At 43.8% G+C, this 144,179-nt stretch overlaps 1 protein-coding gene across 3 annotated transcripts; it reads right to left on the bottom strand.

Annotated features, from left to right (window-relative positions):
• Window positions 1-31,041: 31,041 nt before the first annotated feature.
• IKZF2 (IKAROS family zinc finger 2) lies at window positions 31,042-142,406 on the bottom strand. 3 transcript variants are annotated; one of them, XM_054278258.1, is made up of 9 exons: window positions 142,220-142,406; window positions 140,789-140,824; window positions 139,445-139,493; window positions 138,564-138,668; window positions 80,917-81,183; window positions 71,015-71,182; window positions 48,172-48,309; window positions 40,471-40,614; window positions 31,042-35,545 (listed from the first exon to the last, which is right to left on the bottom strand). In XM_054278258.1, exons 3-9 carry the CDS (start codon window positions 139,476-139,478, stop codon window positions 34,821-34,823), a joined length of 1,581 nt encoding a protein of 526 aa, XP_054134233.1. In that variant the 5' UTR covers window positions 139,479-139,493; window positions 140,789-140,824; window positions 142,220-142,406; the 3' UTR covers window positions 31,042-34,820. The 3 variants fall into 3 exon arrangements, with proteins under 3 accessions (XP_054134233.1, XP_054134232.1, XP_054134234.1); XM_054278257.1 differs by lacking the exon at window positions 140,789-140,824; XM_054278259.1 differs by lacking the exons at window positions 71,015-71,182; window positions 140,789-140,824.
• Between the last annotated feature and the right edge of the window lie 1,773 nt (window positions 142,407-144,179).

The following is a 144,179-nucleotide window of genomic DNA, read 5'->3' as shown; positions in this document are numbered from 1 at the left end:
GTGCCTTCTGGAGAACTGCTGGAAGGGCCTCAGTAGCCCATTTTCACTACTGACAGGTGAGAGATTTGGGTGGTTTGATTCATTATCCATTATCCTTTTTTGATCACCTGCCTGGAGCCCTTTCATGTGGCACTCACTGACAGAGGTCTCACCAGGCAACTGGGAACAAGCCCTGCTCAGAAGCACAAGATGACAACCCAGTTTTGCTGCTCCCATGGTGACACTCCAGATAACCCACTTTGTAACTTCTCAAGATGCTCCTGTGTCGCTGCCACCAAAAAGCCACACTTGGAGCCTTCACAAGACAGGGAAAGAATGGATTCACGATGAGAAAACCAGTACAAGCAGCAACAAGTGACTGGGCACACGCTCAGCTGTTAGCAGCTCTGCTGATGCCACTGGAAATGACTGTGGGATTTTTTAAGGACACATCAAATTGATTTGGATCTGTTAAAACCCAACGCCTTGATCTCCATCTGTGTTTTGAGTGTCCCTGCTGGAGGAGCAGAGGGAAGGAGGCAGGCGAGCGGAGAACAGGATTTTCCTTGCCTCATCCCCACCGAGTGTATTTGTTTAAACAAGATGGGTGGAACCAAAGCCATGCATGGCTGAAACTGAAAGGAGGCAGTCTCTGTGCCTGAACACTTCACACCAGCACATTCATTTGCTCAAGTGTGTTTCCCTGCACTGCAAAAGCCACTGGAGTCCTCATGGCTCACCGAGGGCAGCACCTTCTTCCCTCCAAAAATTTTTCCTTACCACCCAGGCTTCTGAATTTCAGTGGGTTTACCTTCCTCACAGCACCTTTACAAACTGGTGGGATGGGATGGGAATCTGTGCCAGCACTCTCAGGTAACAACCCAGCCCCATTTCCCAGCCCTCCCTTAACACTCTCCCCACAAAGAGGACAAACAGGTCTGTAGCTCATCCCCTGTTCTATCATAGCTCATCCATTACTCCACCACTTTCACAAATTCCACCTAATAGGTGGGTTGGGTGGGTAGAACCCTTCACACATTATTAGTGTGCTTATTTTCAGCAGTAAAGTAATTCTGCAGGAATTCAGCCACGTGCAAAATGTCCTTTCCATTCCTTTGCTCTCTGTGAGCAGATCTCTGCACCACATCAGGCACCTGCTTCACCCTCCCTGCACTGAGGGCTGGAAAACCCACTCAACATCCCCTGCGAAGAGCAGCTCAGATGGTGTTTACAATAAGAGGAGATCTGCCCAGTGCTGCTGGATTTGGTTAGACAGGAGTTAATCAGGACTTTTGAGGTCAATGAGCCAAGCTGAGCCCACAGGTAACCAAACCAAGGCAGACACAGCTTTACTTAGACTGGAGAAACTCCCCTGGAATAGTTTGCTAGTAAATGGGTGAGACATGGCCATCAGGAGTCTGACAGCATTGCTCCAGCACAACTCAGAAATACTCCAGCACTTGCATAGGCTTCCACTGCACATCTTACCCCAGCCCTGAGCCCTGCTCCCAGCACCACGCAGAGTTTTACAGGGATCTGTGACAAGACACCAAAAAAACCAGGACTGGTGCGGATGGAGAGTTTGGAAACATGTCCTCTGTGAGTAAACACTCTTTTCCTTAAAACAAAACCAACAGCAAAACAACAATAAAACAATTTATTCACACTCTTGGGAAAATGCTAATTAAAGTTTACTTTAAAATACTAGCAGACACGAGTGTGGGCTGTAACAGGAACATACTGTGAAGTGACAGGTCTGCAATAATCCCATCCCTCAGCCAAGTCTAATTCATTCCCATCACACGAAGGTCCGAAATCCAGGGAGGCTCTTGGAGCCCAAGCATGTGCACTTGTGGGAGGTGCAAGAAGTGTCTCTGCAGTGAGAACAGGTGTGAGAGCAGGGGTTCATGCAGGGGGGTGCCAGGAGCCCAGCTCTGCAGCAAGCACGAGGAAAGCTCTCCCTGCTCTGCCACGGCAGCTTTGCAGAGCTTCCCTCACATTCCTTCCAAGCTTGGCTTTGCTCTGGAGCAGCCTGGCCATGGAGAACTGGGAAGAGCCATGGGAAAGGCTTTGCAGAGCTTCCCTCACATTCCTTCCAAGCTTGGCTTTGCTCTGGAGCAGCCTGGTCATGGAGAACTGGGAAGAGCCATGGGAAAGGCTTTGCAGAGACTCCCTCATGCTCCTTCCAAGCTTGGCTTTGGTCTGGAGCAGCCTGGCCATGGAGAACTGGGAAGAGCCATGGGAAAGGCTTTGCAGAGACTCCCTCATGCTCCTTCCAAGCTTGGCTTTGGTACGGAGCAGCCTGGCCATGGAGAACTGGGAAGAGCCATGGGAAAGGCTAAACATGGTTTGGTGCTGGAGGATGAGGTGCCATGACTGCTTTGCCTCTGAGCAGATGGGCACAGAATGGAATAATTCTTTGCCTCTAAGAGCTAACAAACCCCTTGTTCCTCAGGGAGTCCAACACTGCCTTGAAACTCATGACCCAGGCAAAAAAGGTTACTTGTCTCCTGCTTTAACAAGGTTTTCACTTGTGCAAAGTGACACTGCAGCCACCTGAACAAACCCAAGCTTTCCAAATGGGAGCAGAAATCCTCTATGCCCCATAAATTATCTGCAGCCAGGTGTTAGGTGAAACACCAGGCACCGGCAGAGCAGGAAAAAACCCTGTGAGGGCAACACTGAAATGAAAATTAGCGTGTTCTAGTGATGTCCACCTCCCTTGTTGCTGGCCCATGGCATTTGTGCCCAGACAGGCAAAGGCTGTTGAGGAAAAAGCTGATAGACATAATTTCCATGGCTCCACACAATGTGCTTCCCTGTTACTTTAAACTCCTATAATGCATTCTAGTTTGAGCAAGGGAAGCTACAGAATAGGATGCTTACGATTTTTTGCTTTTATGAGACTTTTTCCTAATTCACACAGGTCTACTGCTAAAGGACTCAGCATTGCCTTCATTTCAAGGTCCTTCAATAAAAGGTCAAGAACACTGCAGCACACACAGGTCACTGTCCGTTGAGCAGAAGGGTGGCAAAAACACATTTGCCAACTACAGGAATGGCTCAGGGATCACATCATGAGTGCAGAACTACCCTAACCCTGCCTGTACTCACTGGGGATGGCAATGAGGAGAGGCAGGGTGGGTGTGGCAGGAAATCATTCCCACCATCTCCTGCAGCCAGAATTATTTATCCCATTTCACTGGGATCCCACCTGCACTCACCGCAGCACTTTTCTCCTCCTGGAAATTTTTCTCTCACTTTAATTAGATGGGACCAATAAACCATAAGTCAAATGGGTGATTTCACTTTTAATTACATTTTCCAAAAGGTTATAAATAGTTCCATTAAAGCACACACCAACTACCAGGTGCTTGCCTGTCAAGCCTGGTGCCCCCTCTCCTCTTGCAGGTCATCCTGCTTGGTGTCACACCAGATTTGGGAGCCCAGGTTGCTCCTTCTGCCCACCTGATCCTGTCAGGATCTGACTCACAGCCCTGTGTGGCACTCTGCATTTCAGATGTGGTGGCTGCTCCTGCTTCAACTCACTGACCATTTTACTGGGCACCAAAAGGAAAATGGCAAACATCCCCCTGAGTTATCATAGGATTGAAGTGGAAATGCTGAGTGTCTCAAGTGCTTGGGAGAATTGTACCATCTATCCAGGCTTGGGACTGGTGACAGCACCAGAGTGCTGACTGCCTGTCATCCTCTCCACCACTGCACATAATCACAACTGTGGATGGTGTTTTAGGGAAACTATCACCATAGACACCGAGGGGAGATCTCAGCTCACCCCTCCTTCCTCATGCAGCACAAAGGCTTTGACTTCCCTGCATGTAGAGGTCCCACTTCACCCTCCTGCTCCATCTATCTGTGCTCTGAACACAGCAGTGACAGATCTGTGCTCTGTGGTTTAGCACAGAACTGGGGGGAGCTTGCTGGGCCCCCAGGAACCCTCTCACCTGTCCTGAACAGTGTCACCTGGAACTGAACCCCCTCAGCTGGCACTGAGCTCCTGTGCCTGCCACACAGGAGTGCTCTGAGATAATTCCCTGATAAAGTTTCCTGCCTGTGAAATCCCTGAGAGATGAATCTCCTCTGTTCCCTGAGAGATGAATAAATCTAAACCCTAAAAACTGAACCCAACAGATGGGAAGCAATATAATGAAGGAGGATTATTTCCCACAGAACCTCCAACTTCCTCCTTGGCCCTCAGAAGAGTTGAAAAACAAGGTCAGTGTAAATACTTCTGCATCCCAAAGCTGTTTAATAAAAACATCCCCAAGTTTACCAGAATGCTGCTTAGCTGTGACATCTTCCTAATTGGAGAGCAGGAACTTCAAGGTAGCTAGTTCACCCTGATCAGAGTTTCTGGCCAGAAATCTGGGCCAGATCCACTGTTGCATTTGCTGGAATTTGACTATTTCCATATTAAGGGTCTCCTCTTAGTGCTGAAGCGTTGCATTTGAAAATAAGCAAACATCAAGTGTGAACTGCAAGCCCTGGGGATTCTCCTTAGAAGAGTGGTTAGATAGCAAAGAAACACTCCAGCACAAACCTTGTGGCCATTGGGTGACATGGGCTGCCAGCACCAAAAGCCAAAGGAGCCTGATCCATCAGTGACACTCAGGGATGAGCAGTGTGACCACTCAGCTCAGGGCACAACCAGACCTGGCCTGGCTGCACTGATCTTGCACAGAAGAAGCAGCATTTGCACCATGATCCCTGAGCTATGTGAGCCAGACTGGAAAAGCTTGAGAAGAACCCAGTCTTCAAGTTTAACAAGCAGATGCAGTGTCTAGAAGCTGAAGAAGAATGTCTGCATCCTTTAAGCAGAGAGTGGAGAGACAGCTGCCATCAGCATCCATGGATGCTTCCCACTAAAATACCTTTAAATAGCAGCTTCTGTTCAGTATCCCACAGAAGACAACAGAGCTAAAATATCTTAATAGAAGGGGATTTTGTTTTGGTCCAAACATCTTAATTTCAGATTTAGCAAGTGGCAAGCTGTGTGTCAGATACCACCCAGACAAAACCTGTCTTAATTTAGAGTTGATACAACATTTCCAACCTCAGGAAAAACAAAATCTCCTCACTTACTGCCAATCTGCATCTTCAAGACCAATGGCCAGCACCTGAAAAGCTCCAGGTTTGAATTGGGATTAATCCACCAGAGGAGAGGAGGGAAGGAAAAAAAAATAGAAAAAGAGACCTATGTCCCAAATTTGAGACCCCTTGGAAAGGTGTGGAGGAAGAAAAAGCAAGAGGCTGCAAAGTGCCAGCCCCCACATGCCTAGTGCAGGGCAGGTGAGTGCAGCACAAGGATTTTTCAGAGGAAACGAGCTGGGGACTGATGGAGGGGAAAAGAATCCCCATCTCCCTGCCGTTTACACATTCTACAGGTGCTATAAAGTGACAGAAAGTGCTGGCCAAGGCAGGATAGTCTGGAAAGGGATTCATCCCCAAACTCACACATCCTGTCCCCCTCCCTCCTTGCCCTGAGACAGAGCTGTCAGCAGCTGGTGAGCAAACACCCTGCTCTCCTTAACAACAAAACCCAGCCACCCTCACACTCTGCACTGCCTTGAAAAATCCCCTCCAAAGCTGACACAAACCCTCACAGAGCAGCAAATGAGCTGGAGCCTGCTGGAGCTGGGCAGCAGCACCCTGAGGCTCCCGCCTCACACCCAGCTGGGGCTTCTCTCCCAGCTCCCTCTTCCCCTCCAGCACATCCCTGGGTATGTGGTCCTAAGCATGGACTCTTCTTTCTGCCCTCCTGCAACTTTTAATCCTTCCCCCCTCTGCAGCTTTTGGTGTATCCAAGCTGTTTATGGCTACTCATAACTATCTATAGTCTATGATTAAATAGCTTATGACTCTAAGGACAGGTAGTGCACACACCTTCAGGCACTTCTAGCAATGAGGGGACAGGATTTATTTCAAGGCAAGGCAATCTCCAGTTTCCTTGAGCAATGTTATTGCATTCCAGTGTGGAATTTTTGAGTCTTAGTGAAGAAACACATGGAGAAATGCCTTTGGGTAAAAAAGTAATGAGTTACACACCTGCATGGATTTCTGAAAGACAGACATCACCACTCCAGGCTTTTAAAGGCTGTGGTATCCAGTTCAAGAGCAGATTCCTCAGGTAAGGGAAAAAGCCCTCATCTTCTCCTTCAAAATCATGGACTGCTGGTTCAGAGTTTCAATATAAGCCTTCAGATAAAGGTGATGTCCTGGAAATTCAAAGGACAGAGCAAAAGCTGCAGCTGACAAAGTACATGAACTGAACTCATGCAAACTGTGGCATTTTTACCTGCAAAGAATGATCTGTACCCTCCTTTAAATTTCATACCCATTAGTTACATGTAGTACTAGCCTCAAACATACAACATTGCTCAAAATCCAATTATTTTACATATTAGAAGGTTGCACCTTTGCGTGCAACCCAAATTATGCATGAAAACTCATAGCAAAACTAATTTCTTAGCAGGTTCAAACAGCATGATGGGGAAAAACAGGCAAAAAAATTGACATTTTGTTTAATCTGTGGGTAAATATTCTTAGCCTGCTTTTAACCATTTGCTTCCAAGTTTTGTAAAAGGACTAGGAAAGTGCTCAAATGCCTGAAGTTTGTATTTTTTCCAGTGAGAAGGTCATATTTTTTAATCTTTTTTTATATATCACCTTAACTATTTGGTCATCTAAACAGGTACTTGTCCTTTCCCTCTGCCAGAAGAAGAGGACAAGATCTGTAAAGCTGAAGCTGAAGCAGCACGTGAGCATGTGGAACAAAACTCTACTACTGCACAGCCCACACATCATCCCCCTCAGAAACATTGCAAAAATATTCCTTTCCAGTGCCACAAAACCTCCAAAACTCGGGTTCTGGCCTTATTTTGGACCAAAATCCTGTAGTCTAATGTTGCACATTTTCTAGCTTGATTTTCTAGCTAATTTCCCCAGCTCAGGCATTTCCTTGCTGAGGTTTGATGAAAGCTTACCTGGCCTCCCACTGTCCTTTTCATGGAGAAGGGAAGAAAAGGATTGCTCTGCTAATTCCAGTTGCCACAGTCAGGAGCAGGAGACAATATTTCTTCAGAAGTTCACTTCCAATGGCAAACCTTTTTCTTTAATATTTTCTCTGAATATTGCTGCTGGCATTCTGTGAAACCTGGAGGTCCAGCCCACTGTCTGTGCTCAGCACCCAGCATTCCCTCTTGGAGAAGCACAAGAAGGCAGAGGAGAGGGCTCTGCAGATCGTATCCTACAAAGGAAGCACAGTTAAATGCTGATGGGAACAAAAGCTGCTCTCAGAAGGACGTTCTGCCCTCAGTTCCATCAGAAAGGACTGAGCAAGCAGGGTTTGACAGAGCAAGAGGAAAATCAGGATCATCTAAGTCAGACAGAAGTGTTGGCAGCTATTTTCTTCCTACTTTTGATGGCTCTCAGCTATTGTCATACCTGGAACCAAGTCAAAAGCACGCTTATCCTGCTGTGCAAAGCTGTTTCTCTCAGCCTCTATAATAAATCAGGGGCATTAGCAAACTTCTTGGGCAGGTTGCAAAAAAGCACCATCCCATATTTAAAATGCACCAACTTCCAGCTGAGGTCAGTCATGTTTCCTTTTAATTTTGATTGCTTAATTGTAAGGCAGCTGAGCTCTCCCCTCTTCCAAGACTGCTCATGCCAAGCAGTGAATTCCCTGCTCTCCTCCTGGCCTCAGCAGGATGGAGGAAGCTCCCTGAGCAGCAGGCCCTCAATGGCTCTGGAATGTCACCTGAGCATCTGCTGCACAGGGATCTGGTCAAAGATGACTTTGTGAGACCAACTGGTCTCACCTGAGGTTCTCTCTGCACAGCAGAGACTTCACAGCAATGCCACAATGCTCCTCACCTTAACATCACAGGGAAATTTAAACAGGAGCAGTGTCTAAAAGAGGCTGCAAATTTTCCTCTCTCTTGACAATGTATCCATGAAGTGCTGGGCTTCCTTTTTATAGATATTTGAAACAATATTTCAAATCCATTTTCAGCCAAAACAGTTTACACATGCCTATATCTCCCTACCAGTCATGCACTCTGGAGGTAAAATAGCTCATCAGGTCTTCCAGTCAAGTTTAGAAAGTTTGAGCAAACCCTTTGAGGGAAGTAGGAGAGTTCTGCATAATTTGAAAAAAGCCAGAGAAACAAAAAAAAAAAGTTTGTGAATTTTGAATTTTGTAAATTCTGCAATTGAGGAAAATCTGGTGATTTAACACCAGCTATGAAAAGTCAGGACAATGTTGAGCAATTCTGAAAAATGGTGAGGGATAAGCCTTGGAGTGCAGGAGGGTGGTGAACACTTCGCCTTGGGATGGGGGCAACCATCCTTTGCTATTGCTCAGACCTGGGTAATTTAACTGAGTAGAGAAATCTACTGCTCAAAATAAAATTAGACAAAATGGCTGAGGAGAGTCTTGACCTTTCCATGTCCGTTTTTCTGTGAAATTTGTGAACTTTATTGGAGGCCACTTCCTGCATTCACAGAACGCTTCTTTTCTTCATTAATACCCCAATAAGTCTGCAGAACCATGTGAGAGCCAGAGCTGCTAAAGACCTGCTTTTAACCATTTCCTTTCAGATAAATGTCACCATCAGCTCAAAGGCAGTTATCAGAAATCAGCCGAAATCTTCTGCCATCTCCTCAAGGGCTTTTCCCCCCCATGAGGAGCAGCACCATGAACAGTCACGTAACCAACTGCTGACAGGAGGAGATGAGGTCTTTGAATAGATTGGCTGTGTCATTCCAAGTCCTAGCTCCATAGCACTAACTTTAATTGCCAGATAATTTCCACCTGCTCCTCTAAAATTTTGTATGAATATACAGGAGATTTCCACTATGAAGTAGCTTTCGACACCATATGGGAGACTAAGTTATTCCCATTTCAAAGATGAGTTTGTGAGACCAAGAAAAACAGCTTGTTGACACTTGAAAATTGACTAGAGGAACTTTTCTGGATGCTCTTAAGCTAGAATAAGAAAATGTATTAAGTCAAGTTAAAATAAATCAGCTTCTATTCCAGAATGAGTGCTATTATATTTTATTCAGTGCATCAGTTTTTATGGTTCTGTTTTATATCTGTGAAAGTCCAAAGGCTCTCAAAGCTCACTTTAAGTGACTTTACTAGGTCAGGCTCTGGAAAAGAGGCTAAAAGGCTGCAGCCTTGGGACTTACTGGAGCTCCCAAAAGGCTGATCCCCATAGCAGAAACCTGTGGGGTGGATGGAGTATTCCCTGGGCTGTGAACAGGTAGGAAGAGCTGCACATCTCAAGACAAGATAATTTTAAGCACTACACTTGAGGGGCAGTGGCCCCAGCTCAACAAAAGGACCAGGAAACCATCACTGAATGATGAGGATGGAGGTGTCTTATTTTACCTCCTCATAAGTCTGCATTCACTCCTCAGTGCAGCACTTTGATCTTTCAAATCAAGAACTTGATTACTGAAGAATTTCTGCTTTGAAAAAGAAAAAAAAAAAGGAGAAGGAGAAAGTAAAACTAACAGCTCTCATTCAGTATCTCATTGGATAAGGTATTTTTACCCAACATGGGACCTAATTTCAGCCTCTTTCTAAAGATGAAGTGAACCTTTTCTGCAGAGTGACATTGTCACTTGAGACTCTCTCATCCAGGAGAAAAGGCTACTTTTCCTGTGGAGCCACCATCCCTCAGTGAGACTCTAACATGGAACACGAGCACTCATCATCCAGACAAACAAGGGCAATGTTTGCAGAAGGCTGAGAAGCCCAAAGTTGTCAGGAAAAAATGAGTGAAACTGTGGTGGCCAAATCCCTTGGACACTCTTCTCAGAGGAGCACCTTATGGATGCCAGAATGGAAACACCCTATAGATGCCAGGATGGAAACACCCTATGGATGCCATAGATCCAGCCTATGAACACTCTGCATTTTAACCACCTGTTTAACTAAAAGCCTTGAGGAGACTCCTCTTCAGACCTCATTTGTGTGTGTCCATCCAGCAGAGTCTGTGTTGATGAACTCTAGATCTTCTTCTCTCTACAAAGGAAAAGTGGGATGGATTTTATCCCAAGAGACTTAAAGCCAGGTGCTCCACAAGCAGCAGAATCCCCAGTCATATCACCAAGACCTATTACCTCTTCTTTAACTGGCTTTTATTTTTACCAGCCTGACATTTACCCAGGCATGGTTTTCTGCACATACCTGGACCAAAGCTTGGCCTCTTCAGCACAGCCATGGCAGCTTCCCTGCCACATCCACGTTCCTCTGTCCCCAGCCCAAACTGCAGCCCCCAAAACCTCAATGAAGACCCCCCCTTGGCTCTTCTCCTCCCAAGGGATCCTGGAGGAAAGCTCTCCCTTGGTCCCAAGTGATGCACAGCCCTCTCTCCACTAAGACACTGCACTGCCATGCCTTGTCCAGGCCCTTCTGCAGTCATGTCCCCCTTCCCATCCTTGGCAAGTCTCAAGCCATGGCAGGGAGCACCACGCTGTATTTTACCTTCCAAGTTACCTTCAGGTCCCAGCCTTGGCCATTCACACCCTCCATCACTCCTGCCACAAGAGAGACTTTGAATCTTGCTGAGCCCAAACAGGACAATGCTAACAAAATGCCAACATTAGAAATGAGTGACTCTGTTTGGAGCCCAGCTCCTTCCTTGATAAGCACCTAAAATATTATCTCCTTGCAAGGCCAGTGCTGTGTTTCCCCCACCCAGCACAGCTGACAAGGTGAGTTCATAGCTGTCAGAGCTGGGATCCAGTGCCTTGGACAAGGCACATCCCCTGGGCATTGTCCCTGCAGATGCTTGCCATCAGATAGGGGCCATCTCAACACACACCTCAACCTCACAGGTACCATTTTTGGGGGGGAAACTGATTCTGGGCACCTAACTCTTGTTTATTCCCAAGAATCAAAGTTAAGCAGTGCTTCTCATCTTTCTCCCTAACTGAGCTTTTTCTCTAAGTGCAAAAGAACTGGGGGAAGCCCGTATTTCTCCTTGGGCTGTGTCAGATTTTTAGCCATCTCTCCTGGGCCAGGAAAACCCAGGACAGCATCTCCCTGCTTGAAAACCTGGCCAGGAAAGCCCAGGAGAGAGAAGTGAGCTATCAGCATTGTCTCTGGGCATTGTCTCTGCAGACACCTCTGCAGCCATCCTCATCCTTACCATCAGATAGGGGCCAATTCAACACACACCTCAATCACACAGGTATCATTTTTGGGGAGGGAAACTGATTCTGGGCACCTAAATCTTGTTTATCCCCAAGAATCAAACTTAAGCAGTGCTTCTCATCTTTCTCCCTAACTGAGCTTTTTCTCTAAGTGCAAAAGGGCTGGGGAAACCCATATTGTTCCTTGAGCTGTGTCAGATTTTTAGCCAGGAAAATTTTTAGCCAGGAAAGCCCAGGACAGCATCTCCCTGCTCAAAAACCTGGGCCAGGAAAGCCCAGGAGAGAGAGCAGAGCTATCAGCACCCTGATCTCCCTCTGAGCTGTCAGTCTGGTGGTGTTTTCTCCCCATTTAGCACTACAGCACTGCTGACATATTTCACATGACACACTCTGCAGATAGATGCCTCAGTTTCCCATTTGCTGTCACACACAGATAATCCCCTGAGTGAAAAAAAAAAAAAAATAACAGAGGTTAGGGCAGAAATGAGCCAGCAAAACCTGAAGAAAACAGAGCAGGGGATGCCTGGGGGGAGCAGCCAACAGCAGAGGGGATCTCAGAGAAACAGAGGAAACACGGGAGGAGTGGGACTGCTGGGATGGCTCCATCCCTGTCCCTTGGACAGCACTCAGCCCAGTGACCCTTTGGAGGTTTTCCAGCAGGGAGATGCTGTCCTAGAGCCTGGAGCAAAGCTCCCACGGGCAGGAGGAGCAGCAGCGGTGCCGCAGGTTCAGCGCCGGCCGCGCTTGCCAAAGCCGGCTGGGGAAGCTCGCAGAGAGCGCCCCGCACTTTGCCTGGCTCCAGGCAGTGCTATTAGTCTGGCTGCTAATGAGCATTAACCACCGGCACACAAACAAACACGCCAGGCGTTCCCATACAGCCGCCAGTCTGATGGAGCAATCGACGCGAGCTTGAGCTGCTCCTTACATAAGGATGGATGCGCTCTGGGAGGGGACCGGGTGCTGCTGCCGCCGCAAGAAATTCCGTCAGAAATTACACAGAAATTTTCTGTGCTTCTGCTGCTCAGAAAAAAGAGTAAAATTTTAGTGTTCCTCAATTAGGCCAATCGTGAGAAGCTTCTGCTTGAAACAGAGGCAGGCTCTTGACCAAAAAGCATCCCTTGTTAGAAAGGAGTCAGGAGGTAAAAGGAAGCTCTTTTCTTTTTGAATGATTACTTATTTTCTCTTACTTTGTTTTCTCCAAGACTAAATCCCAGGGATCTTCAAATCAGCTGCATGAGGGGCAGAACAGCATCAGCTGAGGGGTTCCCATAGTACAGCCAGCAAAGGATCATTTCTTTGCTACTTTCACACAAAGCAAGGCAGTTGCTGTCCTAGCGTGCTTGCAGGAGTGTTGGAACATTATCTGGAGGCCTGAAACTGGAACATCTCATGGGTTGGAATTATGTTTTGCCTTTTCATATCAGCACAGCAAAGCAGAGAGGTAGCTAGAAAATATTGCACTGGCAGTTTTGTTGCCCTTTTTGCTTCACAGGGATCTCAAAAGACAGGGAAAACACCAGGTAGCAAGAAAAAAGGAGAAATAAAGCCATGGAAGGAACCAAATCAACAGGCACTGATTAGGCTTTTGTTTGGATTTTTTTTCCTTTTGGGGTGAATGGGAAAAAAAGAAACTTGATAAGTCAACATTTTTTAAAAGTCCAGCCTTTTAAAAACGCTGCACATTTCTGTATCTGCAGAACGCAGCACCAGTTCAAGCCAACCACAAACTAGTCTGATACAATCTGCAAAATTATTTTTCTACTTCTCTTGATGAGTGCTGACTAATTAGCATGACAGCAGCTGAAAATACGGGTTTGTGTTATCCCAGCCCTTCACAAGGCCCGGGGCCAGGTGGGTGAGCCACCCTCCTGCCCTGCAGCAGTGACCTTTGCTGGGGCGGGATGGGGACACACAAAGCAGGGGACCAGGGGTTCTTCAGGGTGCTGGGGAGATGAACAACACTCTGCCAGGATTTACTGTCTCCACAGGGTGAGATGGGGCTCACCTGCCTTGCACACTAATATGTGAATATGATCTGTGTGAAGATTTGAATAAATCTTACCCTGATTTAAGCTACTTTTTTACCATTAAACTTGTCCCTTTGTGGTGTTCTCAGACTGCTTGGTCTCCCACAGCCCATTTCAGGTCCGTCCTTCTGTACTTCTTAGTGCAGCCAGATAAAACTTGTGTGGGGAGTGAAGGTGGTGGAGTAATTTTTTTTCACCTTTTAATTTTGGGTCAATCAAGTTATAGAATGACTTTAGTCAAGTCAAAAACTCCCCTGAGCCAGCGTGGGCTCCTGGCTGCATCACTGTGCATGTAGCAGCACTTCCCAGCCGCAGTGGCTGACGCGATGCCTGTCCTCTCTGGGCTCAGAGCAGGTTTTTCCCCTGGCTCCTCGCTCCCTCGGTGACTGTCATGACGCATTCCCATGCCGTCACCTCTCCTCAGCCCTTCCCCGGTGTGACTGCACGCCTGGCTGAGTTAGCAAACCCCACCCAATCTGCCCGAGCGCTCCCAGCTGTTAATCACCCACGGCTCTTCGCAGAGCTTTGGGAAATCGGATGGCTTTACTCATCTCCTCATCTCTCTTTATTTGTCTTCGTGTGCCTACACTAGAGAGAAAACCAAGAAACGCTGATGTCCCCTCTGATGCTCAGCAGTGCTGCAAGACCCCAGCAGCCATCCCAGCACCTGCAAGCACTGGGAAAACCATTCCTGCTCCTGCCCCTCAGTGTCCACATCTAATGACTCACTGTGGGGCAGAGCCGTGCCCAGGGCCAGTCTGGGGCGGGGTATCCCCAGGGATGCTCTCACTCTTGTCCTCTGGGACATCCAGATTCCACAGGATAGTCGGCAGCTGAGGCACAGGGGAATGTGTGGAGCATCTGGCACCCTCCTCCTCCTCACCGGCTTTATCTGTGGGTGAAGGCAGAGGGCAATGATTAATTGACACAAAAACCAAGCCTTCGTGGTGGAGGCACACAGCAGATTATTCTGAGTGACAGGAACAATAATTTACTTCTTTATATTTGAGGAAATTTAACCAACTTTGGCTCATCCCTTGGTGCATCTCACTTGCTCAAGCTTTACAGAAGCTTTAAAATGGCAACAGAAACTTCAAAACCTTTACAGTTTTTTTTTTTTTTTTAATAGGGGTCTTTTTTGTAGTCCTACTTGTCACTAGCAATGGGGAACCTGCTTGGTGTCAAAATGGGACAGTGAGACCCATGCCAGGTCTCAGGACCATAATACAGAGACAATGACCCTGCACATGTGCCACCATCTCCTTCCAGCTCAGACCTGAGAGGCAGAGGAGATGAGGGTGCTTTACTGGAATGGGACAACTTCAGCCCCAGATGCCTTTCTAGAATTATTAAAACAAAGCTTCCCATTCGCTTGACGAAATAAACAAAAATGTATTGTTATTTCTAGGGTTGAATCAAATTCCAGGATATTTCAGCCAAAGCCCTGAGCACACCACCTGATGGGGAGGAGGAGCAAGAGGAGGGCCACGTCCTGTAACAGGAATCATCACACATGCTCCACTTCCTCTGCTCTTCTCTGCCCACCAGATCTTTATCACAAGAGATCGCTCGTGTTGTGCTGTTTCCTCTTCTTGTTACGATCTCCTGCACAACAGGGACTTCTCAGAATTTTAATGCTTAATAATGTATTTGACCTTTTCAATACTCCAGCTTTTGGTTGGTTTTCATGTTAACTTCATGTTTTTTGGGTGGCACACATCACATATTGGGTAGAAAAATGCACCAACATCAATTCATGTTAGAAAACAGCTTAAAAGCCAGATTACATACTCTGCAATTAGGTTTCAAAGAATTCAGGAGTCATTACAATTTGGGTAACGATACTGCCTTTTTCAAAACAGAAGTAGTGCCAAATATGACAGAGATGACTAAGTTCTGAAAAAAACCCCAAGTCATACTTCTTATTTATTGGTAAAATTCACAAAATTCAATAAAACAGTATTATTTGGTGTTGCTGGAGACCGAGTTCTCTCTGCTAGTGCTGCAGAAGTTCAGGGCAAAATAGCAGCAAAACTAATGTTAGCATGTGCTGGGATTCAACCACCACCACTTCTCAAATCAGCCTTTTTGACATTTCCCAAAAAATCAGCACTAACAGTTTCTTTGCTTTTATATCTCTGCTGCCTGTTTTCATTCTGTGATATAATACCCTGTAGTGGTCCAGGATAATCTGAATTTATCTGACAGCAGTATTTCATGCACTGGTATATCAAAATGCTTTCTGAGAACCCTCTGAAAACAGATGTTAAACTGGAAGAAAACAAGATACATTTCTTGATGCCATTTGTATTGATTCATACCGATTCAGGTGCTCGTTTGGGAGCAAAGTGAATCAATTTTATTTGGAATCCTGCAGCTTTTTATATGATCTCATTCCACCTGTGAGGGATTCTTTGGCTTCCCTTCCTTCTCTTGTCCAGAGAGATTCAGCATTGAGTCTCTCCTTTCAAGGAGGATGGCAGAGACCAGCTGTCAATTACCTGATCACTCACCACATCACCAAGCTGCCACCTGAAGAGCCCCTCCTGCACCACACTTTGTGTTCTCTGGGCACCTCGTGACTCTTGTGCTCTTCTGCAACTCCTCTGCAGGCAGAAGGCCTCCTGTGAACTGAGGAAGGTGCTCTGGTACAAAGGGATTTGGCTTGGGGTCAAACATCAACCAAGCCCAGCAAAGCTCTGGGCTCCAAAGGGTACCTGAGATGAAGCACACAAGGCAGTAGGAATCCTTCTGTAGACTTTCCTGCTGTGTTTTCTCAAAATGTGCACCAAAAATCACAATTTTAGCACATCCCACTTTTCCAGACCATCTACATATGCATACATTTAAAAATAGGTGTGTATATACATTACATTAGGAAACAAAAGAGCAAGGAGAGCTGTGAAAGAGAAATGTCCCTGTTCCACCACATCCTGAAAGGAAGGGATTGAAATTCCTTGGACAGGTCCAGAGGATGAGGTGGGTGCCTTTATCTTGTCATCACTGGCTCACAGCTAAAAGGGCCAATTCTCCCCCCACAATGTTTCCTCTGGGGTGACAAAAATCTGTTTCAAAATGTTCCCAGCTGTGGTTTGAGGCTTCCTTGCTGGGGGCTGGCACATGAGGTGGCTCCTCAGAGCCCAGAGGCCGGCCAAGACACGGGGGAACTCTGCCCTGATCTTATCCACCCTGCTCCACATGGACATCCTGTTTCCCAACAGGAGCTTTGCACCAGAAAAAACGTGTTTGCAACTCTGGGGGTGCTCACACACCAGCATGGGCTGCTCAGGGAGGTGGCAGTGACTCCATGTTTGGAGGCATTCAAAACCCCTGGGCAACCTGCCCTGGGTGGCTCTGCTTGAGGATGGAGTTGTCCCAGGTGATCTTTTGAGGTTCTGCCAACCTCAAGCATTCTGTGACTCAGGAAACTCCTGCCTGACTCAGAGCACAGCTGTAAAAAAGAGGGAGAGTGGCTTTTTACACAGGCAGATAGTGGTAGGACAAGGGGGAATGTTTCAAACTGAAAGAGGAGAGATTTAGATTAGATGGTAGAAAGGAATTCTTTACTCAGGGCGTGAGGCCCTGGCACAGGGTGCCCAGAGAAGCTCTGGCTGCCCATCCCTGGAAGTGTCCAGTGCCAGGTTGGACAGGGCTTGGAGCAGCCTGGTGTGGTGGAAGATGTCCCTGCCCATGGTGGAGGGTGGAACTGGATGGGTTTTAAGGTCCCTTCCAACCCAAACCATGCCATGATTCTCTGATTCCACCAGAAGTGACTCAGGCAATGGCACTGAGAAGATGGCTACCCTTGAATATAACCACGATTATTGCCAATTTCCCCCAGTCATCCACCAAGAGCTGGGAGTGCAGTATTCCACACAAACTTGGAAAGGAAGATCTCACTCCTTTCATCTCTCTGTTCCCTTGTATAGAAAAACTGCACTGTGCTATTTGGAGAAGAAGTGTCCTGACCAAAAACTTCATTATTCATACTGTTCAAATTAAATATTGCATATGGGACAAATTAATTCTACTGGTTCACAGTGCAGTTGTCAGCCTTTGTTTGTCCCTCCCTCCATTCTCCCCAAATGAAGCATCAGGTGGTGCCTTGCAAGTAGAAGAATATGGGTATCATCTGGGTGGGGTAAGTGATTAACAATGAATTAATTTGAAAGTGACAGGGAACAGTGAGAACATGGGAGATGACAAGCAAGAGATCTGTGACACATGGCTGCAACGCAATATGCCAGCACAGTGAAAATATAGCTCCACGCTGGCCAAGCATGGCAGGCTTCACTCTTCCTCCCCACCTGTGAATGGAGGCATGGAAAAAACTCAAAAACCAGAGGTGAGCTGGTGAAACTGTCCTTGGGAAACAGCAGGTGTGACAGTGACATCTCACACAGTGGCAGGAATGAAGGCAAAGGCAGGAGCAGGAGAGGCTGTGTGCCTTGTGAAGACTTCTATTAATTTATTTGTTTGCTGCTCTTGCCATTTCCCTGTAGCAGAAGCCAGTGACAACTCTTGGATGTGGGAAGGGGATCACATCCCTTTCTTGCTCTTCAGAACTGAAATGATAAAGCCAAGCAAGAGTTTGGCCACCTGTACTTTGGCAGGGCTCAGTCTCTCTAAGGCACTCACCAGTGCCCTAAACTGGTGTGGGGAGGAGAGGGAAAGCCCTTTATGTCAGCCCCACTTCCTGATCATGTTTGCAACTGCAGTGTCCATGGTGCCCTCTCCAGAACTCCATCCTGGAAGGTCCACATTTAGCAATCTTCCTCACAACAGCCAGAATTTTTATCCTTCCATGTTTCACCAGACCATCCAGTGGCAACAAATGAACAGGACTGTTCACACCATTGTGTTGTTCACACCAATGGACTTCTTTGCACACAGATTCAGGGAGAAGAGCATTTTCTGAGCAGTCTCTGCCACACTGTAAAGAATGGAGGCAGTAAGAAAAAATAATATTCAAACAGGAAACTAGACTAAATTCTGTTTAACTACACACATGCTGGTTCTCCAAGAAACTATCTGAATGAACATCAGTCAGTTCCAGCTGATAAAAACATTTTGATAGATAATCATTCACTAGGAAATGGCTTAAAAGTATCAGCTTAATTCCAAATAAATTAACAAATGAGCTTGCCTTGGCTGTACCTGCTGCTGAAATTGGAATGTAAGAGGCAACACATTCACTGCTTTGACTGCCTATATTCAGTCCCTATCTAATTTTTGAAGTTCAAGAGGCAAGCATTAGCTTATTGCTATGCTTGCAAAAATATTGATTTTGTAGAAATTATTTCGGATATGGAAAAGAGATAACACAGTCTTGGTTTGTTTCTTAAACAGGCAAAGAAAAACAAGGTGACAAGTGTCAAATGATGTCATTAAAATTCTTTTTTTTGTCAGGAGATTCTGAAAAATGCTTAAGACCCAATAACTTATGTGAACCAAAGCTACCTGAAACACATTCTTAAAGGTCTGCCCATAGATAATTTATCAGCTGATTAAGAATAGAGATTTCTCTCCTAATTACATGAGCATGGAACACTTGCGGAGTTTTCGCGTTAGAAGAAAGTGAATATTATTCATTAATCAAGCCTCCCTGCCCCCAGCCCAGCTCTGCTGAAAGCAGAAAGCTAAATGGGTCAGGAGAGGGGTTATGGGTGATGCTGCAAGACCAGAGATAAGGCATCAGGCAGTTGGAGGGGAAAGCATTTTATCTAGAAGAACAGGCTTGACTTTCGTTCCATTGAGATAAGCACTAGAGCTTCTCGATGTGGGGAAATAGCCCAAAATAGCTGTTGTGGAATACTCCTGCCCAAATACCTCCCAACACACATAGGGCAGTGCCTGCACTGAACCCTCTGCTCAGGGATAAGCCAAGTGGTGCAAAGGCTCTGGGAATGATGAATTAGAGGGTACCCTGTCAGGGCAGCGGTGTGAGAATGACTGCTGTGAAAATCCCCATTTTTGGTTCATCCCATCATTATTTTGCCCTAAAAAGAATCTCCAGGTTAGGAGATCGTGTGTGCAAGCTTAGCAGTGGCATGGGGCAAATGACTAAAGGTAAAATTACATCAGAGGTCATCTGTGGTTTATTCAGCCTTGCCTAGGCATGCACAGATCAGCCTGAAATAACAGCAAAGGCTTCTCTATTGACAGCCTGGGTCTCAAAGAAGTCTTGGCAAGGCAGTAATTTATGCAATGAAATGAAGTGTGTGAGCAGCCTTACAGCCATCTCAATTTGGCAGAACAGGTGAGCCAGAGATCACTAAAATATCAGCAATTTCACATGAGGCTGAACCAACTGGCTAGGGATGTTATCTTCAAAACCTCCTCTTCCTTAAGAGCTCAGGGTTTCTGCCATAACTGGGTCTGTATCAAACACAAAAGTCCTTTACATGTCCTCCTACATAAAATTGTCTCCTAAGAGCAGCTCAAGTGTCTCGTACAGGGTGCATCACACCAGCTTCAGCTTAGAGATTTCCTTTCCAGCAGATATGACCAGGGTAAAACTGGTACCTGTTTGACACTGTTACTGTTTTTCACCTCTCTTTTGCTTTTGGAGAAAACAAAAAATCAGTGCTCACATTTTAAAAAGATCAAAGCCCATTGAGTTTCACCTAGGACCTATGACTAGGACATCATCCAGCTGCAGTGTTTTGAGCAATGCAGATCTGGTTTAGACCCAGATAATTTAATATCTTATCAAAAGATCTAACAAAAAACCCCAGAGAAACAGAGCCGGTAACGTTCACAGAGGAGGCAGAGCTGATAAAGATCAGGATGTCAGTCATCCAAAGCCATCCGGATCTGCTGGGCAGCTGGACTCATTTGGCAGCACGTGTTTGAGCACATCCCAGCCTCACATCCAGCGCCCCAGGCCCAGTGATGCTGCTTATGGGCTGGGGGCTGTGTCCTGAGAGCAGGGATGGAGCCAAGGCTCAGAGCTCAGCTACTCAGAGCACATCTCAGCTCACTGCTCCACAAATCCCGGTGAGCTGCTCTGGGCACACAAGGAGATCCATCTCTGTGTACAGCCACATGGAACTACGCAGGGAATAGTCTCAAGGAGCAGCCAAATGCCAGAGGGACAGTTACTGGGACACTGTCTCCAAATCTCATAACCAGGCTTGGACAAATAAAAGAAAGGAGCATTACAGAAAGGTCTTTGGACTTCTAAAATGAAAAGAAGTTTGGGGTTTTTTTTACAATTAGATGCTAAATACATTAATGTGAGCCAGGATTATTTTTGCTCAGTGCTAGAACACCACCAAGCTCAGAAGGGCTTCTAGAAACAAACATCATGCAAATAATCAGCATTAACCTGCCTTGACTTAAACCTTACTGTGTTCTAATGTCTAGTGACAACTTCTGTTTTCCTACTGGAAGAAATGGGGAGGAAAGCTGAAGGCAAATAAAGAGAACACTTGACCAAAGAAATAAATTTTTGAAAAGAACTCCCAAGAAAAAGCACTTTAAATGCCTCCTGATGGCCACACAGCAGCAGCATAGCACTCGGTATGTGCTGCAGACATCCCAACCGTGCACTCGCTGCTTGGGAAATGCAACCTGTGCCCAAACAATGCACACTTCTGCCACTTCAGGGAAAGGAGAAGCCTTTCATGCTGCAAGGACATGGGTTGTTCTCAGGTCAGCCTTCAAAAGATCTTTTTGACAGAGAACAATATGCAGAGGTATCCAAGGACAATTGTATTCCAGGCTTTTCATTGTACACTAGCCAGATTGGCCATCAGCTTTGAGTGTGCAGCATGTGACATCTAAACTTCAGTTTTCACAGACACCATCAACTCTTGCTAGTCAGCCTCAGGCACAAGGATGCTACAGGCCTAAAGCTAGCCATAAAAATATAAATAATAATAAAAAAATCAGCAGTGATTTTACTCCTAAGTTCCAGATTTACCCCAAAATGAGACAGACTGAACTGACAGCTAGAAGCCAAGTTGCACTAACACAGGCAGAAGCTGTGACAATGGTTTTGGCCATAACAGCTGTTACCAGGGCAGGTACTCAGGAGGGGCTGGGCACAGAGGAGGCACAGCCAGAGGAGCTCACACAGCAGCCCTGGGGGCTGAGAGCAGCACTGGTGATGCCTTGTGAAAGCTGACCTAGAACAGAGACCAGACAGAGTTAAAGTATAAAGCAGGGATTTATTAAAAGGCCTCAATGGATCCACCTTGGGCAGCACAAGAGCCCAGCCAGGGCTATACCCAAGATGAACCAAAATGGTCACAAACTGGAAGACCGGTCAAAGGGTCTCTCACTTTTGTAAGTTTTAGTCCATTTGTGTGTTGGAGTTAATTGTCTAATTATAGCTTTAGGTTATGAAGTCCCATTCTTCTTGTTTTTCTCTCTTCAATTCATATTGTTTATGCTCTTGGGCCTGAGATTTGGATTGGTTGTCCTTGGTTCCTGGCTAGAGAAGGAATTGTTTTGTCTCCCTGCTCTGTGAAGTGAGGTCACCATCCCCTCACATGAAGCTCAGAGTTACACACTGAAGCAGCACAGAATCTGAAAAATATAAAAGCTAAAACCTGAGGTGTCACTGGCATCTCTCAGAGACACGGGGCAGAACAGCTCAGCCCCCACCAGGCAGCTCAGGCCACTCAGATCTGCAGCAGCAGAGTGTCGGGTCCATGGGTGAGGTACCCCTGGTGCCTGACCCAGCAGCTCCTCCTTCCCAAGGCAGGAGCAGCTGGAAAGGCTTTGGAGAGCTGGAGCATCTGAGGCTGCCAAAAGGCGCTCACAGCTTGTGGGAAAATACAGCTGTGTTCCAGGCACGGCCTGTGTGGAGCTGGGAACAGCTTGGCATCTTCCCTCCACTCCAAAAGCAGAGCTGCCTGTGGTAGCTCAGCCCTGCTCCTCCACCACCCTGAGCTGTGCTCAGACACAAACCCTTAACTTGTATTTCTTTAAAGTCAGTTATCAAGAGGCAGCCAGTGGCAGGTTATCATGGGAGATGGGTTTGAAAGGCAAGGCTGGTCAGATTTTGCAACTAACTGATAAAAACAAATCGACCGCAGAAATAAATTCCTCAACTCATTTCAAAGAAGGGGGGGGGGGAAAAAAGGCTTCAAGGAAGATCTCTTTTTTTCCCCATCTTGCAGATTTCTGGGAGTGCTTTGAATTATTTTAGCAAGGAATAAAATGTCCCTGCTCCTGATAGATTGCAGTGTTCTCTGCTCAGAAGACAAATCAATATTACAGATCACAAATAAAATAGTCAGAAGGATTGAAAACAGGATTTACAACTGAATAGCTACCACACCTACATGAAAATAATAATTTACATTCCTCACCACACCCTATCAACTACACGCAGGCAGCCTGAAACAGGAAAAGTAACAAAAATAATGGGAAAGAGCAGCAAAGAGTGTCTTGACATTATTTGAACTGATATGAAAACAGGAGTTGAGGGCAGGGAAGTATTTCCTCTTGAAACCAAAAAAAAAAAAAAAAAAAAGCACAGAAACCTTCTGAGGGTTTAGAGTTTCAGGCTTTCTTATTGAGGGAAAAAATCCCCAAATCCCCCAAATCTATGAAAAGCATACACTTTCCATAGAGAATGGGTTCATTGAAAAGCAATTTTCTGTTAAAAATCAGTTCTGACAGGGTAGTTTCATCCAGGCTTGGATGTTGGATACCACAGGAGCATTTGCCAGGGATAAAAATAGGCATTTAGCTCTGAAGGGCTGGGCTGCCAGCCTTTAAAGATGACTCCTTGCCTAGGGAAGAGGTTCCTCTGTCTCAGGGATGGCCAGTGACAGATCAGAAGGGATAGAGGTTCACGATTTGTGTGGGAGTCTTGAATAATCTGTTCCTATTTTAATGTGAACATGGGTGGTAACATGGAATTACAGCGTGTGGAGGCGGGCTGGTGTGCGCGGATTAATGAAAAATAATGAGATAATATTGAGCACTTCTGTAGTCTCATTACAAGGGCTCAGTTTCTCCACTGACAGAAATCCCTGGAAAATACCATACTCTGGGAATCCAGTCCTAATCTTTGTACCAGGAATTAACAGGAAACACAAAGGCTATTTCACAAGTATATTCCTTTGAAAAGAGCTTTCGTTCTTAGGCTAAAATTTTAGGCGACTCTGCATTTACACAGTAATCCTTTCAACTCATATTTCATTGAATCCAGAAGTCATTGTGGCTCCTGAGGTACTCTGCTGTGAAAAAAACCCAAAACAAACATTTATAATTGCATGCTGGAAGTTATGACAATGTTTATATGATGCACCAAGAAGAGACAAAAATAAGCACTGAAGGGCACAAGGGTAAAGCTGGGTTTATTGAGGAATAACTACATTAGGATCGACTAAAAAGAAAGAAAAAAACAACCCAAGCATGTTCAAACTGCAATCCAAGCAAAATTTATTTTTAGTCCCTCGATTATTGCGAGTTTCATAATGGGATTTTGAGGCCCTGCCATTGTGTCCCATTAACAAGGGCCCTGTTATATATTCCACAGTGTCATGGTGGGAAACTCTTCATGGCAGGGCTGGGATTTGACATTTGAGCAGAGAGATGGAGGAAAACCTGCTTTGATTCACCACCTTTTAAAAACAAACTCACCCTCAGAAGAAACTTCAGTAAGTTCTTGAAAGTATGGCATAAAAATAGAAATATTAGTGCTATAGAAGCCAAAGCCAAAAACCAAGGCTCAACTTTACTTAAGTGGGAAAATGATATTGGTTTTGGTAAAGCTGGAGGAGGCCAGTGGCAGAATGCAGGGCTGGACTGGCAGATCAGAAATACAGAAAACAGAAAAAGCTTACCTGGCTACAAGACTGATCCAGTTATCAATGTGAGGGCTGATGCTGCAGTTCAAAGAGCACTGCAGCTGCATCATTTGATGCTGCAACAAAGAAAATAATTCCGTAGTTTTTGAACCTCTGGCCTCCCACAGACCAAAGGGAACTGGGTGATGGCAGCATTGCCGACACTGATCACTGGAGTAGTTTTTAAGCATCTGTTGCTTTAAAGAAGTAAAGGCTGTCTTTGATGCAGTAAGAGTTTCCCAGCAAAAGCCATGCAGAGGAGGGATCAGACATGATTCCCTGCTGCCTAGATAAGAGTTTAACTGGTGCCATCAGCCTGCCCTTTGCTTGCAGCTGCTGACAGGGTGACCTAAAGGGAAAGGCAATGGCACCCCATGGTGTGACTGCTGCCCAGAGACAGGCACACCACCACGCTGGCCCTGAATCAAGGCCAGGAGGTTTCTAAGAGCCTCTTCCTTAATAATGTGAGGCCACACACAGTCTCACCCCTGACAATGACTCAGCAGTCCTAAGGATTAGAAAGTCATTTAATTTCTGCCTATGAGCTCTCCCCTGATCATCTCAGACCCTTAGCTGAAGTCAATGAAAAGAGCATCAATATCTCAAGTTTTGGGACAGGACCCTGGGTCCATCAAGGCAGTCATTTCTGTCCTACAATGTCCTACAAAAAATGGGATTTCTGCTCCATGCGCTAAAGATTCAGACTGCCCCATCAGCTGAATTCTGAGGTTTTTTTGAAGCAAAATCAGTAATCCAGCAATCCCGTGTAACAGGAATCAGGAAATTCTGCTCACTGAACAGAAGCATTCCTTGGAGACAACATACATCAAACATGACTTAAAGGAAGATTAACTTTTATTCAGGTAATATCTTAAGGAATTTCCATTCTCATGTGAATGATGAGCACTTTTATTATGGGGAGAGGCTGGTTAATCTTTAACCAAGAATTTACAAGAGATTTGTAAAACAAACAACAAACAATTTATGAAGCTCCATGAGATCTTCCTTTTAGTCGGAAGAGTTTGTACTGTGAATGCTACCACATCGATAGCTGGGTTAGGAAAGGAAGGAAGGACAGGTAGGGCAATGAGAAATGCCCAAAAAATCCCTACATCACCTCTGCAAGGGATGAGGAAACTCAGCCAAAAACCCATGCTGAGGGAAGGGCTCAAAGCAAATGTGTGTGCAGTCCAAGTGTTTCCAGAAAAACCTAAGGGCACTAATACATTTCAAAAACACGACAGAGCCATTGGCAGGCGGCTGATGCCACCATTTGACACAGCAGGACCCTCGTGGACACTTCTCTCAGGGATGCTGAAGCTGATGGAAGGCATTCTTTTAGCTCCAATGAATATTAAAAGCAGATCTGTGCCCAACTCCCCCCTCTCAGAAGCAATGCTCAGAGCCCCAACCCATAACACAGTCTCTCTAGCCAATGAACAGGATTTGTGAGCAGGTAGAAATGCAATTCCTGCCAAACCACCACGTGTGCTTCCTGCTGCAAGAAAGAAACATGCATGCATACACCAAGGTGTCCAGAAAGCTTGAATGGAAAACCCTTTCATGTCAGAAGTTTATTTTTATTGGTAAAATATTAAATAATATACAGAATTAAAAACTGCACTTACACTTCTGAGAAGAAATAATTCTTGGACAAATTATATGCTTGTTCCTGAGATTCCCTACATTTATTCCAGTAGCTGTGCACTCAAGACAGTACAAACCTTTATAATATAATCCTTTTCACAAAGTATTACAAAGTTTCTGCAGCTTCTTTTATTTATACACGCACACACACACGGACTCCCACTCTCACATGGCTGTACAACACTCACACAGGTACAGAGCACACACATACAGATGTGCAACCATATGTATGCATGTATGCTAAGAAGAAAATAAAAATAACAAGTCCCATAGTTCAGTCTATAGCGGCAAAACTCTTTTAGCAGGGGGATACAGGTTTACATTAGGGTTGCTCACATGCACCACTGTCAAAGGGATTGTTTCTGAACTCCTTTTATAAGAGCACCTTCCAATGAACACATAAAATGGGACAACTCCCAGCATCTTCACTGGCTTTTGGAGTAAACTCTGATGTATTTTAAATTTTTTTTTTTTTATTTGAAAGATTCCTCAATTTGAGCTCAGCAGATCTATCACAGAACTAAAAATTCTTACACCTGGGGGAAAAAAAGGGGTCATTTCCCGGATTAGCCGCCCGGCTGTGGTGAGGAAAAGAGCAGCTCGGGAGATGCCGGGGGAGATGCCGGGAGGGATGCTGTGACAAGCGGCCGCATCCTTAGCCCCGAGCTCCTCTCCCCGGCCGTGCCCGGGTCCCGCTCTCAGCACAGCCCCGAGAGCAGCAGGAGCCGAGATTCCCACAATTTGGCTCAAGGAGTGAGACCAGAGGGGACCAAACCTTGTTCTTCTTCAGCTCGGACACCAGGGGCTGGGCAACGAGTTTGGCAATCAATCAGAAGGGGATACATACAGTCTCCTTGCCTTTGTTATGATTAAAAAGAAATCTCTTAAATACAAATTTAAAAGACAAAAGTGGCTACTGTGCATGCGCAGTAACTGCCTTTCCAAGAAGTCTCCATGGGATTTTATTCCTTTTTTTTTTTATTACGTACCTAAATACATATTTACACAACAGCGGCTTCAGTCTACTGGGGGGTGGGAGGGAAGGCATTAAAAATACACTATATAAATACGTATGATATGTAAAACAAGTCCCATCTAAACTTATATAAGACAAGGACAACTCTAAAGAAGCTTTTCTGGTCTCTCAGGTAGATAAAAGACACGAGTCCTGTAATTCTTACGCAGGCAAATCTCTTCCCTAGAGTAAAGGGCAGTTTTGCCCTAGCTAAGAGATTAGACCTAATCCAAAATCCACCCTCAAAGTCAACAGGAGTCTCCACTGAGTGGGTTTTGGATCAGACCAAAAGATCTTTTTATTTTTTTTGTCATTTTTAATAAACATCACTATTAAGTGCTTTTCTTAAAAAAGCTGCAATTAGAAAAGAAGGAGGAAGAGTCAAGAACAGGTATGTCCTTAATTCTGGATGTGGATGTGTTGCAATGCCAACAACAAGCAGGAGGTAAATTATGGGCTTTAGCCTTAATTTACAGTTTCTCATCTTTTGTCAGTCGCAATCAGTTTACTTGAACCATATGTTTAAATGCATTTAGGGCAGAGCATCTTGTTTCACTGATTTGTGTGGACTGAGGAAGGAACACAGAAACCACTGTACATTAATAAGATGTCAGGGTAAGTATTGCACTTGAACAGAAAAATAACCCAAATGTTGGCGATTTTTGTCTTTAGAATTAATACAAGCAAATCATCCATGTCTGCAATGATCATGTTTAGAAAGCAGGATCCAAGAATGAAGCATAAGAAGCAAATTTGGGGTTGGTAACCCCCACCCTGGAATATAACAGTAGTAAAACTTTTTTTAAAGCATTTTCTTCCAACAGGAAAAAAAAAATTATATGACTTTTTTTTTTTAACTTTACAATTTTAAATCTTTCTAAACATTTGCATTAAAAGTTTCCAGTTTCTCATAAAAAGATATATATTTTAGGAAAAAAAAACCAAAACAAAACAGAAAATAAAACCAACTAAAAAGGAAGGCAAATATACAGTATTATAATTACATCACTGTAGAGTCATCTCAAAGGTACCCTAGATCTTTAAAGTGTTACAAAGAGTACGTACCTTATTCTTTTTTCTCAAATCGACTTTTTTTTCTTTTTTTCTGTTTTTAATAAAAAACTACACTTGAGTACAAAAATATGTAAACAGACTGTACAGCCAATGAACAAAAAAAACCCAAAAACCACCCCCCCCAAACCCCTAGACAGCCCAAAGCTACAGGAGATAAGAGCAGGCCCAGACTTAAAGCTCCAAGAAGGAAAAGGGGGGAAAGAGAAAAGCACAGAAAGCCAGAGGAGACTGCTACATGGTGAGGAAGTGAACGTGTTCAAGCTCTGAGGACACTTGACAATTTGTCAAATAATTGATCACAGTTTCAGAATCTGAATGACTACAAAAACAACCAACAAAAAGTCCTTCCCTTGTTACAGTGTGTTCGGGAACCAACATCCATTTCCAGTAAGCAAAGTCAAATCCCAGTAAGTGCATAGTAGGGACTCAGTGACCTCCACCCCTGCAAGAAGCTTTTCTCACTCGATGTCACTTGAGGTAAAACTAAATGGCCCAATTTACTGCAAACTGGCCCTGTTGTGCCTGTAAGGAGAGGAGGGATGGGAGGCTCCCATCCTTTATCCAGCCTGGTGACGCACACAGAGGTGAGGGTACCCAGGTACCACCAAGGGCCAGGGATTAAGGCTGCTACAAGGAATAAGGGAATGCCTCCAGCACCACCACCCAGCCTGCCCAGAGCTGCTGTGCTGCACCCTGATCCCACAGATTATGGGATCAGGATAAACACAGCCAGCTGCAGAGCTCCTGTGATGTCCACATCCAGCCAAAGGGATGGCACGAGGCTGATGGTGCTCAAATGTTTTCCTGGGCTGCAGTGCAGTTGCCTAAACCAGCACCTGCTATGGAAAGGAAGTGCTGGCCTCAGCTTTGGGCCAGGCTGCTCCCTTTCCCCCAACAGGAGAAACCAGCCCCTCTCAAGACATGATCTGATTAACTTCATTGTCATTCACTCTGTTGAAATACTTCACCTAGTACTGCTAGTCAAAACATCACAGGTTTTTTGTGGGTTTTTTTTGCCAACAGCAAAAAAATATTAGTTTTATTACAACTATGCAGGTTTCTGTTGAAATGGTCGTATCTGTCCACTGATTAATTAGGCCCAAAGCTGAAAAGGAGAAGTTTATACAGAAGGAGATAGCATGGGAAGTTATCTTCAAAGACGAGGACCCAAGTGTGCACACTGATAACCACCTTTCCAAAGGCTGGAAGTGAACAGGAACCAGGAATCTGCACGATAACTGGGAAGGTAGGTGAATTAAACAGAGCCTGGTTTTACTGTTTCCTTGGCCTGTTAATCATGCAGCATGGCAAAGCCTGAGCCCAGCCCTCCTCCTGACTGTCCTCTGCACATTTCAGAGCTGGGTAGGAGAAGGACACAAGGAGGTCAAATTAGAAACCAAATTGGAAAGCAGTGATGTTGTCCTTTGCTTAATATCTCAGAACACACCAATGGCATAAAAGGGAATCTATTCACTAGGAAGCAAACTCTAGCTCTAACTGCTCCCCCCAGCACCCCTCTTTGGGAGAGCATTGCCAAGGGGGTGGCTCTGGGCTGCTGCTGGGCTCAGGCTCTGCCCAAAGCCTGCTGGCCCAGCCACCTTGCCCACCGTGGCCCTCCTGGCACACTCAGCTCTGCAGGGGGAACAAGGGCACCTGAAAGCAGGTCACCAACCCCTGGGAAAGTCCCAGAACCAGCACTGTGCTCCTCACAGCAGTGATCCAGCTTGTGAAGCCCCTGAATGCCTCCTGCTGATGAGCTTCTCTGGTCTCTGTACCAATTCCTGCGCTGGCAGCAGCCTGACAGGCAACTTGCAAACCACTTCCAAAGGACTCACCACATTTGTTTCTCCAGGCTGAAGCAAGCCTTAAAGCCTGCTCCCAGACCTAAGTGGGAACTGTAAAGCAGAGCAAAGTCCACTAAAGGGTGCTTTACTTAAAGAGGGAGGAAACAGGAGAAGCTTCCCTGGCTCTCTGTAGGGCACAGTGCAGCTGGGGGCTCCCACAGCAAGCCCTGGCATTGTGCTGGGAATGCTGTGCTCCCTGGGACCAGCTGCAGACCAGCTCTGGCTGGATATCTGGAATGTGCTTTGCTGGGGTCATTTTCAGCCCTTCCCACTCCTAAAAGCTGTCTGAGTGCAGGAAATCTCACAGCAAAGTACTGACCAGGGTCCTCTCTCTGGGCCAAACTGCCAAGGAGGGTGCAGAGCAGGAGGAGGGATGTTTCCTTTGGGTTGGTTTTTGTTGTGCATTCTGAAAGGGTCTGGTGGGATATCAGGAACGACATCAGGATCTCCCAAAATGCATTTGGAAAAGGCACATATACAATAAAGCATACCTCTAACTACACAATACCATATATATATATATATATATATAAATGTACTTTCTCAAGCTCTCCAGCTGCCCCACACCACAGGCCATCCACTTTTGTTTTTAAATGCTATTACGCCAAGCTAAGATGTGAATTACTAGCAGAAAAGCCAATTTCATCACCCTTTTCCTAAAATCCCACACTGACTTTAGGTGACCCTGGCAGCCTCCCTCATGACATTAAAAAGCACAGCAAGAGTTAAGGAAAGGAATTTATCCAGTGAAGGAACTGCATTACTGTAGCTCCTGCCCTTGGCTGAAATAAGCACCTTTGCTGCAGTAATCTCCAAAGTTTCTCTCTGGAGGAAGGAGTGTCTGTTGTCTGGTTTCTTTCAAACCAGAACAAGCTAGCCCAGGGCCTGGACAACAGTCATAATGCCCCATGAAAGCCCAGTTTTGAAGGGTTGGGTTTCATTACTGACCTCCTGCCCAACAGCACAAATTTAGGGAAGCCCTTGTAAACAGAAAGAAATTTGCAAACTCTGACAATTGAGAATTTCTTCACCTTGCAGTAAACATACTTTAGGTCCTCGTGGCTACTTTGTGAGCTGGGTACTAACATTGTAGGAACCAGTACCACTAAAAACTAGGCCCATTAACCCGTTTTAAATCTTTCTCTCTGCTACAGACCACTACAGGTTAATGTCTAGACACCTTTCACATCACATCATAGATGAAAGCACTTTTTAAGGAGAATAAAATTATTTTAATCCCCTAAGTTACTGAGTAAAGAGCAGGCTTTACTGAAAAATGCAATATATTTTGATGTGCACTCCTAACTGATTACAAAGAGAGGTGGCTGTAAAATTAATCAGTCATAACTGCAGATATATAGATAATGCCCTTTGCTCCAAGGATATGGATCACACCAAAAGCAGAATAAGCAGCCACATTCTCTTTAAATTAATAGGCTTGTAATCCTCTAAACTGAGTCAGAGTGTTGCCATTTTTAATGTAAAAGAAGCAAAAGGGTTTACTGGCAAAGAATTGCCCAGATTTTTTTTTTCTTTCTTTTTTTTAAATGAAAATGGGGAATGCTCACAGGAAGCCAACTCTAAATTTGCAGATGTATGTTTCTAACCGGAAACCCAATTCCAAGAATTTCAAAAGAGTTCAATAAAAATCAGCCAGATTTGATTTCCAGCACCAAATACTCAGAACAAACGAATTTAGAGGCCAGGGATTAGCTACTGAAATTCCTAGTACACTATGAATGACTAATGAACTTGATGAAACTCAAGAACTTTTCTTAGAAATCCAATTCTTGCAGAGAGCAAGCAAGAAAAAAACACCCAAAGAAATCTCTGCTGCCCCATTTTGCTCACTTTTGTGAAGGAACAAACTGCATTACATAAAGCCCTCTAATAATAATTTTCAGTAGGAATTGAATTCTAAAGTACATGTTAATTCAAAATTTTTTTCAAAATTTGAACTGGAATTTAATCTTTCTTCTTTTCCTGACTCTAGGATAAAAGTCTCCTGTGAATGTTTAGAAAAGGACATTGATAAGAAAAAATCAATGTGACCCCTTAAGTTTCTTCCTCTCCAAAAAATGTGGTTTCACTAAGATAATTCCCCAGTACTTCTCCAGTTCCCTGTGCCTGTGACATCAGGACATACAGACCTCACCTGCTACTAATAGATGAAGATGGACTTAACTGAAGCCAGGTCCAAAATCAGTGGGTCTCCCCATGTGATCCTTTAAACTCCCACAGAATACACCTTACTGGAGGTAGCAGTGAGTCATCAGTGACCCCAAGTGCAGATGAACTGCAGATGTAATTGCAGCCAACTGATCTGTGCATACACAAGAGATTCTCTACCTTTCCCGTATTCTGGTGCTTTCCCCAACAAAGGCAGAAATTTTAAACACTTTTTCCCTAGTGCTAGCTATTCCAAGAAACCACAGCCCAATGTTCTTTTGCTGACCACAGAGGGGAGAACGGAGTGTTTTCCCCAGAGGCTGAAAGGATTTGCCGGCAACCTCTCTCTCTAGCTTGGCCATGTGTTTTTCTGGAGGCCCAGGAAAGCCCAGCAAGCCTCAGGCCCAAGAACCTTTTAGTTTCCACCTTGTTCTTAAATGACCTCTCCTGCCTCAGCAAATCACCCCCACTTTTTTGTTTTCTGAATTTCCAGGCACATCCTGACACGAAGCACGGCCGGCTGCCTCCTAAGCCCACCTCCCTCACTACAGAGGATCAGCCACACAGAATCCAAGTGATGCCCTCCAGCATCTCCCTGCTTTTCTCCTGCACAAACAAAATTTGGCTGCACCAGGCACAAGACAATGAGAATGGTCCAGAGGATGGCACTGGTTCATTTTCCCCATTTTCCTCCACATTAGGGTGAAGAAAGAAGGAAGGGGAGGAACCCAACGACATTAAGAACAATGTTGGGAATAGATCTTTAAATCTGTCTCTCCAAAGCCTGCATATTCCCAGCCTTGATAGGTCTCACATTACACAAGATGACATTTCTCTCCATATTGTATTATAATTAATAGGCTACTGCAAGACTTTACCAGCTCCTACTTAATAGCATTGCAGTGCTGGGAAGCAGTCATCAGGTAATCTGGCCATGATCTACTGTATTCTTTCTAAACACAGGTTCTAGCTGCCAAGAATGTCACCATAAAAAGATTTCAATCAATACCTTTCAGCTCCTACTTTCAAATGCTCCAGGTCTAGGAAGAGAAGGAGAAAAAAAACCCAGTACCCTCAAAACGAACAGCAAACTGGCATATGCATCAAGTGCACAGATTGGAGGGAGCAGATGGGAATTCATTATGGCCTGATCTTGCTCTCTCTTTTATACTTTAGTAACTTTATCCTTTGGAAAAGGTCTCCCCAGGCGCATGGGGACCGTGTGTGCGGAGGGGGTTAAACCCATCCAGATCTTTCCATTCTCAAGCTGTGCTCTTGTTGCCAAACAACAACATTTCAACTGTGATTGGTACAAACAGTTGGGTTTCAATGGCAATCTGTCCTGTAGGTTTAAGCCCAGTTTTTACTGATGCAACTTGCTGGGTGCTTGCTGCCTTTGTTATTTACTGAGAGAGAAAGAAAGGAAACAAAACAGATCAGTGGACTTGTTTTCTTGTCCACTCTGTGTGTCAAGGACTCTCTCTGGAGTGTGCTTCTCCATTTGCTTTCCCTACAGGGAAATTATTAAATTAGGAACAAAGAAGAAATCTTTAAGCCCAAATCAATACCCAGCACCTACATCTCCACTTATCCCTTTCTGAAGAAGCAGGGAAGATCATATGTGACCTGTTGGTTTGCTGGCCTTCCGTGCTCTCCAGGAGTCAAGGCTATCCAGCAAAACCTGCTAATACTTTCACCCCTAAATTCAGCAGAATTGATGATGTACAAACAAAAGGAAGTCAGTGGTTCAGCATATTAGGAAGTAAGAAGTCAACAAGAGAAAAAACAGTCAAGGTTGGGATCCTGATGTAGCTGAAATAGTTGGGGCAGTTCCATTAAATTCAATGGAGCCAAGAGGATTAATGCTGGCCAAGGATCTGGCTCCTAACGCTTTCCCAGCTGCAAGTCTCAGTTTAGGCTGTTGCCAAGAGGTTAACACTGTGATAGTAGAATGAGAAAGTATTTACATAATTATGTATCTATATATACCTATATTTAAAGAACACTTTGCTACTAGCACTTTTGTCATTTTTAAATCCATAATTTTAACCCAAAAGTATTTCTGAAGAGCAGCAGAACCTCTTGAGTAAACTACAGGCTCTCACCCACTCCTAGGACACTTACTGTCCTAGAAGCAAGTTTAAATGTTATTTCTAAATGTTCTTTCTTAAAATTTAGGGTGCAACTAAAGAAATAAGGCTCCCAAGGGTCTCTAAGAAGCCAGTGAGACAACACATAGGCATGGAGTAACAGAATATCAACAATTCTAAAAAAAGGTGCTTCATAAGTTAAGGAAAAATAAAAATACAAAGCCTCAAACTTACCACAGAAGGCCCTCAGACTTATGAAACTAAACTGCTATAATGTGGTACAGTGTTAAGACATACATTTCTTTTTCTTTTTTTTTTTTTTTTTAATTTATTTACATTCTAGAGGGGCAATACACACTGAACCCAGGAAAACAGCTCACCCTTGAAAATAATTTTGAGAGGAATATTGACTTTGATTCATGCTCCTAACTCCCTACCAGTTTTGCTTTAAAAATAATTGTTCATTCTGCAAAACAAAGTTCCCCCCCTTTCCTCCAGCCACCGAAAGCTCACACCGAATCTTCACATTAGAAAAAGGCTCTCCTCTGAAATGTTTCTATCTATTCCTCTGAAATTCCAAATGAGTGGCATCTTGTTGGGACTTGAAAGCACCTGGCATGGTTGAGTGACATCCCAAGAGAGGACATTGTGTACAACTGACTGAGACGGACACAGACTGCCTTCCAATTCCCACAGCAAGCAAGGCGGGTCACTCCCCAAGAACTGATTGCCACAACAAACCCCTCTTTTTATCCATTCCCTTCCTTCTCTCCATTCTTAAGCTGGGCAGAGCAAATGAGGTTGGGTCCACAAAAAATAAGGTTAATAATAATAATTAAACAACGGCAACAACGACAACAGCAACAACAACAAAATAGGCATCTCAATGTCTGAGGAAAAGTGGGATTGTAAGTGCAGTATTTCTTCATGTGCAGTTCTTCTACTTCATAGGAGTCCCCTTTGGATGAGAAGGCCTAGCGGAATGTGTGCTCCCCCCGGACTATATGCGACGAGAACTCATAGCGGTCCTGGCTCCGGTAGCCACAGATGTTGCACTCCAGCGGGTCCCGGTAGCCGTGGCAGCCCATGTGGATGGTGTACATGACATGGTCCAGGAAGAGGACGCGACAGTGCTCGCACTTGAAAGCCCTAATCTGCTCCCCTTCTCCGTTGATCACCTTGTACATATCCTTTAAAGAGCCCTTAGAAGCTTTTGTGACATCCAAAGGCTTGGCCTCCTCCTTCACGTAAGCCGGGTTTGGCTTGATCTTGGGGGTTAAGGCAGCGTTTCCTGGGTAGGACTGGCGGTCGTCGTGGCTGCTGTCTGAGTCAGTGGAATCCAGGCAGCTATTGCTGGGGGAGCCCTCTCTATCCTGGATTCGACTCTTTGGTCTGATGAGGGAGATGGGGCCATCCATGTTGTTCTCGTGGCTGTCAGCTGTTTCCCTGCTGATGGGCCTCTCTATCCTGCTGGGATGATAGACCTGAGCGTAAGCTGAGCTGATGACCGGGGCCACCTCTGCGATTGTGCTCGGTGTGTGCTGCATCAGGGGGTGAAGTGCCTCAGCTCCAAGGTAGGTGATTGCATTGGTGATGGCTTGGTCCATCATGTGAGACTGCATCAGCTCAGCCTCCTTGTCATAGCTTAGGTTCATATCAAAGGGGATATCTGGATAGCCAAATCTCATGAACTTTTCACCTAAGAGATAAAAGCAAATCCATGAGCAAAATCAACACAATCACGGCAATGTTTCACTGCAAAAGAGACAGAAACCTCCTGACTTGGGGTGAAATTACTCCAGAATCTGAAGTCAACCTCCTTCAATTTATTACTGACCTCCTATCAAGTTTCTGTCCTGAGATGGATAAACAGTAACCTCACTAAGAGCTTTCTTCTTTTCTTTTTTAAATTTATTCCAGGTGAAACATGTGGCTGCAGCAACTTCCAGAGAAATTCCAAATCTTCAACTAAGCCTGACTGTGCCCTCACTTCAAGTTAGGAAATACATCTGGGTTGAAATATTGAGGCCACTGAAGTTCTATTCCAGAGTATACCATTAGTTCTGGTTACCAGAGTATACCACTGAAGTTCTGAGAGAGTATGACATTAGACATGCTGTCACCAAAATTCAAGGGACCATTTCACACGTGGCCCACAATCTGATGTGCCTCACACCTATCTAACAACAGGGCTGAACAGTGAGAAAGCCAAACAACAGGTACAGGGGTCTTGTTATGGTGGCACCTTTAGAGCCGCAAGATGTAAATCCTTTAACCAGCAGAAAAAAACCCCAAACATTAAATGAGAGCATGTGACCAAGAATGAAGCCATTTACAGGAACAGTGGAGGCTCATCTTTGCAGTTTCCTTCCTCCAAAAAAAAAAAAAAAGATTCTATCCCTTTTAGACTGAGAAAAAAAGGACACACACACTGCTCCATTCCCAGTGTCTAATTAGGTAAGAAAACAAATAGAGAAACCAGGTGTATAGCTTTGTTTCACTAGGTAAAAGACAAAAGCACTTTTCACTGACACAGGATAAATTTATACCTAATGATGCTGAAGCTGGCTGGTTCATCCCTGTGAATCCTCACTCACATCCTTGTAAGCTTTTAACATCAATGGCATGACAGATGTGCAAAACCAGAATCACATGCTGGTGCATTATGGCAGTCACAGGGCACCATGTTACACATCACAGCTCTCCTTGGAGGTGAACAGACTGACCACTGCTTCCACCAGGGCTCAGCTCAGCAGCACTGCTTTTCCAGTGATGGCTTTGGAGAGTCAAAGCTCATGGAATAACTTCTTTTTAAAAAGGAAAGGCTATGTGTACGTGATACAAGATGCACATGCTCCTCTGTGTTCACACATGCAATTAGCTGGCTGTTGACAGCTAACTTTTAAAGCTGATTTTATGAAGTCTGATAAATAATTTTGGTTGGTTTTCATTGTCTTTGTTACTTTACTTCCTTGGTACATAAAAACAGACTTTTTTCCCAGTAGCGTAAGTTAATATATTCAAGAAGTCACTACTTACAAGTGGTTTGGCTACTCAAGAATTAAATTACTCAAGAAGCTTCTTCTATCACCTTTTGCCAAAATTGCTTGGAACACAGTGTGTATAAACCACTATAAGAAACAGAACTGTAATCCCAAATCTCTTCCAAATTGCATTAGTACATTTCAACACAGCTATCACTCAGCATTTTATTTTTGACTATAATAATTCATTCCACTTACAGTGACTTATTCTAAAGTGATGCACAGAGAAGAACCATGATGTCCTTAGAGATGATGATGCATCACTTCTGCTGGGGAACTTAGCCTTGATTATCAAGGTAATTAAATGTAAGTCTGAAGTGAAGCACATGAATATTCCTGCTCTGTTCAGCAAAACTGCTCACATGGCTGGACACCATACCACACTTGTGTATCTATGATGTGTACTCAGTGATGGTCCTGGTGATCTGACATGACTTGTGGATGATTCTTGCTATCAAACATCCTCCTTTCAGTGTTTTGCTGTGGTCTGGCAACATGTGATGCCTGTGCTGCCACAGACAGGATGGACAGCTCTGCAACTGGACACTCTGTCTGGTGCCCACTGGTGCCTGTCACCTGCTCTGGCCTCCTGTGTCATTCTTGTGTTTGGATAAAGAAGTAGATCTGGTGAGGATCTGATCCAGCTCCCAAACACACTGTCAGTCCTTTGTAGGCTTTACAGATGAAGAAATGTTACCCATCCTTTATGGGCTACTTGCATAAATGATGCAAACCTTATTTTGATTCCTTTCATCATCCATGTTTAGTTACTCCAGCACAGACAGCAAAGAAAGCTGTAAATTGCCAGTGACCTGAATTATTTATTCCTTTAATTATGAACCAGTTCCAAAGATGCCAGAGTCTGAGAAATGGAGTGTGACATAAAAAAGCAAAATAAATGATAACATGGGAAGGAGAAGGCATAAAACGCAGAGCTCAGAAGTAACCAATAAATGGTCCAATAGACCAGTACAACGTGGTTTCCAAATTAAATTCCTCTTTTGCCAATTCTGTACTTTAAATCAGCCCAATCATTCTGAATTTTCATTTAAACTATGCTCAAACTCTATTTATCCTTGCCCTACATTAGTGAAGCAGAAGAAAAAACTTTCTCCCCTCTGGCCATATGACATTCAAATAAACCCCCAAACAGGTATTTGAAGCTAGATCAAAGCACACAGGCACAGCTGTCCTGTGATACCTGGAGTTCATCTCATCAAGTATCTCAAGCAGCTGCAGTGCTGGACACTTGGGAGAAAGCTACAAGAAACCTTGGAGGAGGCTGTTCCAGCATTTCCCCCTGGGGAAGTTTCTCCCTGACCCCCATTAACCAGAAGCTGAGTGTAATTTGGCAGCCGGCTGATCTTCATCTGTTCTGAGACGCCCGTGTATTTTTAATTCTTACTCTAACAAGCATGGTCTTATCCTAAGCCACATAAATGTCTCCTTTTGCATCCTGCCAGTTCTTAACCTCGGTGACATTCTGAGAGGAAGCTCCAAATTCCAACTGAAAATACATGAATCTGCTTCACATGATCAGCCTGAAGACGGCAGCTTTTAATTTAACCGGTGTCTGCCTCTCCCTCATTGAGCAAGAAGCAAAATGAAGTACTCACACTCCTGCACATCACAAATTTTCCTTCCTCTGGAGTGTGCCTCCACTATTTCAGCTGGTTTGGTATGACTAGTACCTCAAGAGCAGATATATAACCAAGTCTCTCATGCAGAAATGAATTCATTCTATTTGCTGTACTCTGCTTCCTTTCCTCCTGAAAATTCAGCCATAGGAGAGACTGTGGTCCATAACCACAGTCCCTTGGAGATTGCTGATCAGAAAGAGCAGTAAAGCACTGATAGATGTAGCATGCAAAGATTTTAGCTTATGCCTACATGACCTTCTCATAAACACCATTAAGTTGTTTTGGACAGGTGCCATGCTTGCAGTATGCACAGGAAAATTTCCTGCAAGCAAGAGAACCATTACACATTCTTCCTGACAGAGCTGAACAATATTTAATTGGGGAGAAAAGGGGAAGAAAAGTGAGGTCATGGTGGAGGGGAAGAAAAATAAAAAGAAAGGCAGCCAAGTGAAGACTGCTGTTATTTAATCTAAACACTGTGATGCCACTAAAGATCAGAAAAATAAGATATGGTAAAAATGAAAGGGGGTACTTTTTATCCTACATATGGCTAGTGATATGTTACTAGATATTAGATAAAAAAAGGATTTATCTAACAACAAAGTATATAACCTGCTGAAAAGAATAATAATGTGGTATAGCATCTCTCAGGCAGAGATTTCCAATCAGTAAATTTACCTCTGAACACAAGAACAACATATGGTCAATGGTGCACGAGTGGACAAGTAAAATCACCTTTCTGGTCTAAACATATAACAACATAGGAAATACTGATGTCTCCCAGTGTTCCCCATGTGGGATGGATCATTGCTGGCCTAACCTGGGCTCAGCACTGATATTGGGAATGGTCAGCTGACTGAGAGCAGCCAGGTCAGTGTGTCAGTCCCTGCAGGTGAGCTGCTGCACACTGCTGGCCCCCTGCTATTCCAAACCATGCAGCTTACTTACAGCCACCTTCAGGGGTGATTTAACTAATCCATCTGAATCTCCATTTAGCTGAGGGGCAACAATTTTTCTAAATGGCTGTGCTAATTACTTACAGTCCTGTGATGCTCTCTGTAAGTGTCCTCAGAGTAGGCAGAATGAGAGACCCTGAAGTTGTGTGTGACTGCCCTTCAGGGAGTGAGTGTGGAAAACTCCTGTTACGTGACTGCAGAGTCTGACACTTACCCCAAACAAATCTCTGTTCCAGCTTCTCTCCTAAGAAGTTTTGCATTGCTTCAGTAGCAGTAAAAAGAAGCTTTAAGTTACAGCTAAAACCAAGTAAAATTCTCCATACTGTCACCTGTTACAAGCTGAGTAATTTTAATATGTCAAGACGCAAAGCAAAATATAAATTCTTGACCTAGGATTCTAAATCTGGTAACCAAAAGCCACCCAATGGTGTTTCTTATTCATGCATTAATAAGTTTATTGTGTGCAGAGTGCTGCACTCAGAGCAAGAACTTCTTCCAACACAAGGGATGTGATTTACTTCCTCATTCCAGTATTATCAGACCAAGTGTCAGGAATTTAATACAAATTAGAAGTCTTGAGATACTTGTTGTTTGTTTTTTTAACACATATGGAGACAGATAATTATATGACAGTCTTAGCTTGTTTTTGTTTTTCTGGAGCAAGGAGAAGGAAGATGACAAGGGCTAAATCTCAAAAGGGCTAGAGAGAAGTTTAAAAAAAAACAACAAACAAAACAGTGTGAAGTAGAAAGCTCAAGGTTTTCTCAGGCATTCTCATGATAGTGGACTTTGATTTTGAATTCTCTGGACTGGTAAAATGAATTCAATAATTATCATGATTTCTGCTGTGATTTAACCACCTCCATTGCTGTATCAGAACCAAATTGTGAGTGCTACTTTCCCCCTTGTTCTTCTGGCTATTACAAATAGCACATAACCCATAGCCATGCACTAAAAAGAATAAAAGGCTCATTTCCAGCTTACCCACAAACTTCTGTGGGGTGGAGCTTTTACGCTTTCCCATGTTGCTTGACAGCTTCTCTATAACAGCAGGTCTCTCAAAAGGCACCACAGAAATATTGTTGTCCATCACAGGCTCTTGTTCCTTACAATCTTCCAGAGCAGGTACTACAAAAAAACAAAAAAAAATTGGTATCAGACAGGTCTGGTCTACACTTCACAGAACACAAATAATTTGAGCCCTGCTGATTGTGCAACAAGTGCAGCACAACATAAAGCAAGGTGTGAGAATATTTTGGGCATCAAGACAGCAGTCATCTGTAAGCAGAGCCACATTCACAAAACATCTCTCCTTGGGAACGTTTTATTTAGCAGAAATCCAAATTTAAGCATTTATAAAAGCACTTGTTTTGTTCTGGACACTCATTATCACCAGTGAGGAGAGGACACTTTTGAAAACTCACTCTGTAAGTGACATTTTGTGTTACTCTCTCTTCAATATGTTCACCTGTCAACAATGTAAATCTTTAGTTATCATCCTTTGTGTATTCCCTGCACACATACAGCATAATTACTCTCAGTGTTATCTTTTTGCACTAATCTCAATGATTAAAAATCACACACGGCATTGATGAGCCCTGTTTGCTGGGCCTGGCTGTGTGTTCCCTAAGACAAAGGGTTCTCAAATGAAGGATCAGTTTGCTAATGCATATTTCCTCTCTTCAGACTGCAATGAGACTGTAAAATCAACACACACTGTACTGGAATTGCAAGATTAACATCACATGGAAATTCCCTTCAGAATCAGACACAAAAACTACACATTTTTTGATTAATATTTTATCCCCTCAAGCACAGATCTAACTGTCTGCAAACAGAGGTTTTCTGCATCTCACTTCACATCATCAGGGAGCAGGGATCAGCAGGGAGCATTCCTGTGCTAACTACATCAGGGGGAATGCTCATACACTGTATTTGAGAGAAACCAAAAAAATCAACAACTTCTGTCTTTATTCATTTCATTCCTGACATTTGCCAGTTTAGGGAATAAGGTGCTAAAGGAAAAATGTAGGAATTGCACAGGCTTCTAACCAGAGGAGTGAGCTACTTGCACAGGGGTTTATGCCTTTTGCTGATACAGCCATTCTTAAGTACCTACAAAGTACTTTAGTTTTGTTGAGCATCCTCTTCTAATCATCCCCTTCTAATCAGTGGTGGCAGACTGTGGATCAGGCCTGGAGAGTCCCAGTCATTTGCAATATCTATCAAGTGTGTAGCTCTGCTCTGCTGTTATGAGTTTAACAGCAGGCCTTATTATCCTGCATTCATCCTCAGAAGGTAACAAGAAAAACCTGAGAGGGATCAGCCACTAGGACACATGCTGATGGGACAGGTGGGGTATAAAGAATGGATGGCAGAAATGGATAGCAGAAAACCAGAAACTGGGGTGATGTGGCACAGAGTTCCTACAGTATGTAAACTGAGAGGAACCCACTGCATTTTCTGCCTTAGCTCAGGCTCCCAGCAAGGTGCTGGGTATTGCAGAGGTGGCAGAGAAGGCCTGGCACCCTCCTGTTCTGCCAGCCCTCCTCCTGTCTCTCACCATGGCAGCCTTTTGTGTCACAGACACCTTCTCCCAGACAGTGCCATAAATGAACACCACCAGCCCACTTTCCTCCCGTGGGAACTGCACTACCTTCAGGATCCTGGCATGGAATAATCACCCCCCTGTTCCTAAACACAGCTGTTTGCTAGCACATAATACACCAAAAATGGGTGATAAAAGCCTTGTCTCTGCCTTCTTTCTAGTAAGGAAGAGCAAATACCAGGCAATTACAAAACAGAGTATCTGCTCAGGTGAACTTCTCAATTCAGACATCCATAATAAGAAAACATGGCAATTTATTCATTTGATTCCATTTGTGCCTCTGCTGCTATGGAAAGCTGAGCACTTTGAGGCTTAGAATCTACCATATGCTGTAAAATGATTTACTCTGCTGCTTTTTTATTTGTACAGGATGCTCCCCCTGAGAAACACAATGGTTTCTCATTTACAAGGCAGTCCTGCTGGCATCACTGAAAGGGAGGGAAAAAAAGCATAAATATGAAATGAATCTAATGTTGCAACAAAATGGGATGCAGTGTTCAAGTGACCTAATTAATGCCCAGTGCAGACTGGGAGGCCTGGAATACTTTAATAGCCAAGGGTAAAGTTTTAAGGTTAATTAAATACCCTGCTTGGTCAGGAGCTATGTGCACTACTCAAGTATTTACCAAGGAGATTTGGGCAGAAAGAAAAGATGATGTCTGCTGATTTTCACTGGGAACTGGCTTCTGACTGTCCTTTTTGGCTTCCCCAGGCCCAGGGGATGCAAGCACACAGGGTGTGAATCCTGGGATGTGACAATCAAGGGCCATGTCCACCCTGGTGCCACTTCAAGGATTTCCAGCCCTTGGTGCACAGGACACACAAGGCTGGTGGTGTGGTACTAGGAAGGTGCTCAATCCCACCTAGGAACACCTCTGCAAAGCATCCTGAACCAGTTCAAAGCTCCTGATTATTTTAAAAGCCATCTGAATAAGCCCCAAATGTAGTGACATTTGTATGGTCTTATAACAATTAAGTAATAATTAAATAATTCTGCTGCTGGGCATATGTGTGTAAAATTTCCTACACATAATTTGAAACCTTTCTTCCATGAAAAATGAATAGTGCTAAAAAAGACATCTGCTCTTCTCTAAGTCAGGCAAAAATCCGGCTTGGACTCATTTTAAAACTAAAATCATCAACAATAAAAGCATTTTGTTTTCCATCTTTCATGCTGAAGGTACTTTTTCCCATGTCAGAACCCAAGTCTATAATCCAGGGCACTTCTCTTTTGCAAAAGAATCACTGAATCACACTAATATTTGTGTTATGATGGAAATAAGTTACCAGAGTGTGTTTTGTTCTGCAGATTTCCTGGGAGAAGGGAAGGAAGGAAATAATCTAGTTTCTGAAACCATTTAAACAGCAGGCAAAACTGGACCAAACAGATGAGATACCACATTTCAGAAACACTAAAAGTTAAATATCACATTAACAATTCTAGATATATTAATTTTCATTTCAATTTAAAAAACACACAAATAAAGGACACATAGCCCAGCCTGCATTTTTTTTTTTAAGGAAAAACAAAATAAGAAAGAGAGAAACCAAACTGATCACACACAACCACCAGCTCTCAACAATCAGCTGCTCTGTAGTAGAAGCTCGTGTACACATTTACTCAGCAGTAAGTGCAATTCCTTTTTTGTTGTAGTACATCCTACTTCATTACCTTGAACAGCTGACAAGATATAACTAGCTCAGATACAGCAACTCATTTTATGCTGAGCATTTACAGTCTCAGCTCAGGAAGACTTTTTTATTCTAAAAATCCAACTTCCAGCCCAGGAAAAGCCCACGCTTGAGTGTGTTTCTGTTCAGGGATGTTCTTCATCAGCTATCAGGGTGTGCTGCTGGACTGCCCATGGAAGGGTTCACTGCCTCTGACACTGTCAATACTCAATTGTAATTAATAAAAGTATTGTTTCTGAGCTAAACTCTGAATTCATAAACTTGGATAGTCTTCAGAACAGTCTTTCTTTTCCTGAAGACATTGTTGTTTCAATCATAGTGAATATCTTTAATTTTTAACTTCTTAATTTTTAAGAAACTACATGAACTATTAAAATAGTTTATACTGTACCAGTGAGGAAAGAATAGGGGAAAAAAAAAGAGAGGCAAAAAAAATTACCCAGCGTGTGTTTTGCTGATAAATATTTTGTGTGCAGACACCAGACACTGGGCTAAGTCTCAGCTGGTATAAATTAGTATTACTCCATCAACCTCAATTTCCTTTCTGAGGCTCACAATATTGCTATTTAAAAGAAGTGTGTGTGTGCAGAGAAATGACAGGAAATATTCCCATGGACCCTGGTGGGAAGTGTCCTGTGGGACCAGCATTTTAACGATGTTTTAAGCAACTATGTAAGAGGGAAAGACACAAGGCCATTGTGTGTTTTATGTGGAGCTGGCCTTTGAGCCTCACAGCCTAGGGCTAGGCTGCTTTCTCCTTCTCCTGAAAAGAGTACCCTTCTCCATTCCTGGAAGAATTTCTCTGGACTTTTGGCTTTGTGGCAGTGGAGAAGATACAGCTGGGTGCAAACCTTAGCTAGCCTTCAACATTTCTCCCTGTTCTTTCCTGCAAAGGGCACGTTCTTGGCATGCAGGGACTGTCCCTTTTGTCACCCCCACCACACTGAAGACTGATTTCTCCTTCCAAAGACAGCAGTGCTTAGCTGAAAAATTTCAACAACAAAATCATGCGATCTCTCTTGCAGCATCTGTCCTGCTGAGCAGGGAACAGGAACACAAGGAGGGGCAGCTCGACAGGCAACTGGCATCCTGCAAGAGGATGGAGCAAGACCCACAGATTTGTATATTCTTACCCAGCCCCCAAAACCAGCCCTCCTTCCCCCTCTCTTGTTCCCCCTTGTGGCTTCAGTCAGGTGATCTAGCCATCTGCAAGACAGAGATAATTGAAAGCACCAAAGTAGATGTCTGTAGCACGCCTGTAAACTGATGGGCTTGAGCACAGTGCTTGAAAAAAATCCAAACCCTCTAGGGGCTGCTTCCAGCTTTCTGGAACAATTAGTCTCTGCAGAAATAATTTGGATCAATGCTTAGTGTTGGCCAATGCTGGTATTGTTAAATCAGGAGGAGCAGGATGCTGGTAGGGATCAGAAAATCCCCACATCTCCCTGTTCTGTGTGCAGTGGTAAAGTTGAGAGCAGGAGTCACACCAAAACACACTCCAATGCTTCAAAATGCCCAGCAAAAACAAAACACCAAGTATTTGGAAACAGAGTTAGGAAAGCTCACCCCAGTGGGATGCAAAATAAAATTCTCCAAAATATACTCTTAGTGATCCCTCAGGAATATCATTTCCGTGTGTGACATGGGAGACAAGGAAATGAATACAGATTTTTCGGGGTTAGTATAAGGCCTAACATGAAGCTGAGTAACCATTTTTATTCTCTTCCCTGGTGTCTTTGCAGTCCCAGGAAAAAGGATTTGCTGCAGACCTCTACAGGCTGGTGCTCATGACCCTCATGCTGAGCTCACTGTGTGAGTGGTGCTGGGATTTCTGACTGGTCCCAGCTGAATCTGGAGCTCCCTGTCACTGTCTATCCTTGCTGTGCCCTCTCTAAACAACTGAAATGAAGACACTGGATCAAACATCCCCTTAAACATTCACCAGGGGAGACACAGACATATTTGCCCAGAGGAGAAAGAGGCACTGGTTGAATTCAAAGTGCTGCTTTAAGCTAATTTTGTTGAGAAAAGTGAAGAGGTTGTGTGAACACTTCTATTTTGAGCCCAAGCAAAGTCAGTCAAGCTGTAAATAAAAGAACTGTCCACATGGGATTTGCACTGGTTTAACTTCAGGTGGTAGAAAAATCAATGCAAGGTCAATCACTGCAGCTTCTCTGGGCAGACAAGGTTAAGGACTTACCCTTCTTGTCATGGTGTTAGACAGCTTAGAAAAAAGCTTTAGATTTCCTCAGAAATTTTAATTAATTTAATTTATTATTTTAATAAATAACTAATGAAACTAATGAAACCAGACATTGAGCAGCAATTGGGAAGCTCCTCCACAACAGGATCTCAAACATCCTGGCTGTCAGAGCTGTGGGCAGGCTCCTGTAATTCCCTAAGGAAAGGCTGGCTGAAGGCATCTCTCTCTGGTTAACAGGCACAAGGAGTGGGTATTTTTTTGGGAATCAATTCAGTGCTTCAACTCCTACCTAACTGACCAAGCTCACAACAGGTACCTCCAGAGCAAAGCCCTGAAATCTGCCTTTTCACTGACTTTTACCAAAAAAAAGCCACCTCAGGCACATAATCACTCGTGTCAATATCTTTAAAACATCCATGACATTTTAAATGTTGACTTTAGTCTCCAGGGTGTCTAGAAAGACAGCAATTACTTAATAGAGCTGTATGAATATTTTGGCAACATGTACTAAAACTGTCTAATGTGCCTTTATAGGCTTAAATTGGTCATGGGAAAGTACTATTTAAAAATTTTTGGAGATTTCTGTCACCAAAATACAGCCTATAGTAGCAATGCTGAATAGATTTTATTTCAGCTTGCATTTTCAGGGTTTTAAAAATTATTCAAAAGAAATTATTTCCAGATTAAGCCAAATGTCTCCACTCAGTCATGATAAGCAAAATGGAAAAAAATGAAGAAATTGAAGTATTCTTTTGCCTTTTAATTATGCATAAACTTTTTTTTTTTGTTTTGTAGGTATAAGGCAATTTTTAATCAAAATGGAAAACGTTTTTATATTTTCTGAATACTAAAAGATTTTTAAGTCTTCAAGTATCAAATATCTAAAGACAACTTTCAAAAGTTAAAAGGAGTTCAGGTTTAGAAGAGTTTGTGAGACACTAATTTTGAATAAAATTATAACTGTTTTTGGACAGCTACCATTTAGCATTTAGTGCTACAGATAAGCCTTCAACTCTGCAGTCTGAGACATTATGCCCATTATCCATACTAATAGCTCCAGAAATTTCTGAAAACAAATTCACAGAGTTTGACATTTCTTGCTTTCAACAATCTTTTTGGCAATCTTCAGTCCTTATGTATATTAACACATGCAGTGTTAGTTAACATATTAATACCAGCAAATGTAAATGCATACAAACATTTTTTTTTTTTTGTTACAATTACTTTTAACAACACTATTGAATTCCATTCTGCTCTAGAGATTTTTACATCCATCCCTCCCTTTTTTGGAGGCATAAGACAGCATTATAGAGGGTAAAAATAATGACTTCTGAATAACTCTGCCATCCTTATCTTTTCTAATTATCACTCACTATCAGAAAGGAAGGAGGAGAGAATCACACATTTTATACATGGCTGCCACTCCCAGCATTAGAAGGACATGGAGCTGTTGGAGCAAGTCCAGAGGAAGCCTTGGAAATGCTCCAAGGGCTGGAGCTCCTCTGCTGTGGAGCCAGGCTGGGAGACCTGGAGAAGGCTCCAGGGACACCTCAGAGCCCTTCCAGTGCCTAAAGGGGCTCCAGGAGAGCTGGAGAGGGACCTGGGACAAGGGATGGAGGGACAGGACACAGGGAATGGCTTCCCACTGCCAGAGGACAGGGATAGATGGGACATTGTGAGGACACTACCTCCCCTACGAGGGTGGTGAGGCCCTGGCACAGGGTGCCCAGAGAAGCTGTGGCTGCCCCTGCGTCCCTGGAAGTGTCCAAGGCCAGGCTGGATGGGGCTTGCAGCAACTTGGTGTATTGTAAGGTGTCCCTGTTCATGGCAGGGGGTTGGAACTAGAAGGTCTTTAAGAAGCCTTCCAACCCAAACCACTCTATGATTCTATGACACGACTTTTTGGGTAATTTTGAACAGGTGACTTGGCTTTATTTTCGTGTCTGCATATGTGCACATACTAAAAAGTGAAACACTGACTTAAACAAAATAAGCACAAATAGGGCTGTTTAAATGGACAGAGTGATGATTTCAGCCCATCTTTTTTTTCTCCCCCTGCCTCTCTGAGTGCCAGCAATGTCTGAGATGGAAGCGATGGAAAGGAAGGAAGAAGAAGAGATGGAAAGAAAGCCGCACGAGCCGCTCCGCGTCCGAGGGAGCTCTGGAGGCGGTTTGCACCCACCATGGTGACTCATGACCTGCCCAGCAGCCTCCAGACTGACATTCTGCAGGTAGTTGTGGCAGCGTTCCTTGTGCTCCTCCAGAGAACTGCGCTGCTTGTAGCTCCGGCCGCAGTAGTTGCACTTGTGAGGCTTCCCCACTGCGGAAAGAATGAGAGCACGGGGTCAGATCCATCACCAGAGCTCACGCCTCCGCCACAAACAGCTCTTGTGATGGAAACACACCTGAGAAAGGTTGCTCGTGCCCCAGGTCTCCCAGGCCCGTGTTCCCACCGCACACGCCTCCTCCCACCCGCCAGGTGCTTTGCCCCATCCGTTTTTCACACTGACGCTGTAGCAGCAGAAGGAAAAGGAGGCGGCCTCGGTGGCAAAGCAAATAAACAGATGCTGAGAGGGGGGAAAATACCAAGCAGCTGAATCACACCCCAGCACCAAGTCTCGTGGGAAAGAAACTTCTGAGGCCTTTGGCCCTTGGCACAGCTGCTGTCACAAAACTGAGCTGCCCCAGTGGCCTAATTCTTCTCCCAACTGTGGGGAAACCTATTACGTGGCTCAGAGTTCTTTCATTGAGAACACTTTGCCAAAATTACTCAGGGAGGGTTGGAAAATAAATCAAAAGTAACTTTGGTAACCGCACTGCTACGTGCCAGAACTGAACAACCACCAGTAATTCAGAGACCAGATAATATAAAATATATATATAGCATAAATATATACACATAAAAATACAAAAAGCCATGTACAATGAAAATCAAGCCAGATGAATGCAAGACGTAGCTCAAGTTTTTAATCTTTTTCATTTTGCTCAGCAGCATTAAGCACAAACGGCAAATGCTTCTTAATACACGCAAAACCTGGCACCAAATTCTCATAAATTATATCCATTTCATAGTATGTCATTAAGAAACCACAAGAATGGCCTAGCCCAAGGCCAGAAAGCTAGCCAGAAGGTATTTTGCCAAGTGGTGCTAATAAAGGCTTTTAATATAATTTAAACTTGTAGAACATGAACATTTATCCTCTAATAACTAAAGAGCTATTAAGTCAGTGCTGCAAGTCTAGTAAAACACCATTGGCTGCAAACTTCAGAGCTGGCTAAGGGAAAGGGAAGGTCAAACTTCTTCCAGAGTTTTGAAAATCTTAGGTAAGAATTTTAGTTTCTGGCCAAAGGAATTGAGAACATCCTCTGTTGGGTAATCTACATGTTTCTATTGGGTTTGTCCCAATATTGAAAGCTTTTCAGAGTAATTTACTTAATGAAATCTGAGCTGTACTAATTGCAGCCAAACTGCATCGTCACCACTGGGATAGGGGAATGCAGCAAAGCCTATGGGGGGACAGGCACAGCCAAGAATGAGCTGGGCAGAGGGCTCAAACATGAAAAAAGGAATTTGATGAAAAGAACATGCTTGCAGAAAGGTTCAGGTTTTCCCAAAAAGTTTGCATGCACATTTTAGTGGCACAATCAAGGGAAAAAACCCCCGCTTTTAATAAGTATCCAGACTGTGGATTTCTTTGTTTTGAGACAAGGCTTATCCTCAAGAAAGTGTGTCTTAGACCAAAGAGTTGTTGTGGCCCTCATTTTAGCTTGCTCACTTGCTTACACTGTTGCCATAACTGATGCTGGTAATGGAATTCTCAGTGGAGGCCCAGCATGAGACTCATTATCATTCCCAGAATAATTGCCCTTGATGTGAACGATGTGGATCGAGCCCCAGCTCTTAAACATAAACCAACCAGTTCATTCTGGAGGCACCTTTAGGAAAACACACCAGAGGTTCCCCAGGATGGAGAGGCTTCTATAATCACCATTACAATGCTTCATTGTGCATCTAGATGGCATCAATGTCTGTCAGTCTGACACCTTCATTAGAAGCCTATGTGGTGTCTAATAAAAAAATCCAGTGCAATGGAAGGAATTATGTTAACTGAGCTGAAGCAGGGCTGAATTAGCCCACCCAGTTTGGCTACATTAAGCTATCAAGCAACTTAGATAAACTGTAAGGCACAAGGAAAAGGGGTGATTGCTTGCAGCTATTTTAGGCAGCTACTATTAATTACATTATTATCATTTAACACAGAGAGAAATATTCTGCTACAAGCTCATATTATAAAAAATTAATAATTAACAGTCAAAAAAGAGCGTTTATTAGACCTCTTCAAATGGTTGCTCCCTGCATTGCAACCATTCCAGTAACTATTCACATATAACATGGCAGAGCTTTTCCAATGATACCTCAGATGGTCAGCTACCTAAATTCCATCAAATTTGAAGGTTAATAGAGAGGATAAAAGTTAATGATAAAGACATGATTTCTACAGGCAATATGGGATTTGAGGAACATAATTCCTCAAGGAAAGGAAAAGGGCCTGTACACACTTTCTCTTCTCTGGGGAAAAGATAAGAGAATAAACAACATGTGGCAAATGTTGGCCGTGTTGCTTAACACACAGCTGCAAAGAATGAAGTTTGTGAGCATCAGTTGAGTAGTATCAAGCACAACTCCCTTGGGTTCATTTTCCAACTCTGTCCCTCCTGGCTCTAGAGCTGCAATCACATCCTAGCCCCAGAGGTGTAAAGTATTACACTATAATGGCACAGAGATTTACACTATAAAATTACACAGAGTGACTGGGACTTGTGTTGAAGAGCAAATGATCAGGTCAGACCACAATGGAATCAGTTCTGATAGCAGGAGTTTGTGTCACCAGCAATTCTCACAGCCCGTTTGCTAAGAGGTTCAGTGAGCTCAGGCAGCAATTACAGTCAACATTTTAGAAATTGTATCATTGTGACAAATGTCAAGCCACTGAAAGAGCTGCAAATATCCCCTTGTATTCTCAAAGAAGTTAATGACAAAAAAAAAAAAATAAAAATGGAAGTGAATCTTGCCAGTGGGTGTACATTTCTATGTATTTCATATTACCTGATAGAAAGCTGCAAAAGCCTTTTAGAGAATTCAATTTCAGTGATAATCTCAACAGCATACTTTGTTCCACATAACAACCTAACATGAAACCACATGACTGATGAAAAATATTTCAGCCTTTGTCAAATACTTGAGTGTAGGTAAACAGCAATATTCAAAATTTGCCCCCAAAACATGTAGCTCAGACTGCTGGGCATAAGCAGTGTCTGACTAAAGGGCATTGAGGGGAAGGAGTCCAACAGCACTATATCTATCAAATCCCTCTCAAAACCCCAAAAAACTCCTGTCAAATCTAAAGAGAGTTTCTGCCACAGAGCAGAATGGCTCTTTCTGCCTCAGAGCCATTTGCACTGTGAAACCACTCCAGGTTTGCTTGATTTGAAGCTGCCTTCTCCAAGATCCACACGTACACGGACACCACGTTCAGCATCACACACAACCATCTCTTGCCAAGCAAAGTCAGGCTGGAAATGCCTGGTTTGGGGTAATTATTCTGTTATCAGCTTTTCAGGATCAACAATCAGATAAAAAATCACCGTCACTTACTCTCACAAAAATGACACAGTCAATGCAAGCAAGCCCAAAAAACTTGAGAAATCTTTGATCTGTTGTTGAACTGGGGAAGACCAGAGTGCTGGGCAAAACCCAGCGGCCACACCTATGAAACAGCCAACTTGAAGAACATAAAAAACCCACTTTATATTTCTTACTGAAATGTCAGAATTTCCACACATTTAAGCTTAGATTTGGACAGATGACAACATGGCACAGAAAACCCACAGTGGAATCTCAGCCTCAAATGGAAAATATTATGACAGTCACAGTGAAAAAAGACATTTAAATTTGAAGTACAAATTTTGCCCTGGAAACAGGTGAACCACTCATCGAAATTCACAGCAAAATGGATTTTGCTTGTGAAATTAAAATGCTCATGTGGAGGGAGGAAGGGAAAGAGGAGGAGGACATAAAAGCAAGGTGTTTCTGAGTTAGGAATACTTTGAGTCCTGTGGGTGAACTTTGATAGCTGGGAAGTCTGCGTGCAGCGACAACGAGATGGTGTAACTCTAAGGTCAATATTCAAGACAGAAAGCAGACTTGGGCCTAAGGAAACTTCTTTACAGTCATAAAAAAGGTCAGTGAAAGAGAAAGAGCCCTCAAGGCATTCACAGAGCATTTTGCTCTCAAAAGAGATGGGAGTGAATAGCAGAATATAAAGTAAGTCAAAGGGAAACAATAAGGCATCCCAGGTACCACCTTGCCATAAGCACATAAAGCAAGGAAGGCTTATGGAATGGGTTCAGAGCTGCAGTGCACTTTGGTGAGCTAAAATCCTGCCTCCCTTAAGAGCCCTGACACTACAGTGCCTGTTTTGGGCAGCACATTGTGCTGTGCAGCAAAGCAGAGCAGAATTGCTCCCTGTCCATTGCTCATGTCCCTGGCCACAGCTCGAGCACTCCCAAGTCCTGCTCAGGCAGGGCTGGGCATGGCTGCCTGTGTGACGTGGGCTGGCCCAGTCCAAGGAGCACAGCTCGCCCCAGATTTCCAGTACTTTTGCTCTGTTGCCTGTGGAAGTGAAGCCGGCCAGGATTTTTGCACTGCATGGCCATCTAACACAGCGACTTTTGGCTCAGACCAAGAGACTCCCTGACAGCAGGGCACTCAGTGGGACTTATTTCTGTAAAGTCTGAACTCCTGCTCAGCCCCCAGCACCCAGAGCAGGAGCAAACATCAGTATTCTCCAACTGAAGCTTTCTGGAGCAGTGTTAAAGTCAGAATGTTCTTTTGAGCTGATACTGCACAGAATCACAGCCTGAGCTAGGTTGGAAAAGACCTTTGAGATCATCACGTCCAACCATGACCTAACACCACCTTATCAACTAAACTATGGTACTGGGTGCCGCATCCAGTCGTTTTTTAAACACCTTCAGGGATAGTGACTCCACCACCTCCCCAGGCAGGCCATTCCAATCCTTAATCACTCTTTCTGTGAAGAATTTTTTCCTAATATCCAGCCTGAGGCACAGCTTAAGGCTGTATCCTCTTGTCCTATTGCCTGAGAGAAGAGACTGATCCCCACCTGACCACAACCACCTTTCTAGAGTTCTAGATGGCAATTAGGTCTCCCCTGAGCCTCCTTTTCTCCAACCCAGCTTCTTCACCCACTACTCACAGGTCTTGTGTTCCAGATCCTTCACCAGCCTTGTTGCCCTTTCCTGGATGCATTTGAGCATCTCAACATATCAGCGAGTCCCCCATCATAATCATAACCTTTATTCATTCACTAATTGTTTTCTTCCCTCAAACTGGAAGGTGCCTAAGTGAAGGGAACTGTTCTGCAGTCACACAGTGCCTACAGGGCATCCCTTTGCCTCGAATGGGACTTATCAGATCACAATCAGCTTTCCTACCACAGAGGTAGGAAATTTGATTTAAGGTGCTGGGTTGGGACTAGGGAGTGTATGGTTCAACTCTTGGTTACACTACAAATTTGTGACTGCAGGCAAGGTATTCTGATTTCCTGGGCTTCAATTATTCATACATATGATTAAGGTAATAATTCCCTTCTTCACAGCATGTAAATGAACTCGTGCACTTTGCCAGATGCACAGAGGCTAATTTTGTGGAGCACTCACAAGTAGGGAGACACAGAAAAATAGCACTGGTACCTCTACTGAGAAATTAAGGACTTAATAATACACTATGATTATATTAGATATGAGAGTGAACATTAAAGAGCGAGAGGAGATACTTAGGATGGCACAGAACAGAGGAACAATAAGAAAATCAAATCAAAAATAAAACAACATGTGGCACTGTGAGGCCATGCGCTGCATGGAGCCCTTCAGACTGGGAAACTGAGCACGGGGGGATGTCAAATGCCCCGAGCTTGATGATATTTACCCCACATGGGACAAAAAGAGAGGGTGCAATAGCTGCAGGAAGGTGGCAATAACATCTACTGTTGTCCTTGATGTAGCTCTGAGAGGCACGGAGGGCCGAGGCAGAGCTGAGGCTGCAGCAGGAGGGCTGAGGCTCAGGAGATGCAACACGGTGGCCGTGCCTCGCTACTGTAATTAAACACTGCACCTCGGCTTGTCTGGAGCTGCCTGGCTCAGAGGCTCACACACACAAAAATATTTACATGAATAACAGACCCCTGAACGAACTAATCACAAAAAAATTAGAGTGAGACCTAAGCCCATGCTGGCTCTGAGCAGCACGTAGCTTTGCAAAGGGAACTGCCTCCCACTCTGAAGCTCTATCTCACTGCTGTGCTTAATGACTGTAAATGTGTTAATTGAAATTCATGGGGGCTCTTTGATGCCTTGCCTTTTTTTCTTTTTTTTTTTTTTGCCTGGGAGATTACACACACAATACTCATATATACTGGACTTCAGAAATAAGGTCAAGTCCCACAGCCAGCCCAAGATTGTCCAAGACAACCTGCATGCAGAAGTCACAACGTGTAAACATCTGAAATAATGGCTAGAGCACACAAACACACAGACTGGAGACACACAGTGTCAAGTGCATCCTCTCCTGAGGGCCCAACCTGTGACATCTTAAAGCAATCTAATTTTCAGCAAGAACAAAATCTCTAGTCACATTATGAAAACTTCACATTAACTTTTCAATCTTCCCAGTCCAAGAACAGCAGGCAGCAATACCTGGGGTATGCTTCAAGGGATGTGGATACATTTCTGAATTCATCACAGAATTCTGATGTCTCCATTTCACAAGGACATTTTAGATTAACATATTTTGGGCCAAGTATTAGGGTTTCATGAGGCCATGAACCCTAATAATAATAATAGGGTCCATGAACCCTAATAATGACCCATGTGGTAAAAGGCTGGGTGACCAGATCATGTGGTACAGAAGTCACCAGAAATAGATTTGTATTTAATAAGGTTTCTGGGCACCTCAAAAGGTTCAAAACTCAAAATGCAACAGTACAACAGAAGCCTACATAAAGGTCTTGACTTGGAGCTCACAACAGAGCACTTGACTGACTTTGTGACCTCGTGGCCCAATGCCTCTCAGTCAACATTATTATCAAGTGCAACTGATATATACATGGCTGTATATTTTGTGAGGTTCTCAGCAAGTGAAAAGCACCTTGTCCTGACTTTTTGCACAGTGGCAGTCAATGATAAGTGATTTTTGCTGACAGCTACCACGTCCTATTACAGCTGGCAGTGAAACCCAGCTGGATTCTCATGGGGCATCAGCACCCAGTGAAAAAACAGCAAAACATCACACCTCCAGCTCTGGGGTTCTGTAGACATACCTGCCTCTCCTAAAAACACCTCCAGGGCACAAATCAGCAGCTTGACACCTGCATCCAGCTGCCAGTTGTTTACAGCACTGTCAAACAAGCAGCAAGCAGTGAGTACTGTACAAGTGTTCAGTTCTCCCTCAATATGCCACAACAAGCAGTGCTCAACACCAGATTCTACATAAGCCCTGAGGACTTCATCCAAGAAGTAAATGCACTAGGTCAAGAGAAACTTTTCCTACCCATACCCTGTCTATAGGAACCACACAGCCAGAATCTAGAGTACATCTGTAAATATCAGTGCTCAGGTACAGCATTTAAGGGGTTGGGTCCTTATCTGTCTCTTCAGGAGATTCTGCCTGCAGCCTGTTATTACTTTTTAGATGTTTCAATTTATTTTGCAGCTTTTAGTGGCTGTGTTATATGATTCATTAGATTGTATTTATCTATTAACTAATCTGCAGAATTTTACAGATAAAACAATGTTTCAATCTGCCACCAGGGTTATAAATAAATAGGTGCCCTTTTTGTGCCAGAAGTTTAACAAATAAACAAACAAACAAACAAACTCCTGTTTCATTGGCACAATCACAGAATTACTGAAGTCTTCCAAATTGTTCAAATATTCACATGGCTCCATGCAGCTCCCATTCAAACCAAGAAAAAGCAAGAATATTGCACCTCATTTTTTTCCTATGCAGCACATTTTTTTTCCTGCAGCACCTGTTCACTTTGCAGGTTTGTATGTTGCATCTGTGTATGTGCAAAAAACAAAGGAAAATGTACCTGTCTATGTGAAAACATGCAAATAAATTAAGCATCAAATCAAGGGAAACACAGACAGGGACAATAATACTGCATTTAGTTTTGATAGAAATGAAATTCACAGGTATGTGCTTCAATTCTATGTCTCAAGAAACACCTATTACACTACATAGAAGCTCTCCTCAAGTATTTCCCATGGTTTAACTGTTTCCTTCATTCACATCTGGCAAAAGGAACCTGACACTCAATTTTTCGTTTACATTAATGCCAATGAAGCATTCTGATTTCCCTCCCCACTTATATTTGCAAGTTTCAAGTGCAAATGTTCTGCACTTAATGCTGTGAGGCCACTGAGCTGGATGCACTGTCCAAGTCCCACACCAACATGTCCCAGAAGGTCCAGAACCCCAGCACTGATGGGGCTCCTAGGAATTCTACATGGATTCTGACATGATTAAATAATACTAGCAAAGGACTCTGTTTACATTGCACTCTGGTGATGACTAACACAAACCAGGAAGTCCACAAAATAACTGGTGTTTTATCACCTGGCTGGCTTTAAAGTGACTTCCAAGCAGCCAGATTTATCATCATTAACTTTTAAAAGGGGTAGAGGCCTTCCAGGGAATACAAGAGGTGACTTTGGAAAGTCCAACCTGCAATGCCTGCATGCTATCTGCATGTGGGTGGGAACAGGTTGAAGAAAGAGGTTAAACCTTAACTCTGTGACTTTCCACTCCACTTCAGACCTTTAACATTATATAAAGTTGACTTGATAAGCAGAGTGTTAATTGGTTCACGAGGCAAACCTTCCAAAATGTGCTAGTTGGCTTCTCTTCATTAAATAAAAACCAGTTTAGGTTGTTCCTCTCTGGCCTGTCCTGTGTGCTCCCTGCCAGGGGCACAGCTCAGCAGGAATGTCAGGAGGTGCCTGGGGATCCACACGTCATCCATCACGAGCCCAGCTTCCAGGGCAGGTGGGGAGGAACAGCTCCCAGGGGCAGCACAGGGTGTGGGCACCTCAGTGCAGATCAGGAATGCTGCTGGACAAACACTCCCTCCACAAGAGCTTTTGTTTGGGGGTTTTTGTTTCCTCTTTGGGTAAAACAAATGGAGATGTTGGGCCAGATTTCTCTAGGAAGCCAATTCACATCAGCTCTGTGCAGTTTGCTTTTATTTCAAGTGCAGCCCCTTTGCATATCCTGCAGAAGTCCCTGAGCATTACAAAGCAAACAGAATCTAAGAATTGTTTGGAGCAGGCAGTGCCAGAGTGCTACCAGGTATCCTATACTATATAAACAACAGGAAATAGAGAGACACCACGTTTAGCTTCCACTATAACAACAGGTAAGTTTCTTCCTGCATAAAATCACTGAGCAAGCCCTTTAACTCATTTCTTCTCATCCTGCGGCAATGATTTCCCCTGTTCCACCTACAAGCTCCTGTGTGAGAAAAACCATCTTTTAGCACCTGGCACCTTTCAGTTTTATGTCTTGTATTAACAGGTAGGAAGAACACACTCCTTTCCTGTAAGTTTTCCCTTTTCTTGTCACTGTCAGAAACAAAGTTTTGGAAACAGACAATTAAGACCAAGCTGTCATGAAGATAACAGCAACTTGGGAAGAGTAATAGTGACAGCTCCTCTTCTTTTCCTAACCACTGATGTTGGGAGTTTGCACTTATTTTGATCAAGGCCAACATTGAAGGAAATCTTGTTTCCAAAAGCAGGTCAGGCTGTGAAACTAATGGGCTCCTTTGGGACATGAAAATTGTTATTCACACTGTTCTAACTGCCCAGGAATCAGCGTGGCCCATGCCTTCATGCCACCCTCACCAAGATCTGCTGCTCAGGCATGCAGTTCTGCCATGTCTTGCACCAGGGTCAAATGAGGTCAAACAGCAGGAGAGTGATTGTCTCCTTCCACCTGTGCAGCCTTCCCATCCATCCCCTGCTCCTTCTCTGCCTCACAACTCTGATAAACTCTGCTGTATTTATCACCAACAATGCAGAGCAGCTTGAAATAAAGGTGGGACTTTTCTCACCTACACCAGTGGTCTTTCCTGCTCCACAGTCAAAATTAACCACAGTGTTTGGTAGGAGGAAATCACTAGCATTTTGTAAAAACAGATCTCAGCACAGCAATATTAACAGTAAGGTATCCTTTAAAGGATGATGGGGTCCTTTAAGGGAGGAATCTGAGATACTGGGCAGCTTCTGTTCTAGCACAAACCTCTACATCAAGTACCTAGATATAGAAGCTAGACTAATCTTTTCTAGGTAATAAAATTCTGCAATTCCTGTTAATCTCACTATTTTTCCTATTTTTTTGTTGTTGTTGTTTGTTGTTTTTTTTTTTTTTTTGAGGGAGTTGTTAGTTGTTTGTTTCAATACAAAAAATAAACCCAACAATATCAGAGTATTTCTTAATACCCAGGATTTTTTAGGTTTGTTCACTAGAGAGAATGAATAGAAAGGAGGGAATGAAAGATTTGGGGGTTTAGGATGTTTCCTTTTTGGTGCAATTAGCTTTGCACTACAAGTCCTGGATAGATTCAGAAACTAATTGTGAGTGAAAGAGAGGTTGACAAAATGTAAGGGAATAAAACATGGGTGTGAAATTAAACCAAAAGGAAGAAAAAGAAAAGAAAGGAAGAAAAAGCATCTGCTTAGGCTAAAATTAAAGACAGAAAAGCTGGACAACAGAAAATAGCTCTGTAAGCATCCAGAAATACTTTCAAAAGGTTTCCTATAAAAACAGAGAATTTAGGAAACTCTGAATATACTTAACTACATTTCCTGATGGAAAAAAAAATAAAATCACACTGAAGGCTACACTAGGCTCTTTGAAATAGGTGATTTCACCCAGAAGTCTGGATGAAGAGTGAAAAGATGTAAATTTTCTTGTTCCTCATTACCAAGAAAAAAAAATCTTTTTATAAAATATCTATTCTTTTAATTTGTGTGGAAAGTCTTGTAACTGAGTCAGCAGATGGGAATTGAGAACGTCTGGGTTCATTCCCACTGTGACACTGATGTCTTGCCTGTGTCAAGTCCCTTTTTGTTGGCCCTCTGGGATCCTCCCCTGCAGAACATGGCTGGGCAGTAAACCTTCCTCTTCTCTTTTCTTGTGCTGGAACTCAGAGAAATGACTGTGTCTCACCAAGAGCCATCTTGGTGATCTGACACAAAGTCCTCTTGATCACCTGACACAAAATGGCCTTTCCTTTCTCTTCACCACAGTGTGATCCTGTCCCAGGGCCTGCACTCCAGCACTTCATGCTGATCAAGGCAGAAATCTCGTGCTTCTCAGCCAGATCTTTGCAGCCTCTCGAAGTTGGCTCATTTTCAGCTCTTGGAACAAACTCTCTGCTTGTAGAAGACCATATGAACATAATGGATACATTTTTCACAATATAGCTAACACGGACGTTTTACTATGGCACCTAAAAGTCCAACAAAGCACTTTTCCTGGTGAATGATCTATCCTCTGCAGCTGAACAGCTTCACTCCAACACAAGAGGCCAAAAATCAAGGTTTGATGCTGCCTGATGGAAATGTAGCTATGGATAGCAGACACACCTGGCCCTACAGCATTCCCAACACCTGCAGTTTCACCCCAAGTTAGACACCCTGTTCCTGGAGTCAGCTGAGCAAAGAGGAAAAGTTACCTTGCATGTTTGCTCACTCACTCCCTTCCCACTCATGAAATAAATATTGTAAGGTAAATAAAAAGGCCAGTTTATCACCTTGTGCTATTATTTGTTAGTATGGGAACCCAGATTTGTGATGTTTTAATTCCTGGGGTCAGAAACTCACCAACAGTGTAGACTCTGAGGAAATGTGGTAATATCCATGGAATTTACTCAGATTAGTAAAATTACAAATGATACCACAACATCAGTCAAAACTACTTCCACAAATGACCTGTTTTCCTGCTTGAAATTTTCCATTCTTCCGCTGCTTCAAAATTCAGAATTAAGATGGATTTTATCCCCAAATATTTTCCAATTTACGCCTTAAATAATCTCCCTGCTCCACCCTGGTGTTTTATAGGACTAAAACTAATATTATATATGAATCACAGAATAAGGTGTCTCCTACAAAAGGCATCACTCTGTTAGGAAGCCATTCTAAGTGGCACATTCAGTGTTCATTTACCCTATGGGCTCCATACCCAGTACACCAACTGTATCAGTTTTTGTTTTCATAACCTATTCCTGACACCCAACAAGAACTGGGAGTGCTGCTCCAGGATTTGGCAAGAAGGAACAGGCTGTGGATGAGCAGGTTTCTCTGACTCACCTACACGGATCAACAAGGAAAAATAAAAGGGAGAGGGTGGGGATTGCAAAGGGAAAAAAAAAAAGGAGAGGGAGAGGAGTGACGTGTTCCCTTGGATGCAGTGTGTAATGCTGCTGGCAGACTGCCTGCTCTGGTGCCACAGAGTTCCAGACATGCCAGTCCAGCTGACTCAGCTCTTTGGAAGAAGGAAAGGGAAGGGGGAAATTTGTCAAACGTTTCTGATACCTGAGGGACAGGGATTGCTGGGCTCTCCTCGAGGATCTTTGAACCCTGCTTTCACACCAGGGACTTCAGGGGTGTCCCCAGAGAGGTATTAGAGATGCCCACATGATAACCCTGCTCAGAGCCGCTTGTGTCTGTACCAAATCCTGCCTCTGTGGTTGTTGGAAAATTCATCAGCACAGCTTTATCCCACAAACCAGAAATGTCAGGCCTTTCCTAGCCAAGGCTAACTGCTCTCAGACAAGACACTGTCTCCAAGGAAACGAGCAAAAAGCAGGCACATGAAGGGTATCCAAGTGAGAGAGAGTCTATGGCCCATGTCACTATATAAAAATCTCAACAGCAGATTCTCTGCAGTCTTTTTTGCATGTGATTTATTATTTAGAAAGACCTTGAAGCCCTTAAATCATCTGGGCTCTGGCTACCTGTGAGGCCAGCTCTGTCCCACGAGGCAACACCTGCTGGGAACAGCCCCAGCTCTGTTTGGCTGGGGGGACCCTGTGTTGTTGTCACAAAATCACAGAATGGTTTGGGATGGAAATCATCCCATTCCAACCCCCCATCCCCACACCTTTCACTAGACCAGGCTGCTCAAACCCCATTCAGTTTGGTCTTGACTTGCACTCCAAATAAATGAGGCAGGAGGAAGAAAGCATCCACCTATTTCCTGGCAAAAGGAACTGGAACACAGGCTAGGGCTTAGGCTGTCAAAGCCCCTAATTCTCACTGAAATCAAGCAGACCTCACTGTTCCTAAAGATAAAAGCCACATGGAACTAGTCCCAAAATGAGCACTGGGATGATCCTGTCTCAATTTTCCAGTCAGGATTCTCCCCAAGAGAGGTCCTTGGCTGTCTCAGAGCACATGAGAACATTTATGCCTCTTGCTGGAATAGAAGGAAAGGACATGTGCTTGGGGAGCACATTCCCTTAACACAGAGCAGCTGGCACAGATCACTTGCAGCCCTTCCCAGTGGCAGAACAACTCTGGCACCTTTGATACAAAGAGCCCAAACAAATTGTAGGTAGAATATCCCTTTTCCACAGGGATAGCTGTGTCCCATCCAGGTGCTCTTTGTCAAAGGTTCAATAGTCAGGGCCTCAGCAGCATTTCTCCAGTTCAGGAATGAAGATAGAGATCTCGACTGGCTGTTGCAAGGCGGGGAGGGAACTTGGGGCACCCTGTCTGAAATCAACACAGCACAGTTATGCAAAACATGTGTGCAACTGGCATCTCTTGTGTAATCCTGGCTGCAATCAACCTCTCTAACCACTCCAGAAGGGAAGGAGGGGCAGAGGGTGGAGAAAGTTCACACTTAGATCAAATAAAAAATGGGAAAATATCCAGAGAGCTTTAGTCAGGTAAAAACACAGTTCCCTCTCATGGGAAACCTCCAGGACAAGTTTCCTTGAACTTCACACAGGGTTATAAATAGGAGGAGAGTCACACAGAGTTCAGTGCAGGTTCACTGTAAAAAAAATCTAGACATTCTCATTTTCCTTCTTGAGTGATATCCATCAATATCTTAGCTGTAAGCCAATTCATAATTACAGGCTGCTGAGAGCTCAGGAGAATACATCAGTAGCAGCTTTCCTAAACTCTGCTGTGGCGTGGGTTAGGGGTTATTTTTGTCCCCCTTTAGTTTCTCTTGGCTTCCTTTCCAGATGGCAAAAATACCTCTTTACACCTTAAAACATGCTGTCAAAAATGTCAGGGGTGGCACTCCCTGTCACACTGCCCTGTAGCACAGCTCTGAGATATCAATGAAAGAAGGCCTCACACACTTGAGGTTTCACAAACTCCTTCAAGAAGGGACAAAAGCCAGCTCCAAATGCTGGGTGTCCTTTCCCCAGAGATGATATGCAGAAGATTTTTGCCCTTGCAAATAATTTTTTTAGGGGGAAAAAGGAGCCCAACACTTGTTTGCTCCTTGGAGCTGCTGTGATATTTGCTGCTCAGAAGCGGTCTTGGCTTGGTCACATCAAAACCAGGTCTGCATCTCAACTGCATGAAAAAGTTCTGGCACCTCTTGAATCTCTGTCTTCAAAATCCACTGCAGATATCTCAGTGGCTGGCTCTGGAGCAGGAGGGCTCCTGGTGTGCTGCATCATGTCCCTCCAGCTTATCCTAACACAATGAGACACCCAAATCCCTGCAGATGCAACACCTGCACCTTAAATCCAGGGTTTGTATGTACATGTGCTAACTTGAGCATAAAAATACCGCATTTCTGAAACAATCCCTGGTGACAAGAAAAACAAGGGAACTGTTTCTAGCTGGAACTGCAAGGAGCAAAGGACTACAGATCTTTAAATACCTGAGCTACTAGAGCCTCACCTGCCAGCCTGTTCCCAGCAGTTGTGGTGCAGAAAGACAAGTGATGCACACAAAGCTACCTTGGTGCTTAGGTCCCTGAATTTGCAAATTGGGTCTCATGGGGGTTTTCCTGTTTCATTTTCTCATCACTGAAAAACAGATAACAAGGAGGCAACAACTCATAGCAACTTCACACAGGCTTGGGGCTGATGGAATAGATAGGGGTTTTTAAAGAAATGATGCAGAAATTGCAGGCTAAGTAGTAAGTCCTTTAGTATTATTAATAATCACCTTACTATTGTGTCTGAGATAATCACACTGCTCTCGGGGTCTAATACCTCAGTGGTTATGGTAACAATACAAAGTTATTATTCCTTCCACTTTGTAATTATCTCGTTTCACTACTGCACAAAGGCTAAGTAAACCTAAGGAGATCATGTACAGCACTGTGCAGCTGGGGCACCAGCACCACTGAGTACTCTGTGATGTACTTACATGACCTTCATCACAGCAATACGTTTGTGCCTTGCCATGATTCCCACGTGCTGCCCTCTCACCATCTCTAAGTGGAGAAATGCTCTTTATTTCCATTTCACTGGCAGGCAGCTGAGGTAGAAATAAGGTTAAGGGGGTCTGCATCTATACTGGCCCCTGTTTCTAAGGCATCAAATGACTTTGTAATTTAGTTCCCTCATAAACGAGTGAATAAGGGTAGCAAAAACATTCAAAATTAGTAATAAAAAAGAAACTAGAGGATTGGAAGATAAAAACAGACTAGAACAGAATCAATGCTAGATATACAACTACAGCCTATCATAGTGTAAGCTTAGCACAGGAATTACTCACAGTCACAAAAGATAGTGTTAGAAAGAGCAATAATCTACACCAAAAGAAAGAATAGTTAAGGTTAAATATCAGGATGAGAGTCACAGCTATAAAAAGCAGATGGGAAGTGGAATTGTCTCCCTAGGGAGGCAACAGAAACAGTCTCTCTGGATGTTTAAAAAACAGGTTAGGCATGGTGTTTAGAAGCACTGCTGCTCTACATGCACAAGTCTTACCACATTCATGCTTTACTGATGCCAGTGAGATCCCACATTTGGCACTGTGGCAGAGTAAAAGCCCAGAGGAAACAGAAAGCACTGTCTTGTTTGCTGTGCCAGAGCAGCAAGGCTGCCCTAGGAATTGGCAGCAGCCAGCAGCAGAGAGGGGCCTGTGTGTGCTCCAAACTGTAGCCCAGAAGGGCAGGACCAGGTGCTTTGTGCCATTCCATGTGGCCTGAGGCAACACAGAGAGGGACAGAATCCGGGTAAAGATGCTAACATGGAGGGGAGACAGGAGACACACAGAAAACTGATGGCAGCAGTTCCATCCCAAACACAGGCTTCCATCCTTGCCTGGGTATTTCATCAGGAATGAACCTTCACAGTTAATGAGAGATAACCCCATGTGATGCTCCTGCCTGAACAAGAGCCTTGTTACCTCCAAGCACTGCAGAGGACTTGCTGCTAGACCTGGCAAAGCCATGGTCCACTGGGAGAGGCAGCAGGAGGGACCTGTCTTACAAATACCAGTACAAACTTAGCAGCTGATCTTGCTGTGAACTGACATTAAGAATGAGAATGCTCCCATGGTGTTGGTGCCTGTGATCTCTAGGAGAGGGGGAATTCCCTATGCAGCCAATTTACAGGGAGCACCCAGGCACTGAAAGTGCCACCACCTCCTCTGCTTGCATTGGGACACCACAAGACACAGGGAGCTGCAGGACATCTGCTCCTGCTGTCTCAATCACACACTCCAGACAGGAGTGGGGGAAAAGAAAATTGATACCTAGTCCTAAGAGAGAGAGGGATTCATGAGGTTGGTACACAGCCCATCTACCTTTGTTTGCCAGGACCACTCCTCCTGTTTCTCTGTTTCATCTGTCAGAAGCAGATTTCCTGCACTGAACAGTTAAAGACTGATTCCTAAATTACAGCAGGTGAGAGGTAATCTTTATGGAATTTCAAGGCAAAAACATAAAAGTGAACATTCCTTGCTTTGGGTAGAACCATATCTTTTCACAAGTTGCCCTGAAAACAAAGACCAAACGTGCTTCTCCTGGAATGATCAAGATTCCTACAGCATCTTTAAATCAAAGATTTCTTTGATTCATGATTTCTCAGTGGTAATTATGCTCTGTAGAAAAGACCAAGCTTCTATATTGAGAGAATCCTGAGCATAAAAGATAATCTTTCCATATAGCCAATACCTTAATTGGTATTGGGTATAAATACTAGTATTTATCACAATAGTTGCTCTGGAGATGAAGAAGACCCCTCCACTCCAAGAACCAGGTCCAGGTGGGGCTCTAGCAAAGCATGGGATACAAGAGGGCTCAACAGAGGATTTAATTTTAAACAAGGATCCCCAGGGCATAAAGCCCGGGCACAGCAAACTCCTACCCCATACACATTCCGAGCTCACCTCTAAAAACTCACACAGAAATAAATGGAAAGCAGAATATCAGAGATTTTAGGCTCTCTCCAGCATGGAGTGAAGGCCTCTAGGTGCTGGAAGCAGCAATGAGAAGCAGAGCTGCTGCAGGATTGTGCACATGCTCACAGCAGTTTGGAACCCGCAGGCTGATAAGAAAAACCCCAAATGATTTTGTGACGAGGGTAATTCCACTGAGTTTAACTGAAACAGCCTAAGAAAACCTGAGAGGAAGAGCAGCTCTGCCTGATTAAATAGAGCTCTAAGTATCAGATCAACAGCATAAATACCCACCAGCTCATCACAACTGAGGGAAGATGCTGTTTGCTAACCTATTTGGAGAAATGGCATTTGTATGCAGAATATCCCCTTGCCTCTTCACATACATATTTGGTTTTTCAGATTGTACCCTATGTGTCTGCTTTGAATTTTTTTCCCCATTCACAAAGTGTTTGAGCTAGTCCAGTTCAGAGTGTAATGAGAACTTCAGATCACAAGATTCATCTAATTATGACATTCCCATCCTCAAAAACATGGTTACAGAGCAGATACCGGGCCTTTTTAGAGTGGAGATGTTAATAGTGGCAAAAGTTCCCTCAAGATGAAAAAGAGCAGTTTAAAACATTGACTTCATTATTCTTAATAACCATCCTTGCCACTGTTTCAGTAATTCTCACTGGCTTTTCACAGCTGGGAACTCATGGACAGCACTGTGTATTCCAGCACTTGTTCATGCAATTTTTCAGCCAAAATAAGCTGCTCAGAAGTGGGGCTCTCCCAAACATGCATTGAGGCAGGTGTGTCATCAGGATTGGGGAACAGGATCCTTCTACCTCAGGTCTGCCATCCAGCTCCAGGGGTCTGGGCACACCTGGGAGGGCTGAAAGGAAAATCCTCATGGACAAGAAGACATGAGAAAGATGGATTTGCTAACCAATAAATATGGAAGAAGTTTCCATGAACAGGGCATTTTCCTTTTTAATTATAGGTGCCTTTCATCCTGCACACTGTACATGGTTTGCTAAGATTGTGCTTTTGAGAGTTTTTGCCCAAGCCTTTCTTTTCAAAACAAAGGATTTCTGCTTTTCTTTTGCAAATAAAGGGGTACCATTAGTGCAGTGCTATTGGAGAGCTGGGCAGAAATAAACAACATGTAGCAGCAATGCAGGAGGAAGAGTGGGAAGAAAAATATTTCTTAAAAGCAAAAAAATTGTTTGGGGGGGACACTTTCTAGGCAGGAAAGCAGAACCTTCAAAGCAAATTTTCAAATGCATTGTGAGGACAATCTTCTATGAAAAAATAATAATCTGAGTACCCATTTTTTAAGGAAGAAACAGACAGTAAAACTACTTTCATATATGCATAACACTTACATACTCCCACAGCAATGAACATGACTGAAGCTGCCAAGTAAAAAGAAAAATCAGGAAATTCCAGAATGAATGTCCATGTGGACAGTTTGTGCGGACACATGATGAGACAGCCTTTTAAGCACTAAACAATTGGCACACAGGACCATCCTTACTTAGTGCAATGGATGGATGATGCTCACTTAATCAAAACCTATCCTGAGTTTTGTTTTCCCCTTAGCAAGTGATCCCATCCCTCATTTCTGACTTACTGCCCAAGCCCTGCTCTGCAAACTGAGGTGCCTGTGTTTGCTATGGGCTCTTCCACATTGCTCATCACTGCAGCCTTGACTTCTCCAAGCACTGTCAGAACATTTATGTTTACAATAGCATTATAAGGGGAGGGCTGACTCAGCTCCATTTTAGACACAAGAGGAATCCATGCCAAAACCTAACTGCTAAGTTTGTGTGCCCACCTGAGGATGGCTTTTTGGGGTAAAACAGCATCAACATTTTGGGGTAAAACTGTCCTACCTTTCAAAGTATGGAGGCCAACATCTGGATGGCTTTAACCATCAGATTGACCTGTCAGATTCTGCTGCCTTCCTTAAAACTTCTGGGGTTTGCTCATTTTTGTCTTTGCAATTGTTTTGTTGTGCAATTTCAGAGGGGATGGAGAAGACAGACATGTCTCAGGGTGAGACAAAAGGTGCTTTGTGAATGCCATCAGCAGATTGGCTTTATCTGGATGTTTTTCTCCTTAAAACAGCAAAAGTCAGACAAGGTGAAAGGTGAAGCCAATCCCTGCTGATTTTTCCAGTGCATCCTGCAGGAATGGGCTACCAACTTCTGCTCCAGCACTCCACAGCCTTACATTGCCATCCTGGAAGCCCTCTCTGGCACCTCTCTTATATTCTCTGGGTTGTGGAACTGTGGAGTTAATTCTGAAAACAACACCTGAAAGTCCTGTAAGTACCTTGAGGTACATGCCCACTCTTAGTGTAATTCTGAGCATGAATCTCTCCCCAGGCATTATCCTACTGATGTCCTGAAGGCATCATTATATTCCTGAAACCAAAGCAGCTGCATGTGGGAGGAAAATACAGACATAAAGTTCATCAGAACTGTCTATGTCCCTAAAAGGTAAATAACTGCAGGAGTAAATCACTGCAAGATAAGTCCTTAATTATTTAGGGCTAAACAGCAGTAGCAGCATTACAGATGAGAAGCAATATTTTGTTAACCACTCAGCCTGGGAACACTTACACAGTAAGATAAGATTCTGCACAAGAAGAGGAGGCAAAATGTAGATTGTGATGCTTAGAAACATTTTCAAACTAACAGGAAATAACATTAAAAACCATGAACAAACATCAATCCAAAGGAAAAAAAAAATATTTTAAAGTTACTAGTAAGTATCAGCTCTTTCAGATAAATCAAAGATGCTTCTGCTAATTTCTGTTTGCATTTACATTTCCTTATTTTTTACCTTTCCTGTTGTACTGTATGAAAACTTCACTAAGTACAGGAAGAACTGACTAAAAAGCAGCAGTGAGAAGAAGTCACTGACTAAGTGGTGACACAAGCAAAGTGCTCTGAAATCCACAAGTCAAACTAACTGTGAGGAAAAAAAAAAAGAGATAAGACAGAATTCTCCAATTCCTTTATAGGATAATTTGCCTTCCATAGTAGTTTAAACCTTCTTGGGAAGGAGAAAAGATTAAGGGGGTTTTGCTTGGTTATTTTATTTTTTTATTAATAGAACTCTTATTTAAGTAGGCAAAGAATATACAAAAATATTCAGAGAATATTCAAAGAATATTCAAAAAAAGGGAATTGGTGTTGCATTCATGAAATTGTGCACCAGATTCACAGCTGGTGCAAAACAGGAGTACTTTCCTTACTTAGAGGATGTAATTCCAATCTCCATCAGCTGAGGATCTGATCTAAAGAGCTTTCCTCTTACAAAAATATATTCAGACTCACCTCAATTTAGACACTAAGTGTACCAGATCGAAACTGGCTTGAAGTCTCCTACTTCAAAACAGTTTTCAACCTCTTCTTTCTGTATTTTATCCAATACTCTCTTTTCTGGTCAGAAATAGCAGAAGATGCAAACATTGACAGAATCATAGAATTATTTGGGTTGGAAAAGACCTTCCCTACAGCTGCTGGATCTGCTCCACCTTCCAGGCCTACTTGGAGACTTTGATGTGTACTTTATGAAAGCACAGCATGCTTGTGCAGTACACTGATATCAAACTGTTTAAAGTCCCTTGGGGACATCCACCCATCTTCTCCATGATCCGGTGGGCATAAACCAACCCAGCTTGCTTATATGGCAGGGACAGATCTTAACTTCCATGGCCAGAGTGGCATTTCACCTTTGTGCAGGGGGATAGCAGGTTTTAGGGTAATAATCCAGGTTTTAACTCTTCACCTGTGAATGCTAAGAATGCTAAGAACTGCCTTGGAGAGTATTGTGGGAACATTTGTCTGTTCCTGCTGGCCCTGTGCTGAAAGCTGCTGTATGTGAGTGCTTAGAGGGGTGACACTTTCTCCACTGAAAACAAAGCCTAAAATCACAAACTGAGCAGAGCTGAGCACTGCTAAGTCAGTTAGGGAAGGAGCTCCAGGGGAACTCGTGCTAAGCAGCTTAGGGGCCTTCTGAAAATCCCACACCTTGATATTCCATCCTCACGCAAAACACAGAACCATCAGCACGTGTTCTTCACACAGGAAGAACAATCTCTGTCAATGGCAGTATCTAGGTAACAAAATCTATATTCATGTTGTGAGAAGGTCTTCAAATGCAATGTTTGTGTTTGGTAATAAGGGATATGTTTTTGTGACAACTCCCTTTTTGTTTTAATTGTGAACATTTGCATTGTGGTCTGTTTTCTTTTTAAATTTCCAGTTGAAACTACAGTTATAGTCAGATGTGTGAAAACTGCAGCTCACAGTTCCACAGACATTTTCCCCTACTGACCTTCAGATCAAATCCAGCTCAAGCATTTCTCTCACAGCCTAGTCCCAACTCTTGTAGTCCCTTGGAAGTTCAAAGCTTTCTTTCAGCATTTGCCATCAATACAGCATCCTGCATGCTCCCAAATCTGCTTGAAGAAGCTTACTAGCTTACCCTTTCCTATTCTTGGAAATGCCAAAGCAACTCTGTATCCTAAAACCAATTCAATGCTCTGAAACAGAAACACCTACAGAAGTGAGGTTGACTCTGGAGAAGAAATACATATAGAGGGTCAGGAAGCTCATGCAGGATTTCTGCCTGCAGTTGCACTTGCACCACTGTATTTCAGTAGTCACGCATTTGCTAACACCCCAAAGAAGTTTATTCCTAATGCTGCCACTTGCAATTAGTCCAATTATCTCTGCTCATTCAACAATTAAACACACAGCCTCTTACAAATGGCCCAAACACACAGATTGAACATTCAGGAGGTAAGTTAAGATCTTACTCAGGAGTCCTGCACAGATGAGTGAGTGAGCAGAATGCAGCCCCCTGGTGCAGGGACAGGGGCTAAAACCACAGCTGATCCTGACTGCTGGGCTCCAACACCACACAGCTATGAGACAGGTATTTCTCATCAACTTACCAAGAAACTATATCAAGTAGAATTGATACAGACATGATCCTCTCATTTAAGGAAAGAGAAACCCAGTCTCTCTTGACCACCTTCAGCTCTAGGGTGAGTGCCGTGGCTGCCATGAGCTAGGAGACTTTACAGCAAGATCTAACTGAATCAAAAATGTAATTTAGAGGGCTTTGAAAGATGAACAAGTTTGAACTCAACCACCATATGGCATTTATTAGATGAAGAAATGGGTATGAACTGCAAAGCCGGCTTCCAAGAGCCCACAGTTATTCTTTGTGATCTCTGGAATTTCACAGCCACTTTGGGCCCCAGAATGTCAAAACAATCTGCCAGCGAAGCCGGGATACACCCAAGGAGACACTGAGAGGGAAATGCGATAGCATCAGCAGAGGAGCTCAGTTACACAAAAGGAGAGGTGTGGCTGAACCACAACTTTTCTGATTCACATCAAGGCTTTCCCAAAGCTGAGAGCTGCACTCTCTGAAGAGGACGGTACAGACCCAGAGCTACGCTTTATTCTCACTACCCGCTGCACTGGGACGGTGGTAGTGATAAAGGAAGGAAGAGGTGTGAGGAGAAGCCGAGGTGGGCTCACCAGAGTGTGTCCTGAGGTGTCCTGTGAGGGCGTCCCTCCGCCGGCAGGCGTAGCTACAGAAGGGACATTTGAACGGTTTCTCCCCAGAGTGCAACTTGATGTGCCTCAGCAGGTTCCCCTTCTGGGTAAAAGAAGCTCCACATTGGTTACAGTGGAAGGGGCGTTCACCTGGAAGGGAAGGGGAAGGGAGAGAGCTGTCAACACACATCGGAGGATGCACAGAGGCCACTTTCCCACTCTGTACCAGTGCCACTGCACATGGGTACAGTCCCCACCACCACCATCGCACGGCACTGCTAAAGTCAGAGGCCGTTTCTTTTGCACAATGGGCAAAGCCTCCAATAGTGATTTGAGGCTCTTTCCTTGAGGTGATCAATGCTTCCTGGTTTTCTTGAAAGTTCTTCACCTCAGAGCTTCTATCCTTCATAAAAGATGAGCTCTGCTGAAAATTTAGATCCATAGCTGTGGTTTTGCACTTATATTTAGAATAGGTCCAATCCATATGAGTATTCAGAACTGATCATAACAACTGGACCTCAGCAAAGGTGTTAAGGTCTTTGGTTCAAACCAAACATTCTGCTTGCCTTATACTTTAACTGATAGCCCTTTCTAAAGGCTGCTTTGCATTGCTAGAGTGACATGGAGGGCATGGATGCGAGTGAGGATCAGGGTTGCAAGCTCTGGGCAGTACTGCAAGTGTAGAAAAATCTTATACCATTAAACTGTAAAGCAAGCAAATTTGCACTCTACACAAAACAAATTAACAAGACTGATTTGATGAAAAACTAACAGAAACCCCAGACCTTACTCTACCACTTCAGCCCATGTCTTCACACACACTCACACATACATCCAAAGCTTATTTTTATGTTAAGCCTTCATATTTTCCTTAGACAGTGGGGATTTGGTCCATTAAAAAAAAATCCACCATTTTAAAAAAAAAAATATTATTTAGGGGAAAACCCCTGATGAACTCAGACTGGCTTTCTGGAACATTATCAAAACCATACTCTATCAACACTTGTTGAGGACAGTGAGACTGTTCCAGCAGTCTTGCACAGGCAGTCAGCTCTAATCTCCTGCTTATGTCCTGCTGAGCAGATCAATTGAACACAAGCATACAGTTGTGCTAGTCACTTATCCAAGTGCCTTACTGCAGCTGGACTTTACAGCACAGAATTCCAGAATGGTTTGGGTTGGAAGGGACCTTAAAGCCCATCCAGCTCCACCCCCTGCCATGGCCAGGGACACCTTCCACCATCCCAGATCACTCCAAATCCCCTCCAGCCTGGCCTTGAACACTTTCAGGATGGGACAGCCACAGCTCCTCTGAGCAACCTGTGCCGGGGCCTCAACCTCTCATAGGGAAGAATTTCTTCCATATATACCTGATTTAAATCTACCCTCTTCCAATTTAAAGCATTTCCCAATGTCTACACTAAGCAGGGCCCCAGCTCAACAAAGTTATGATCATCAGATTTCAGATGTAAGCAACCTCAACCACATTTTTCAGCTTATCACCTATTACAGAATCTTGGCCTGGGACCTTCTGAGTTTGAATTCAGTGGCCTGAAGCACAGACCTTGTAAAAACAAACTCATTCTGTGATCTCTCTTTTACAATTGCTTTAAAACAATTACTCCCTAGCTGGACAAAATGAATGCTACCTGTGTATCAAAGTAGTTCAGGTGTCTGTCTAGGGTGAAGTCCAAAACACATCTGGAGATTCAAATGGAAGGAGAGGGAGGGAGAGAGCTCTTACAGATGTCCACAAGCAATTCTTATGTCAGTGGATCAAATCACTGCCAGGACTATGATGCTGCCAGGAGGGCAGCACAAGGTGTGCCATGCATATGCCAGACTCTGCAACTTCATTTCACATGTGGGAGATGGAAATCACATCTGAGGCCGCCACAGAGGTACTCGAGGAGATACTAAGGTTCCTACAGTCTCACTGAGAACATTATGGAGTAATAATAATAAAAAAAAATCACAGCATAAAGCTCTTCTTCCAATACTCTGAACACGAGCTCATTAGAATTGATAAAGAGTTTGTGGTTTCCCTTTCAAACTCCCACACTATACTTAAATGATCTGATTAGCCATTATCTTCTTTTACATCATTTCAAAATGTCCATAACAGAGATCTGTAAAGAGACTGCAGTAGAAAAATACATGGGGTTTTTCTTTTTTTTTCTTTTCTGTTTTGCTTTCGCTGTCTGAGAAAACAGGCAAAACCCTTTCCTTTGACACATTTCTGAGTATTCTGGAATGATAGCTTCAGTTTCAGGATGACAACATGAAAGAAGGTAGCACGTTTCTTACCAAGTCTAAAGTCTTTCCTTTTACTCCTGCTGTATTTAAAATTATGCAGCTACTGCGTTTTACCCAGTACATCACCCACTTATCTCTGACATTTTGGAGGCCACATATGAGCAGGTATTACTCCCCCAAAAACTGGCTGCTCTAAAGATGCTGAAAGCTTTCAGTCAGGAATTCAAATAGCCACTGCACCACAGTTTGATGGCAAAGACGACATGAAAACACTCACCACAAAATCACCCGGAGTCTGCTCCTCTCTTGCAACAGCCAGATCCGCTCCAATAGCACACTTTACCTTAAATAACCTTTGTATCTATTTAAAGGCAGCCTGAATTCATTTCTCCTACTGGCTCCATTCCGGGTAAATAGCTGCTTTGATGTGTTTGTTACACTTTTGTCCAATCACTCGATTCCAGCTCCTTGTTTAAGCCGCAGGCTTGAGGGATGCAATTTTGGTCACACCTTCGTGCTATTGATTAGCAGCTTTTACATTTAGCACAGCTAATCTGAGAGGCCATTAGCCAATAGAAGGGTGCACAGAGCAGTAAGGACTGCATAGCCAGTAGATTCTGTTGGTTTTCCAAGAATTGTGCTGTCTGATGCCCACCCCAGATACTAGCAAACAAGCCTTTTTTTATCACTTCAATGCCTTGAGAAGACTGTGTTCCAATTATTTCTCCTGCTGCCTTTTCCTGGTAGTTTTGTGAACTGTTCTCTAGAATTATTACTAACCAGTAACAACATAACAACCTTGACATCCTTATTCACCTCCCTCACTTTTCTGTGAAAACTCAGAGGCTTTATCCATAAGCTGAAATCAATCATCCTTCAAACTAAACATCCACTTACAAAAAGTCTTTAAACACAGCTTTTCTCTACATGATGATCCCTGACTGTGCTTTAAGTGTTTTTGGGGGGTGATGGCAACACAGACATACCCAGAACTATGGATCTATTAAAGGCAGCACACACGACCCCAAGAGAATAATGAGAATTATAAGCATGGTGTGCTTCCCCATCACTTACAGCTATGTATTTCCTGCTTGACTCTATGTACTTACACTGATTTAATAAAATAAGAACTCTGCTGAAAGGCAGCTAAGCAAGCTTTGTGCTTTTCAGCACTGCAAACTGTGTGACTGCAACGTAACTACAAAAAACTTTTCGTCTACTTTAAGTGTTAAACCTCTTCTCTAGTATTGAGCTAAACCGGTGCAGAAATGCCTCCAACTCAGTGACTTTCAGAGTGGCAAGGGGGGGGAGGGAGAGCCAACCAAACAAAAAAGATGTTTCTTTTCAACTCCAGATTTAGAGTCTAAAGCCAGACAAAACCAGGAATGCCTGAAAACCCTTGCTCTCCAGCAGAGGGAATTTAATTACCTAAGTTACTTCAGGATTGGACAAGGCAAGATAAGCCAGAGCTGCCAAGTATTGTCTTTCCTAAAGGCTTCGTAAGAGGGGCTTGTGCCAGAGAATAATTAAATTAATAAATAAATACATCCATAGAGTTTTATCATTTTACAGTTAAATAAAATATTAATTAAAAGGTATTATTTCAATATTTGCCTCTAAGTTATAGTAATATACTGCTGAAACCTCACAGTTCACTGTTAACACGCATCCATTACTGCTGTGTCTCCTCCAGGAAAACTAATAATGAGTAACAGTAATGAAATATTACTGCTCTTGAGTTACACAGGTATCTGAAGTGCACAGGTTAACTTGCTCTCTGTAAACAAATCCTGAGACAAATGGTGAGTGGCCCCCTGAAGAGAGGACAGGCAGGACATGGGCCTGCCTTTCACAGCATCTTTCATACCTGACAGCAGGATGGAGACTTCACTGCACGAGCTACGAGAGCTGCCTGGCTGATACAACCTGAAACCAGGCGAATGAACCGATGAACTTCCTACTAATAGATTTCACAGATGTCAAATGTTGTTTCACAAAGCAAACCAACTCCTTTTTCTGCTTAATTGGAAGCTTCCCTGCACAACAGCACTCCTTTCCCGCCTTGGCACGGAAGTGCTGTGCACAAGTTTCGCTATGAGTTAACCTTCTTTGAATCTCAGACCAGTGCAAAACACTGATATTTTCGCTGCAAAGCTGAGAGATTTTCTGTATTAAAACAGAAATTTGTCTGAGGATGTTTGCACAGACCTGGCAAACAAGGAGACTTAGATTTTCCTGCATTTGTCCCTTTGAAATCAAACGGGGAGCAACTCACAAATTAATGCACTGGTTCTCAATAACACAGTCAGGGAATTCCTGCAGCAGCAGTCTTGCTACATAAAAACCAGGTCCAGAGGGGCTTCAACATCTCTCCTGGTTAAATGTGTATCTGGGAACTCAACCGTTTTTGTGTGGCAGATACTTTTGATATGCAAAGTACAGCTTAAGTACTTCTCAAACGGGATTTTTCCTTTCCAGCCTCTTAATACAAAATTACTGTGCCCATGCTGCCGTCAGAAAGTATTTGCTCTTACTAACAATACCAATCTTCACCCTTCCACAATAAGCTTTTTGTTAATATTCATTTTGTTAAAATGAAACATTTCCCCTAATCCATCAGATGCTGCAATTGCTGTGATTCTGCTCTGTCCCAGGAACACAGGGGAATTATCAGCAGTGCTCCCAGAGCAGTGACAGCAGCCAGCTCCAACCTGCATTTACCCAAACGAGACACAGAGCAGCAGACTTTGCTCCATTTCTCTGTTTGTTATTCCAGGGATCATAATTACCTCCTTACTGTTCTATCTGATTCACTCAAGAGCCTGCACATCACATGAAATCAGTGATTTTAGGAGGGGTTTTCTTAGGAAAAAACCTGCTTCCAGACAAGGCACTTTATTATAAAACAGTAGTGACAAACCTCTCGTGAAAAATTCCTGGGAAATCCTGGGTGATTTCCAATTGTCCTCTGCACAAATTTATGACTGCATTCTTAAGACAGAAAAATCTTTTAAGTGAACTTGGCAAAACTATCAGAAGAATTTAGTTATTGAGAACTGCAAGTAAAACTCATCCTTCTGCCCAGAGCAATTTCAAAAATCTCAGCTTCCCTTTGTTATGCTTAAGTAGGAAAAGAGATAACTTTTCAGAAAGTTAGACTTCAGAACCTAAGTAGAAAACTGGACTTTCAGAAATTTAGCCCTAAAATTTTTGATTCAGCACCGAATCTTTTAACATTGCAAGAGACAGGAAGGCTGCACTACATTACAAATTAGAAATTAAACCAAAAAAACCCCTCTCTGCCAGCAAAATGAGAGAGGCAGTCCAGTGGAGTTCATCAAAATGTGTTTATATGACCATTTGTTTAGATTTGCTCCTGGTTAGCTGCTTAGGCATACAAGCCTTTTGTATGGAACAACACAACTGGGCTTTTTCCTCATTTATTACTTCTGTCCTAAAAACTTGAACTCTGCATGTTAGAAAAGTTAAATTGCATTCAGAGTTCCAGGGTTCATAAATTCAGTTGTAACACTAAGGGTGCTAAAGCAGAGGTTGAACGTCCCCCTCATGGGCACACAACTCATTTCACTGGCTTATGGTATGAAAATTCTTGTGGAGTCCAAGCAAAGATCTGAGACCATCTTGCAGTTAACACCCCAAAAAAAGCCTAAAAGGAAAATACAGCAGCCCAAAGTGAGAGTGAGGCAAGGCTGATGTCCCCACTGCCTCTGCCCAGGCTGGGCTTTGCCACTGTGCTGCTGCGGCAGCCACACAGAGAAAGCATTTAACCTCTGTGCTTCATAAAACAATGAGGATAAGAAGATCCCCACAGGTGCCCAAGGCCAGGGTGGATGAGGTTTGAAGCACCCTGGGCTCGTGGAAGGTGTCCCTGCCCATGGCAGGGGGTGGAATGGGATGAGCTTTCAGGTCCCTTCCCAAACCATTCCGTGATTCTATGATGCCAGCCTTCCCTTAGAAATAAAAGGCATTTCAAAATCTAGCAGTAAACTGGATAAGGGACTGGATGCTACAGCAGAGAAAAAAAAAATTTAAAAAAAGGGTCACAATTGGCAGCAAAAGGGAGAGCAACACGTGGGCCTTGCAGAGCACAGAAGTATCAGCACAGCTATAGCAGAATACAGTTCCTGTTTTACCAGAAACAAAGAGCAAGGAAATTTGAATTCAGGCCCACAGCAGAAAGCATAAAGAGGTGAGAAATCACTGAGATTCTTTCTCATGATCTCAGAAAACCTGGATTATTTGCCTCTTGTCCTTCCTCCCTTCCCTCTCCATCCCAGAGAACAAATCCCTGGAGTATCCAATGGCAATATTCTATGACCAAGTCATCTCCTGCAGTAACAAAAACCTAAGAGAGACCCTGCAACTTGAGGAATGTGCTGTGGAGTATGAAATTTGGACCAAAAGAACACAGGATGGGAAAAGAGGGAAATAAATGCAGCTCATGCTATTTTTCTGACACAAGGACGTGGCACATGAGGGAGGGGGTTACCCTGCTCACTAATGCAGGGATTGCATCACACTCAATTCCCACACCAAGCATTTGATTTATTTTCTGTCAGCAGTGACAAATAAATAGAAAGGCCTTCTCCTGGTGCCCAGGCAAAGTACAAAAACACTTCACCTCAATTAGCAGTTTTTCAGAGAAATGCTCTGTTTGGCACAATCAGCAGAGCCATGGGCCCTGTGATGGAGGGGCTGCAGCCCAGAGCATCACCCAGACCATGATCTGAGGGATGAATGGGTAATTCCCAGCTTGATCTATCACAGGAAGGGGTGACTGCACACCAGGATCTGAGATGGGACACTGAGCTCACCTACTCTGGCCTCACCCATGACACAGATTATTTTCCTCCTCCCCGTATCTGTTTGACTGAACTACCATAATCTGGCAGGGAAGACAACTGCTCTTCAGGAACAAAGGAATCATGGCTGGAGAAATGCCCCTCTCTGTGCATAGCACAGCCAGAGCCCACAGCACAGCTTCTTGCCAAGCCTCGATCCCCTGTGCAGGGAAAGCTGCACTCAGCCCAGCACACACACAAATTACAGCCTCTGCTATGGACCACAGCATTTTGGGTGACTTACATAAAATGCTGACAGGTTTTCGGGGAAGGGAAAAGCACTTCAGTTTCTGCCAATGCAAACAACTGGCCAGATCATGCTCTGGTTGTGTGCAGTTAAAGAGGAGAGGAAAGCAGGATTCAGCTCCCAAAACATGCTTAAGTTGGCTTTGAGAGGTAGGGATGTACATGCCACTTGGATTAGCTGATAAAGAATGTCATCTGTTTCCACTCACTAGGGACAACCTCCCTTCTCTCCACCATTCTCCCTTGGGCTGAAAAACCAGACTACCCACAGGTCAGGGCTCATTCCAGAGCTGGGGCCAGCCCATCACGCCCCACTGCTGAGGAAGTGGCAATATATTTTAAAATACTGCACTTTACAAGATAGATACCAGCAGTACGTTAAAAATATGCCTCAAAATCCAGGATGTGGAAATGCAAGCAAACTTCTCCTTCTGTTGTGGACAGCAAAGTAGCAGCATGTATTAAAAAAACAAACAAACAAAGTGGAGGGAAAAAAAAAATCCTCTGCGAAATTTGCCAACTGGTTAACCGAGAACAGAGCACCGAGCTGCGCCTTAAAAGAAATTCCATTTCTATATGCTTGAAATCATCTGTATAGAACAGCACATCCCAGCTCCTCTGCTCTGATGGGAAAAGAGTCAGAGCTCTCTGAGGAACCAGCAGTAGCCCCAAGGAAAAAGCTACCAGTTATGCAATTGCTGCCCATGCACCCGCAGACGGCCGTCTCGCCCGCACGCAGAGGAGATTTTGTTTCTTTCGCTTTGAATTTACACATCTTTCTTTTCACATGAAAAAGGCAGCTTGCCTGTTTTTTAAGAGATGCACCAGCTATTCAGTATCTCAGAAATTCAGACCATTTAATTAAGTACCTAAATCTAAATTTAGCGCAGCTAGTTTAGCTGCTGGAGTTCAAATACATGGACCCTGATGCACCTACAATACATATGCTCAGATACGTGCAAGCGCCAGTGAAAACTTTTCAGGAGGTTGAAAGCTGGAGACTCAGTCTGGTACATTCTGGTTTCTCTTTGTCTCTTCTAGTAAGAGCACGTCAAATTGTTAATCAAGGTTTTGATTGTCCAGCCAATGCTTTTCCCCTCTCATAATTCCTGTCTAAAATCATGAGTGCATCATAAACGATACTGCCACGTTTTGCATTACACACTTAGGTCAAGTTTTTATCAATACAACTCATATACAGGAGATTAACTATGTAATATATATTTATTATTCCTCTGAACAGAAATTCTATTGATTTCTTGCCCATCAAGGGCACACTACTGGACTACAAACTACCAGGTTTACAAAGGGATTACACAGTCTTTCTTACTCTAGATCTCCACCTTTCTTTTTATATCTTCACTGCGTGAGTCTCTCACCCCATTAAATAATAGCAAAGATAAAAAGCAAAATATCCAAAAAATACAAACAACAAACACCCGCTGAGGCTCCACCACAAAAACCTGTGCTTAACCTTAATAAGATTTAAGCATGTATCCAAAGTTAAGCGTATCTTGAAGCCCTTCAGGTGACTTACATGTGCTTAAATCTCATAAAAGTTAAGCACAAGCTTAAGTGCTTTTTTGAATCAAAGGTAGACTGCTGCAAGACCAGAGAGCATCATCTTCTGGCACCACCTGCACACTTCTGTTGGAGGTGACTGTTGCTCCCACCTGAGGAGTGGGCAGCACAGGGGAGTGAGTACCAGCTTCCTGGGCACACCATTTTACCATTTTAGCCATAAATCCCCCAAAATACCCCAGTTTAAGCTCAAGGCCTCGTTTTTCAAACCGCAAAAACCCACCCAATCAGCATATTGCAGAGGTTCCCTGTGCTTCCTAAATTCTCAAACCCACAAGCCTGATAAGCTGTTTGGGGCTCCAAATGGTAATAAAAATACAAGTGCTGGGAGGGACCAAGCACTGAAATTTGCCTCTAGAATGGCATGGAGGTGGTGTAGGGAGGCCAGGTGGGTGCCTCAGCTGAGGTCTCCCTGAGGGAGCTGTCACACAAGCAGCAAGCCCACCCTGGCATCAGGATCATTGGGTAATGAGTGTCCCCCCCAGGGTTTGCTCATCCCAGGCCCAGCCATGTCCAAAAGAAGTGTGAGATCCCCAGGAAGCTGCTGGTCTTGTCCACCTGTGAGCACCTCCAATGGAAGAACATCTAAAACTCCTCTTAAAGGCTCAGAAGCTTTGCACTGCACACACAGGAACAACACAAGCCACCGTGCCAGAGAATGACCCCTGCCATGGTGCTCCAGTCAAGAACAGCAAGAAAAGCAATTTCCAGACTTTTGCGCTGTTTTTAAGAACAAAAGGCTGGAAAGCAAAGTAAAGGAAGCACCATGCTCACCGGCAAGAGAGCAGCACCACAGTTTGGAAAGCAGGAAGAGAAACAAACCCAATGGAGCCCATTTTCCCCCTCCCCAGCCTCCTGCTGCCCCAAGAATGAAAAGGGAAAAGATAAGAGTTGTCAGGTAACATCAACACCGCCACAGATTTTCTTTCAGCTGCTTACCAGTGTGGCTCCTTTTATGTACCATTAGCACATTGGGCCCAATGCAAACCATGCCACAGACGTCACATTTCAGTTTACCATTGGGAAGCCGGATTCCTCCCTCGCTTGATAGCTCCTGCATCTTTCTGTTATCCACCATCTCGTTACTCCCAATGAAGGGATCTTCCAGGCTGCTTCCTCCATCGTGAGCTCTGATAATGTCTTCATGAATCAGGGGCTTCCTGTCAAATTCCTCATCACTTTGCATTTCTAGCTTTACTGAATTTGCTGAAATAAAGAAAAAAAAATAAAGTTAAACTCATGTATTTTCCATATTCCCAACTACTAATATCATGATAAACTTTTTACTGTTATCAATATTAAATCTCAGCCTTGAAGCTCAAACCATCATGAGTCTCATGGTGATGAGTTAAAAATTCTCATCATAAGTTAAAAATTCTTTAAGCCTTTGGTTTGCTTTTTTTCAATTCCTAATTTCTATCCCTATTTTAAATATTAAGAACTCGGGTCCACTGTGACCCAAACACCTGCCAAAAATTGCAGGGATGCAGCAGGATTAAGAACTGACCTCCTGCTTCTCAACTTGAACCACGAGAGTTGCCTTCTTCTTAAGGAGACAAACCCAGAGCTGCTCCTTGCAGGCCTCTCCTGCCCAGTGCCCTGAGAGGCAAGGTTCCCAAAGGCACAGCACAAGGAAACAAAGCAGGACTGTTCCAAATGCAAAGATCTAGTGAAGCCAGGCTTGTGGGCTGTGCCAGTAATCTCCCAATCACCCTGCCTGCACGGACAGGTTCCCTGATGGAGGGGAGACCAGTCTCAGGATGAGCCTCCAGTGCTTTTTTGCTCCCACCTTCTGATTCATGTCAATGGGACACTGCCAAGGCAAACAGGGCTGCAGCAAAGCCTACATTGCTGGATTATTTATATTTGCAAGCGAAATACGTGCAGTTGAAGAACTTTCACATCTGCCTGGTGAGACTGGCAGGCTCACTGCTGATTTCTGTGATCCTCAGGTGACAGGATAAACCTCCTCTAACCACTGAGAGCTTGTGGGATCAGCAAGCCTTTAAAGGAAACAAATGTACCAGGTTTTTTTCACAAAGGGGTGTCAGTGCAGGGGTGTTTCAATCACCAAATGCCCCCATTTCAATGCCTCAAGAGTTGGTCAAAAGTGCCAAAAAGCCTGTCCCAGAGTCAGAGCCTCCATCCACAGTGTCAGCCAGAAGGCAAGCCCACGTGTCTGCTTCCCTAAGCCCTGATCCTGCTGAGGGGTTTAACAAGGAGGTGATTCAGCCTTCATATCTAAGCAGTCTTTGACCTCTGTACTAAGGCCATTGGCATGAGCATTGGTGACAGCAGCAGAGCTGGAGCACAAATCTGTGCCCTGGGCCTGCCCAGCGTCACCAAACTCTGGCCACATGTCCCATACACGAACCAATGACAGAATTATAAGTAAACACTCTGAGGCATCACAGTCTCAAACAGCTGGCCTGGAAATGTCAGAAGAAAAAAACCCTACTATTTAGAGTTCCTCCTTCATCTTCCCCTCTTCCCCTTCCCAGAAAACACAGGGTTCAGAGACTGATGTTGACACTGCAATTCTAAATCACTGCTGTTCCTACCAGGGAAAGCACAATGAACAGAGTAAAGGAATCAGAGACCAAGCAATGGTAAGATGTTTCTTTTTAATCATAAAACTGTTGAAACATCTTCCACTACTCCTCAAGGCACTAATGGGAGCTAAGAAATAAAAAGAAAGTACTGTTATGACAAAGCCCATCCAAAGCAAGGACACTGCTGCATCAGATCACAGCAGACCAGTATCAGCACAGGCACCGCCATCCAAATGGTCTTTTGTAACTACAAAATATTTGAGTGCATCACTTAGGGAAGGGAATGAATTTTTTTTTGTTGCCACAGAGATGCATTTATTGTTCTTAAAAGAGTAAAAATCAGCCCAAATTGAGAGGTCAACTAGGACATGGTGGTAGGCAGTGCCCTGGGGTAGAAACAAGATAAGAAGAGGCAGTTTGCATGGGGGAGCAGGAAAACCCATGGGAAGCCATCCTGCCCTGGTGCCAAGCCCAAGTGGCACAGCCAACAGCCCTCTGCCTGGGAGGATCCATCCGTTTTGAGCAGAAAGGAGGAAGAGCAGGAGCTCTGGCAGCTCTGGGGGCTGTCAGGGAGAGAGCTGAGGTCCCAGACCCACCTCCCCATGGAAAGCACACACTGTGATTTATGGACAGCCCACTTTCAGAGGGAAGGAATGGCAGTTCCCTCTAATAATAGCAGCCTTTTGGGGCATTCAGCAAGCCTGAGAATGAAGCCCAAAGAAACAGTTCGCTGGCTTTAGGAGCAGCGTTTCATACACTCGGCCACACAAGTAGCTACAGCAGAGCCAGAAATAGTGCCCTGGGCTCCTCATCTAAAAGCCCAGGTTGCTGCCACGAGCCTGCACGCTGTCCTGGCACAGTACTGCACAAAATATCCAAAACCACATCCCAACTGTTCATATTTACATGTACTCACAAGAGAAAGTCTTGGATCTTGCATGTTTTCTTACATACATAAATTTTTGTCTGTTTCTCTGATTCGGAGTAATAAACACTTGAATGCACTTAGTGCTGAGCACCACAACTTCTCATTCACAGCTGTGGAGCTCTGCCTGCTCAACACACACGAGAACAAGGCTGGGAGAGCTTACAAATGGGAAAACCACTTACTTTACACCTTCCTTCCCCTAGCACTTCTTTCTGCTGAACAACGCTTTCATGCAACAGGATGAGCAGAACAACCAAGCAGCATGAGCCATTTGCTGAAGCACAGCCTCCCCACAAAGCCCAAGGAATTCAAGCTGCGTCCTTCAAAACATCCCAGCTATTCCATGAGCTGTGCAGGCTGCTTGTTCCTCCTTCTTCCCTCACCTTCATGCACACAGAGCACTGCCATTGCCATTTTCAGAAACCCTCTGGTAGCTGAGGAAAGGTTTCCTCCAGCTGGGACCAGGTCTCCAAGGAGGGGAGCAGGGATCTCCTCAGCTCGTTGCGAGGACTTTGCTAATCAGGTCATCTCCTCTGCCTTACATCATTTGGCTGTATATATTAGGCAGCTTGCAAACAAACAGGCACTTCAATTGCATATAGTTTGTTTTCTCTGTTCTCAGCCAGCCTCGGAAGCTGCAATCATTTACTAGTGGCACTGTCTTTGTTTTCACAATGAACTCTGCTGCAAAGGAAAAATAAATGTTCGAGGGATGTTGATGGCTATCCTGCATCACACACAAGGCACCACATCAAATTTCACCCCGTGTTCCCTTGCCTTTCTTGTTCACAAGCTTGATAAAAGCATAAATAAGTAAATGGATTTTGTTAGGGTTTTTTAAAGTTTTTGGGACATTCCTAAAAAAAAAAAAAGAATGACAGCAATAGAGATAGCAGGGATAAAATTGTAATCCAGCTCACTGCAAAAGCATGAACTTGAAGTCAAACCATTTCCCTCCAGCTAATATACGTTCCTTCTACTTTTTCCAGTCTGGCAAAACACCTTGTGGGGAAAAAACAGATGACAAGCACCACAAAAGCTTCTACTTGGGAATATGAAGCTAATGGCACATATTCACCAGTCCACACATTCGTGTTGCTTTCTTTTTCATTTTTCTTTTTTTTTTGTTTGGTTTGGTGGGTTAGGGTTTTTTTCTTTCTTTTTGTTCAGCACATAAATCAGCTGATCCTGAATCACACTTTATCCTGAGTGGCCAAATTGAATACAATTATTGTTAATGTCTCATAAGTGCCAATTAAACTCCAATTCCCTGTTAAACAGTTTCCTGGGAACTTTTTAGTACAAAAATATTTCCTTCACCCACAAATTAGTGTGGCTACAAACCAGAAGCTGGAAGGTCCACCTAAAAAAAAACATTCCTGGTATTTCATCCTCTGTCATGGAAATTTTTCCCCTCAAAAGTGAGATGGGGGAAAAAGAAACTTCCTGCCTTGCTGAGAGATTTGATACTCAGGTAGTAAAATAAAGCGCTGGACATCTTAAGCAAGGAAGAAGAGTGCAATTCCCAGTAAGAAACAGAATTCCTCCTGTCACTCACCAGGGAGAAGGCAGGACTGTACCCCTCTGTCTCCTCCACTGTTTGCTGTCCTAGGTCAATGCTTATTTTATCTGTGGCCTTGGAAAGCCAAGCTGGCCACTGTCACTGGGGTTTGTGGTCCCCAGCTGGAGGCTGGCCTTTCCTGGCAGCAGCCATGCACCACCAGCCCCTTCCTGCTGCCCCCAGAGCAGCAGCAAGTCAAGCCAGACCCCTCAAGGCCTCCCACACCTCTTCCCCCACCAGCAGCAAACAAAGCTTTGGCCCAGCCTCAGACATTCATCCTTGAGGAGACAAAACCCAAACCTGCCACCCCCGAGGAGCCTTGGATGGCTCCGTGGGCGAGCACAGGGAAGGACATTCACAGACACAACGTGTTCCCTAAGCACAGGGGCCAGGGAGTGGCTGCCAGGTGGGCACCAGCAAACCCAGGGTCCTCTCCAGGCTCCCTGTCCAGAGCACAACAACAAGCAGCATTCAAAGCCTGGATGATGTGCCTGTCTTTACACCCAGATGCAGAGAAATTATCAAATTGTTACTTCCCTTTGGAAAACAGCAGCACAATGACAGGCAGCTACAGCACAGCCTTGTGCATATTGTCCTGTCAGTGGTCACTGACACTGTCTATTTTAATCAAGCACTTCTCCTAGGCAGTGGATTAATGACATTGCTAATTGGCAGCTACAGACAAATAGAAAATGACCCAGTTTCTAACAGGTTTTGAACCCAATTCTTACACATCACAAGCCCTGGAGTTGATGTGTCCCCATACTATTAAACTCCCTGTTTCTACACTATCAAAAGCACTCTGCAAGGATGAGTGTAATACAGTTAATTTTAAGAACCAGAATGGCAAACCCACGAGTGTTTTGTAAGATGAAAATTAAAGGAGAAAGGGGGAGAACCCTTCAAAGGAGAAACCTTTGAAAGTTCAAGGTAGGGAATGCCAGAAGTTGGAAACAATGATCCCTGGCGCTTGTTCAGTCTAAGAGCACTCTGGTAGCAAAAAGGGTCCTTAAAGAGGGTGTTTACATCACTCCAGAAGTGTAGTGAGACTTTAATGCATGTTCAAACATACTTTCCTCCTGAAATAGTACAAAATAGTCTTGGGTGAAAGAAAACTTAATCTTTGAGTTTCTTGTTGCTGATAGAATTTCGGCCTTAGTTAACAACTCTTTTCAAGTTCATTTCAGCTTAATTGTGAGCTATTAAATGTGTAAACAAGGGAGCACCAGCAAGTCTCCCCTTTTTAAAAAGGGCACACACACACAAGGGGTGAGAATGCCAGCCAAGCAGTGGCAGAACAGGGCACAGAATCGGCTCTGTTGTCACCTCACAGCCACAAAGTACTTAGCCAACAGGTTGATATTAAAAAGCAAATAGCTTTAGCAAATACTATTTAGTTCCTGAGAAATGAGCAGGTGTCCCATTCTCCTGAGGAGCAGGCATCCCTCCAAAGCTGTGATGCTGAGGAATAAGCACAGTGAGATCAGTGTGCACCACATCTGCTGCTCAGGAGAAAGGAAGATGTCTCCTCAATGGCAGCTGTGGGCAGTGCTGTCCTTCCAACACTGAAATGGAAGATGTTTCAGTCAAGGGTTAGAAAGGTGTATTTCAATGGAGCCAGTTTTGCTGTCATGGTAGACTGAAGCTTTCTGGAGGCTTAGAGAGAAAAGCTGCTGAATCTGGATGGAACAAATGAGGGTGAATGTCACCTGCAAAAGAGGAAATTACCCAACTCTTTCCTTGACTCAAGTACCAAAATGTGCCATAACGGACGTTCCCAATGCTGGATGTCAAATTTTTTTGCTGAGAGCTCTAAAGATTTTGCTTTTGGCCACCGAGCCAGGGAGATGGTAGATGGTGATACCATCTTGTCATGGGTGACCTCTGCAGGGTTCTGCTCATTCACAACAGTTCAATCAAACCAAATAGTTCACAACTGATGAAAAAGAGGAAGGAATGCTTTAGAAACTTTGTGCAGAGTCCTTTTCTGCATGCCACAAACGGGATTCTTCAAGCCCACAAGGAGGTGCTTAATGCGCCAGAAATTCAGCGAGAACTGATCGGCTTATTTAGGGATCCTTAGAAATTTTTAGTTTTCACATTGAAGAATCTCAGTTTAAGCCTGCTACCTCTGAAGTCAATTTAAACTCTCACTAAATGCAACAGAAGACTTATTTCATATCTTCTGGAGGTGGTATGTGCAGTAAGTGTAGACTAACAGGTCTGTTACACCCAAGTTTAGTTTAAATTAGGATGCTGTTGCATAGCTAAGCCAAGCTTCAGTCAGGTTTTAGCTGACACAAACTGTGGTTGCCATCCTCCCTCAATCCCCACCCCTTCCCTCTTTTATACTGGCACCAGTGAGCATGGAACTGGGTGCTACACCAATCTGGTTGAAAACCAAACTTCCTGAGAACAATCAACCCTTTTCAGCCAGATCAGGCTCCTGATCAGGTGTACTGTGCCACCACAACAAGCAGCTTTGGCACCCCAGATGTCACCCCACACTTTCAGCAGCAATGGTTCTAAATCACCAGGTGGCTTCTCCCAGCTCAGGTCTCCAGGGCCAGACACAAGGAATGAAGACTGCAGCATTAAAATGTGTGAAACAACTTCTAAGCTCAAATGGCCATACAAGTTTATGCAAATATGAAGCTGAAGAGACCATAGTGAAGTTGGAAGGGCTCTGATTTAAGCAAAGAGCATCCCAACAAGACCAGCATTAAGAGCTGAGATCTCTTATCTATCACAGGGCCCAATTTTATGGTTTCAGTGACACACATGCCAGAAATGTTTTGAGCCAGCAATCCTTCCAGTCTCCCACAAGGTCACATTCAGTGAAACTCCTGCTGATGTCCAAAGGCTGGGACACTGAGTGAGGAGTTCCCTGGTGTAGGCAAGCATGGCAGCACCTAACCCAGAATCTGTCCCAGATGCCCAGCCTTCAGGCCCGACTGTTTGCTCACCACAAGTCACCCATGCTGCATACCTCCATCTGGCAAGAGGATGAAATCCTAATTGAATATAAATGATTGCTCAGTGTCGCAAGATTCCTCTCCAGAAAGACCCGAGGCCAAATTTCACCCACAGATGCATCTACGCAAGCGGCACTTACACAAGGCAGTTGTGTATTCATGTCCCAGGGTAGGAAAAGTACTCCTGCTGACCCAGCCTCCCCTCCCTGAGTGCCTGTTCTTCCAAGGCAATATAGTGCAACAAATACTGTGCTTAACTTAACACAAGGTTTCTGCCAATTCCCTAGGGGTGCAAGGAGGAGATTCCCTTTCCCATTCCCCCTCCCCTTTTGCAGGGCCAGAACCTGATCCCTGTGCAAGATGAGTGAACACAGCAGGACTCTGCTCCTAGCTGCTGCCTCCTCTACAGATGCTCAGGCTAACTCAGATGACAGTTTTGGACTCATGGATTTTTCCCTAAGGATCAATTGTTGGGTGTATCTTTATAGCCAACATATTGTTCTGTTGTTTTTCCCCCCTGTTTTGATGGGGCAAGAGGCAGCAGGATGTTTGGTTTTCCTCTCCTTTTGCTGTTGTACAAGACAGTTTTTTTGAGAAATGTCATCTGGCAAATTCTGCCTTTACACAAGACGTGCCCAGCCCTTGTGCTCCCCTGCTCTCTCCTCCTGCATGCTGCAGCCATTGGGACTCTGTGCCTTTGTGTGAATGATTTCCCACTTGTTTTTGAGGGGCAGGTGATGCTGGGGGCAGTGGTGCCCAGCAGGTGCTCTCCAGGGCCCTTCCATTGTGCAGTTCCATGTCTCAGTGTGCAGTGCGGGAGGCAGGTTTGGTCTCGTGGGTGGTCTCCCTTTCCCTTGCTGACCTAAAGCAAGTCTCCTACTGTCTGCAATGTGTACATTAAATACTGTCAGCCTCCTCTCCTACCACAGCTCCTCTTTCCTTCAGTAGAGCTATTTCTGATGCACACAGAAAAGCAGAGAGAGGAGGAAAAATAAAGGCTCAGTCCTGTAGTGAACCACGCTTTTCTCAAAACATGAAACCATCAACACTTTTTTAAGACCAGTTCAGATTCTAATGAGGGAGCAGAAGAAACACTCATTGAGGAGGGACACAACATTCACCCCTAAGAGGCTGCTGAGAGCTCTATATGGTACAAAAACTAGAAGTTTGTAATGGAAAATGCTGACAAACTACAGCTATATATGGATCATCTCTTATAAACACAAATAAAGTGATTGATAACATCCATTTGAAGAGACCAAAACCTTATTGGCTCACTCATTGCTGTCTCTGCTTCTTAAAAAGTGCAGGACTTCCTAAACTGCTTTCCAGCATACACAAAGGGTAGTAATTATAACAGTAAAGATTATTTCATTTATTAGGAACTTTCCATTAGGAAAGCTACACTATATTTGAAAATACACCTGAAAAAATTGTTTGAAGCCAGTGGAATCACTTTTCTGGGTCAGAACCTTGCTTCATTTTCTGGCATTTTCACCACTAAAGACATTATCTTAAATCAGTAAAAGGCTTTCATTACCAAGTTAAACATCATCATTCACAGCTTTCAGGAAAAGTTTTATTTATTTCTCATTATATAAACTCTAAATCATCTTAATGCAACCTGACCTAGCCATGTGCTCCTCCTCTAAATAAGGCACCTCCCCAACTCATCAACCCATGGAAAATTATAGGATAAGCACCTGCCACAAAAATATTTTCTGTCTTTGTCATTATATTGTAAAAAGCAGACAAACAACAAAACCTGTTTTTGTTTGAGCCAAAGCCTTGTCTGCACCCTGGGAGGCAGGTGGCTGCTGCCAAGCCATGGGCAGCTCCCCAGGTCCATGTGCAGCCCTGGAGCTCTGCAAATGCCTGAGCACAGGGACTTCTCCCCGTGCACCCCACAGCCACTGCTGGGCTGGAGTCCTGCAGGAGTAAAGAAAATAAAAGGGAAATCGGCTCTTCCTAACCTCAGTGTGACTACACAATGTTGAAGGAGACCTCTTAAAAGCCAGTGTCTTTGTAAATGCTGACTTCTGTCAGAGTGGTGCTGCTTTGAAACATGTATTTTTACCTGAGGCAGCTAAAGAAAAAAAAAAATGTATGTCCTTACATGGTTACTTTTTTTAAAAAAAATTATTTGAGATGGAAGATGATGAGGATTTAGGGATCTGGAAATACCTGCTCACAATTTAGAGACCCCAGCAGTACTGAGTTCAGCCCATTAAGGCAGAACTTAGAGCACAAATATTTATCCATATCTCAAGATGCACATGAAAGGCTCGCTCCAAGAGCCACTTATGATATGTTACAAGGATGGCAGCATCTGGTTTAGTCCCTTAACTTTCCCAAATGTAAAGGACAGTAGAGTTTATAGTCATTTTCCATTTTCTTAAGTCACTTCAAGAATCCAAATCTGTTTAAACTCAAATTTTAATACACTAAAAACAGGGGGAGGGTATCTCTGCTGCCTCCTTCCCACAACTTAAAACACACCAGCTATTAAAGCAGCAAGACATTTAAATGACTATTCATTCTGATTTTTTTTTAAAGCAGTGCTAGGCTTTCACCTGTATCATTATTATGTAGGCAGTGACAGATGGCAATGGAAAAATATAAAATAACTCTTAGAGTATTAACTTTTTTCAGTACCGTATGTGTCAGATTCTTTAGCATAAATAAATGGCATTACACAGTCTCATTAAATCTATACATCTGTGTAGTAACTTGCAATTTATGGATATTTTCTGACACAATGTTCAAACCAACAGGTTTAGCTCACATGTTTCTTTTCTCACCATGCCATCTCCAAGTCACCAGAAAAGCAAACAAAAGCAAAACCCTACACTAAATATTCCTGAAAAATTCTATGAGAAGATTTGCTATTCATCATCTACACACATTTAAAGGAATGAGAAGGGAAGAGAGTGGTGGGATCATGGAAGAAAGGGGATGGAGAGAGTTGGCAAGTAAAACACACAATTAGGCACCTAAAATGTACATCTTTAACGAGTAAGGAATGACTCCCCACGTTAGATTAAAACAATAACAGGGACATAAACAGGGATATTTTCTCCTATTGCTCACTGAAGCACAACAATCCCCCACCACATTTTCACCAGAGCAGCCAGGAGCCTCCATGGACTGCAGTGCCCAGACAGAGCAGGGACTGCAGGACTGAAGGCTGAGCTGGAGCACCTCAGGCCATCACCCAGCACACAGAAAGGTGCTGCCAGTGCATCTGAGCACCACTCACCATTATCCAGGGGAATCAGGAAGTCAGAGACATAAGAGCTGCATACACTGAAACATCTGATACTTCCTCAGGCCTTTCCCAAACATGTCCCATAAACTCAGCTGCTCCATGGGACCCACGTGTCCAACCACCCCACAGAGCCATGCACACAGGCTCTGGTGGATGGTGGAAGGAGTTCCTGCTTCTGCAGCCCAGATTACAGGGGGACAGCAAGATCACTGCACCTCCTGGGACACAGAGCCCTGAGGAAGGAGGGATGGCAGGAGAGGGCTGGCCTGTACACACCAATCTACTCCTGGGAGCACTCCCAGGCCCACCTTCCACCTGTGAGGACATCAGAGCTGCTCTAGCCCCAGTTAAAGAGACTCTTTTTGGGAGCTCTCCCTTTAACACAAGAGCCCGCTGGTCCAGGCTGGTGGAACAGGATGCAGCACCACTTGCTGTTACCAAACATTTATTAAAGATGTCAACAAAAGATAAAAATCTGTAAATAGAGCTGCAGTCATAGAACACGGAGAGCAGCAGCCCTGCAACCTCAGTCCCCATGGCTGTGGTTCCATAGGTGCCTCCCCTCTCAATACCTTTGGAGATGTTCTCCCAAGAGCTGCAAAGGATTTGAGGAGCTGCTCACTGAGTATCAATGAACACTCCTGCCTGAACACCAAGTCACACCTTAGACAAACTCAAACCCAGGTGACACATTACCAGTGGAAAGATGAAATCTGGCATTAGCAGCAACTCCTGCACGTCACACCCTTTTGTCTGCTTGGGTAAAGGATCTGTTGGGAGCTATTTACGGACTGGCTCTTTTCCTCTAGGAGGAGCTGGTATTTCTGCCTAAAATTAAGATGGCTTGACACTTCCTACGATGAGGCCCTGTTTTTTACTTGCTTATCACTTTGCCAAAAACAAGTTAGGCTGAAATGTATAGACAATATTTTAATTTTGTGAGTGTGTGCGAAACTGCAAATCAAAACAGTTCAACTGGCTCTGACAAAGAGGTCAGAGACACCACTACCCCTGATATTTATTGTTCAGATCAGGTGATCGACAATCAGCCAAAACAACAAAGCCTGCTTTACTATGGATTTGTACCCACAGCCTTGTTCAAGCCTCCTTCCTTCCAGGAAGTGCAATTTGGGTACCTGCTGCCAAAGACAATGAGTACTTTTAAGTTCCACTCGCTTTTCCCCTCACTAATGAGGATCAGCAATCCCAAGAGATCCTCTGACCATGCAACTTCACCTCATGGGTACACTTCTACTGCATCAGTTCAAGGAAAGTCAGACCCAAAGACAAAACATCACTGACACAGCTTTGGTTTTGAGGACAGGCCATGTGCATTTAAAAATCATTACTCACTGCAGTGAAAATAAGGGAAAAAAAAGAAGAAAAGGGGAAAGAAATTGGCATCGTAAGAGGCTCACTAAAGCTCTTTAAAGTGCATAATTCCATCATCATACTGTACATAGCACACGATCTCTGAGGGGTAATTATCCATGGATTGGAAGCCAGTGTGAATATACACACAGTCAATATGATGTGCTTGCTGCTGCTTCTCTTTTTTCTTTCCTTTTTTTTTTTTTAAATCAATTTTAATTGTTGTGGATCTATTTCTGCTAATAAAAGAGAGTGAACTGATTCTGGTCGGATAGATTTCTGGATACGGAAAGTGAGTGAGCAAAACATGTGAGAGTACTTACTGTATTACCAGAAATATTTATAAATGGCTCTTCCCTCCCTCAGCTGGCAGAATATCAAAGCACTGAGGAAGCAGCACGGATGCCTTCTGAAGGGATGGAGAAAGGAAAGGTCCACTCCTCCATCAGCAGCCTGAGAAAACAATGCCACAGAGCTTCAGCAGAAGCCCAGGCTGCAACATCTCCCCTCTTGTTAAGGGGTGAGCACTCCTGTGAGTGCAAACTGTACCAGCAAGGATCACAAATGAGCCCCCACAGGGAATATATAATGTGTCTACTGGCTTGGAACAATATATGAACTGGAGACCCAAGGTTTTTTGTAACTGTGATTCCCAGGAATGTCAGTCATTCCGGCTGAGGACAATCATCTTCTCTGAAAGCTTGATGCCTCCACTTAGCAAGCTCAGCCCAGACTCTTTGGGCTTGACAGTACAGAAACATTCCCTGTAAAACACAGCACTATCACAGTGCCATCATCAGCTGCATTTGTATCAGCATAATAAAAATGTGGAGACAAGCACATTTACCAAGAGCACCTACAAATCACCCTACCCTTGCATGAGAACCTGGCTGAGCCAGGAAGGGCTCTGTGCCCCAGAGCTCCTGCAAAGGAGGTTCCTGCAGAGGTACACGGCAGTGCCCTGCAGATTCCTTGCAGGGATCTGTGCCTTTGTGAACTCCCACCTGCACACAGACCAACTCTCTAGAACTGGATTAACCAAACACTCTGAACTTAATCTAACACCACAATTTGTTTCCATGTATCCCACTTGGGTGAACTGCAGGATTTCCTGGGGAACACAAGCACTCTGCTGGCTGCTGTGCTCCTGGCTGTCCCCAGCCTGCTCTCCATTCCCAGGGGTGGAGGACTACAATAAGGAGCACCAATTCCTAAGTTAGCCTGTGCATGTGAAAATGCCTGGGGGTCCTGATTCAGAGCAATACTTAGGCAATCCCTGATCTTTAATGGTAAAGTCAACAGGACCTGGGTACATCCATAGGTAATTACATGAATTCATCAGTGGGCTGAGCAAGCATGTTCCAGCTCACAAAAGCAACGAAAGGACAACGTGCAGGAAGAACGAAAAGCCTTCAGGAAAGGATTAGCAGTGTCACAAGTTAAACATCTCCTCCCTGATGACATACAGGATCGGGTCAACTGTGCAGGCAAGCGAGAATGCTGTAGCATGAAGTCACAAATGGTACAGCCTGCTCACTCCACTGCCTGTAGGAGCTCTGCAGGTAACGAATATAGAATACTAATGTACAATAAGCAATACTTTAATAGCTCTACTCTGTACAAGAGGTAGGCATTTTTCAGTGTTTAACTGCACATCATTGCTATTCCAGATCTCCTCCTTGGCTGTTTTAACCTACCTAGCAGATTTAAGTGTAAGAAATAACAATAAAGCTCTCTGTAATCAACCCCTGAAACCCTGTAACTCTTGCTTTACGGTTCTAAAAACCATAACCTAGGAGGGCTATAGCCTAATAGTGAGATGCTGTCATTAACTGGCTACTGAATTACAACAAATAATGTGGAATGACCTGAGCAGCAACTCCACCCTACCATTTTAAAAATAGATGGTTACCTATTTGGTGACAATATGAACACATCTCATTTATATAGTACTAAGCAACCTAACACTAGTTATGACCAACCTTGGGCTTTAAAAAAAAAAAGGCATTATTTAAAAATCATCTTAATCCACACTAAATATACAAGTTCTTCAGATGATTATGTCTTCTCATAAGTACAGGAAATATCAAGAATTTACAGTAGGTCGTTTGAGTTCCCCTCATTTACAGCAGGCAGAAAGTAGATCAGCACCTGCTGAAATAATTGCCAAGCAAGGAAAAGATAAAGATATAAAGCAAATTTATTGGCTGTCTAGCAGACTTCACATTCAATTTTCCCTTGTCACATTCCCCTCACGCCTATGTACCTGCACAATCCTAGTTGTGAAGGCTACAGTCAGAGCCATGTTAGATTCAACTACCCCTATGCCAAATCTGATCTGAGGGGCTCAGGAAGGCAGTGTGAGCACTCCCAGGAGGGACATATAATTTTATATATCACATGCCATGCTTCATTTATCTGCTTGCATGTGCACAAGTGAGTTTACTGACTTCTTTTAAAATTCTGGAACATTCACAACCACCTTTTTTAGTGCATATATGCTAAAGACTCTGCACAAAGTGACTTGCTCATATAACAATGCCTTGTTACTGCTCTGTTGCCAGGTTTCTGGCCTGGGGCTTTGGGATCAGCAGCTTCCTTAAAGATACCATCAACAGGGAATTCTCACTCCAGGGTAAGAATAAAGCATCTACCATGAGGCAGAGCCTGAGATGTTTAAAACTTGGAGATTTATTTCAGGCAGCTGCACCCCGCACACACGGAGGTGGAATATTCCAGTCTCCAACTTGCAGTTCTGGTAGGAGACACAGGGAAAAGAGAGTTTTCACAATGACTACCTAACACAAAGAAATAATCATATGGGTCAGACAAACAGAAATGTTTCATTTGCTATGAAAATCATTTGAATCGACTCAAGATATTTGTTTGGAAAAAAGAAAATAAAACCTTCCTGAAGTTGTGTCACCTCCCCCTTTCAAGTGCTGGCCCTTTTGAGCTGAAATCCATATTTTTGAAACAAACACAGAAACATCTTCTACTTTCAAACATCAAAAGCCCTTTTAGTGTTGCTGAAACATTTTCTCCCCCAACATTTTCATCTAAGTTGACTCAAATTTCATTCTGGTTCCTGCTTACAAGCTGCCTTTTCCAACAAATTTATCATTTGTCATTTCTACCTAGTGGTTTCCACAACAAGCTCATTCCCAGCAGGCAGCAAGGATGCAAACAAGTCTCAAGTCACTCTTTTGCATCAGGAGCTACAGAAAGATTTCTGAAATGGGCATTGTTTAAATAAATATTTTTTTTAATTAAAAAAATAAAAAAGCAAACATTTGAAACCTCTGTATGTCCTTAACTGTACTATATATGACAATTACATAATAGTTTGGAGAGTGATACAGCTAAGCCTCCTATGCTGCTCTCCAGCACAGATGGCTAATTCAGAGGCCTTCACTGGCTGCCCAGGCACAACAGGACAGAGCAGCTCTGCAGCCACCACACCTCCATGGTCCTGGAGCTGCACCCTCTGCTGTGCCTGCAAACAAAGCATCTGAAAATCACCCTGGGGTGGGAAGGGGGCAGTGATGGAATGACAAGGCTGGGAACACACAGAAAGGCTGTGTGTGTGTGTGTGAGCAGTGCTGTCCCCAAGCACAGGGCTCAGGCTCTTCCAGGACCCTCCTGCCCTTCCTACCTACATGCTACAACCCTGGGCTTGATCCAGCTCTGCTCCCAGACACAGGTGAGACCAGCAAGTCAGCACAAGGCTCCTATAGATACCCCAGTGCCTTACTGAATTTATAAATCCCTTCACTTCTCTGGGCTCTCAACTTCCACTCAAGATCAGTTAAGACACTTTCATAAATCTTACTTGGCATCTAGTTGCATCCTTAGGTGCCTAAACACATGTTTAAACAGGAATCTAAATCTCTTTGCAACTCAGTTCATCTGCAAAATAGAGATTGCAATTCTTTATCTTATGGGGGTTCAGAGACAATAAATTGATTAACGTTGGAGATGAATGTTCATGTGCTCAAGTCAATGGAAGCAGAAACAAATCCTAATTCAGGGTGACAGAGAGCACTTACAGGACTCCCAGCATTTGTAAACTCAGTGCCTTCTCTGTCATGGACAAGTTACATCTTCTTGCAAAGAAACTTGCACAGTATTCCCTCCATACATTCTGGCTCAAGCTAGAAGTAGCAGTCTGCCTCTTTTATGAGTCGTTCAGAAAATGATATCTCTATATAGCCTTTAAATTATCTACTGTTGGGGTCAATGAATTTGATGAAGAGAAGCTTGGAACATAAATCCAAGTGACAACTGAAGTTTAACACAGGCTGCAAGGAAGAGAAAGGCAGGACTTTGCATATGTTTGTACAATAGAGAAATTGTTTGAGCGGATGGGAAGAAATTTATAAGGCTGATGCCTTATAATGTGACCCCATGCCAGTTGAGATGTCTTTCACAAAGACCACATCATGTGCTGTTGATTCCATGACTCATTATTTCCAATGTTCAAAGTATGGCTGGATACCATACTAAGAAGGGAAATGATTTTGAGTCACTACAGTAATTTTTTCTTATATTGCAAACAGAATACATTGATTAAAGCACACAGAACTTGGACGTTAATTTAAGGCAAAATAGGTAATAAAAAGTAATTTGGAAAGAAGAAGAAACAACGTCCACTAAAGTAGCATCTCTTTGAAAACATAAGGAACAGAATCTAATATTCAATCCATTTTATCCTCTCTAAACAACACGATGAGCACCAGCTTTAAAGAGGGGTTGCAGGAACAGAAAATATCAAGGCTGACATTGTGAGAGTCATGAAGAGGAAGCAGACCTTGATTCAGGTGGAAGGAAGAACCTCTGCCTCCCTTTGGCATCTGCCAGACACTTTGAGCACTTACTCAGGCTGGTGGAGCCCAAGCTCTTTGTGGTGCTGCTGCAGCCTTTGCCTTCTAAGCTGGCAAGGGTGTTGATCACGCATCTGTTTTCATCACAAATTCCATCTGGATTTTAGAATTCTCAATTTAGATCTCATCAAGACTCACACACATCTGCAGAGAGCTTTGATTTCTACACACCAAAGGCTTCCAGTGGGAAAAAGCTGCTCTGAATAGTTTCCCACCCACTCTCACAGCAAGAGTGATAACAGTGCATTTGTGCCAGTGCTTTTGATAGAAGAGGTACACACACACACATATATACAAATGCAGACACATGTGCTGCTGCTGGTGAAGCTCTCCTCTTTTCTTAGCTTGGGTTTGGATGTCCTTGATTGAAAAACATTGCAGCAGCCTGAACTCATCAGTCTGCCCTGAGCCCAGCAGCAGAGGTTTTAATGAGGAAATATCTGCTGATAGCTTTTGTTTCTACTGTACCTTTAACTGCTGGCAGGAGAATTCAGGAAAAGACTCGGATGTCAGCTGGATACCAAACATCATTGGCTACTGGTCAATCATCAAGCAAACAGCAGGGCTGAATGGAATAGATTTGACCCAGAGGTTACCAATTTTTCAAAATATTACATGTGACCATTTCTTAAGCAGATTAGATGACACATTCTCAGCCAAACATACACCAGAAAATGGGACTGTTATCCTCTGATTTGTTCTCTTTTCAGAAAAAAAAAACAAAGGGCAAACTTTCAAAACTTTCAACCTTCTTAAAAAGGCAGTGAGCTTTCTGCATTCCTGACCTTTCCCTTGCAGAGGGAATGCTGATTTCTTGCTGAGCTCCGGCTCTGATCATCCCTGCCAAAGCTAAGACGTACACGAGCTGGCTTACCCTTGTTTCCACTGGCTGCTGGAGCACGCCAGAGAGGCTGTGTGCCCTCCTGCCTCCAGCACCCAGCCAAGCAACGTGATACTTTTCAGAACCTTATATAGCACTTTAAGAGCTGTATAGAGGAGCTCAAAACAGGATGACACAGAGGGCAGCGGTGCAGGGAAGTTGAGAAATGTCTTCTACTTTTGCTCTCAAGCAGATCAAATGGTCAGTTCCAAAGTGGGGCACGATCAACTCCCTAACTTTTTGGAGGCAAAAGTTAGCTGAAAGACTAGAATAACACAGAGTAGGAGTGGAAGTGGATGTGCTCACCCACAGACAAAAAAAGAAGGTTTATTCAAGCATTGCAGTATGACAATCATGCAATGCAAATGCCCCAGTGAAGTGAAAATGTGCAGTCAGCCCTGGAGCCTGAGGTTTCAGCATTCCCAAGGCAGGGCAGTAAACTGCAGCACCCTGGGAGTGGCCTTTGGTCGTGCCATTTCTCCCAGTAAGCCCAACAGGAAACACTAGTGCTGAACAACTACTTCTGAATACCCAAGCTACTGCTGGAATATGAAAGCCTGTGCCTGCAGATCCTAAAAAGTGCCAGGGTTTCTTCCTGCCCAGTGCTGTTTTACCCAAGACACAGAAGAAAGGTCTGTCAGGAAGTCTGTACCTGCACTGCCTACTCACCTATGCTGTTATCTGCAGTGCCTAAGATGGGCCACAATCCTATGACATTAACTCTGTACCAAGAAAAAGGGATCTGTGTTTCATTTTACAACCATTGCAGCACAGATCTGGGGTGCTCCCTATCAGTATCAGCACAGACAGGCTGCATCTTCAGGCCCGAGGAGAAGAGAATTTGGCCCAAGATGTTAAAGGGTTATTTTAAGGAATGCTTTTCTCTTTCTCCCTTCTCTCTCTCTCTCCATTTGTTTGTTTTGGAATTGATACCAGGAAAAAAAAAATGTAACTAGGAAACAGAATACATAACCGCCTGAGGTGATGTACAAGAAGTTTCTTAGCATTCTCTGACTTTTTCCTGGTTAAAACCAGTTTGCCTGGGGATGGGCCAGCTCGGTTTCGGCTTCTCCTGCTTTCCCAACATTCCACAGAATAGCATGACCTTCATTAACTCAACACAGCAACTGGATCCAGCTAACAAAATCCAACACATGTAGGCACTTGTCCCCCTCGTCCTCAAGGGTAGAGAAACACGGATACCGTTGTTCCAAAACCGGCCTTGTCATTTCCAGTCCTTATCCTCGCACAACAGATGCTATCAGGACTGCTCCTTGCTGGTCAAAGGCTGCAGCAGCTTCCCTGCACCCTTTCTGCTCACTGGATTAACACCCAGTTGCTCTCTTAACTGTGGATCTAGTGAGGGAACTTTGCAAAAAAATAGTTTACAAGAAATGGTAAATAACCGGTAGCCGGGAATCTATACTTAGTGTTGGCTGAGTGTCAGAGCATTTGTTACTGAGAATATGGACTTGTTCATATTTCAAAAAAAAAAATCAAATCCCAAACCAACAAACCAAACAATAACAGAAAACTTCAGAATGTAGCAGTCTGGATGTGGTTTGATGGATTAGGCAGCATGGGGCAGGAAAGGTCTAGTCAGCCTGCAATATTATGTATCTGGAGATACAACATGGATACATGGGGAACACACTGAAGATAACAGACCAGCCTCATATTTCAGTGTTTATTCAAACTTTTCATGTTTTCAGATGAAATTCCACGTTAAAAAAAACCCAACAAACCAATATCTATGGGCAGCAGAAAGCAAGACATTACTGTGAGCTAAAATAAAGTAAACTCTCTACCATTCACACTCAGGACCAGCACTCACGAGCCCCGATTTGGCACTGGCAGGTCTTACACATCCCCTACATCCTGCTACCTTCAGTTTTTCTGTATTGACAGGGAAAAAAGCAGCCACATTTTTTAATTTTAATGGGTTGGGGTGTTCCTCACACCTTTGGCATTCCATACTCTCCCACAAGTCAAGCAATCATTAGAACACATCACACTGAAATCCCTCTTGGATAAACAGAAAAGGGGGAAGATAGAGGCAACGCCTCAGACACATTTAAATAAAGCTTTATACATTCGAAATTTTTTGAAGAGCTCTTTTGCAAGAGCTGTTCAAAAGAATGATCAGGTGATCAAGACGTGATCAAGAGAAGCTTCAGACCTAGTAACTTCAAAATTGGACTCTGCACCTCATCTAGGGCAGAGAACTGCAGCAGAGGGACTGCATCCTTTTATCCACGCTGCTGTTTGTCTGGCTGCACTATCGCTGTGACAACCTCACAAATGCTAAATTGGCTCTTAACCCACAAAGGCTCCTCTAGTGAAGCCAGCCCTGTGTGAAGCAGCTGTGCTGCCCAAGGATGGGGCCAGGGGCAGCCACTGAAGGCTCAAAAGGCCACTGTGACTCAGCTGAGCTGCAGATGAGTATCTGCTCTAACCAAGGGTGTGATGCTGGTCCAGTCACTTCCTCAAGGAGAGGAAAGCTGGCACAACTCCTACTCAGGGAGGTGTTCTTCCACCTAAGAACAAGGAAGATCCTTGACATAATTCTGACCATGATGTAAGTCAAAGTGCTTTCCAGACTGAGATCCTTTTTCCCATTCCATGTAAAAGTCACACAAAACTCCATACAGTCCACAGACTAAGTAATCAGAATGGAGATGGGCAATGGGAGACAGAGAGCAATAAGCCTGAGTGATATGTTACATAAGCAGTGTTAATGTTTCAGTGGGGTTGATTAGTTTAGTTTGTCGTATCAGCAAAATAAGCAGAGGAAAGTGAAAGTATTTCATATTTATGAAGTTCCATAAATATTCTCAGGACTTTGCTCCTTGGTAAGGATTCCAGGTACCACAGTAATAGCAGAAGGAATGAAAAGTACTATCAAGCTTGCACAGCAGTCACTATATCTCTGTTATTTGAGCAAACATACACAAGTCTGTCATTTTTATCCCCAGTTTAATCTCAGACAGAATCATCTGGTGGTGTGTATATTTAACCAAATTCCTCACTCTAGAGCACAAGAGTTCCACCAGCACACAGCACCCTGGATGCTGCTACAAAGATCCTGACTGTTATGAGCATGTATATCAAAACAACCACTGCATTTGAAGTAACCAACATGAGAGGTGGCCTCGCCATACTCAAATTCCAGAAAGGTTTTGGGCACACATTCCCATCTCTCTTGGTCCTTCCCCATGGGGAGTTAAACCATCACTTCACCATTTACTGCTGCAAGGGCAAGTTTATGGCACCTAGTTGTACAGATGTAACAGCTAGTTATCCAAGTCCCTGCTAGCACTGCCTAGGTTGCCTGTGAAGTCAATCCAAAGAAATAAGCATCTCCAGAGGGCAAATAACTTCATCCCACTTGTTCTGTGAGATGCTGGTTTCTGGAGAAGCCTACAGTCAAGATGAAATTACTAGTTTGGACTAGATACCTCACCTCTGCAAGGCTGAAGTTCCTCAAAACGAGCTCCACGTGGATGGCATTATTCAGTGCAGAACTTCACAGATCCTTCCACACAGAGGCTGGACAATCTTTTATCAGCCATTCCAGCTGAAACCATTTATTACTAAGACAATGGTCCTTAATGATCTTTAGAGCAAGTCATTCTTGGCAGATAACAAGTAAAGCTGGACCACATTGCTGTGCCTCCCCAGTTTTGGGAGAGGACACTCAGATAGCCCACCACCTCCCTGTTCTACTTTCTTGCATATTTTGGTCCTTCAAAAACTCTAAAATTCCATGGCTTACCTGTGCCTTTATTTCCATGTTTTACATGTGATGTTCAAGTCATTTTCTTGCCATATTATAGGCCTTGTCTGGCATTGAGAAAGCTTCAGTCAAGAGTGTTTTATGTTACTGGAATTGCTTATACAAAATTCCCTTTTACAGATTAATTTATGAGAGAAGAAAATCCTGTACTTATCTTAATTACTTTATTGATTCTTGGAAAAAGAAATACAAACTCAAGCTGGGAAGAGGGAAAGATAACGTGCACTTGTCTTTCACATAGAGCCAAAATCTTTCCATTGATCCTGGTTTATAATGCCCAAAATCCACTTTAAAAAGTAAAAACTGACCCTTTTCCTCTCCCCCATTCCCATAAGAGAAACAACTACAGAGAAACAGCGGGAGGGGAAGGACAGGGAGAGACAGACTAACCTATGAAAGCTTTCATATACCACAACTTTACAACAAGGTTATGTGCATTCACACAGAGCATCCCACGGCAAGGCAGAGCCTGCTGTTAATGCCCTGTGAAACAGTAAAAGGAAAAGCACCACTAAAGAAGAGGGTAGGATGGTTTAAGGAGTGCAGAGAATGGCAGGATTCAGACACATTAGGATGAGGAGATTGTTAGGATCTGACCTGCACACCCCCATGGACTGCTGTCCATGCCTGCACAGAAGTCACAGCTGTTGGCTGTTACCTTTCCCTAAAGCACTGACGCTCTCTCCACTGAAGGCAGGGCAGGGAGCTCAAAGGTTTCTCATCAGCTGGTTTCACTGCCTAGTAAACAACAAGCCCTTACATACCCTGCTCTTCTGGGGACAGGCCTGAGCTCCAATGGTGTGACCACAGTAATTACCTCAGGACTTGTTACAGGCATGTTGTGATCTGCCCTGAAAATGCCAGGACACACGGCTGCACTCGGTCATCCATCACGCAGAGCCTTCCTTCCCATCAAGCTTCCAGCCAGGACACTGAGCAAGGCCAGCTTTAATCCCAGGTTATGAGTGTGCATGGGAGCATGCTGCTGGAAAAGAGTGGATTAACAGGAGCTGGGGTTCCTCCTTACTCCACAAGTATTGCTAGGGCTGAAGTCCTGCAGGCTGACTCACACAGCTCCCCACCCGCCCTGAAAGAAGCAATCTTCTTAAAGACCTATGAACTGAAAGAGAAAAGAAAACCTACAGGTTTGCTGAAAGGGGAAAAAAAAAAAAGAAAAAGACAAAAACAATCCTAAAGAAACACATGCTTGGATATTTTCTAGGATTTTTTAAAGAAAGTGATTTTTCTCCATTACTCTTCTAAAATTTAAAAGATTCTCACTAACTAATTTTTATAAAAGCTGTAACTGCTCAAGAGAGATGTATTGGTTACATTCTAAACCAGAACAGCTACTTAAAAACTGGAAAATTAAGAAATCCTCTTGCAGAAAACACTGGTTTAGTTTTTGAACTCTGGTGTTTCACAGCTCCAGGTTTTTATTTGATTTTTGAAGCCCAGCCTGGTCACACAACTCAACCAGAAGAAGAGGGACACACAGTCTGTGGTAGCAAGGACATGACAACAAGCAGGCAAGGGATGAGGGTCCTGTCCTTTCCCTGCTGCCAGGAATGGGACATACCATGGGAGTCTGGGTCCTTACCTGAGGGATGGAAAAACAGCCACTTCTTCCTACAGCAAAACTGTGAAGGATCAACAGGTTTTCTGTACTATTCAAGGAATTTTAAAACATTTTAAAAAAGCAAAGACTAGTTGGCTTTTATTAAGAACAGCTGCTGTCAGGTTAGAGGTTACTCTAACAGGCATTATCACCAATTGGTTTGAGTTCTTTGGTTGCTGCCTGAGCAGAACTGGAAAACAGACTTGTACTCCCTGCAATAAATTATTGACTGCTATGATTCTCAGGAAGGCCAAGGTGTGGTCCTTGCTGGCAGGTGAGAGGGTGTTTGTTTGCCAGCCTTTCCCCCAACTGGAAGAAAGGTGCTCATAAAGTAAAACTGCAGAAGAAAAGCCAAAAGCCAGAGGCAGGATTCCCGTAAGGGGCCTTTTGGTGTTCAGTGGACACACAGCCTTTTTCCACATTTAACCATGGAATTGTCCTCAGAGCACCAGGGCACCCCACAAGAAACCTGGGGGTTGGAGATGTCTGTGTGAAAATGCACAGAGCTGGCTGACCTTTGTGACATCTCCCTCTCCAGAGCCACAAGTAAACACGGTCAGGAATGCAGAAAGCACAGAGCAAGCACAGGGAAAGACCACTGTGGTTGTGCCAGGCCACTGGGAACAGCCTCTAAAGGACATTCCTGGCCTGGATTCAGGTGGGATTTCATCAACTGTCTGCCCACCACCCATCCTGGAGGCTGGCAGGGAAATATCCTTACCCCTTTACTTCCTTGGGGAGAAAATAAAACAGAAAGGTGAAGAAGCTGAAGTCTGCTCTGGGATCCAGAAGTAGATTTCACCACCTCCTGCCTTCCAAGCCAGTTCTCATTCCTGCAGACTACAGCACCTCTCAGATGTGCTGCAGTTGGGCAGATAACACTCATGCACTTCACAGTCCAGAGGAGGAAAAGTCATAGAGAAAAGGGACTCAAGTATTCAAAGGTTTGGTGTGGTTTATAACGAGAAGCCAGGGAATGGTAGCGACTGATATTATTTGAAAGCAAGCAAAGTAAGAGCATAAAATTAGAATTGGAGCTGAGATGCTGTTCTGTAAGAATCTAAGTGTGATGACCTGACTGCAAACAGCAACTCCTTTCACACTTCTCCAGTGCCCTCAGAAGCCTTCAGACACAAGGCAGTTTGGATTTCATTCATGATTCCTTGGTACTACAACAGTTAAAATCTCAGCACCCTTTCCCCATATTTTAACTCCTATACAGCAACAGATTAGTTATAAGTTTCATGAAAAAAAATCCCAATTTTATCAGTGGTATCATTCCTTAGGTCACTGCCAGTGCAAAACCCCAAGGGGTGTAAAATTAAATGCCTGCTGTCCTTAAATCTTGTAAAATATTTTTTAAGGGTTTTGGTTGCTGAAAGCTTCAGTGACATCAGGCTGTTCAGAGTTACCCTTCGTGGGTGTTTTCATCATTCTGACCTCCTATTCTAAAATACAACTGCTAATTCCTCCACGTTAGAAAAAGGACATTTTAATAAACCTGACAGCTCTACCTCATATCATTACAAAGTAATACTCCTTGCTAACTCCTGGCAGTAAAAAGTTGGACTTGACACTAAATTGTAGGTTCTAGAAACAAAAAAGATATCATGGCTAGACTTACAGCAGTTAGCACAAAAATTCCCAGGTAAAACACTCCATGGTCAGAAACTCTCAAAAAGAGCACCATGAACTTCAGAGCCCTGAAGTTACAGGCTAATTTCAGTACTTGGTGAATCTTAAATAAAGCCTTCCTGCAAGCCTTTTTAGGATTGTGGCCCTCATTTGCTTCTAACTGAAGAAATGAAAACTATCATTACATAGCTCTAGAAAAGGCTTATTCCCAAATAGATCCTATTTACAGGTCAAAATTCTACCCTGGCTTGTTTACATGCAACTTCCATAAAAAAAAAAAATTAAATACCATCCCCTGAAGATCATGGGATTGTGCAAGTGCCCCCAGGCTGCTGAGCATGTTCAGCCTGGAGGTTCCTCTGTCTGCTGCTCCCTTTCTCTCTGGGTGTTGGGGCACAGCTGCAGTGCCAGGGCTGCCCTGGGCTGGGAGGGTTGATAGCCAAATCCTGTGCACTGCTGGCCCTCCCTGTCTGCACACACCAGCTCGTTTAGAGCTGGCCCAGAAGCTGCATTCATGTCTCTGACCACGCTGTAGATGTGCTCTGAGAGGAGAAGAACAACCCCAAAAGCTTTTGAAAAACTAGCCTTGAAGTCTAATTTCCAAGTCAAACTTTGTGCCTATCACAGGCCTGATAAATTAGCAGTTACAGAAAAATTAGTTTCTATAGAAATAAGAAAGGTGCTGCATTTCAGTTAATTTAAAGTGAAGGCTTGCAAGATGACTGGCATTTTTCCTGTCTCCTTGAAAACACCATCTCAGCCATACAACACAGGTGAAACCAAAATGTCAAATTGTTAAATCAAAATCACCTGTTGGGATGATGGAATGCAGCATTTCTTGCTACAAATAATTCCCAGTTTCTATTGATAAAAAAATTACATTTTTTATTTGTTTGTTTGAATGTTTCTTCTGAGGGAGCCAATCTGGCTGGCAGCCCCCTCCCTCTCCAGGCTGCTGCTGAATTTTGACTGCGTGGGGAAGATGGGATGGCTGTTAACCTCTGTATCATCAGGTCAGCATCACAACAACATGCTCCTCCAGCAATCCTACACCTCCTGTCACAGCATTCCTCTACCTCCGCTTGTTTGCCCAAGTTTAATTAAAATCCACTGCAGCTTTTTTTCCCATCTGCTCTGAGGGGTTGAATGGCTCGGCCGTGTTTCTGCTTCTGGAAAGCAGCAGGAACAGAGGGGTTAATGCTCTGTATTCAGAACAAAAACCACAGAGCTCAGGCAGATCTGCACTCATCCAATCCATTCCCTGACAAAACTTGTTGCTAGTCCTGTCTGCACCATCCTAGATCTCCCAGGTTTCGCTGGCTTCTAGCCAAAAGTGTCGTTTTACTCTCATAATGAAGGGGGCCAGAAGGATTTATCTTTCCCAACCTCTCCCTACATTATGTCCATCCCTGCAGAGCAATCTTCTTGTTTTTCCACATTTTCTTGCAGTCTGAAACCCTCCCAAGGGCATATCCCCAAGGATCTGCTGAGATGGAGGGCTTCTCAGCTTACAGCTTCTGCCTACAGTGCTGTATTTAGCCCATTAAAAATCCCAATAAGGTTACACATAAAAGCTCCTTCAAAGTTTTGGCCCTGACACTTTACTCCTCACCTTCTAAATCAAGTTATGCCTTATTTGAAAATCTTCAGAAATTGTTTGGAGGAGTGAATGACCTATTCTGAGGCTTTAAAATTAGATCAAAAGTATAAAGTTGCTTCCTCCCAAGCCACTGTATTACTAAACAAGGAAACGGTCACACAATAAAATTTCCACAAGAAGAATGGAGTCTGTAAACTGAAGCTGTCACAGGTGAAGGAGGAGAATAAAAAAAAGAAAAAAAAAAGCTGATGCTGTAGTATTTATTGTATTTGTAAAATTCCTGCAAGCTAATTCAACAATATACAAATTACAGTTCCTACCCTTCGACTTGTGTCAGGAAGTGCCTCCCCCAAAAACAACCACCCCTCCCAAAAACCCAAACCTGAATGGCTGAACATTCTCCCCAGGCACAAGTCAGGCTAAGAGGGGAGATGCCAGTTTTGCCTTGATCTGCCCAAGTCATCTGCTCCTCTGCTGGAGCCTGGGGCTCAGAGACAAGTACAAAATCTGACCACTGGATCTCTTTTTCCCTTTTCCAGTCTCTTCTCTCCCTATAACTTATCCTGAGTTAGTCACAATATTCCCACTGACTCATGAAAGCCCTCCCAAAGCAGGGAAAACACACCTGAAAAGCAATCAATAAAAAAAAAATCCAGCCCTGTATAATGGTATGTCAGGTTTCTCTGAAAGGTTTTTTGCCCTGGGCCTGGAAGACTAATCCAACAATAAATTGTTCTCCTGCTGGCCTGTGAAGAAAACTCAACAGTAAAAGATCTGCAGCTGGAACTTAGCAAATAACCCCACTGGCAAGGAACAAATACCTGTTCTTCTAAGGTGGCTGCTGTGACTCCACTGGCTCAGTCACTACTGAAGCTGGAGTAGAAACCCTCCTTATTTTAGGTGAAGTGAGCAAATACAAATTTGAAAGCAGGGGAAAGGATCCTGAAGCCAGGAAGCACCATTTTTACACAATAATTGCTGATAAAACCACACTCAAGGAAAGAATGAACATCCATTGTTCCCCACTGCCATGGTCTAGTGAAGGGAATCTCAACTAGATCAAGCCTGCCTTGAGTTTTACTGAGTGTTTTGATTCCAGCTTTGATAAGGTCACACCTTAGAAGAGCCATGCATAGTGTAACAGATGGGGATAAAGCTTTCAGCTACTCCCAGACTCTGCTAATAGCATTTCTAAGAGAAGGAAAATCAAATTTTTTTTTATATTTATATAAATAGGTATGGGTTTTCAAGTTAGTTTGGCTCCCACCTCATCCCAGCATCCCACACAGGGATGATTCTGCTGCAGTGGAGGCTGCAACAGCTGAGAGTGCAGGGGCAAATACCCACTCAGGCAGGAGGAGCACCTACAGCTGCCTCCCCAGGGACCAGCATCACACCCAGCCACAACCCTCAGGGAGGCAACTCCAGCCCTGAGCTCTGTAATCCCCCAGATCCAACACTGCCACTCCCAGTTTGTGCCCAGACCTTGCTGGAATAAGCCAGCCATCCCCCACTGCTCTTCACACCTGGCACTAATTTCACACTCTGAATTCACCCCCTCCTGCCTCCAGGCCCTGCTCACTGCCAGCTTGGGATCCAATCCATATTGGGTGTCACTGGTAAGACAGCAGCAGTGTCAACTACAGGATATACTACAGAATTAAAAAAAAAAAAAAAAACCAGAATAGTGAGGTAATGGTGACCTAATTTCCTAGACTGGCTGTCTGCTAACCACAACTTTAAGGTTTCAGAGACTTTGGCTCACTATCAGCTAGCACTAAAAATGCCTTCTCTGCAAACCAGAAATAAGCCTATTACGTTGTTTTCAGATAATACCATCAAAAAAAGAAAAAGAAAAGAGAAGGAATGCCACAAACTTGCATCCCCATGAATAACAAACGCCATACCTTTTTTATTCACATCAAACTTTTACAAGGAATATAACCTATTGTATAGAAAGGAGCTTAACTCTCATCTATCACAAGAATTATGCTGTCACAAAAAGGACCCCCTACCAAAATTTCTACAACACAGACTCAATTTCCAGTGAATTACATTAGAAAGGCCTTCAGTTTAATATCACTTTCTATCTGGTAAAGAGATAAGAGGGATAATTATTAGCCCTAATGCAGAAAATGAGCTGTGGTGGGAAAGTTTTGGAAACTGCATGCCACAGGAATGAAATGCTAGCATAATGTGGACAGCAATGTGCTTAAGACTGCAGCAGCTGGAGCGAGGCAGAAGAGGTCATGCTTAGCAAAGCCTCTGGAATTCCCAGGGATGGTACTGCAGTGACATGAAGGAATTTCATGGGATGTTATATACTCAGAATGCTAAAAAGCAGAAGATTCTGCACCAGACAGCAACAACTAAGGTGAAACATTTCGGAAGAAGAACTAAGGAGGAGCCTGTACAGTAAATAGAGATAAGAGCTGGAGCCAAACGGTGCCAAAAGTGAAAATATTTCAGGTTGGAATGAAATACGATGACTCCACAAGTCAGTTTAGACCTCTAGTTAAAAATATATAGGTAGTTATTTACTTATCAAAGCTCTTCTTGTCTAAGTCTAGAAAACCAAAAAGTGGTTGGGGTCCACTCTCCCCTTACCATGCTTCAGTGTATAGCATTTGCACATCATTTTACAGTTGCTAAAAAGCAAAGTAATGGAATTAAATGGAAAGAGGACTAGATCAGTGAAGGAACAGAGCCATCGTATGTCAAGTGATGTTTGATAGAAGTGAGCTTGAAATAGCTTCATCAGTTTACAGCCATATGTGCCTACACTGCTCATGCTTGGGGGTTAGTGTGCACAAGTGCTCAAAACCACAGCTCAGCACACCAGACTGAGCAAAAAACCCAGCTGAGGGTCACAAAGATGTTTGTATGTAAAGATGTTTGCTCTGGAAACTAAAACAGCTATAGAAAAGCTGCAGAGGACAGGAGGACAAAAGTCTAGCCAAGTTTAAGATGAGGCATGTTGCCAGAGTTGCCCCCTCCAGGGCTAGATTCAGTGAGGGTCCTTCGTTTGTAACCACAGATCATGGCAGAGATGTGGCTGAGAAATGGCAGTGCCACACATGGGAACCAGTAAAGAAGCAAAGTATGGGGTTGATCTATCTAGAAAGCTTCATTCCACAAGGCTCTTGGGTGCACACTCAAGCCTGGTACCAGCTCAAGGGGCTTGCTAGTGCCTTCAGACCCCTGGGGAATGAGGAGAGCATTACCCCAAGGTAAACAAGCACATAAATGTTCAAATAACCAAAGAACAGCTTGTGTTGTAAGGGACCTTAAAGACCATGTGGTTCCTACCCCCTGCCATGGCAGGGACACTTTCCACTATCCCAGAGTGCTCCAAGCTCCATCCAACCTGGCCTGGGACACTTCCAGGGATGGGGCAGCCACAGCTTCCCTGGGCAACCTGTGCCAGGGCCTCACCACCCTCACAGGGCAAAATGTCTTCCCAATATCCCATCTAACCCTGCCCCCTGTCAGTTTGAAGCCATTCCCCCTTGTCATATCACTCCAGGCCCTATAAATAGTCTCCATCTTCCTTGTCAGCTCACTTCTAGAACTGGAAGGCTGCAAAAAGGTCTCCTAAAGCATTCCTTTCCCAGGCTGAACAATCCCAATTCTCCCAGCCTTTCTTCACAGCAGAGCTGCTCCATCTCTCTGACCATCTAGGTGCTTCCTCTGGACTGGTTTCAACAGGGCCATGTTTTTCCTGTGCTGGAGGCATCTCTACAGGTGGGGTCTCTCCTGAGGGGAGCAGAGGGACAGATTCTTCAGATTCTCCTCCACCCCCTTCTACCCATGCTGCTTTTAGTGCATTTCCAAAATCAGATCCAAGACATTTGCTAATACTGAAGAACTTGTATAAATCCCAATTCACTTTCTCAAGAACAAATTATTGCTCTTCCAGAAACAGTCCAATGAAAAACAATCAGGGAAATGCCAAATACCAAGCCCTATACATTATCAAGAACAACTGAAGGAGGCAGGTTGATTCCCAGCAGAAGAGACAATTTTGAGGAGACCTTTTTAAGCTTTTTTATCAGTACAGGAGGGACAGACATCGTTCACACGCCAACTGTTTCACAGGGCTAAAAGGTCCAGAAATGAAGCAGCAGTGTAAAAAGAAGAACAGAAGTACACAGATTTGTTTCAATGCCTGGTTAACTCAAGCAAATGTAACTTGGAGAAGAAATCTGAAGTTTTTAACTGAGCTTCGAGCTGACTTACTAAATGGCAGTCCTGGATGATTCTGCTGAAGCTCCTGGATCTAGTGGTTTGTGTTGGACCAGTCACTGCTGAAAAGCCGGCCAACAGCAAAAATTCCACATCCAGGAGCTCAGAAGGAATAAAAGACAGTGAGCATAGGCTACCTGATACTCCTTTCAGAAAAGTGAAAAACAACATTATTCCAAAGAATGCCTCCTTTCCCTAAAATGTCCCCAATTTTGCTAGTTGCACCACCATCAAGCAGACAAAAGCACCAACTTTGCTCATTTGCACTGAGCTAAGAACCTCAAATGCTACAGATCACTGAGAGGGTTTAAGAAAAACAGGAAATTTACCATTCTTATCTTATAGCATGCCCTATATGAAGCAAAATATTAGGAAATACTGGTCTCTCAAAACATATCTAAATGGCAAGCATGAGCTCCACTAATGTGTCACAGCTGATTATTCCACAGAACTACCAAGAGAACCAAGGAAGAAACTACTTCTTCTTCCTGGCTTTTAAATACATCTTTCTCAACTCAACTGTTCTGTTTTCCCCCAGCTTTACTGCAGAAAAATGCTGAAGCCACCAGGTCTTTCCAGTGCAGTATTTACAGGCTGCTTCCTTTCACTGAGGTCTGTTTGCACACAGGGATACCAGGTGCCATTTTTCAGACTGCCTCCAGGAAACAAATTCCTTGATAAGAAGAAAAAAGATATGTGCTGTTCAGACTTCCATTCCAAGGAAGCAGGTAAAAAGTCAGCAATATTTCCCAACAAGACTTTTCCTTCCTCTTGCAAAGCAGCCCTTGCAGTGATAGTAAGCCAGCAGCCAAAATAGGTGTAGGCATGGAAATGAATTTTCAAGGGCTGATTCCCATTTGTCACACTATCCATGAGATAATGAATGATCACATTCCAAGAACCCATCTCGAGGTGAGCACAAACTAATCTGTGGTCAATCTTATGCCCTCAAAAACCCACCAAACCACCAAATTATATTCAGTGCATATATCCATGAACAAGTTTGTATTGTTCAGGTCTGACAGACAAGATATCTTGAGGTAAGGGTGGTTGGAATGGCCTCTCCTTAACAGCACTATAGATAGATGTTCCTACAGAAATACATCTCCTAGAAAAACCCAGCTTTTCTAGGCCATAGATACCAAAAATTCTCTTGTAGTAGCTCCTTTCAGTGTGTACCTCAGATATGATCAAAGTTGAGAGCACTGGCCAATTCCTACTAGCAATTAAAGAATTCAGCAAGTTTTAAATGTGCATCCAGAAAACTGTTGACACTTAAAGTTATGTTTTCAAAGCAGCTCATGGGAGGTACATGCATAAATCCCATTATTTGATAGCAGGATTAGTGAACTGTACTTTGAAAATATACCCCAGACTGTTTTGGCATTAACATGGTACATTTACAGATCTCAAAACCATTAAAACTTATTCTTTCTACTAACTACTGTCTGAAAATTCCAGGCAGCCATCTCTAGTTTATCTCATCTTCTACCCAGGCAGCACACCTTGTTTGTCTGACAGAAGTCACAGTGAAGGAATGACCAAACTGAACTTTGAACATTGCTGTGAATTCATTATTTCAACCATATTACAGAAGAATGGCATTTGTTTTCTTCTTATGATAAGCACACGGGAAAGGAAACAAAACCTTTTGTTTTTTTATGGAGCTTTACATGAAATAAAAATGATTGCACACGTAAAAAAAACCCAAAACCAGTAGTTAGCAAACTATAATATCAGATGCTCTAAATCAGAAGTCCTTATTAGATCCATACTTATGGCACTTTAGACCAAATGAAAATTTGGCACCAGCTGAGGGGTTTTGATCTGTACAAGTATCCTCCATAAAAATCAAACCAAACTTGCCAGCCTACTTACATAAAACTTGCAGGAGGTTTCATGAAAAATAGTGTGTGGTTCAGCCAAAATTCTCATAGCCATGAGAATTTCAGTTAGCCAAGGGAGAGTTAAATCTCCATTGGTTCAGACATAAGTCTGAGCATTGATTGCCTCTGCTACTCATTCATCTGAAATGCAGTCTGAAGATTTTCATTTTTGTGCTACCTTGTGGCACAGCAAATGCAAAGAGGAACAAACTTTTAGTCCTCACTAACTCCAAGCTGCCCCTGCTCTGTAGTATAATACAAAAGGGTTCATCCAGCTAAATGGAGTTCATAACCATGCCTTCATCTATCCCAATACTTCCTGTAGGCAAACTGCTTCCTTGCTATAGACCTAGCAAAGGTCTTGCCAAGGAAAATCTTGGTTTTCCTACTGAAGCTCATGCCAAACAACAGAGTAGCAAACTCAAGCTGCACAAAGTCATGGAAAGAACATGGAAAAGACATTTCTGCTGCTGCACAACCGCACTGTGATCCATGCAAAGGGAGTCCTGGTGTACGTGTACAGCCTTTGCAGGCCTTGGCTTGGAGTTCAGAGTAGAGAGGGGCTGCCCCCAGCCTTGGAGTGAGAATTTGAGAGGAGGAAGGCATTGCCCAGGGCTCAGACAGGCCCACAATTGGTGACCCCTGCAGAGGTAAAAGGTGCCTTGTTGCCCTACGTGACTCTGAGCCCTCTGCCGTCAGGCCATCGTGCCATATGATCCCATTCAGAAATGTGTCAGACTGCTGCCCACATTCTGGCACAAGCAAAAGGGTAACTCTGCCTCATTCCTACTCTGCTGCTTCTCGTGACAGTTGTGTAAGTTTAAATAACTTGCCACCCTGGTATTTACCCCTTCCTGTACTGCTCAATGAGCCTGATCCCATGGCCTTGCTTTAGGTTTACTCTACCAGGTGGATGAGACATGGCAGAACAGACCTTCATTTCCTGACAGAGAGGAAAGATTCCAGACTAGACTGAAAAGGGAGGCCCTGAAACAGAAGATGTCTCGTGGCTGAAGCACAGACCTCAGCGTGGGCCAAGCTACCCTGCTGCTTTGGTGAAACAGCATCAGTATTTCCCTTCTCCACTGGAAACACTCTACCTGCAAGATCACGTCAGAGCACGTGCCATTTTCCTAACTTTATCACACTGCTGCCTGAGAGATATCTCACATCACCTAAACCCAGCCTATTCCTCCTCTCTCATTTCCAGGCATGCAGCTTACAGTGGAAATTCAGTCCCTGGCCTCCGACCCTGCACCACGCACTCCCACATTTCATCTCATTTTCAGTGTTCCAGCCCAAATGTGACAACTCTTCCTGTACAATTTTCTCACGTTGATTTTGTCATTTGACGTGAATTAGGAAAGTCTTAAGTACCTCCCCATTTTTAATGGCAATTCCTTAATGAATATTTGAAACAAATCTGATTTGGGACTGAAGGAGCTTCCCACCTCCTTGTAGCCTGACGAGTCCCATCTTTTATAGCCTTCCACAATCTTTCATTTAGACATTTTCTCATTTAGACATACACTTCGAAAAAGCTGTATAATTTCTATCTTAGTTAAGCTAACAACTTTCACAGGAATACAGAACCAAAATGCAGATAGATTTGGTATATTCTAGTCCTTGTCTCCAAGATAAATATATTTTATAAAAGAGAAAGGCATGGTGCATCAAATCATACTCAAAGAAATGTAATAGTCTTTTAAAGTTGCAGTTTAACAAAGCAACCGGGAAATTTCAGTTTAAATACTGCAGTTAAATCTTGTATTTGGACTTCTCAGCTGTTTTCTAAACAAAAACTATTAGCCACAGAGACCAGTGATTTTGCAAATAAATGAATGCTTTATAGTGGATTAGGCACTTTTTATTACCTCAGGGGATAGACTGTGCACTTATTTAAAAAGCTTAACATTCATTTATTCACACATTTGTTTTACATGTTAATACATTAAAGATAATTAACAGCTTCATTTTCTAAGTGATTTTTAAATTCATCACTCATGTCAGCCTTATCCTGAATGCAAAATGGAATTGGCCTCAACCTCTCAAACCAGTTTTTATTCACCAGCTTGCAGAGGAGAACAAATCTTCCTGCTCTTCCACCTACTAGCCGCCTTACCCACTTTGACTGAACTCTGAATAAACTGTAGAAAATATCCCCTTACCAACAGAAAAAGCAACAGCTACAGCAATAAAGCACTTTCAGCAACAAGCTCTGCTTTTAGGTGCTGATTTTGTGACATTCCCAATTTTAGTAGCTAGACACTCTAACATTTCAGCGGCAAATATTTAAGCAGCACTTTTGCTGTTATTTGAGTGATTTTTCTGTTACTGTTGATTTATGTTTTAAAATAGACCCTCTCAATTTCAAAGTTAAGCAGGGTCTTAAAAAGTTATTGAATCAAACCTGAAAATCCAATTGACATTTTAAAACTTCCTTTTTCAACTAACGGATATTTATGTACTCTGGTATTCAGCTGGCTCAGCCTGCCTTTGGACAACTTTAGTTGCACAGCTTCCTGAAGGCATCTTAAGGCATTTTCCCCCTCATCCTCTCTCTTTTCTTCCCTCAATTCTCTGTACTATTGAGGTCATACTAATCCAGCTATAGTTGCTCACATGACTTTTGTTCTGAGAGATGCCAGTGGCTACTGTACCATCCCGGTGAGTGGTACTTATTAAACTACGCCTCTGTAGACATAGATTTATTTAAAAAAAAAAAATGAAATCCCCAGGCTTGTGCAAAATCAGTGTTAGCTAAGAGGAAGTACACAGACTTTAATGGACAGGGACGGGCATGTTTTGCTAACTAGCTAATCAGACTCAGAAAAGCATAAAGCCATATAAAACTTTCTGGTAAAACTTGGTGCTGTCACAACCAGCCAGGCACTGGAGTAGAGAGGAGTCGTGCTAGAATTGGAGGCAGAATTGGAGGCAGTGTGAGCCGCATCAGCCGGCCGGGTCAAACAGCTTGGCAGGGACACGCACCGGCTCCAGGCCGGATAGGATAATCCTGGAGCGCTGCCCAGCATTCCTGCTTTCATAATCACACACAAATTACCTGCCTCTAATGAAACGCTCATGGCTGTGTGTGGAATACTGTTGCGTGCCTAATGCCTATCTTCAGGTGCGTAATTAATTGCTCTGCAAGGCATTTTAAGGCGGGGGAAGAAAAGCTCAGTGTAAATGCTGATCCAACAGGCTGTGAGGCCAGTGGACTAGAACAGGAAGGGCTCTGAGAGCAGGAGCTTTCAGCTATGGCCCCTGCTATCATTATGCAGAGGACTAATTAGGATATTATTTGTTACCATTTGGAGCAACAGCTTCTGAGTTTGGTTAGAGGTGAGCACTAATCAGCTGCTGAAATCTAAACTGATTATGTCTGAAGTGTCGACAGATGCAGAACTCCCTGAGTGAAGAATGAACATGTGTCAGCTTTTTGAGACAAGCTAGGGGAATACTTGTTTAACAGAAAAAAAAAAAAAAAAGGCACATTATTTAATACTGTGCAACAATCATGCACAAATAGAATGAATCATATGGAGAACAGCGGGATAGAACGTACCAGTCTAACACCAAAATAATTATGTCAAACATCCCTTTTCTTCTCAACGTAACTGAACTCTTTTCCACTGATGCTATTCTCTTAATTGAGTTGTCAGGGGTAAGAGAGGGGCAAAAAAAGGCCAAACCTCCCAGACTTGTCAACAAAGCATCCTGGTTCACTGCTCTCTAGAATGTACATCAACACTGTTGTTTAAACAAGCATTATAAACGAGTTTATAATTCCTCAAACACTTATCTCAAATCCTTCCCCGTTCCCAAAATGCTCTGTGCACATTTTCACATAGTAGCCCACCTCTACCCAGTATTATCTGCACACAACAAAACAGCAATCTTTGCCCTAAGGAACCAAGAAGGGAATTTCATAGTAATACTTCCATTCCCGCTCCAAGGCAGTTCAGAAGTAGCAGGAAGATGGTAGTTTTAACCAGGACAGACATGTTGGCAGCCAGGGAGGACTGCCTCATTTGGAAGACCGTAAAAATATTTTTGATTTTGCCAGAGGGACACTCCATCCACTTTTCAAAATGTCATGGGACTGAAAGAGAATAAAACCCAACCAGTTTCCTTTGATCTTCTCCCCAAGAGCAGCGGGGTCTCATTCAATGTATTTGGTAGAGTCAGGACTGAACAGTTCAACCTCTAAGAGGAATAAGCATCAACACTGCACTGAATACAAGTTATGCAAACACATTAGTATTTACAGAATTGAGCCTTCAAAGACAAGATTTGAGAAGTGAAAAGAACAGAGGGATACAGACTCCAAAGTGGCACATTTCAGCATAATCACCTGCTCACACAATTACCAGACACAAGACAAAGCAGTCGCAGTCATCACACTCATTGCATTAAACAACTTGCACACTTATCCCTGTCTGCACTTTGCTGGACCACATGGCTAAAAATGTGCAACAGTTCCAAATATTCTGTAATATGATGAATTATAAAGACACTGCAAAAGCATCTAAACTACATAAGGTGCTGAGCATATATATGGAAAGAGACAGCCCATATCCCAAAAAGCTTTGATCCTCCTGAAAATTAAAATCCAAACAAACGTGTGGGTTTGAAATGTCATTGTTTAGCACCAGCCAATGAGATATTCCAGTCTGAGTTTCTGAACCATCTGGTAAAGCATCACAACAGCTTTAAGCATCCAAGGATCTGTCAGGGGCTTTAGTTTAGAAATACTAATAATCCCATCATGTGCAGCTCCTGCTGAATGGAAGATATACCTACTCAATGATTTACCCAACTGCACAGGGGAGAGGCAGCCCGAACAAGACCTGTTAACATTTCTTCATCTGAAAGCAGCACTGCTCAAATTATTTGACAACTATTACCCAGAATCACAGTCCTTTAGCTTACAAGTCACAGTGAGGACCTTTTGTGGGTCAAAAGGGAAGAACAATTTCCAGGAAAAGCATTAAGGAAGTATTTTGCTTTGAACTACTCATTTCTCCAAATTTCATGCTAGCTATTTCTTCCTTTCTTACCATCTACCTTGACTTTTATAGGTGACATTGGGGTCAAGGAAAAAAAAATAGGGAGGCAGCTTCATTAAACACATTTAACAGCTCTACACAACCCACAAAGCAAGAAACACTGGTCTGGTGAAATGAACTCGTAGATAGAACACAGGTGTTGCAGCAGGTGTGAGGCTTGGTTGCTGTCTCACTGACCAGGCCACTTAGACCAACTCTTCCAATGTCCAACTGCACAAATTCCTGATCCCCTCAGACATGGTCTAGCAATCTCTGCCATCTCTAAAAATCAGGTCTACAATATTCTGAGGGAGGCATTCCAAAGAGACAGGTGGCTCCTGCTAAGAGAGAGGAAGCTCTTCCACCTCCAGTCTCTGAAGGCTCAGAGAATGATGCCTGTCCATCATTGAAGAGGGTTTTGAAAGCTTGGCATAAAATACCCTCTTGGAAATGTGTCCATTACCTGAGGGTAATAATAATGGGGTTTGGAGTTTTTTTCCTTTTAATTCCAATAGGGTTTATGACACCTCTACAAGCATGAAGTTGAGCTATCAGTTTAGGACCGTTGGTCCCAACACAGGGCTTGTGGTCACTGTCTTACACGTGGCAGACTTTGATAAAGTTAACAGAAATAGAAAAATGAGGTAACACAGATGCCTGAATGCAGCACATTTGAAGTGCTGTTATTGCCCAAAGGCTGAGAGCAGCTGCTGACTGTTTTCTAGACCAACAGTTTGCAGCCACTAGAACATGGGATACTCCTAGAGAGGCAGACACACAAAAAGGAAGAAATTAAAAGCACGTATTAAATACTCTTACATTCACTCAATGAGACCCATATGCGAGATGGCATTCAGTCTGGAAAATAGAAAAAAAAAATTGAAAACGAGCACTTTTGTAGAAGAAACCAGCCTTTGAAAATAGCCTCACTGGAAAGGCACTCTAAGCTCAATACACAGACTCTTCAGGGAAGTTGTTTAAAAATGCTTTGTACACAGCCAATTAACTCTAGCTTATTGATTGAGATGGCATCTCTTCATTGTTCAGTTTGTTAAATATTTCCCTTTGAAGAATTTTCTTTCCAAAAAGCCACTTACACCACTTTCTGTAACTTGCCACTCAAGCTATCAGTGGACACATAAGAGTTATATACATGGTGATGAGCTTTTAGCAGTTAAAGAAACCAGCAGCAACAACAATAAGAAAAAAAGTGGTTTGTCTTTGCAAACCACACTGGAAAATAACCACTTACAGGTAATTCTAAATAGGCACTTGTGAAGTGGAGACAAATGCAACCGAGAGCTAATAAAGCCCTATCTGTTAAACTCGGCATCCTGTGAGCTGATACTGGGCTTTTAGCACTCATTGTTCTGCAAACCACTGGAAAAAAAAGGTAATGGGTAAAACAAAAAGATGTGATAAAGTCTTCCTATTTCGCTGAAAAGCCACATGTCATTGGCATGAACTCTTCAGCAAACCATTGCAGAAAAAGGTCAGCTGTCAATCAGCTGCTGCTTCTGTATCACAAGTTGATGGAAAAGAGGAAAATAAAAGATATATTCAAAATTAAGCGTTAGTGACGTATAAAAGCATTAATCAGTACGAAGACCAAAGAAGTGAAGCCAGTTACAAGGTATTGAAATAAGAAGAGTCAAAACCCATGAAATGTTGGTCCTTGCTAAACTCATATGCTACCAGCATCTGAGCAAGAGAGAGGTAAATTTCTTCATTTTAGGTAAATGAAGAACTATTTTTTATTGAAAGTACCCAGTATAGGGTTCATGGCCTTACAGAAAAAGCCCTTAAATTCACCAGACAAGAAGTCAATGCTGAATGAAAATCTACTGAACACAATTGACAAGATCTTTCTTTTGCTGGCATCTGGGTCTTTTCCTATTAGCATCTAACCTTTCACTTTCCAGTGAGAGCCAGTAAATGGCAAGTGTCCCCACAATCCAGCCACTCCTTCCATACTGGATCACAGTGAGACAATTTACCATGACAATAACCTTGGATTATTCTAGAACAACTTACAGAGGTGAGAATCAATGTTTGGCTTCTCAGTGTCCTATTTTGTTCATCACCAGCTCACCCACAATCCCTGTCTGCAAACACTAAAATACATGTATGATTCTACCCATGGTTATTCCCAAACAAGCCAAGGCACACATGTACCAAATCACAATCAAAATTGACACTTTACACTTGTTAGACTCTGGACATTTTGAGATTCTCAAATCTCAAAAGCAAAGGTATCATAAATACTGTTTCTTTTCCCTCTCAAAGCTGAAGAGGTGGTGACCATCCATGAATTGGATGACTGTTCTCAGAGGAAGAAAAAGGCATATCTGAGTTACCCATACTAAAGCAAGCATGGTTTTTTAAGGGCAGATGAGGAAGAGGGAATTTAAGCCTAAACAACTATGATGGCTGTAAAAAAAAAACAACTCTGTCATTAACAAATGCCCCTTTTTCAACCAACAGCAGAGCTGGCTAAAAACAATTTAAACTGAAATGGAAAAATGAGATTTTTTTATTAGAAATGATTTTTCAACCAGCTCTAGCAAAATAAAGTAGAGGAATAATAAAAGTAAAAGACATGGAAATGTAATATTAGATGTACTCCGTGTGTTATGGCTCTTGCTACAGCAATAGCATCTCCCTGCTCCATCCACAATTTTCCTTGCAAGATCAAAACCAGGCTGACCCAGCACCTCACCCCATATAATTTATTCCTTCACAAAGAAACATAAATAATGCTCCCACTCTTCCTCGCTCAGCTACTATTTATCAGTTATAATCACCCTCACTCCTAGATAAAGTATGTTTCCAACTCTCTACATCAGGGGATAATGTACAGCAGCAGCTCAAAAATGTGTTTGCCCAGCTAGGAAGAATTCAGAGCAAAAAGGGAAGTCCTGCAGGATGTGCTGCTCTCTGATAGCCAAACCTCTGAAGTGTTACATGAAGAACCAAGTCTGAACGAGGAAAAGGAAATGTGCACATACAACGACTTTGCACTTCTATAACACTTCCTCCTCTCCACTCTTCTCTACAGAGGAACAAGGCATGAATCTTCATCATCCCCATCTAGCAGGGATGAAACCCTGGCAGAGGAGAGGGAGAATTTCCCCAAGATGAAAGGGGTACTTTTGGTGGGAAAGCAAAGTTTGCACTCAAAAGTGCTGCTGGCTCTCAGGATGCTGCTATCACCATCAGCCTTGTTTTTCCTGACAGAAGAGTCCCACCATGGAACTGCTTCTCCAGCACAACAAAGGGCATTGAACTTGGAGTTCAGGGAAGCAGGAGGAGGGGAGTGGAGAAGGGAACACCGGCAGAGTTTCAAATCTTTGGTGTGTATGTATAATGTTGTAGAGAAACTGCATTTCAGGATGGAATGATTATTGATTTCTTAATGGATTACTGCTGCACAAATTTACACTCCCCCCCAAAAACATCAATCTTAGGATAATAATTATAAACCTATCACAGAGTATAGAGCATTGTGACTGAGTAGAAACTTATCGCTATCTGCCGGGAAATGGCCAGTTTTCTAATTTCTCCCACTCCAACCACATTACAGCATGGCAAAGAGCTACTGAAAAATACATGCTATTAAAAAACAAAGTTTGTAATAGCCACAGGACACACCTCCAGTCAACTTTCATTAAACTGACTCTTTTAAACTACTGCCCTTAAGACAGTGCCTGATCCATTAGTGAACAAGTTAATTAGCTATTAAAATCCTTTTATGTTATTTTTCTCATTGTAATGAAGCACCCAGCATTGAGTGAGACTCCTTAATGGGCAACATACATTCACAAACCCACACACCCTCACTTTTTCTGCTTATCAGCCTACAGTCAAATGTTTCTGTAGCTAAGTAATTTTTTAGCAAAGGCATCCATAGAACAGCTTTGCTACAAGCAGCATCATGTTGCAAAAATGACTGAAATACCACCAAGACTCCCCTTAACTTCAGCAAGTGTCAGACCAAATCACTGGAGATGGGGCACTACGGAAATTTAAAAATCATTCCAAACCAAAAAGCCCAAGACCCCAAAGTTTGTGCAAGGTGCAGGAGTGTGGAATATTCAAGTCTGTCTCAGTGGCTCCCACTCATACCACCAGCACTGTTTAACTAAAGGTGTTATATGAGGTTACAGTCCAAATGTGAGCTGTGAGATAAAGGCAACCTGTGAAAGGGCTGGCTGTGAACCCAGCACCTCTGAGCTGCTGGCTCCATCCCTCTGCAAGAGGCAGCCACCCTTTGCACCGGGTCAGAGGCAGCAGAAAAGCCAGCTGCCTGCCTTGTTGACCACACAGTTGATGACCTGTGCGAGGTATCAGCAGAGCTCAGAGTGCCTTTGTCTCTGCAGAAGCAGAAAAAGAGCCAGGAGCTCCCATCCCTGCTCAGACACCACCCGCTCACTGTGTGAGACCGTGCACTAAACTGGATCAGCAAATCGATCCAAGCTAAAAATACCCCTTTTTGTTATTTGGCTTTTCTTTTTCAGAAGAAAATGCTGGCATTGCCACAGAGAACAAGGAATGCTGGACTCTGTGCTTGTCTCAGGAACAGTCATCTCAGCCAGAAGGGCATCTGGGGCACCTGCCACTTCTAACACCTTTAAAGAGTCCTAACTAATGACAGCCCACACACCCGCTGCAATTCAAACGTGTGCAGGCTAAAACCCTGCACACAACAGATTGCCAAGCTGCTGCAGCACTGCTCAGCTGCAGATTGCTCCAGAGCAGAGCTGCAGTTCCACCCTGCTCAGCACCAATGCTGCTGTTCCCAGGGCTGGGCCTTGCTGGAAGCAGTGCTAATGGAACAGCTTGTACGAGCCAAGGGCTGGAATTGGAATGGAAAGCTGAGGTACTGCTTGCTTGTAATCTGGCTGTGGCCTTCCATGCCTAAAACAATTTCAAAAACAGATGCAGCCAGCTGATATCCCCCCAGACAGTGCTTGTCACTACCTACAGCTTGCCCCCATGATAGGGGTCTGCTCCACAAGTGTGTGGAATTAGAGAATCTCCCACAGAGTGCAGTGGGCTTTGGATAGGTCTAAATGACTCATGAGGAAGCTTGCCAGCTACAGAGCACATGGATCAGCACCTTAACTCTCATTTCTCTAAGAGGCTCCAATTTACTTAGTGCAGCAACTTCTCCCCTTTTCCATAACCTACAATTCCATCTTTCCTCCTGCAGCCCAGGAACTACTCAGCTGCTGTAGGACAACAAGAGCATCTCCAAAAATCCTCAACTTGAAAGGTGCTTAACAAAAAAAAAAAAACCCCACCAGCCAAAGCAAGCAGCATTCTCCAAGGAACACAGGCCACATAAAATTGAAGCAAAGGACCCAAAACTCAACATTTGCCATCAGCTTCAATTAGCAGCAAAGTGGGGTTTGGGAAAACAAGGGCTCTTCAGAGCTGCTATAGGGCAAATACAAAATCCCAGAATTAAACACAAAATCCCCACATGCACATTAATATTCAGAGGCAATTACCTTTCAGCTTAAAGTCAGCCAACATGCATCTTACTACTGCAGCTCTTAAAGCAATCTTGTTTACAACTGGAAATGGATTACATTATCTCAGCTCCACCTATCCACATAATGCACAGCAAACTGTCAAACATAAAATTACAAAATGGTTATTGTAAGGTATCCCCTTCAGCATAAAAATTAATTTGACCTATTTTATTACTAAATTATTACTCCCACACAAATTTTCTATCATAGATATCTATCAGCACTGACATTTATATTCCAGTGAGGCACTCTCAGATGCCTATTTTCTTCTTCTCCATCTCAAAGGTGTATTGAACAGATTTGATGTAAACAGCCTGCCAAGCTAGTTAAAATCTTTAAACTTTACACATACAATTAGATTGTGACAATAACCATTTGCTTAAAAAGAGAGAGAGAGAGAGAGAGAGAGAGCAAGGTACCTACACAGGGTTTCAGATTCTGAAACAAAATGCTTCACCAATTAAAGAAATGATTAATCTAAATTTAAGAAGGACCTATAGATATTTTTACTACAGCTCTGGCAGGTTGTTCTGATTGTCACCAAGAGACATGATTTGACACAATGGCCCTGATTAAGAATGTGCTTAAGTCCTATTAAAGCCAATGGAAGTTAATCATCTGTTTAAGAGCTTTGCTAAATCAGGACCAGAACAGGAGACATTTCCAAAAAATCTGGGCCTGAACTGAACACACACTAATTAGCTGCACACACCAATTACATGATTATGGATGAAACACAGTTGTTTAGCATTTACAACAGCACACTTTGTGTGGAATCATTTAGAAATAAGGTCTAATTATCATTCCATAACAGGTCCCACAATGCATTATAACCCACATATAGCATATTAATTTTACTTAAAGGAATAGCTTGAGAAGGAAAGAGTAAAAGAAAAAAGCAGAAATCCTTCCAATAATATTAGTCCAAATTCTCAAGTGGATCAAGATCTGACCCTTTTGGAACTTCACTGTGTTCACAGGGAGAATGTCTGAGCACACTTGCTCGGCCCAGTTTCCTTATTGCTACATTTTGCTTACAGAAAATATTCACTCTTGCATTTCAAAATGCAACATTTGTACTCGATGCTGCCTAATGACTTAAGCCCTGCACTCAGAAAACAAACAAATTGGCAAAGAACTGCCTACCCAGGATAACCAATACCAGCAAATTTTTCCTAAAAAATATTTGTGCATACAATCCAAAAGTTGTTTTAAGTTCATTTGTGAATGATCTCAATCATTTCAGCTGTTTGACATTAGCCAGAACTGACAAGTCTCACGTTTATGTCCCTTACACTGACATTTATTAGTTTTTCTTAGCAGCAAGATTTTCAGATATGTGACTAAAAAAAGGCTCTGCTTTCATGAAATTAAGAAAAAAAAGGCATTCCCAAAGCCAGAGACTGCTGAAAAGCCATGCTTCAGTGCAAAACACAGCTCAGGAATGAGAAGACCCATCGAGAGTTACATTTATTAAACAAACACACATTAAAAATAAAAAAAAAAAAAAAAACCCATGGTATGTAAGGCAATCTTGGGATTTAAAACTTGACTCATGATTGTGAAAGTTTGGAGCTGGCATGCCAACATGGTGAGCCATCTGCTCACCAACAATTTATAAACGAGACTGCTGCCAAAGCCACCCGATTACTCAGTTCTAATATTAGTGATGTAACTAAAACATGCTTCAAGGGTTTTTCTCCCCATGGACCAGGAAGCACAAAAGAAAAAAAAAAAAAAACCTCATAGAGAAATAGTTAAAAATAAAACAGGTAAAATGTATTTATTCTATATTCTCTTCAAGTCTGGTAAGAAGGAATATTACAGATTAAGTCGATGCTTTAGTTCTGTAATTCCCTCTAAAGTAAGTCAGAGGGGGGAAAAAAATAAATCAGTAGAGTGATTACAAATGATAGGACAAGGAGAATAAGAGAAAGGTTTGGGATGGAAGAGACCTTAACCCATCTCATCCCACCCCCTGCCATGGGCAGGGACACCTTTCACTATCCCAGCTTGCTCCAAGCCCCATCCAGCCTGGCCTTGGACACTTCCAGGGCACCCTGTGCCAGGGCCTCACCACCCTCACAGTCAGAAATTTGTTCCTGATGTTCAATCTGAACCTGGGAAGCCATTCCCCCTTGTCCTGCCACTCCAGATCCTTGCAAATAGTCTCTCTCCATTTTTCTTGCCACAATTAGGTCATCCCAAAGCCTTCTCTTCTCCTGGCTGAACAATCCCAATTCTCTCAGCCTTTCCTCATAGCAGAGGTGCTGCATCCCTCTGATCAACTTGGTGGCCCTCCTGAATGATGTATTCTGTACCCAATGCCCATTTGTTAATAATTGGAGTGGTGGTTGGCTAAAATCAAACACTCTGTGCTCATCTCATAATAGCATATAATACATTTTGAAAACAGAGTAAAAAATAATCAAGAAATTGTGCATGTAAGCTAGCAGGTACAACTGCTGATTTTATTTGTGAAGCCAATTTTACCATTAGAACAGGGCAATTTAGGATAAAAACATTATCCTATTTAAACAAGTCCTTTCTTATTAAAATTCAACATTACAAATAGCAGCAAAACCATGCTGGAAGTCGCTCCACAGTAAATAATCCTTGGGGCAAAAGATACTGAAATGAAACTGCATAGCAAATTACTCACTCAATCATTTTTAAAACGTTGAGTCACAATTGAGTTTTGTTGGCCTGAAACTCCAGATCTATCTCCATGGCAAGTGAGTAGCAAATCCCAAAGCACAGCCAGCATTCCCAGAGCTCAGGCACGAGGATGTGCTGCTGCAGGAGCAAAGCCAGCAGTGCTCCATGTCCTACACCACCACTGCCTCCTGTGTCACCTCCTGCCCACAGAGGTCACAGAATAGTTTAACCACTGGCTTCAGAGTGAGCACAATCAGGACGTTCCCAAGTGCTCCGCAGGGGACACTAATTAGATTCAAAACACAGGCAGTCCTGGTGGCATTAATTAAGAGGACAATGACAGTGACAAGCATCGGGCTTCATTTCAGAACACCTTGCTCTATCACTGCCAAAAGGAGTAGCTTTTAAATCTGCAGTTGGAAATTAAATGCATCATCATTACCCAATTACCATTCTAACTAGTTTCCTCAACAACAGATCGGCTTTATTTACAATTAATTTTGGTTAATGAGCTAGTTGTAATTTTATCTGACGGATAATGGGAGAGAATTAATAATTGCTTAATCCACACAAAATTTTGTTGTTCACATAGAGCACAAAATTTTGACAAATATTTCTGAATTCCAGCCAACAACCACCAGCACATTTTCACCATCTGAAGGCAGCCAAAGCTCAGCAAATGTTACCATTTTACATTGTACTAGGTTAAACTGTTTATATATATAATTAGAATTATTATTATAAACTACAGTCATAATTATAAATTGAGATTTCATCACTGACTCATAAGGAAGCTTTCCCCCTTCCAAAACACCTGGCCAGAACAATTGATTAAGGTCATCTCTTGGATGGTCTGCAAAGATTTATTCCATCAGTAGTTGCACAAGAAAATGCTGCAGAGACCCAATATGGAGAATAAATGGCTCTGTGCACATTGACTGTGCTGTCCATATCACACCTTTGTCTGCTCCCTCCAATGAATTTCAGCCTGGTTACAAAGCCATTTTAAGCCCAGTTCTTTTTATTTTTTATTAGACATTGGTTTTAAATGGTTTTAAGCAATCATCTTCCGTTGCCACATCATCACCTTCTCTCAAAAATAGTTTTCCCTTTCCAAATGCTGGGAAGGGCTGGGTTTGCCCCCAGCCAGTTCCATTGTCTTCAGAGACAGCACAGCAGTCTCTGGCTGGGGCGCTGTCCACCAGACACAGCATCAAAGCTAAGGATCTCCCTGCACCCAGTCATTAAGGAACCCTGGATAATTATATGGCAATTATCACTCACATTTTTACTCTGAAAACACTTCTACTCTTTTCCTAAGGCTCTGTTGTTCTAGGCTGTTAAAAAGAACAGCCAGAGTTCTGGGGCAGGAATGGGGGAGCTGGGACACAGATAAAACATCCTGACATGAAGATGAGCTAGAACATTACAGAGCAGCACTATAGATTATTTCCTGGAATGCACTGCAGTTTGCTTTGGTTTTGAGTACATATGTGATATATATTTACTTGAGCAAAAAAAATCTCACTACTATTGATTTCTCCATAAATATTTAATGGTTACCAGTCAGAAGGTAAATTTAAGTAACAATAGCACTAATGACATTAAATGAATGAAGCACTTTAAAAGTGAGAAAAAAGCAAACACTTCTTTCCAGCATTTTAGACCAAGAGCAGTAAGACAGCAACCTGAAACCATGTTAGATGCTGATAGCCTGACTCATGTCTGGTCTCACAGACAGAGCAGAGAGGTGATTTTGCACAAACATCTCACAAAAAAAGTAGGTTTTGCAAGCAGCAAACTTAGCACAGACTGGCTTCCAACAACTTTTTCCCATGCATATGACATTTGAAAAGGGAGGTGCTAAATAGTTTTTCCTTCAGCCAAGGCACAATTCACATACCTCTTTCTCCTCTTCCTGGCTTCTACATTTTATAAGAATTGCACTTTCCTAGTATTTTTCAAGCCTGTACTTCTCTGTTGTATGTGGCTGAAGCCCTCTCTAAGTGCCTTCCATTTGTATTACTGCACTGCACATGTATAGGCTTGTCAGCAACCAGGGCTGGACACATTTTCCTCTATTTTTCTTTGGCTGCCAACCTTCTCTATTGATATTAGGTAATTTGGGGGCAGCTGATGGGTCATGGCATTCAGACTATGAGAACACTCTGGGATTCACATGTAGGTACATGGGATTTTAGAAAAATAAATTATGCCATTTGTAGAACACAAATTTAAAGGAAGGCCAAGAATAAACTCAGAGCTCTCAGTCTGATAATGTTATGTACTGCCTGACCCTTACATACCCACCTAGCACAACATCCTTCTGAACTCTTGAGAGCTACCTATACTCTGACAATTTGCAGTCACATACACAAATTACGAAGTTGACTGCCTCCCACCTACAAGAGTTGCATTCTTCTAAGATTAATTTCCCTACTTTTTCTCCACCTCTTCAGCCTAAAATTCTGTCCACTCATTTGTATCTCTTCAACTGGTATCCTTTGTAAAGCTCTTAAAACTGAAAAAGCGTGATATAACAAGGAAATATTGGGATATTACTTAGATTATCCAACGGATAATATCCTACAGTGATAAAGGCCTGTGTATTTAAGGTAGGGAGAAAATTTCAAAGAAGGAGTTTCAAGTAAAGCTGGTACCCCAGATTGTTCCACCCAGCTGCACAGAGATGTGTCAGACTCACCCAGGAACTACCTGTGCTGGTAACAAGGTCAAAAACAACTGGTAGGGTTGACCCAATTTTGGGAGATTAAACTGTAAAACTATTACTTACAGCTGCATTTAGGACATGCCTAAATCTGAGAGGTGATGAGGATTAAGGCACTGAGTAAATTTAAGGCCCAATGGTGTATTCTGAAATATTTCTGCACTCAGGCAGACTCTCCAGGGCTGCAGGAGAGAGGCCCCTCACCACGACAGCAATGCACATGCAACACAAAGCCTGTACCTAGGAAGGAACAATTAAAAGCAGTATGCAAAACTGCTAATTAATAAGATTTATTCTCCTTCAGGGGCCGTTATCTTGACAAGGCAAACCCTGCAGGATATCAATTTCTCAAGAAATAAGATTAAAAACCAAACACCATTTTATTCTCTTGCTTGAGCTGTCTCCCTCTATCACAGACCTGGCTGCTAACCAGAACAAGGTCTTCAGTCTACTGCCACTCTTTCCTGGAAGCTTTTAAACCATCCACAACTTTAAGAGAACATTAGGTTACTCTTCCTCAAATGAATAAACCTCATGTCTCTTCTGGGTAAAGAGACTTGTTTTCATACAGAAAGAAGCGATTTCTTTCATTTTCAAAAGAAGGGAACTCACACCATGCTGTTTGCTGCTCCTTGGAGTAAAGCAGATATTTAATTCACGCTGCTGAAGTTTAAATGATGCACACAGAGTTACCAAAAAGTCACTCAGTTTGTGTTTTATGGCTAGATCATTACCTAAAAAATAAACTTTTTTTGTGAAGGGAATCCTAAAATGTCCAAAAGCTGAGTTGATATCTAGGAAAGATTAGGTATGAATTCTCATAGAACTGCACACAGGCATTCCCAAATCAAAGAGTAATTTTGAGAAAAATTACCATGGACTTGAGCATATCACAGGGCTGTGCAGTCAGCACTCTGTGCCACTGACCAACATCTGTTTTCATGGACTGAGAGAACACATGCCCCTTGAGAAAAACCAGGACAACATCACTTTCTTCTGATGGAACTGGGAGGTTTTAAAGGTAGAGGGGGAATGCAAGGAGAACACCACTAAAAAGAAGAAAACTGAGAAAACCCCAGCCTGATGCTGAAGTTCACAGCACACACACCTTTAGTTTTGTTCAAGTGGAAGAACAGAGGGGATAAACAAGAAAACCCCCCATGGGAATGGAAGGCTGTGTCACGAGTGCGGTTTAACGGCCAAAGGAGCATCGCTCCCGTAAGCCCTGCCCAGATCTTCCATTTGCTGCAGAGGAAACCCAGCCTGCCTCACCGCCTCGCATGAGAAGGTTCCTAGCAAAAATAGATGGTGGTAGGACAGGCAGCAAGGGGAGTGGATAAACAAGGTTCATGGACTTCAGGATTTCCTACCTCCTTAGAAAAATATTTCAGACATCCAACCTCCAGGACAAAGGGCCTGAAAACAGCAGCACCAAGGTGTGGCTGCATCTTCTACCCCACTCATGAAGTTTCAGGGTGGACAGTAGCACCAAGTCCTCCAAAGGGTTCTCCAAGCCACAGACAGGACAGGGACCTGAATATTCACACTGATCTTGCCCTTCTCTCTCCCCTACTGCAGTGACTACACCTGTGCCCAGAGCAACCTCACAGGAGGTAGGTACCAACACCACAGCAGGAATAGAGGCTAGAAAAAACCAGTCTGTGCAGCTTCTCCAAGTAACATGAAACCATGGTGGGGAGAGCAGACAGGTCTGCAGTGAATCAGGTTCCCTGGCTCATGACTTGTGTAAAGCCCACAGTCTGTTAAGAGGGGCTCCTACCTGTATAGGAGAATGATACACTTCAACTCCTCTTTTTTTTTTTACTACCAGTTGGTAGACACAGATATTCACACTATCCACACTGGGGATGGGAGCATGGTTTGGCCCTAGGACTGACCTCCCCTCCATATGTCACAGCATATGCCACAGTTGAGATGGCCACAATGCACAGAGCTTCACCACACAATTGCAGAAGGCTTTAAGCATTTGCCCATATACAGGAACACCTCACCTCTTCAGAAGGCTTCAGGCACTGCCCACACACAGTAACACCAGGGCACCTCAGCAGGCTGCAAGCATCTGCCCTTCTTGTTCTTCAGCCCAGCCTTTTATCCCCTCCTGTTGATGCCCTGCACCTGTGTGCCCTCTGTTCCCTTTGGTGGTTGGTCAGTGCCCCTGGGCACTCCATGGCTCGTTCCCTTCAATAGCATTCACCTGTCCTGCACAGCTGTGCCCACTGGGGATGAGGCTGGGCCCAGCCCCACTCCCAATCACCACAAACTGTGTGCCTACACCCATACCTGAGAGAACATGGGGATCTGACCACCAACCTGAGCTTCCCCAAAGGGAAGAACAAGAGCCCTGTGACCTCTCTGAACAGGACAAACACAGAGAAACCATGAGCTAAAGGAGCTCATACAATGCACACAGAGCCCACTACCTCTGTGGTGCTATGCCATGGCCACACAGCGTTACAGGAATAAACCCCCAAACTGAAAAGATTTTTTTTAAAAATAAGAGGCAGAGAGAGAGCAAAAGTCAGTTAAAAAACCCCAAAAAGACATTCTAATTCACAGAAGTTGACATGACCTATCAGCATAGAAATGAGGGGGATCAATCAAGCCCATGCTTTTCCAGGAACAGTGCCTGCTGTTTTACGGTACTTTCCAATGTAACACCTGTAACAGCACTTGCAGGTGACCCTGCCAGCCAGGGCTGTGCTCAGAGCTGGAGCTTCTGCCAGCATCTCTCTGCCTGTGAGGGATTACAGTTCTTCAAAGCCACAGGCTGACACAGCAGTGCCAGCAGAAGCCGGTAATGTGGACCTGGCTCCAGATCAAGGGCACATTTTGCTGGGCAGTGTGAATAGGGGCTCATCCACACACAGACCTGGCAGTGCTCAGTGGTGTGGGAAGAGTTAAAATTCCACACACACACCACAACAGGGTACTTTAGGACCACCACAATTATTCCTGTGCAGGACAGGAAATAAAACTGCACTGGTATTAAGGTACTTCTGAATGCATCTCATTGTGGGGCTGCAAAAATTAAATGCAAAATAACCCCTAAGCAAAAAGATATTGTAAAAAAATCCTACTTTTGACAAAGGCTAACATGTACCATCCAAGTCTCCACCCTAAGTGATCTACAGCTTCTGTGATTCAGAAAATAAAAGGCAAGAGGGAAAAAAAAAAGCACAGAAACATGAAGGGACTCCCTACAATGACCAGAATTTGGAGGAAAAGTGGGCTTGTGGTGACCTAACCCAGAGCCGTATCTGTCATGTTCATTGCTTCTCAGAGATAATCCAGCTCTGCTTCCTTCCATTGGGATGCAGCAGTCAGCTGCCTGGACCCCAAACAAGCACCCACTGCCTAGGGAAGGGACAGCACGCTGTGGCACAGGCTCCTCACCTGGGCTGGGAACAGGTCTGATGCTACACAGAGCAGTGGCTCAGCCTTATCTTCAATTTTCTACAGAATTTCAGAACAGGTCAATTTTAAACCTGTATCAAGGTGGGTTCTTCAAGGATTTTCATTCGCTGGGATCACTGAAGCAAAAGGCAGAAAAGGAGGCTCTGCCTTTTCCTCACAGAAAGAATGGAATCACTCCTTCAGGGTGCCCCTCTTGGTACTGGAACGACAAGCACTGCTCACCCTCAGCTGTGCACAAAGGTAGCACAAAAAGCTGCATTTCCACCTCTAAAACTTAGCCCTGCAAACCATCACTTAGCTGAAGGACTAGACAGAGCCTGTGGCCCACAGGAACTAGAAACAAGCCTTTGAACCAATTTCCTGAGAGAAGATATCCATTGATTTCAACAGGAGCAGCACCTTCCCCCAGATTCAGGGATGGGAAACACAGAACGCTCTCCTCCAACAGGTACCTTGTCATCCAGTGTCATATTTCATGGAAGATGAGGATTGCTCTTTTCGTTGGCATGTCTGAAAAGGAACTGAAATTCCAGAAGCAAACACTGAAAATTTGCTGACTACAAAGCTAGCAAGAGCACAGTGTTGTAACAGGGTGTGTACCAGGGAAAGTTAACTGAACCTGACAGTCCAAGAGAATAACAGAGGCTTCCCAAGGAAGGTGTGTGCTGCAACAAAGCCCTGGCAGATGACCTTTCAAGGGACTTCCATCAGAATGAATAAAAACCTATTTAATGAGATTAACTGATCATTTCACTCCACCCTCGTTATAACACTCACTGAGAGGGAGGAATGTTTTTGCAGCTGAGTGTGCAGCTCCATAGGGAATGCCAGGACTGTGACAGAAGACGGGAAAAACACACAGGGGAGCCCTTCACCATTGCAGTGTGGGCTACAGATACTCAAACACCAACTCACTTCATACTCTGGGTTGGTTTACATAGAGAGTTCATATCAGAGGAACTTTTTCATGATTTTAACCACGCCAGTGTGAAAAATCTGAGCTGATGTGGATAAAGCTATAACAATTCAAGATACATCCCAGGAAATGCTTAATTTCCAGTTAACCCTTTCCTCTGTTTCGGTTGTAGTTTTTTTCAAGAAACACAGCAGAGCTTTGGTTTCTTAGGTGTGGAAAACCCTTCTATTTCTGTTAAAATCCTGATGATTGCCTTTCCATTTAATATTTTTTCTTCTCAAACTCCAAGAAAGCTAAATGGGTAAAACTTTGATTAGCACTACTGCCCTGGCAATTCCCAGGAAGTCTGAGGATAAAAGACTGAAGCAAAGACCGTGCTCTTGTAAGTGCCCAAGGAGCTCACATCTTACAGTTCCCTGCCACACTTTATTGAGCTCATCCCTCATGTCTGAGCTCATCTTGGCAAAATCCATCTTCACTGTCCTTCAACCTGCCAAACCACAGGTACATCTGTATTGGGCACCACCGTGCAATTCCACAGCTGAGTGCTAAAAAATCAAAGTGTCAAGGCTGCAAAGTCAGACACAAAGGACTAGAGGGCATCTGAAGTGACTGTCAAAAGTCCACCTGCCTGCACTAAGGCAGGAGATACCCAGACCAATAAATGCTGCCTACCATACTCCTTAAAGGCTGCTGAGGAAAGAACATTCCTCAGCATCTCGAGGTGATCAGGTCCAACTTTTCAGCACTTTCCAAGATATTTGGAAGAAAAGGAGACCTGAATCCCCAGCTCAGAGCACAGTAGTTTGGCTGCCAGAATTCTTCATGCCCCAGTGCACACATCAGGGGAGTGACTGCCTCAAAGCACTGATTCAGTCCCTCTCTGCAACCACCCTCCCTAAAGGAAAGCCTCCATCACCTCATCCTACTGAAATGCCCACATCACATCCTGAGCCAGGAAAGAATCCCAGAGCAAGGTTCAGCCTCACATGCCTGGGAGTAAATTCTGGTGGCGACAAGTCTTGTTTGCCACGGAGCTGAGGCACAGAGCAACTTTTAACTTTATGCGGTTTCATTCCAACAGGAATGAAAATTCCAAAATTAGGCTCCAAAATTACATTTCTTTATCCTTACAGATGCACCAATACAGCTGTGGTACCTGTAACTCTCCGCTCAGGACAAAACAGTAGTTTTATGACAACTCAGGCTTCAAAAATGAAAGTGATCAGGAAAGATTTCGGACTTTGATGCCACAAAAAAAAAGTACAACCGACAGTCCACCCTGATCATTTGTAAAATAGCATTGGCTACATTATAATGAAACCTTGCCCAAGTTCTCTTTAAACAGCACTGCTGAAATCATCCCCACTTAGGGCTGCTGTCCCAATTAGTGATCTCGTCAGACAGCACAATCATTCCCCACCACGGAGAAAACGCCATCACCTCATTATTTGCAGCAGCAGAGTCAGCCGACATGGCTTATTCTCTTAATGAATTAATTCTCATAACTTACTAACGCTTCCAGCTACTATAAACACCTCCTGAAAGCACACCACAATTTTAATCGGTTTCAAACATCAGATGTTGGGTTTGATATTTATGATTGTTCTGCCTCTGTTTCATTTAAGGGCTCCTTTTGTCTATGAAAGCAAAGATAAGAAAGTTAACTGGGACACCCACTGTCAAGGCTCTAATTTAAGGGGAAATTGCCTTTGTCGCTGACTGTCAGATGCTAATAGCTGCTGCTACTATTTTCCCTATGATAGCAGGCCAGTGATCTTAGAGAAGTGTCCTTCATCCTAAACAAAGCAATGATTGAGTCAACTAATTGAACAACTGTGCCCCTGCAGTTTCTAAAGCAGACATTCCTCTAAGTCCATTTTAACCTACAGGAAAAAAATATCTCTAATAACTGGAGTGAGAACTCAGTGTGGCATTGTGGGGAGGTGACTGGGAATTATTTCTTTTTAAAGCCTCTTTTATAAGGATTCCCCATTAGCCTTTAATTAGCATGCCAGCTCCTATTCGGAGGTTTCTGATCACTCACAGCCCAGTTCAGCACTCACGGACAGGAACAGAGCAGACTCCCTTGAACTCTGTGGGGTCTGTGGGGGGGCTTAGGGCCATGCAGGGAACTCTGTAGTACCAACACAAAGTTAATTGAGCAAGCCTGTGACACCCAGCTCTGCCTGTCAGCCTTTGTAAGAGTTTTCCTACAGAAGATCAAAAGAAAACCTGGACTTCCAGATTTGGGGCTATGTAAATATATCATCTGTACTCAGCAGGTGTAACACTAATTCATCTTTTGCTGTACAGAACAGTGAGATGATCTATCAACCTCTTCGGTCTGACTATTTACATGTATTTTAAATCTTTGCTTACATAAAACTACAGTGAAATATTTTAGAACAGAGCATCTGCCAACACACATGCAGTGCTCTGCTAAAGGCAGGTATATGTAAGATCATCAGTTAGCTATGACAGGTGATTTAGTGTGATTCATCTTTCAGGATCATCTCATTCACAAGGAAAATTGAGTGTCATCCTCATCCATAACCTACAAATACCATCTAGATACCTGAAAATGACAATAGGTTAAAGGATGCAGCAGCCAAAATATTCGACCCAAACCCTTTTGGAATAGAACCCGAAAACATCAGTAAACCAGCCAGAACTACTAACACAGATTGCCAGGGGCTAATGAACATAGGAAACTCTTTACCCAGCACATAATTTTGCTGTTGCTGGGAGAGCACTACTCAGTCATTTCAGCACAGATCCAAGAAATTTCCTTCTTTTGGTGTTTCTCCTCCTGAGCCAGACACAAATTCCGACTAAATTAAGAGCTGTGGTTCAAAACAATTCAGTGGAAGGCAAGAAGAACAAAGGTCAAAGCTTAGATCTCTACCTTGCAGGTGCACATCCAGAGCACACAGCCAAAGAGGGCCATGCGCTTCTGGCAGTGACTGGCAACCCATCCAGGAGTGAAATATTTGGGGTCTGCTCCCTGTATCACCTCCTTCACTCCCAGGTCCTACCCAGCCAGGATGACCCATCCTGGGCTTTGCTGTAACATCAGCCAACATCAGCCAACTTAATCTCCAGCAACCCCCTGAAAATCAAACCAGTCTGAAACAGAACACAGCCACTGCCTCTACCTAAAACAATGGATGATGGGTCAGTCCACTGGGAGCTACTAAATTCATATAAAATATTTCAAACAGCTATTTCACCTCTATCTTTCCTTTTACAATACCAAAAAGAAAACCCAAAAGAGCTTTCAAAAAGAGGTACAGGCCCCTGAGCTACCACACCTTTAAAAGGATTTCCTGTGCCCCACAAAACAGGTGGAAAGCTCTAAAGCCCAGCCTGGCGATTTAGCCTACACATGCCAGATTCAAGATTTGGCCAAAAACCTTAAATGAACCAATGTAACAGCTGCCACAAAATCCCACAATCTCTGATCAATACCTTCCATGTTTAAGGCAGCACAAGCCGCCTCTCTGCACAACAATCCTAAGCCTGCAAAGAGTAAATAAATTACAATAAATTTCAGAAGCTTGGGAAACCGTGGCAGAGCCCTTAATTTTTCAACAGCAGCACATCCTAATCTCAAAGCATTTGAGACACCTATGATAGGCCAAAAAGCTCCTCTTAAAAAAATAAGATATCCACCAAAGCTGCAGATACATATGTGTTGCAAAAAACTAATGAAGTTTAAAAACCATTGAAAATGTTAACACAATGAACATGAAAATACTGAGTGTGTTAAAGCCTTTTGCATGACTTCATTCTAGATCTTTTTATTCCTAATTTGACTTTGGTTTTCAGTCTAGATTATAAAGAAGATTTAAAACACAGATACTTTTTTCCCCTTCCAATGAAGCCTTCCCATTAATAAAAAGGAAACAAAGAAAATGAAGAAAGTGAGTAGTAAAACTTTTACAACATAATAAAGTATATCTGAATCCCAGTGCAGCACAATTGGAATTGTCTAAAGATGCTGAATTATGGGTGGTTGTCATATAAAGTTCAGTCCATGGTATTAGAAATCATATTCTCCAGCAACATGTATATAATTGAGAGATCTTCATAATAATCCTCAGTTTAAAGGCTCATAAAACTGCGCTTTACCCGTAATTTGCAAGAGGAAAGGATTCTTAAAGGAAAGTAACATCTTTTTCTCAGAAAGACTCTGAAGGCTGTGCATTTTTAAACAAGCAACCCTAGAAACTCTGTCTCTTTCAGAGGCTCTTGTAAGGCATTATACTAACCCTGGGTTTAAATAGATAAATATGTATCTGTAGTACACACAACCAGAAAGAAAATTAGTATCAGAGAAAGGAACACAAAGTATGTGGAAAGCAAAGCGCGCTACATTTTTTCAGGACTATAAGTGCAGAGGTTACATTAAGGTAAATATCTTGTAACACTGTAGCCAACACTTAAACAAGGTTGGGCACTCACACACAGAAAATGAAGATTGTTGCATTTATGAAATTGCATAAACCACATTTATCCACCTCCCATATAGAACAGGAGAATAATTCTATAAATATTATCAGCTCTTGACACTCTGTGCAGACTCACTAAACTCTCAGTTTCTACCCGACATTCTAAACCAAACTCCTTTCAGTTTGTTAAAATCAACTTTAGCTTTGTAAATAAAATTTGTTTGTTTTCAAACAAAGCTACTTCAAGCTGTTTCAGGAAGCAAAGAAAGTAACAGTAGTAATAATAATAACAATTTCTATTTGGATTTCAGAACCTGAGGAAACAAAACTAGCACAAGTCAACCCTGGTGTTTTCCTACCTGGAGCAGGTACGGACCAGCTCTCAAATGCCACCTTGGGATAGCTCAGACTAGCAATCCCATTCATGTTTAGATGAGACACCAGCACGAACAAGAACCAAAAAAAAACCAAAAAGAAACTCTTCCCTGTCCTCCTCTGTTGTTAGCAATGCCAACAGCAGTGGCTAGGACCTAAAGCGAGGACCAGGAGGACCAGACCAAGCCAAGCCAACCCTGATCTAGAGAGAACCAGGCTTAAGAGGAGACTTACTGCCTGCCATGTGACAGGGGGAGGTGTGCTGCCCATTGGGAGTGCTAGAGGTGAGGTCGATGGCCATGCCGCAGTGCTCCCTCTCAGGCGAATAGTCATTGTCACCTGCGAGCACAACACACATCCCGTCAGTTCGTCAGTTTGTATCCCTTCTTCGGGAGAGATACACAAACATCGAGAGCCACAGCCCGCTCGCTCTCCTCACCCCTGCCCTTCCCTCCTTCACCAGCGGCGTCTTCCAGAGCCTCTCACACCTCTCAGTTGCCCAAATAACATTTGGCTGATTTTAAGAGCCCCCTCAAAGCTACTGTCTGAACAGCACCCTATTTGTTACTCAGACTCCTGTGGCAAACTTTGTCCCAGCTGTTGGTTTTAAGTAAGTTAGGATTACTTTTCCATTAGCAGACAGGGACAATCCAGGCTGGGCAAGGGAAGACTTGTAGTAATTAGTCTTAGTAATAGTAATTCACCAGACCTTCATAGGGTCTGTATGAATAGTAATTCATACCGACCTTCCCTCAAAAGCTCTGGATTAACTGACTGTTAAAAAGCACAACCCCCCCCCCCCCCCCCCCCCCCCCACAGAAAACATAGAGAAAGGCATAAAAAGTTTTTGGCTGCAGTTTGAATTTCTGGAGAACAACTCTCTCTAATTTGCAAAGTTCATTCACCCCCAGCAAATATTTAAACCTAGAGATAATCACCCATGCACCCCATCCCCATGCATGTCTCAGTCATACAGAGAATTTATATTTAAATGCTACTAATTCAGTGTCAATGCAGACACTGTGCAGAAGCAAGCTAAACTTTCAGGTTTCTGCATTATACAAGGGAGAGTAGGAAAAGAAAAGCAATTCAGAATAATCAAAATGACTACTTACATGTAATATATCCATCAACAGCCTCTGCTTCCATAGTCAAAGTGCAGTGCTGCAAGGCAGAAAAGTACACTCTCAGAGACGCCTGTCAGTATCAACCATTAAATGATTAAACTTACTTAAAGCCCTAAGTAGTTGCCCATTTTATTGCTGTTGCAACCACTGCCTAGAGAAACACACAAGTGCACTGCATGTGCTCGTTTGCAAATCACTGAACTCTTCCTGTAAATTATGTGAGCAGACATGCAGCTGCCCCTGCCCAGGTGGCACCTGGATCATCCTGGTCTGACCATACCTCTCTCTCTCTGTGCCCCACTCATGCTTTTGCCTGGTCTGAGAGGTTTTTTTCCTGACTTTCTTCTTGTTTCTTCAAGCTGGGATGGTAATGCTCTATCAATTATCTGCAGCCAGAAGAGACTTTGAGGATATGGATATTACTGACAATTGCTCTTTTCGCACACACTACAAGACACTGCCTCCTGGTCTAAACAAAATAAACCTTCCCGTGTCCATTCCCCTTGGACACAGCTGTTCCAGCTTTGTCCCACACCTCTGTGTGCACACACACCTGTACACACACCTGTTCACTCTAACCCTATTTATTTGCCACAGCACAGGGCCAAACATCACATTTCATACTCCCAGATCACGCATTTTGTGGTGTGAAGCAATCTTAAAGTTTCTGGAAGCACTTTGCTGACACAGAACAAGCTATTACTTTCCCGAAACCCAAGTAACTGTATAGAATGACACCCCCTAGCTATCATTTGATATATATTGTGGGGGGGAGAAGAAAAAAAAAGGAGAGATCAATAATCATAACTATGTTCTTTTAAGTAGAAAAGTTAAGAATCTGACATGACCAGAGGAAAATTTTATTTCCTCTCTCCCTCCATGGCCTCTTTTTTTGCCTTTAGTTTCAAAACTCTCACTGCACCAGGCAGCTAAATTATTCACAATGAGCCATTTCTGTATTGATCGCCAAGTATATTTAGCCCTGGCTCCTGGAATTTCTCCATTACTTACTGGAAAACAGGCAGCTTCACTTCTTGTCTCCAAAACCACTTCCCTCCCCCTCCCTTAACCCTCTTTCCTTCCCTCCCTCCCCACTCCCTGCCTTTCCCCCAATAAATAAATACTTTTCTCTGTGCTCTTCTTTGGTATAAAGCAGATCAAATTCCCAAGGCATTCAGAACATAACACTTACATTTCAACCTGCCTAGCTGCTACCAAACTCTCTTCAATTACTGATTTTCACAACTCTTAAAAAAGAAATCTCAAAAAAAAAAAAAAGCAAAAAAAGTTTTCAGAACAGGTAAGCCACTTCCTCAAGCCCTTCAAAATTACCTTATCTTCCCCCTAGTCCAGGTAGGCAGGCACACACTGAGAAAAAGAAAGAAACATCAGAAGCAACAGGGAAAGATCATCCCAGCCAATGAAGTGGAAGGAAAGAAAGGGGAGGAAGGGAGGAGGAAGAGAAAGGAAGACAAAAAGAAACACAGAAACATCCATAACCTAAATTAAAACACAGCTTGAATTTTATTCTTTTATTTCTTCAATGGGGAGAGGAGGAGGAAGAGGAGAGGGAAAAGAAAAAGTTTGGTCACCATTTTTAGGCTGGTGATGGCAAATCCCAGCTGCTGAGCCTCTCCACAAGGAATGGAGGGAGAGAGTTTTGCTCGAGCTGAAGACACATAAAGATGGAGAAAGTTTTAAAAAATCGTTTTTTAAAGGCGGGGGGAGAAGAGGAGGGGGAAAGAGAGACGGGGAAGGGGAGAGGGATAGGGCAGAGAAACTCGCCCCCGCCACTTACAGGTGGGGCATGCGGAGCCGGGAGCCGGGAAGCCCCGGGATGAGCCGGCGGGGAAACTCGCTCAGGAATGGCACATACTTTGAAGGAAGATGAAGAACAAAAAAAAAAAAAAGAAAAAAAAGAAAAAAAAAGGAGGGAGAGGGAGGAGGGAGGGAGGGAGGGAGGGAGGTCAGCCGGTGCTACAGCAATGCGATTAACTAGCGCGGAGAGAGAGAGAGAGAGAGAGAGAGGAAAACTTGATCCACCGGTTCCTTACGGATTCCACGGGATCGGGGGGGAGCGGAGGGATTGCGGGGCGGGATGAGAAGGGGGGATGAGGGGCGGGATGGGAAGAGGGGGGCCCGGCGGGCGCACTCACACCCCGCGCAGCAAAGCCGGGCCAACTTCCCCGGAGCGCCGCTCCGGCCCTGGGCGACGCCGGGCTCCGCGCCTCATCCTGCCTCTCCCCGCCCCTGCCACAACCTGTCAAAGTCATGGAAGTCCTGCCTCGCTTGTCATTTTATTCCCTTTCCCCCCTCGTCCCCGCCGCAGGCCGCAGCCCCCCGGGGGCGCGCAGGTGGCGGCGGGCGCTGAGGGAAATGGCAGCGGGGCCGGGCTGGGTAACGGACCGGCGAGACCCGCCGCGGCTTCTGCCCCTGCTGCCTTCTGCTCTTCGTGGGGGGTTTTTCGTTTGCTTGGCTTGTTGGGGGGTTTTTTTAATTTTTTTTTTTTTTTTAATATTTTGAGCTAACAGCAACAAGTCATCGGCGCCCGCGGGGATGCTGCACAGCCGCGCTCGGCTCGGGGACCCTCCGCACACACAGACCCGCACGGACGGACCGAGCCCCGCGTCCCGCCGGCCCCGGAACGGAGCTGTCCCTCCTCCCGCCGGGGAAGGGGGGACCGGGGAGGGAGAGGAGAGGAGGGGAGGAAGGGAGGGGAGAAAGAAAAAGAAAGAAATAATAAGAAGCCAGGCGCAGATTTACCTCAGCCGCGCAGGCAGTGAGTCAGTTCCATCCCCCTTTTGTTTGTGTGTTTATTAGTGTCGGCTCCCTCTGCCCAGTGGAGGTGTGTTTGTGCACGGCAGTTGGCTGTGGGGGGACTAAGGCGGCGGAGGAGCCGTAGCTAAGGGTAATCCTGTTTTTACTTCCTCCATCTTCAGAGAGCAGAGGGTTAGCCTGGGACAGCTGGTCAAACCCCGAGAAACCGATCCGGCGGCGGCGGCGGCGGCCGCTCTCCCTCCCTCTCTCCCTCCCTCCCACAGACACACACACACAGACACACACACTCATTCGCTCCCTCCTTCACACACTCCCTTCCCTCCCTCACAGACAGATCCGCGCACACCCTGCCTGACACACACACACACACACCCTCAGAGATACGCGCACTCCCTCACAGCCATACACACCTCCTCCTTCACACACACTCCCCCAGACACACACTGTCCCTCCCTCAGGCTCAAACCCACGCACACTCATTCACTCCCTCCCTCACACTCAGTACTCCCCCATGGGCTCACACTCTCTCCCTCACGCACAGCCAGTCCCTCACACATTGTCACTCCCTCACTCACACTCAGCCCTGCACACACGCTCACTCCCTCACACTCAGGTCTCCCCTCAAAGTCTCTCACACGGACACACTCGCTGCCTCACTCGCGCTCAGTCCCTCACACACACAATCCCACGGACACTCATCCCTCGCACACACTCACGCTCAGTCCCCCACACTCCCACACTCGCTCCCCCCTCCACCTTCAGACCCCTTTCCCGCCCCGCGGCGCCTCAGCCCCCGCGGGGCCGGCGCGGCGGGGGGCGGGCGCCCGCAGCCGGCGCGAGGCCGCTCAGCGCGCTCGGCAATCGATTACAGGACAAGTGCGGCCGCCGCCGCCGCCGCCACAGTGCGCGCCCCGCGCCTCACGCGGGCGGGAGCGCGCGCCCTCAGGGCACGGCCGCGGCCCCTCAGGGCGGGCACCCCCCGCATCCCGCCGGCAGCCGCCGCCCAGGGGCTCCCGCCGGCCGGCCGGGCGGAGGCACCGGCGGAGTCATGATTCAGCACTTGTATTTATAACCGCCCGGGGGGCGGCCCGGCGTGTTACTTAATTAAACATTCGCGGCTGATACGAGCTGAGTTTCCGCGTGGAGACGGCCCGGGTGCGAGTGAAGCCTCTATACGGCATTCCAGCCAGGTCCCGGGAAGTCGGTGTGTGGGAAAAGTGTCAAAACCGGGATTAATGTCCTGAGGGAGATCCTCTCGCTGCCTTACAGCCAAGGCTGAAGGAATGAGCCCGAGTATTTCCCACAGCGAGGGGACATCCCCCCACTGAGGGGACACCCCCTCAAATCCCCTCAGGGGCTTTCCCCAGCCCAGCCCTCATGTCTGAGGGTGAATGTTTGCTATGCTTCCTCACAGAAGTTTTCCCTGCTTTCCACAGGTCCTGGACCAGGTGCCAACAGCATTGTCCTGCTCTCTTCTCTTTGAGCTGCTGGGCGCTGGTGACCCTGGTAATGCCATCATGAGGCACCAGAGTTTATGGCCCATTGAGAAGCTGAGGTTGAAATGATGACATTTCAATTTGCAAAATTAAGCAAGTACGCACTAGAAAGCATCGGGATTCAGGCTGCCCATACACCCTTGAGCCTTTTGACCCAACAGAGCAACTGATGGGAATAATGGAAGAGTTATCCTTGATTTTCACTGGTACCAAAGGAGAGTAACACCTGCATTTTGCCACTGAGTTTCAGACAAACGCTGATGGAAGTACCACCATCACTGCGTACCCACATTCTTTGTATATCAAAGGCTCTAGGTACTGGAAAAATTTGCTTTGAGGCAAAATCTCAACTACAAAATCTTGAAGCAAAAGCCTTAACTCTTGCTCTCACTACACACAAGCACAATATTGTTGGTAGAGACAAGGTGAACCCCAGGTTTTATTAGCAC

The sequence above is a fragment of the Melozone crissalis genome, unplaced genomic scaffold (assembly GCF_028551555.1).
Source record: "Melozone crissalis strain CALT ecotype California unplaced genomic scaffold, PUWL_Pcris_2 ptg000023l_1, whole genome shotgun sequence".
In the NCBI taxonomy this organism is placed as follows: Eukaryota; Metazoa; Chordata; class Aves; order Passeriformes; family Passerellidae; genus Melozone; species Melozone crissalis.
The sequence above is the reverse complement of the archived record's forward strand: the minus strand, read 5'-3'. Positions and strand labels throughout refer to the sequence as shown.

What these genes read in the sequence shown, in the direction of transcription:
- IKZF2 (XM_054278258.1), bottom strand. Translation starts at nt 139,478, where the DNA reads ATGGAAGCAGAGGCTGTTGATGGATATATTACAT. An exon ending in ACATAAAAGGAGCCACACTG is followed by an intron (nt 71,183 to 80,916) that starts GTAAGCAGCTGA and finishes CTTCCCTTCCAG; the next exon opens with GTGAACGCCCCTTCCACTGT. An exon ending in CACCCCACAGAAGTTTGTGG is followed by an intron (nt 35,546 to 40,470) that starts GTAAGCTGGAAA and finishes TTTATCTCTTAG; the next exon opens with GTGAAAAGTTCATGAGATTT.